Source organism: Choristoneura fumiferana, chromosome 3 (assembly GCF_025370935.1).
Source record: "Choristoneura fumiferana chromosome 3, NRCan_CFum_1, whole genome shotgun sequence".
Taxonomy (NCBI): domain Eukaryota; kingdom Metazoa; phylum Arthropoda; class Insecta; order Lepidoptera; family Tortricidae; genus Choristoneura; species Choristoneura fumiferana.
The window spans coordinates 10,186,792-10,330,970 of record NC_133474.1 but is presented as its reverse complement, the minus strand read 5'-3'; the positions used below and the strand labels follow the sequence as shown (position 1 = coordinate 10,330,970).

The following is a 144,179-nucleotide window of genomic DNA, read 5'->3' as shown; positions in this document are numbered from 1 at the left end:
AATAAATTATTCGATTTGACTTTAGTTATTGTTCGCTTGTCTACGAACTTTGAAGCAGACATCTCAACAAATTTAAGATTATTTGACTGTATGACAATGGGTATTGTCTGTCTTTAAAAGGGTAGGGCACGAGTCTGGGACAATGGGCTCATTTATTCCTTCCCTTAGGCGTAGACGCAAACTACGTCCATAGGATTAACGGGTTGAACACGGCAAAACCATAACTTCACCTATAATAATAAATAGTACTTCTAAAGTTTCCACAGTACTATAAAATCTATGTAAATGTATAGGTATTTTGAGAGTTGCATTTGTAATATAAACTTAAATATGTAATTAAAAACCAATTTTCGAGTTTATTAAACTAAGTACAAAATATACCCAATTACTTTAGTATGTTTTCTTATCCAACAGCAGGGCGAGTCTATAATCAAATGAAAATAAACACTTTAAAGAAAGACGCAGTGGACGCAAGGCTGATATCTTTGCTGGGAGCCATAAAACGCGCTTTCTGGCGAAACCCTTGAAATTCCTTCCATCATTTCAAGAAACCCTTGTCACTTCCATTACATCCCCCGACGCGGGCGGCCGTTCTGATCCGCCCGTCCTTCATTTACGGGAGTTATGGCCTTCTCATATTTCCTAAATGGCGTGTACTTTGATCTTGACGAATTTGGAGTCTCAATTTATGCACATTATTCTTCTGGGAACATATGTAATGAGAATTATACAGAAATAAGCTTCCGTAAGAGATCAGTATGTAATAACTTGACGAGTCGCGTAAACTGGAACACGCTAGCCACATCTAGCGCGATTTGTACATCTGAAGCTGTAGCGCTTATGATCTTTTCGCAGGTGAAAAATAAACGATGTGAATGTGAAGGAGTTAAGCAGTAGTAGGCCCGGTTGTACACTTCAAGAATACTTACAGTTGTATATTTTGATTTTTTTTCTCATGTTTTAAATCGAGTTTAACTAATATGAGTGAGTCTCACGGTAGTTTCATGTTCAAAATTTGTTTTTTATAAAGGTATTTTTTATATATAATATTTAAACTCCGACGCAAAGAGAAGGTTGTTATGAATTTAACCTCTATGCGTGTGTTTGTGACTGTCTGTGGCATCATCGAACCCAAAAGAATGGACTAATTTTATTAACGTTTGTATTAATCGCGAGCTGTACTTAACATCAGGCGAGATAGGGGTCAATCAAGGTCAGTTTTATGTAAAAAAAGCTAGTTCAATCGAAGTTAAGTTTTATTAAAATCGGTGGCACAGTTTTTGAGATATTGAACTAATAAAATTTTATGTCAATGTAGGGTCGGGGGTTTTCAACTTTTCTAAGTTACTACTTTTCTAACTTAACTTTGTATTAAGACCGTTCAAGCTCAAGCTATGAATGTTTTAGCGCATCTGCGCAAATATTTGAAATTGTTAATGCCGTTAATGCCATGCCAATAAACTTGAAACACCACTTGGTAAGTGTCTAATCCTTTCTACGAGATTAGTACCTATAGTAATGCGTTAAGATTCTGTAATTATCTAACATTATGAAGAATAGCTATCGGTTCCCTTTAAATAATAACTTTCATTTCAAATTTCAACGCTTCAAAAAAGGCTGAACCGATTTTTATCAAGCAGGCATATTCACATAAAAAAACGCATCGAAATCGGTCAATCCGTTTGAGAGCTACGATACCACAAACAAGCAGACAGACTGACATTGGCGTCAAACTTATAACCCCTTTTTAGCTTCGAAGGTTAAAAAGGTTAAAAACCAATTGGCCTAGTCCCAAACTACGAGTAAGCAGAGCTTGTGCTATGGGTACTAGGCAACGGATACAAATACTTATATAGATAAATACATATTTATCTTATAAACATATTAAACATCCAAGACCAGAGAACAAACATTCGTATTATTCACACAAATATTTGTCCCGGCCGGGGATCGTACCCGGAACCTCAAGCTTCATAGCCAGTTTCTCCAACCACTTGGCTATCCCATTGGGTGTCCGGTCGGGCGTTTGTTCCATTTATAAAATCGTAAGTCTACAAGAAGTCTTTGTTCGAGACAAAAGCTTCCTAAGTTTAACTTATGCTTACACACGCAGACAATAAATTAAATTGAGTCACCTGGAACAGTTGCTAAGCTGCGCCCAGATTAAGAGACTCAGGGAAAAACCACGTGCGAATTTAAACATAAAACCACCTTTGTGTAGGCTACATGTTTATTAACAAAATAAATAATTAAATAATGTATTATAGAATTGCTTTTATTTACTACGAAAAGTACACATTACGAGTACACGAATTCAGCGAAAGTTTTTCTTAGGTAGGTACGTAAGCTTTTTTAATTACAACAATCTAGACAAAACTTTACAAAATTAAAACACTTTTATGAAAACGGGCTTTGGGGTATAGTTTTCGTTTGTTCGAAATAACTTAACGAGGAGTTCCCAATCCGCACCTGGCGCCAAAGACCTCTCATTCTGAGAAGAGGACGTATACACATGGGAATCCTGCCGTTTTGCCAAAATGATTTTGATAAAATTTTATTACCTAAATGATTTTTATTTAGCAACTTTTAATAATTTTAGCACGCACATTTTTCATTTCGTAAAATTTTGACTACATAATATTACCACGGAAAATGACATTAAGGCATTTGGTATTTTATCAAATGATTTACCTATTACAGCAAACAATCTTTAGTCAATTATCATTTAGTTAAATGAATTGTTATGGTAAAAAGTATAAAGACAAAACACACGTTAGGGCGATAAGGCCGCCTATTGCTTACCTTGTTATATTATCTTTGTGTAAGTACTTGTTTTCAGTATCGCTTAATAATTCTGGTATACAATAAAGAGTCATTATATTGTATTGTATTGTAGGTACGACGACGAGCGAAGTGAGGAGGAGTGTTAGGCAGAACCGCGAGGAACAACGCAGGAGCCGAGTGAGCGAAGCGAGCGTGCTGCCGCAGCGGCCAGCGAGTGTCACTGCCAGAATTCTAAGCCATGCGGCATTAAACTTTAATCAATATCGCAGGTACGTTTTTGAACAAATGTTTTTCTTTATTTCATTTTGCGTAAAATATGTTATGCCAAATTAAACGTTTGACTACATGAAAATTGGTAAAAGTACCAGTTGGTAATCGAATCATTGTTTAAACGTTCACTCGCCGCGCCAAGCATTGGGTTTGCGTTACAATTATTTGTAAAGAGTTTATTTGCCAAGTAATAATTTGGAAAATTAAATTATGCGACAAATTGTTTGGGAAAACATGATTTGTCATTTTTAGGGTTCTGTAGTCAACTAGGGACCCTTATAGTTTCGCCATGTCTGTCCGGCTGTCTTCAATTTTTATTAAAATCGAGTGTCCCCGTCCCTCCTCTAATATCTAATCTGTTGGGTAGAAAAATTTAAAAAAATCAGGATGGTAGTAAGTATTAAGTATATCAAATTTACATGAAAAATTATAACAGCTAAGATTTCTTAAGAATTATTACAGTAGTTTAAGAGTAAATAGCAGCCAAAGGTATAAAATATACCTAAACTTGGAACATTCCGTACCTACAAGTTCCGTACACAATACGAAATCCTTAGAAAAATATTACTTGATTTTTTCGTAATGGCTAAGGAATACCCTATCTTGGGTGTGTCCGACACGCTCTTGGCCGGTTTTCTTTATGGAACAAGGGTACCTAACCCATACACATGCATGATGATGAATCTTAACGAGTAAGCACATTTACACTCGTATAAAATAAGCCTACTGCTTCATAGGGCAGTTATGTACGTAAACGGCCATTCTTCGGTTTGGAGTTCTTCGCCTAATTACCACGACCGTTTTTATTTACCGCTTTTTTAAACTAAATATGACTGAGTATGGAATCTTTACTACATATAAGTAATTTTGCTGTTGTGGCACTATAACCTTATAAACGGTTTTTGTGTTATTGAGATTTAAAAATTATGCGGTGGTGGCAATTAGAAAGTTGAAATACTTGCTGGTTGTGGCAATTAGAAATATGCATTTTGCTTTTTTAAATAACGAGTATACGCATTTATTTGTTAAGCAATTACACACAATTTAACAATTTAATAGAAAAATTACCAAAACCTTAATAATTTTGAATTATTAATTGAAGGTAAGCCAAAATTAAACAGTGACTTAATTTTCCTTTAGTCAAGCAAAATATTAAAATATCAAGTTAAATATTTAAAACATTTATAGAAATATTTAAAAAAGAAATAACGCACCTTTTAATACTTTAGTTAAGAAAAAGTCTCATGTTCATCCTACAAAAAAGTACTTAAGTACTTTTTCGACATATCCTCTACTTTACCTATATGAAATTATGGTCAACGACTACGTTGATCCGAGGCCCGTCATCGTTTATAGGTAGCAAGGCCAGGTAGAAACAACTTTGAGAAGGAGGTCAAGAGGAGGCTGGGCAGCATTCGGAAAATTACGTCGAGGAGACCACACCATTGCGTCCTACTCGTCATGATATACGGAGATGAAACGTGGACACTCACAGTACAAATAATCCACCAGTTCAAAGTTAAAGTGGCAGTGGGCTGGTCATATCTGTCAAAAGACCGTCAGCCGCTGGAGTATACGAGTTCTTGAGTGGAGACCGCGTCTTGACTAACGTAGTGTAGGACGCCCTTCAGCCAGTTGAAGTGACGAACTGCGAAAGGCTGCTGGCAGAAGCTGGATGCGTCTAGCCGAGGACAGGCATATGTCTATGTCCAGCAGTGCACTGCTATAGGCTGGTGATGATGATTATTTACTTGATAAATCATCACATCAGTTACAAGTTGAAATGTAGTGTATCTTTCTACAGAATGAAATCTTGAACGTGATATCAAATTCAATTAAAGCTAGATAATATGATGCATCAACTCATTTGTTGAAATCAGTCTTATCATACCATACTATACATTGAGTTCAGGTTAGATTAGCCTCCATAATAGTAAAAATCACTTCAAAATCGGTAGTCAGTTAGTTTTCACGCTTTCATAAACAAACATACACAGATCGTAACAGCTGAAATATGGAAGTTGCAGGCGAAGAGTCCAAAAACCCAATTAGATGGAATAACTTTACTTAAAATATAAAAATTACATTAAATAGTTCTTAAACCTAACTTAACCTAAGAGCCTGAGCCAATGCGATGCTAGCAATTGACTAACTCTTGGAGGCTGCGTCCGCCGCTGGCGCGCGGTGCTTGGTCAGCGCCTCGTGCTTCGTGCTCACGCGGCGCCGGCATGTTCGCGTCGTCAGCTAACGCAGCTCGGTTACGATGTCGCTAGATTTAGCGATCCGTAGGCACGTAGCGTACATAACAGCTGGACACTGTTTTATATATTATTTTGTAGGTTCACAATACAATGATACTGTATAATGAAGTAACAGTCATACATTTCGTAAGAAAGCAATTAGAAAAAGCGTGGCAATTAGGGAGAAACCTTTTTTTGTTAAAAATATGTATAAATCAAAATTATTTCTGATAAAGATGAATCTTAATCTCTAGAGGCAAAGCCAATGTATTCGTATAAAAATACTACAACACGCTAACATTCACAAATAAGCCAAAAAATTATATCATTAGGAAATTTGAAAACCAAAGTCAAGGCAATTAGATACTGACGTACATTTTTGGCATAAATATTGCTGCGAGACATATCTATGCTCAGCAGGCACGACAGCAGAACGATAGCCTCGGAGCTATGGAGCTATAGATACGTGCCAAATATTGTCGGTTTGGGCTGGACGACCCCGAATACAAACGGTCGTGGCAATTAGTCCTTGACGCCGGACAGGTACTTCATTAATATGTTTGCACTGAAAGACTGGCTTCTGTGGATACTTTTTATAATATATTGTAGATAACATATTGACTCATTAAAAAAAATATAATATCGTTAATCTCTTCTAAAAATTAATTAAAAATAGTTTTGTAAACTAAGAATGCGTGCGGACAAGTCAGGGCACTTAGGAGAACGAGGTTTGAAAAAATATTTCTACCAAAATATAAATAAATGAGCATTGTATGTATTTAAGTGCACTTAAACTCTATAAAGTGATATTTTCTACTCAAATTAAAAAAAAACATAGTAAAATCTCCAATTACTCTAGTGTACAAGATTACTTCGATGAAACAAGAATCCTGTTTATTTCCATACAAAATACTCATCTCGGCCCCGCAGCGTATCCCGTGGATTCTCCTTTATTACCCTTCAGGGGTTGTATTTTCAAAATTCTTTCTTAGTGAACACTTTCTTTATAAGGGTTTAAAAAAAAATTCGTGTTAAATTCTTAGATTAAATGTTTTTATTACATCAGTACTTTTAATCTTATCTCATCAGTTATAAGTACAGTCACCAGCATTAATATCTGCCACAGCGGAGCGTGGAAATATATCTGACACGTCCCTACGTGCCCTAGAAATAGAGTTGTATCAGATATTTATGCACGCTTGTTGTGTCAGATATTGGTGCTGGTGACTGTACCTACTTTAAAGGTGTCTATTTTATAACCACAAGGGATTTAAATAAAAGATATATGATACCTAACGGTCATTTATACGCCGCCATCAAATGACTGCAATTTAGTTTGAATTTTATATTCCTGAAATTATTGTACAGACTATAATTAATCAAAACTTTAATAGATAACTGAAGTTTTCGCGAAATCAACAACGATTCTTCGAAAAGTGTTCGACGAAATTTTTAAATTGACATCTTTTTTATTTGTGAACCGATTCGAATGAAATAAACATTAAATGTTAATCCAAGGCATGGACGGACAACACATCAGTGAAAGCCGCATCCTTCTACGTTGAGTGGTTTCTGAGATTAGCGTATGCAAACGCACAGGCAAACAGACAAACAGACAATGATTCTAAAAATCATTGTTTTGAGTTCTATTGCGCTAATATATCTACAGATTTATTATATGTATAGATATAGAATAGATAGATAGATATAGAAGAAGAAGAATAGAAGATAGATAGATATTATCAGTACCAATTAGAATTGCGAAATTGAAGTGGCAGTGGGCGGGGCACATTGCTCGCAGGACTGATGGCTGATGGGGTCAGAAGTTTTTCGAATGGCGTCCGCGGACCGGGAGACAGGCTGTCGGTAGACCTTCAACAAGATGGAGCGACGACCTGGTTAAGATCGCGGCATCGCGGTGGATGCGGAAAGCACAACACCGGTTTGAGTGGAGAGCCTTGGGGTAGGCCTATGTCCAGCAGTGGACGTCTTTCGACGGACATGATGATGATGATTATCAGTACCGAATTAGATGTATAGATACCCATCAGAAACGACTGCTTAAGTAGAGAATCTAATCTCTCCGAATTCTCCTTCTGTTTACCAACTGCTAACTAAACGACCAGAAACTGTACCATTTATTCATAACAGCCGTTTCGTTCAGCAATAACAAGAGTCGTTATTGGACCGCACAATCGGGAAGGGGAGTGTGATGCAGCGATTGAGTAGTTTCAGGGTCGGTATTCCGGTGCGAGAATGAAATTAATATCAGGCGCAATTTACTGTCGGCTGAAGACGAGGGTCGACAAGTGTGTGAAACAATTTGCCAAGTGAGTTAATTTTATCCGTAAACGACGACGAGGAGTCGCCCGCGGTTCCACCGGACTCTGGCGAGATGTCCAACTTTTGTCAACTTTTTATATTCGCCGTTTAAACGTTTCACGACGTTTTTATTTTAAGCTGAATACTTTGCGCACTTTATGATAATATTGCAAAACAGCTTCAATATAAATAAAGCTCCGACCGGTTTACTTTGTAAATGTTCCTGCATCACAAATGTACATTCATAACAACCGGTTTATTTAACATTTTGTTTCAGACCCTAATTTGGTAATCCTTTACGAGGCATAGTCTGTCCGGTAATTGATTCATACCGGTATTCGGCACAGATTCTGTCAGCAGGTAAGATGATATTTGCAAAGTACCGCTGTAATTATGATAATAGGACGCGTTGTTTTATCAGAGATCCAGTACTATCATGCGGGTCGTTAACAATACGGACCTCACTCACATCCAGCTGTGTAATAAGGACACGCCTTAGAAATTCGAGATTACAACTAGTGTCAAACTGAACAGAACAAGTTCTGATATACAGTCTACGTGAAAAGTTTAAAGTTACTTTCTATCTCTGTGATGTAGCTTACATATATACCGTGTTTTCCTTGATTTCCGACAAACGGCTCAGTTCATTGGCAGAAACTACCTAACTGGTAATTAAATTTATCACCGAATCGAAATAAAAATACCCAGTGACATTGACGTGACACAGAAGAGAGGCCTCAAAAAACATATTATAGGGTTCCGCACCCAAAGGGTAAAAACGCGGGACCCTATTACTAATACTTCACTGTCCGTCTGTCTGTCTGTCAGTCTGTTTGGCTGTCTGTCACCAGGCTGTACCTATCTCGTGAACCTAGACAGTTGTTTGACAAATGATGTATTTTTGTTGCCGCTATAACAACAAATACTAAAAACAATAAAATTTATATTTAAGGAGGCTTCCATACAATACAACAAACGTAATTTTGTGCCGTTTTTTGCTAATGTCTAATGTTGTATAGATAGTGGTACGGAACTCTTCGTGCACGAGTCCGACTCGCACTTGGCCGGTTTTTTTAAACTTCTTTTGCTAAATATATTTGAGTTAAAAACACTTTCGGTAGTTACGGACTTAAAAAAAAGTCATTAGTGTCATTACCTAATTAATTTATTTTTTATTGCGCATAATTACTTACTTACTAATAAGAAACGTAGGAAGTATCCTATGTGGGCGCAGATACCCTAAGTGATTTTATTCTGAGTCGGTCCAAGATTATCCGTGCAATCCGTTCATTTTTTGATTATCTATTAAACAGTAAGAGTTAGGCCACTGGTGTCTTGGAAAAATTAGCTTCTTTCTTTTGAAGTTAACGGAAATCAAAAATAACACGTTGTAAGTACATTCGAGGCATACAATGACGGAGGATGCGTTGTTTCATGTGATTATGTGTCAATCATATTGTCTTTTCGCTCCGAAGTATACAAGTGTAGATAAATTGCGCTAGATTTTTCATGTTAGTCATTATTAAATAGATTTAATAAAATACAGCATAAACTTGCGGTGTCGGATAAAGTTCATCACATTGTTCATTCAGTGTGTAGTAATAGTTGCTCTCTTTTGTATTGACGTTCCGTATGCCGCTGTAAAACAGTAGCCCGGATTGAACTTTTTCATTAGACAACTGGGAGAGCGAGGGAAGCATGATTTAGGTATGCTTTCGGATGCAACACCTCGTAGTTCACGTTCAGTTCAGTATTGTATTACGTAAAAAATGTGAGCAACATGGTGGGAACAGAGTTGTTACAGCGCCACGTCAAGTTACTGACGAAGTGACGAAGTACAAAAATATGTGACTATTTATACAAGGATGTTTTAAGCTCTAAATATAATTGGACTTCCTGGCTGCTTTTTAAAGATTATTTCCATTTGAGAACGATATTTAAGTGAATGGTTTTTATTTATGGCCAAAAAAGTGAATAACTGCTGTTATGCGATTAAAATTTCCTTCAACTCAAGTTTTATATAATCTAAATATATTTACCAAATAAAATATTTCTATCTTAATAACACAGTATATCCAAGTTTATTATGGCATCAGTTAATTTATAACTCTCTCTCGTGTGAAGGAAATGTAGAGATTTGTACCGAAGCAACTAAAACCAAAACAACCATTTACACTTTAACCGTCTCCGTAGCTCGATGTTATCTCCTAATGTCGGTAAATGATTACACGGTTGTGCGACAAGGCGACGTGGCCTCCGCTGTTACCCTACGGCGATGGATATAGAACCTAAATTGGATTATTTCGAGAGCCATCTGAAGTCGTCTTATAATTTAGTTACGTATGTAGATATATGGAACGATGCAGATATGTAGTTAAAATACATACGTGACTAGCTATGAAAATCATTGTTAAACGCTTTGCTAATAAATAACCAGGTTTTAACGTTCAAGAAATAATCCGTGAGTCGTTTGCGATTATTTGCATTAATTGCAAATCTCTCAAAAAATTGAGCCTATTCAAACGCCAGCTACATTCAGCTAAGTAGGTATATATTTAACCCGACGAAATGCTAAAATATTGTGGACTGTTTCAAAAAAACCTTTATTATACCGTAAATCAAGAATTTGATATTCAATAATAATATTGTATTGTATTCTATTCTATTTGATTCTTTAGATTAGTTCGAGATACGAGTGCTCAAAAGCGTGTGTCAGTGACGTTTATGTTTATCATTTGTTGCATCTGGGCTAATTAACAAATACGCAAGTGGATTTAGAAAGTGAAATGAATAAAAGCTTTTTAACCGCTAAAATTTCATTTTATTTTTATAGTTTTTTTTACAATAAATTTGTTACACGTAAAAAGTCTATCATTTGAAAATGAAACTGTAACTAAACGAAACGTGAAATACTTATAAATGTATTAACTTACATATCTACCTAGTATTCTCGAAATTTCCTGACATGCATCAATTTTGTAAGGAATCTAATTAGATGATATATTTTACTGTTGTAGTTCTATGTTAGTTTATGTTTTCTCTCATTTGAAGTGAAAAGTAATAGTTTTCTCCTCAAGATTAAAAGCCATAACACATTCTTGGACTTCCTTTAGTTCTTTATTTTAGAGTATAGGTAGGTATTATTATATTTTGGACGATTTCAGTAAACTTATTTCTTTTTCATATGCCTTATAAGAATTTATATAGATAGAGATATGGATTATACTGAATCTATTACCGATTTTTCATTAAGTTAACGATGTACATTTATATGTGTGTACTCGTACAATATTGTAATATATACATTTTTAAAAGCGATCCAGAAATAACACAGTCATAAATTACCTCCAAATCGCAAGCATTTGCGCATTTTTAAGTAAGGGCTTTCGTAAAAATCCAAATTATACAATTTGAGATTTAGTTTCAGCAAAAGGGGATTCCCCAACGACAACCATTTCGTGGCTTATGCTGACCACAAACAGCCCCGCCCGGTGCGGTGCCTCGAGCCACCCCGTGATCTGCCTGATGTATTTACGAACCACGAGTTATACTTATGGAACCTTGTTTACATTTTAATGCAAGGCGTGGACTGTAAATTCACTGTTTATGCTGTTTATGTAAGGCACCGTAGAAAGTAGAAACCCCATGGCGACGAAATGTTTCATGGCTCGTTTTGATAAAGCGTTCACAGTTCTATGTTACTTGGATTTTATGGTAGAAATTATATATGTTGGATTAGAGTAAGTTAGTTTTAGTTCTTTTTTATTTATTTCTGTTAATTATTGTATGTATTATTTGTTTGTTTATAAATAAATTCCATAATTGTTGAAAATATTTTTTATTTTTAATTTTAACTTTCTTTGCTAATGGCACTTGATTATTGAATTGTCATTGTTGATCTGATCTCCCACACAAACACTTTAGATCATTTTGGTTTAGTAAATTCTTTTTAAACTTATGTTATATGATTTAGACATGTTTGTTTGTCTGTTAGAAATCGTTTTAAGTTAGTAAATGTACAATCTACTTTTTGACTTTTAAATCAAATTATTCATTTAAATAACCAAGAAATTAACTATAATTATATTAATGTACAGTGATCAGAGCTCGATAAAAAAATGTGGTAAGGGCTGAACAATGTACCTATCAATTTTTAAGTCGGATCATTAATCGGAAGTAGGTCAAAACCCGTATGCAGGATAGGAAACAGATACGTACCTTATTTATTTTATTTACATAGTTACTTACTAATATGATTAGTAAAGTAAAATCTTGCGAAAGTGATACAAACCGTCTTCAGTAGTAACGTAAAAAGGTATACTTGAAATAATTGGTATTTATTTGCCTACTTATGAAAATAATAATTAATTTCTGTAGATATAAGAATTTACGATCTGTAACTCTACAATCGAGTAATCCGTCAAAAAAAAACAATACATCAGAAAGCATGGTCCCTCCAATTGATCACTCTATTTTTCTGAGCAGTTAAGGGAATTCCGGAAAATCGGTCACACGGATAGATAAGTAGCACGTCTTCCGGCAATCCTTTGGGTATTGAATGCCAAACTATGTCCATGTTAAGACGCGCAAAGACGCCATGATTAGTCGAAACCCGTCCTTGAAGAGCTTCTTAAGAAGCTTATGAAAGCTGAAAGTAATCCAAGCCGGAGCTTTAGGAAGCCTGTGTAAAAATGCGATTAAACAGAAGCTTCCAAAGAAGGGATGTTCCTAAATCACCAAGATTAATTTTCTGTGCACATAATTTATATCAGCAAACCAGGACGCGGGTCGACGAGACCATGAGGCAATTTACAAACTCGAAAATCGTGGAAGTTCGTTAATTATTCGGCGGGGGCGCGCCGGGACTCACGTTTATTGACAATTAAGACAAGGCCCAGCCGCTTCGCGTGCCTTATTGCTACGGCTGCGGTCGCCACGCCGTAGCCGCTCGCCTTAAGCTCAAATTCAGACATATTCAATAAAGTATTGATTGAGAGCGATCCAAATGTTGTTTGCTGAACTTCAACAACCCTTATGTCGTTTACCCTTATCCTATGTTTAATCAAAATTATTTTTTAACATGATACCTTTGACACTATGACATTAACCGCTTTCGAAGCTTTAAGTTAATAAGAGAAAGGCACTCAATGAAAAATCAATTGAGAGTAGAATACTTTGCCGCAATAGCTATTTTAACGTCGACAACCCTCTGAGAATAATGTCAACTAACAACACGAAAAAGTTTAAGATAAACAAGTAATATCTATATACTTTGGAAACTAACAAAGTGTGCCATGTATCGTATTATGGAGGTCTACTCTGTATTCACAACGAATCTGGGACAGCGAGTAAGCCAAAATGGCGAGTATAAAAATGAGTAGAGTGATAGTAAACGGCGACCGCCTTGGATCGAATGTTATAACTTTCCTGTTTAATAGATTCTAACAGAAACTCCAAGCCATGGGCCAATATTGTGCTCTCCATAAAACTTTTGGATGTTTTATAGAATGTTCGGGCAAGTGTTTTTTGTCAATCTATGTGGGCACTCTAACTTTATTAAACTAGTGAGGAGTTTGTGTAGTGGTTGGATACGACCGGCAGCGGTCGCTGACCGCACTCAGACACCGCCTAACGTGGACGTAAGATTTGGTTATAGCCGGCAGCAATCGGTAGCTAAATTCGGTCAGCAAAGTTGGTAACGTAAAGTTGTACCACATTGTGGTGGTGATGCCTATGTTAAATATGAAACGAATAGTTCAATAGTTGAATGAGTATGCACCTGCTGACTTAATTAAAGACATTTAAGTTTGTTTTGTATAAAATGTTATTAATATTGCTTCTTTATTATCATAATAATTTCAAACCAAAAGCAAAGCCGAAATTTAGATACTAAGCTAATCTGAGAGAAAATCGGCAACAAAGTGTGATGAAGTATAATATCCGGCGGAATGGTAAAGTGTTATAAGAATATATAAAGACATTTATTGAAAAACAAAATAAGCATAAAACTTTCCCTTTTATCTTATTGGAGAGGATTTTTTGGAATTAAATTGAATGGTGTCGTGTCCGTCATTAATCATGAGGGTTCAGACTTGTTCGCGATTCTCTTGTGAACTTCCTTCTTACTTTTTTATTCCTTCAATGAAACTCGTGTTTCATTTTGACGACAGTTATATATTGTGGCTTACTTGTTTACATTTACCTAGGTATAGGTACTTTATCGTAAAGACGACGACTTTTATTTACCTGCAAAGTGACCTAAGATATTTCCGTAGATCTCCACGGTTCGCTTTACCTAATTAGGGTGTTTTGTTTTTCAGTAATAGTGAAACCACGACATTGAGATATTTTATCGACTAGTTAGTTGAGCCAATGATATATTTTATACAACAAGCAGAAAAGCGTAACCCAATACACTTCTTTATATTCCCGTGCTTTTCGTTACGCGCTGTTTGAGACTTGAGAGTAACCAACCGCTTTTAGACATTTGCATTTTCAGTTAAAGTTAGGAGATTGCAAACGACTCGAGCGCGATTTCAACTTTCATTCTGAAAAAAGAATATTTCAAAAGTTTGACGTCAAATAACTCGTACATATGAATAAAAACTTGGCTTATTTTAACAAAATCAAAAATGCCACATTAATGTTAATAATAAGCTACTATGTAAATAACTTACTATATCACCTACGCTAGTTAGACCGGCTACAGACACATTTCCATAGCTAAAAATAAAGAAGACACTAACAATAGTTTCGTAATTAAGATCACATAGTAATTTGTCATTGTCAGAAAAAACGACCTCGAAGTAGTATTTGGAAGCCATTAATTCCCCGTACACCACTTCACGGAATCGGTACAATGTAATAAGATTTTTTTCATGTTGGTAAAATATTATATCAAGAAAAGAGCCATGAAAACGTCCAAAGGTTCGCGGCGTCTAATGAGTGAAATCACCATTATTTTTTATTACGGCGTTCATTTCTAGATAACACTTTAGTAGGAAAAACCGTCGAAATGTCGGATTAGAAAATTTTAGAGTAAGTATAGCTTTTATTGTACACGAAACAGTGAAATATTTTCCGCTGTATTTTTTCTCGGGTAATTACTGTACCAGTTTTTATTCTTTTGCTTTTTCATATAGCAAGCATTTTGAAACAGAAAACTTTCTGTTTGTTTTTGGGCTCATTGTAACCTTTTTGTTGCGAAACCGACAAAGCTCAAACACATGAATCTTTTCGTTTTGTAAAGTTGGAATTGAATAGAGCGGGCCAAAGGATGACTGATGATGAACACGGTTCCTTATACAAAAGCGAAATTTAATTAATGACGTCATAATCTCACACAGCAGTAGGTGGAGTCATTTCGAAGGGATAAAATAATAATGACCCAGGGATAAGCTGAATCTCGCGTCGAGTCATTTAGTCTTCGAGTAAGTTACTGTCAGAGAATTCGGAGACGTGTTAGCTTATATTTCGCTCTTGAAAAGCGACGCTTTCGGAAATGTACTTGGTCTTTTCCCTAAGATTTCCGTTTCCGCCTTTTACTCGTACTCTCCTTTCTTCTTAATGATGTAATTTTCATAATCGTCTTTGATTTCGCGTCAACGTTAGTCAATACTATTGCGCGCAATTGAACACCTAGATGATGTTTAAGTATATTTAGTACCTAATGAATGTCATGCAATGCTTAATGCGTACCTAATAATAATTGCGTGTAAACTTAGCTTTATGCTTAAAAAAATATTGAATCAATACTACCTATATATAAATATGTCTGATATGCAAAATAAGAAGGTACTTAACTTGTTATTTTTGGTCATCCACTTAACACTAGCCAATTTGTTAGTCGAATAAGCAGACTGAGGGTTCCGTATATTATTTTTTCATTTTTTTTATTCGACTGGATGGCAAACGAGCAAGCAAGTGGGTCTTTTGATGGTAAGAGATCACCACCGCCCATAGATACCTGAAACACCAGGGGGATTGCAGATGCGTTGCCAACCTGGAGGCCTAAGATCGGATACCTCAAGTGCCAGTAATTTCACCGGCTGTCTTACTCTCCACGTCGAAACACAACAGTGCAAGCACTGCTGCTTCACGGCAGGATTAGCGAACAAGATGGTGGTAGCAATCCGGACGAACCTTGCACAAGGTCCTACCACCTGCAAATAACCTAAAAGTAAATAACCTAAATTTTGTATTTCAAAATATATTTCCATGAAAAACATAGTTATTTTCGGTAATTTGTAAATTTCTTATTTTTCCTTTATTTATGCTTTGAGGCATTTTTTCTTGCCTAATTTCATAATATGATATCAATGGGACTTCTCATTTCCGTCTTTCCATCCTTAAAAATTTGACACCCCACAGGTTTTTGCATGATGCAAGGTACCTATACTTATACTTTCAAAAAATTTGTAAAAAGATTAAAATATACTCAGCGGCACAAAATTTGGCCCACTCTACATATAAAATTACTTATTTTTGCATACATTTGGGGGCCGGATTAATTACAGTTCAGTACTTATAGTTTATTTGCATTAGACATGGTAAAATTGACATGACATCATGTATCTCTATATACATTGGCGTGCGTTAACTTATATAGTTGATATCTTACGGTTGCAAAAAAGTATAAGTATAAGCCCTGTATTTCATTAATAAAACACAACATGATTACACGAGAAATATATCAAAATAAGTACATATTTGTACATTAATATTTAAGCCTAAAATCTAACGAGCAAGAATAACGAAACGATTTCCTTACAGTAAATACATATATATTTATCTTACCTTTAATCTAATAATACCTAACTGTCAACAAAATTTTATTTGCTACCATAAGCATCTTAACCCCGATCTTGGAGGCGTTATACTGTGTTTAAACAAATATTTGTGTTCATGACAGGTTGTAATGCAAGTTCACGATCCATATTCAGAGAATCATGTTTGCATCAGGTGGAGCGGGGCTCTTGAGCTCCCAGCAGTGTGAGTGAGGTGGAGTATGTACACACTAAAGGCAATGTCCGCATGGCAGGAAGAGGCAGCAATAATGTCAAAGCCACGCGTTAAGCTTTGGTTTCCTATGCTATATCGGGTGTGGCCTGTAATACGAGCAAAAAATTAAAACATAGATCGTCCTCGTCAAACTGAACAATATTAGTTCAGCGACTTTTTAAAATACTTAGGGGCGTGATCCATTGATTAGTGTTAACTGACGGTTAAATGTGATGCCGTCTCTATTTGTTTTGTTTGAATAGACGGAGACGGCATCACATTTAACCGTCAGTTAACACTAATCAATGGATGGTGAAACAGCCCCTTAATGGAGTCTTTGAATTTTCCTTTTTTCATATAAATTAAATACTGCTATCAATGTACGCCATCCTAATTACACAACTGACGTCGCCTGTCACGCTACAAACATAAATCATTTCGCTTTACATTGCTTCTTCGAATAACTTAAGTGTAATAAAAATTAAATAAAAACTTTTTAACAAAAAAATTGATCTATTAAAAAAATAATTATCAAAATTGAACTACTCTGTGAAAAGTTATGCGTGGTAATACATAAAAAAATATATACGCGTGGACTTGAGAACCTCATCCGTTTTTTTCGTCGGTTAAAAAACTAATTACTTTTAAACGTACTGAACTAATGTTGTTCAGTTTGAGGAGTATGATCTATGTTTTAATTGTTTGCTCATATTATAGGGCACACCCGGTATATCAATCCAATTTATAAAAACTGTAAACAAACCGATTTCATCAAAATTCTTGTACTTATAAATTATAAACACTCACTGAATCGAATCAATAACAAATTCATCTATAATTCGTGTCTTTTAACTGGACATCTAATCACTTTCCACCAAAATTCACTTTATTTCATTAATTTTCTGACGTTATTTCGTGAATACCTAAAACACGTGTATACGTGTACACGTGTATATAGTTTGTTGTAGAATAGAGATGCAGGAAAATTTGACATTTTAAAAATCGATTAATGCTCGATCGAATAAGCGAGGTTTATTTCATTAAAAAATAGTTCCTGCTTTTATAGTTAAATAAACAGTCTTTGGAATTAAATCAAGTATTGTAAATAATAAAATAATATTCGTCAAGTTGCAAACTATACTAACGGCAAAGTTTTCGAACGTCGTCTCGTCGTCTGAGCAGATAGTGCGACGTAACGTTTAAATACAAAGCCGATAAGGCTTTGGATTTGTAAACAATTTTGTGTTTACGTGGCTGCATGTGCACGTATAATAAATAATTCATCAAAATCCCAGCGGAGCATGCGATGCGGCTTGGCAAAAATCGCTTTACGAGTGTGGGAACCAGCGGGCGGGCGATCATGCCGTGTAACCGGTACAGCAGGGCTACTACGAAACTCTAAATTCGTATCGTACCGTCCTTCTCGATCTCGTATGAAATAGTATAAGTGTCAGAGGGACCGCACGACACGAACTTCGAGTTTCGAGTTTGGTAGTAGCCCTGCAGGCGCTGCCACCGCGCAAACAAATTGGATGCTTAAAATTCAATTTGAAGGTTTCGCGGTCCGATTCAATCGCCCGTTCTGCGCGTCACTAGCTGTATCGCATCCAATCGGAATCGCCATTTTATATCATTACTTGGTACTATTGAAATGTTGGAGCTGTATCTGGTGGGAATTTAGTAGAGTTGCGTAAATCAATCCCATCCCATCCCAGCCTATATACGTCCCACTGCTGGGCACAGGCCTCCTCTCAGAACAAGAGGGCTTGGGCCATAGTTCCCACGCGGGCCCAGTGCGGATTGGAAACTTCACACACACCATTGATTTGCTTCGCAGATTTGTGCAGGTTTCCTCACGATGTTTTCCTTCACCGCAAAGCTCGCGGTAAATTTCAAATGTAATTCCGCACATGAATTTCGAAAAACTCAGAGGTGCGAGCCGGAGTTTGAACCCACGACCCTCTGCTTGAGAGGCGATAGGTCAAACCACTAGGCCACTAATTTTATTTTCTAATATCTGAACATTAAATTTATATCAATCACAGGACTTTACCTTCGACTAACTTACCTGTTTTAACGGTGGTCTATAGTACACTTAATTATGAATTCGAACCAAACAGTTTTAAGAGATACCTATATATTTATGTAAGTGTATATATCTACTTTGGACTACCTACACCATTTTATTTATCTTGCTTTTCCGCGACCACATATGCAAGACTCAGCGGCACAAAATTTGGCCCACCCTTCATACAAAATTACCGATTCTGCATACAATAATACAAAAATAAACGAATTAAGAAAACATAAATGTGTGTTTTAGGCAGAAAACATTATTGTGTCATTCGTCATGTCTTGTTGGGGAGCGAATTTGCATTCGTTTAGATTTGAGAATGAAGCTCGTGTAGCTCCTGTTGCGGGTGTTCATGGGCGGCAGTAATTGCTGCTCATCAGGTGACCCACGTGGCTCGTTTTCCCCCTCTTTGGAAAATCCCAAAAATGACACTGTGGCACATATTATAATAATTCATTTATTTATTTCATATAGCAACTGGGTGCCGTTCAATCGGTACACAGCTAACGCGGGAGCGTAGCGATGGCGATGTTAGGTTTTTATTTATAACAGCCCGGATAATATTGCTTCACAAAATTAAATGATCTTTGCTGTTGGATTTTTGCCAGTTGTTTATACTTTTCGATCATTATCCACGACGTTTGTATAAAAACTGTTTATTATGAACTTTGATTATTATGCTGCACGATTATTATACAGTACTTTAATATGCATAAGACAACTTATGCAAATTGAATAATATGATTTGAGAAATTCGGCAATTTGTTTATATGCATGTCGGCAGTCAATCGTAAAATCCGCCAGATCACGAAATTCCTAGGTACTTCGTGAACATGAAATGTTCTTTATAGTCTAAATGTTGGCCAGGCATATAACGATGTGCCTGAGAAACAATACGGCAGATCGATCAGAGCAGCGCATTCGTCGATATTCCTAGCTTTGTACCGGGACATCGTGATATGCTGAAAAAAAGAACAATTTAGGTACGACGAGCGAAGCGAGGTGCGGTTAGTATGAATTGTGGCGGCGTTTCATGATAAGCCTAGGAATATTATGATCTGCCTAAACTAGCCAAATCATGAAATGGCGGCGCTTCATGACATACCTATCATACGCAGGAATACCTACCTACCATACCTAGGAATATCATGATCTGCCTAAACGTCACTAGGGAAATCGTTAAACGGTGAGTTTTTAACGATATGGCGGATGTCCCTTAGCCAATTCAAGAAATGGTGCCATTTCACGATATGCCTAGGAATTTCGTGATCTGGCGAATTTACCGATCGGCCGCCAACATGCATATCGTCACTACTTTTAAAATAGCTCGTTACTTAAAATCGATAATTTTTCCGAATGAACTTTATGAACATTATTGAAGGATCGATTTTATAGAAGTATTGATTTGAGATACGAGATTTTTTCAAAGTAGTGACGATATCGTTTTCATACGCCCTCGATATTTCGACAGATTGAAATTCTGATATTTGTGTTATGTATGAGAAATGAAAATTCGCAAACCTTTATTATGACAAACATTATACACACCCTTATCAACTATTATTCTTTACGTGTTTCTAGACTTAGTGATATTTTTTTTGCGGTTTTCCATAGATTCCGTGGGAATATTGGTTTAAAAGTAGTCTAAGTGTTATTTGCGACATCTGGCCAATAAATATATCAAATTTCATCTAACTCCGTTCAATCATTTTAGCATGAAAGTGTAACAAACACACTCGCGCGCACACACACTCAAAAACTGACCCTCATAATATTTGTAGGATTTGTACTTACGCGTTTTAAATCAATTTAATATCATATCACCAAAAAAAACAAAAGCTTCGGTGAAAATTCTGGCTAAACTAGAGAAAACTTCTCAGTAGCAGACGAGATTGTGGTTTATTTTATGAAGCAAAAATTCAAGTCGGAATAACTAGGTAATAAGTAAACAAAGTTTCCTCTTCTTGAGAAGTTTTCGAATCAGTCAAGTTTTTTATCCTAATGAATATTGATGATCTAGGTACTTAGCTAATAAATTTCGAAGAATATTCAAGGGAAATATTCTTTCCGCAGGATGTTAATCCTTTGAAACACTACTCGAGGGAAACGTAAAGAGATAATAAGAAGGCCAAAAGTGTAGCAGGTTCGCAGGAATGGAGTATTGTGTAGTTGATGTTCCGTCGTATCGTCTCAGTGCCGTCTGGAAGTTTTGTAATCCTCTGTCCTTCGGTAAACTTTTCCAATATAGCGAACATAACAAGCTTACATGCGCACCTAATCCGACAACAAGCGAGCACCTCCGTTACTACGCCAACTTTTCATAAGAAACGCGTATTTATTCATTGCCCGTAAGTTATTCGTGCCACGGAAATAAAATTGTTCAATGATTTTATTGTCATTTTGCGTATTTATTTGGAATATTGATAGTTTATAATTACGGAAAAATAGATAAAAGCAATTTATTTATTATTTAAGCAATTTTTATTATTTATGCAGGTGGTAGGACCTTGTGCAAGGTCTTGCATCTTGCTCGCTAATCCTGCCGTGAAGCAGCAGTGCTTGCACTGTTATGTTTCGGCGTGGAGAGTAAGACAGCCGGTGAAATTACTGTCACTTGAGGTATCCGATCTTAGGCCTCTAGGTTAGCAACGCATCCGCATCTGCAATACCCCTGGTGTTGCAGATGTTTATGGGCGGTGGTGATCTCTAACCATCAGAAGACGCACTTGCTCGTTTACCATCCAGTCGAATAAAGAAAAAAAAAATACAAAGTGCTCCAGAATCCGACGATAATAGGCGACTGCTGATAGGGCTGCTATTTACCTCTCAGAAAATTAGGTTTTATGTCTGGTGTAAGTACAATAAAGAGTCTTTGTATTGTACTGTATTGTTTTAGGTTTGTTAAAAAAAGTTTAGTTATTGTGACATCGTCGTTTTTGTAAAACTGGCAATTTTCTCCCTCAATTTCATTATTTCAAATGCTACAAACATAATAACAATTTTGAAATATAATATTTGCTAAACATTCCTCACATAAGAAGACTTCTGCACGGTTCAATGTTTTTTATTTCTCAATTCTTTTTTAGCTGAAAAAGCCTCTTGAGTTTGGGCTTTCGCAGTGAAAAGTATAAACTGCACTAAAGTCGATTCAACTAGCTTCCGTGTGAGAGCTTTGATATCACAGACAGATGCACAGATTTCACACACACATAGAATAAAACTAAAAACACCCCTTTTTGCGTCGGGGGTTAATAGAGGTAAAATATGGTATACGTAAATAAGTTGGTTATTTATCGTAAGTTTAGCACTGTTTAACTAGATTCAGCAAAACAACACAACATCGACTAGTACAAAATTATACAAATAGACTAAATACTGAATGTATTTGTAATACCCAGCTACTCAAAAAGGTTTCTTACTTTATCAATGGGCACTAGGAAGACACTTTTCCAATAGAGATGCTTCTTCACAAACGAGTTTATTTTGTCCGCACTCGATTGATCCATTGGTCGAGTACTCTATTCCAATCGCATTCGGTCATTGCAATTTCCAACGCGTCACAGCGCTTTGTGGCTAAGTAACCGAACGGACTAAATGAATTCTCATACTATGCCACCTGCGGACCAGCACTTCAATTAACTTCCAACACTGTTTTTTTTCTTGCGTTTTGGAGTTACAGTTTGAAATGTTCCAGATTTAAGAGCCATTTACAAGAAGGATTTTTCGCGTTGCACAAAACAAAATTGAAAAGTGGGATGATTAAGCGACGTCATTTTTAAATATTCAATGGTATAGAATGTAGCCGTAGACGGGTTTGGCACCTACTGCAGCATAATAAGAGATAGCTATAAATTTGTAATTTTGCATGGACATACAATATTAATAACGCCAACAAAGTAGTAAAATAAAATTTGGAAAAATATATTTTTCACGACACGGCTCGAAAATGTGGCCATAGATAAGCTAAATCCAGTACACAAAACTGCTTATACTTGTACATTTAACAGCTGACTCATTTATGGCATGACACGACAATAATGTAGCACACGGTAAGAGGTCGTATCTTTAAATGTATTTCGTGATACGACTTTTTCGAATATATTTCTGAACAATTTTCCTGGCCTACTGCTGAAACGCCAATAAAATTGGACCAATCAAAACTAATCGTCAGCTGCATCTGAAATTAAATTGACCAATGAGAATGCATCATACCTAGCCTATATGACTTATACGATGTATTTTTTTTCCTTTTTGATCACAATGCCTACGACACAAAACGAGTTTGAAGTATTACACCTAAACAGCTGTAAGAGTAAGTGGCAAAATTACTAACATTTAAAATGCCTAAGAAGAAAAATTTCTTAAACGCATAGTATGCACAAATGCTTTAATTTTTTTAAGTATGAAAAAACGCCGCAGCATTACCTTTTTAAGCCTGCCACACACTGCACTGCACTGGCTGAACAGCCCGGCTGCCAAGTGCACGAGCTCCCATAGATTCACGTTTTGTTCAACTTACTGCCGCAGCCTATTGATAGTCTCGGAGCAAAGCCGCGGACGGACAGACGAACAGACAGACATCGCGAAACTATAAATAAGGGTTCCGTTTTTGCAATTTTGGCTACGGAACCCTAATAAAAATCGGCGGGAGCAACACAGTCTTTGAATTGTTATTGTTTGTTTTGTGGTAAATATTTTTTATTTCCTCGCATTAGTCGTGAAAAGTCTCGGCCAAAAGTGCAACAGATGAACTCGTACTAACTTGTTCATCTATTGCTTACTTTTCAGCCTCTACAACAGTGTACTATTTTAGAGTATCTGCTCTATACGTAAAATAGAGATGTTTTTTTCTCACTAAACCCAATGTTATAAATATATATATATATAATATTTACATGTTATTCAGTTATTGGCGTTTACGTTGACGTAACTTAGGTTTATGTATATCAATGATTCGTATCCATGCTCAGTAAACTATATTTGTTCTAGGGTAGGTACATTTTAAATAGGTATTATAAGTACCAACGTATATTTAATGAGGGCTATCGCGAATGAATTCGCCGCTAGAGGCGCTAGTGTAGCGTGAGGTCTCCGAAATGTCAAATCTCATAGTTTTGTGAACTACGCGGGTTTATTTATAATTAGAATAATTTTGTGAATATTTTGCAATATCCGAAATTAATTATGGCAAATATGCGTTCCGGGGCAATGAATGTCTATGTTTTGAGACAGTTTTGTCTTTCAAACCTTTGTCCTCCCTTTTTAACAAAACGGGGACTTTGCAACACTGTGGCATGCTCGATATTTTTATGCTACGTTTTAAGGTGTATTAAATATGATTTAATCTAACTTTGTTTAACGCCCGTAATAACAGACTTTGAAAGCCATACTTAAAACCTCACGCAACAGTGCGCCATCTAGTGAGACAAAAAACGATAGCCCTCATTGTCCTTAAAATGTAATTTAAAATAAGCGGTCCTTTACCAATTTACTATTACTTTACTAGATACTTCGAGCAGACCAGGTAAAACCCTTGCGCATGCGAACATTTTTGGGTTCACTGTGGATTTAGATGAAATAATTAAAAAGTTTGGCTTGGTGACAAACGGGCTTGTCGGAACTTTCCCAAAGTTAATTTAGTCTAATTGATTGAACTGTTTAATATTTTGCGTACCTCAGCATAAATTTCAGAGTTGTTCATGATCCTAAACCAACATTGATAGAAATCAATTTCCAACCAACCTAAAAAATACTGTTTAAGAGTTTTTGGAAATTATTATTGATACACCTACATGACTTTTATCCGACAACGGTAAAGCCAAAAAGAAAGGTAATTATTTTAGCAGTCTACGTATGTTTGTATTTTCCTATTTGAGGAATCGTATTGGAAAAGATGTATTGAGTTTCTTGCCGGATTCTTCTCAACAGAGATTTTTCCGAACCGGTGGTAGATTTTTTTTGACATTCATAAGTCCTTGTTATAGCCTAAATTTAATAAAGATATTTTAACTTTGACTTTGAATATAATAGAATAAAAATACCTTAACACAACATCATACAATGGGACATAATACAGCCGACATAAAAAAATAAAAATAATAAAAAATATTAAGAATATTAAAAGTCCTGTAAGTATTTCATTCAATTCTTTATTATTCGACACCATATATTACTTTATGCACTTCATTTTAAAACGCCAAATTGTAACAAAATGTAGATGCTGAGTAAGTATAGTAACAGTTATCTACAATTGATATTAGTTATATTACACAACTATAACATAATGTAGAATAGTGATTGGAAATCATTAAGCGTATTAAATTCATGAGATAACATTTAGAAAATTTAACTATAAGGCCGGTAATTTTCAAAAATACCTAATTTTCAATGAAATTGACACTAAAAATATAAGACTGAAAACTTGTTGATGTAAGCATTTGTGGAAAATGTCGTTCGAATAATTGAAAAATCGTGTTTTATACATAACTGATTTGTACTGTGTTTGGAAATCATACTGTCTTTTGAAAGCCTCAAAATCAGTTTTCTAATTCAGGCCAAACTTTTCACTTCTAGTTTCATTGTCAAAAGTCAACTTATACCGGAATTCAGTCATATTTGAAATATAAAAAAGTCAGGACAAATTAGATAATGGTTACCTACTGTATTTTTAAGCATTCACAAATAAAAGGTTATTTTCAGTGTAAGAGGTAACTTAAACGGTGCAAAATCCTGCTCGCGAAAATGACAATAGATCGTTTACTCTTGTTGATAACTACTATTCGTAAAATTATCTGCCTCTTTCAAAATATTGCACTACATGTACATTAACAATTGAACTTAGCTATGCATAACAATAACCAATATTTCAAAAACTTTAAAATAGGATAACGTAACAATTTGTTTATATAAATACTAAATAATTAATTGTAGGTTAGTAGCCAGTAGAGGTAACAACATTTTACATCAATTCCTCTCCTAATTAATTGTCGCTAGAGCTTAAAATGCGCTCTACGAAATTTCATGATATATACATCAGAAGTCAATTAAAGGTAGAACATAGAGATTAGGTTTTTGTCTTGTTTAATCGGGGTCCACACTAATTATGTGATAAATATATTATTATATTCAAAAACCTGTGCAATAATTTCTCCTTCATGTTTATTGAAAACTGATAAAGTCAATCAGGAATGAGATTTTGTTTTCATGCTTGAATGCTAAATCATATTAGAGATTGGAATTATGTTTAAAGTGCTTAGGCGAACCTCGTATCACGATAGAACGTCTTACTCGTAATCTCCCCATAATGCGCAATACATGAGTCTTACCAATCTGATCAGAATGATGCCATTTTCCATTAAAAAAATATTCTGTACGAGTAAATTGAAACTGTAGGCATATTTCAACAAAATACGCATAAAAATTTACTGCTAAACCAAAAACCATTTCTGAGATTTACCTCAATTAAGTATATATTTTCTTTTTGTGCTACTTATGATAAAGATGTTATCCGATGCTGATTTGTGTTACTTAACTTTATTAACCAAAAGGGAACACATTATTTTCATAAAATTTGAGAACACGCATTTTCCAGCTCTTCGTTCAATACGAATAAAGCAAACATATCACTAAAATAACTAGTTTCATAAATTCACATTTTGTCACAATGTGGATACAGACATAACGTTTATTATTACTCATTCATCATTAGGTTATCATCAATTCCTGTGAAGATAAAACGCGGACAAGTACTCAAGCACATAAATTTATTAAACGCAGATACGATTGAATGAAAATTAGTTTATCGAGGTGAGTTATTAAAATATTTTAAATAGTCAATTTATTAAAATTGCAGTAAGAAGAGAATCAGGCATTACGTGTGTATCATAAAACTAAGCTTTATATTTTTATACTGTCAATGGACCTTCCTATCGTATTGGAAGATTGATAATGGAAGTTAAGTTAAGTAAAAAGTTCGTACGTTTTCCACTAAGAAATCCCAAAACAAGTCATGTCGCAAACTGATGGTTAATTAATACTCAAATTGGTTTCGCTAGGTCACATTTAGCTTTATTTTCGCATTCAACTTTGAAAAACAGTATAGGCTTCGTTTTAGTAACAATAAAACATCAACTCAATTATGAATCACGATGAATTCAATCATAAATGAATGATTATTCGGTTAGTTTCATTCAAAAGGTTATATCAAGTTCACGTGTTCCTGAAAAAAAAAAGCCTTGACAGAGAGACAAGACTTACACACCGTCGACGAACTGCTGCCATCTTTTATTTCTTTGAGGAATGGAACTCTAAAACAAACGATGTGTAATATGATGGTAAAATAACGATAACGGAAATATGCCCATATAAGTTTTACTAATAATTATTAGGTGGAAGCGTTAATATAGTACCAAAGATAAAAGGGTGATTAGTGAGTAGCTATTCACAAGGAGTAATTATGAAAGTTAATTATCCCGTTAGGGCCCGGCATGCAACAGGTTACGCTTGCAATGGTAATATTATGTCCACTTTGTTACATTAGCAATAACTATTAATCAAATAGAATTGGGAGTAGTGCAGAACTATTAATAAGGGCATGTCTAGTATAAAATGTCGGTCTATTACCCTGATTACCTTGAAATTGTTGTTACATTGAACAAAAAATGACATTCAAACTTTTGTCGACTAACATAATAAGATTAACTTAATAGTGCTTCAGAGTACTTATCCGTTTGTCATTTTAGTTCTTAGTTCTCAATTATTACTTATCAAAAACTACTCAAAATTATAGTCACTTAAAGTAACTTTACAAAAAATTACAACATTCAAATTTACACTACCCGAAACACCTTTTTCATCTATATTTACACCTGTTCTGAATCAGTTCAGTACTAATTTATTGTTATATTCACATGTAATTTGTTTATATTTTACATACAAATACGTTCACAAGAACCTACAATTCCTTCATTTTATATACGAAGGGATGGAATAAAATAACAGCACTCTGGTTAATAAAATTATCAAAGCATGATTACAGAAGTGATTTGAAATCATTCCCTGTTAATTTATTCCAACATCTTCAACGCTATAGCAAATAGAGTGGAAAGTAGACGACGTGTTTACTTACATATTTACAGCCGTAAGTTCAAGTAAAACAGGAGTGTCAAAAATGCCTGTGACTCCATTTCGCTGTACGCACAATTATAATCTACGGTTTACCACTAATAGGTACTTATAATATTTACATGGTCTCTTACTTGCGTACTGATGTATAAATTTGAAATGTATTAAATACCTATTCAGGCAAAGCGGTAAAAATCGCGATTTTGCCCGATAAGAGATTAGTGTTGACACTATTCAACTACATAAGTAGTGGGCTATGTTGACTTTCACCTGACAGTGCTGATATTGTAAGCTTGCTGCGCGAAAATTTTCCGTAAATGGAGTTCCTTAAGCGATATTGGAAGAGTAACTTACACTATATTAATAGTTTTGGCACTCGAAGAACACTCGCAGTATTCGCTCCACTCATTTTTATGTTGGGTAGTGTTAACACTGCACATACTGGCCGTTATTTATATTATTACTCGTGGCATAGTTTTTTTTTGCTTCGGATTGTTTAAACGTAGAGTACCTATTACAATTTAGTCCGTTTATTCACAACGACCTCCGCGGCGTCGAGAAATCCTCATACTGATATCTCTTGTATCTGCACCCTCTTTTTCATGATGCCAGGTGGAGCGGGCGCTGTAGGGGCAGGCGGCGCTCGTAGAATACCAGAACCACTCGCTCCACATGAGTCCGATTCAGGGTTCGACTCGGACGTCCCTTCAGAGGGGTCAGGCACCGGACCAAACTTCACTTGCGTAGAACAATCAACGCCTCGAGGTTCAAAAGTACTAGTTCTACCTACTGGATCTTGCCTACCGTCCACTTTTTGAATATCCGGTTTCTGTGTATCAATACCGATACACACTACACTACCGGCTTCTATTGCACTACCGACACTGACGTCCGGCAACGACCGCCGCGCCGCACGATGCTTCTCGTCATAGCAACTGTACTCACCAAATGTAGGCTCACCACAGTCCGATAACGTCCGTAAATCAAACTTTGATCCTGAACCGCGAGGCACGTGTGCTGACTTACACTCAAACCCGAAACCTTTTCCATCAAATGCGCGCACTTCGTAATCAAGTTTCCCGTCGTAATTGTCGGATGAAGATGAACTTCCTGCTTCTGCTAGGTCGTCTTTCGAGCGACGCGGCCGAGAACCTCTCTGATGGTATATCCCAGCGAATATGAGTACATTAAGTAACAGCAAGAAACATCCCACTGCGATAGTGACTGTGAGTGCTGCGGTGTAGGATTGATAATGGGAAGATGCGAGACGTCGCAATAGCGCGTCATCGTTTTGCGCTGGCGCAACCGTTGCATTAGGGGGACACTCAGTGGAGGGAGCGGGAGGTACGGCGGAGGGCCGCGGCGCCACCGTGCGCGGCGTCGGCGTGGTTCGCCCGCCGTCTCCACGTCCGCCACTTTCGAGGTTCACGACGTGAGGCACATGAGCGCGGGACAACGTCTGCGGCCTTACTGCCCCTGTAAAAAAGGTATTATTAACAACCATTCCCAGTAACGAGGTACATTGAGTGAATATATGTACGAGTATTTAAAGATTTTATGTAATGTACCTTCATAGTGATTAGCATTGTTATCGTCTTGGAAATGATGGTGCCGCATAGTGGCATCAGGCAACTCAGGGCCGGGCCGATGCAGCTGCGGGATGAGGGACAGCCAGAGCGACATTTTGTGGCCCCGGTAATGACTCCGCATTTCGGGCTTGTTACCTGTACAAGTACAAATTGTAATGAGTACAAATTGATACGAATGTGTGAAAGCATTCACGTAGGTAGAGCTACAATTTCGACATTTATTTGCATCGGAAGTGTAGTTTACGACTCTTGTGGCACTTTAATAATGCAGGCTGAAGTATTGTTTCGGTTGTTTTATTTCCATATTTAGTGAAACAAATATAGAAATCAATTATCAGATAAGACAGTTACGCACTGATCTCCAAGTACAGCTGGTTGATGGTGTCGTAGGTATCCCAGTAGGGCGTCTGGTTGGGGCCGAGCCTCGGAGTCTCCCCCAGCATTGGGCTCGGTGGGGGTGTGGCGGAGGGATCGTTCGGATTCCTACGACAAATATTAAAGTATCATTAGATTTACAGCCGGTGATACGGTTAATAGGCTGCCCGGGCCCGCTGATTATTTGGCAAATCTATAACCAATGTACTAGGCAATGGATAAATAAAATATGAAAATGCATGCTTAAATATAATAAAATATTAAACATACAAGAATTAAAAACTAACAGTATCTGCCCTGACTGCGAGTCGTACATCAAGGTCTATTTGCACATATGGGAATCACGAGTTAATGTGTCAAAATTGCTAAACTTCCAAGTTCTCATTAAGTAGGAATTGTCAGCAAAACTGCTAAAACAGTGTTTCGCTGATATTACATCTATACAGTAACATGTTTGGTTTAATTGTAGTAGAGTTTGCTTCTATTTCGAGGCACGCGATCATCGGTGCGTGCGCGGCGTCCCGCAATCGTCTGGGTTGAGCCTGATTAAACCACTCAAATTACAGCAAGCCGGTAATCGTATTTCTTTATCCCCGTCTCGTTTGATGTCACGTAAGATAAAACAAGCGAGCTCTCAACATAAAAGTTTGGAAGCGCAACATAAACAACACTCCCTTAAGGGTCCTTACGCATTTTTAAGTGCTTTTATACGCATTTTGGCAATTAACATGAAATCTGCTGTTATTTGATACTTTTTGGGTTTATTCGAACAAGGTCGTGATATTTTAATTATTACGGCGCATTATTTTAGCATCTTTAGAAACTGCGTCGCGATTTTGTGAATCTTTAAAGAACGAAAAATTGTTCTTTAATAAGCAAATTGCTGCACTTCAACGTTTTTTTTATTAATTACATTTAAGCCCTGTAAATAAACCCAAGCTTTTTGTGACATTTTAGGGTTCCTAACAAGACGGGGTGAAACGGAAACAGAACCTTTTCATAGGGTTGATTTCGCGATGTCGGTTTGTTTTCTCTGTCAAGTATTAACACTCATAAGTACCTAAATTAAAATCTATAGTTATTTTTCCATTAACCATTGAATTTTGCAGAGAGCAAGCTCTCATAGCACGTGAAATACCTTATAGATTAGAAAATCAAAAAAGTCGGTTGTTTCACATGATAAAATCATATATTAGCTATGATACATTTGCAGTATGAAATTAGACGCCTTTCATACAGATTTTTCTTTTCGTTCGATCAATATTCGGTACTTTCATAGTTCAAAAACTTGAGAAATATAATGTTATGTTGTAATTAGGTATACGAAACCCTAAATGCGCGAGTTGGACTCATATAATATGAGTATACTTAGCCCGTTTTTTCAACTAGGAACCCTTATAGTTTTGCCATGTCTCTGTCTGTCTGTCTGCTCAGAGACCGTTTGTTCTAGACTGTAATTTGACATGAATATACAGATTAATCACGCCTAAAAAGTGGTAAATTACAAAACAATAAAAACAATTTTTTTAGTGTACCTCCCATACACGTAAAGTGGGGGGGGGGGATTTTTTTTCTTGATTAACCCTCTAGTTATACCATTAAAACCATTGGAGGGTTACCTCAATATGTTTGCGAAATATTCAACTTTAAAGTGCAAATTTTTCATTAAAGTCGAGCGTCAGTGGAAGTAAGCAGTAATTTGCTATCTTTAAAATCGAAAAATTCATTCATTGCCCGTTATGTAAGTATTCTTCTTCTTTTTCTTCTTTTTCAACCTTTCACCACCCAATGCTGAGTGTAGGTCTCTTCTAATGCACGCCATTCTTCCCGGTTTTGCGCCTTTCGCATCCAGTTCTTTCTGGCCACTCTAACAAGGTCGTCGGTCCAACGCATCGGTTGGTTTGTGTACAAACACAAAGTACAGAACCGAAGACTTAGGCGTAAGCCACACAGAAATGACCTGGGATGGGGGTGCGTCACGGACCGGGCGGAAACGTGGCGAGGGCGTCTCCGCGTCGTCTGTTCTGTCTGCTTTGAACCGCGACGTTTCTATATTTAGTAGGTATGAAAACTGATTTAAGGGGTGCCGCGACTGCGACGCACCCTCGTTCCACGTATCTTCTGTGAGGCTTACACCTTAAACATCTGCCCATAAATTCTTCAGTCTACCTGTGATCATGATGCGTACAAATACATCAAAATATCGAGAACTCATTAAAGATAATCACGGTTTATATCCCGTAACAAATATAAATGGACAACTGCGGAAATAACCATTATCATGAAAACTGTGGATTAATAATGTCTAGTAAAATTTAGTAATGTCTAATCTCTAATTTCTACACATTTTAAAAAATGTTAATGAGTTTAGAGTTCCGTGCTAAGTTCTGAACAATTGACGACTTGAAGTCGCGGCAATTGAAACACGGCATTCGAAACATTACTTTCCTTTTCGATTGGTTCAATAAGCTAAAGAGACGGTTCCGGTACGTATCCGTTTTTTTTTTCATGTTCACGCTCTTTTGAATAACCACATATCGTAACGCGAGGGGTAAACTGCAGAGGGACATAATTCGATTTTCTACGTGCCGGGAATTATGATGCAATAATTCTCAACGTGGGTAAAATGCTCTGCGTGACGAGTGGTGTCTGACATCACCGATATTTTAGACATGTATTAATTTTATCGATAAAAAAATACTGTGATAATAATATGTATAGGTATTGCACTTACATACTTGAACAGGCTTTTTGGTTACGAGTATACCTATACTTTTCATATTGTCACTTTAGCACTGAAAATTGCTCGTATCTTTAATTAATGATATTAATATTTTATTTATAATTGCAGCTAAGCAGGCACTAAATTTAAATTAAATTTTAACACTTTAATACGTACAAAGTACCTAAGCCTGACTTTATTTTTAAACCAAATTTGTTTAAAATAATCCCCCGTATTATGTGGACACGACCCAAAACCTACGCGCAAAACTTTATTCAAAAGCTTCTAAATCTAACTGAAATAATTAATTAATCATTTTTATTTAATCATTTGATAATTAGCAACAAACTAAAAATACCTTCTAACTACAAATAGCATCCAACCCATTATAAGTTTTAAGACGTTTCTTCTATTATGCTGTCTCTGGACTTAGGGGAACAAGATTCAGTCAGTGATAAACAACACGTCCGTCATTTTATCTGACTTGAAACAGGAAAGAGCAAAAGTGTCGGGCTTTTGTCAATTTTCAAACAAACTTAAGTATTTCAGCCTCAACTGGGCTTGACATGTTGTTCCTTTGCCCATTACCTCAAACAGGTGGAAACTTTTCTCATTGTAAACCATAAGAATAAATTCTACGTCATTTCGGCCGGGCATGGCGAAACTAAAAGGGTTCCTTGTTATTACTACCGACTGTAAAAAGCAATGGCTGTATTCGTAGACACTAAATGGCACTGAGCGAGCAACTTACCCATATCTGACAAAGTTGGTGATGTAGTGCATGCAAAGTCGTGAGACTCGTTGCTCCTGCTGTGTGTAGTTCTGCACTTGATGTGATGTCGACAACGGGACGCCCAAGTAGTAAGGTAATTCCTCGCCATGCACAGAACCCGGGCGCTAAGTAAAACAATACAAATAACATTAGGTATGTATAAGATACTTAATTGGCTATGGTAAGCTTATTCTAGTACAACGAATTACTTTTTGCCATTAAAAATCGGCCAAATACGAGTTGGAAGAACACACGATGGGGCAACTACTAAGTATACAATTGCGACCATAGTTATGTGATTATAGTTAACTTTCTTATCTACCTATCACGGTTCGAAGGATACAGCCCTAATGACAGACAGATGAGTGGACAATTTAGAGAAAAACTACCATTTTAGTGTATGTGTCTTTGGTTAATTGTTTCCAGCGTTACTTTGGCTACAGAGGTCTACTTGTATATCAAAAACAAAGATATTGCAGAATAGCAAACTTCGTAGTTCCTTTGCCTGTACCTACTCGCAGTTTTGCTAGCGTGAAGCATTAGATCTGGCTGTCAAATTAAAATTCCGGGATTTTACTAAATTCCCATAGGAAATCCCAAAAACTATATCGTGATGTGGGAATATTGGAATAAAAATAACGCCGCCTTTAAAACAAAAAGCATCACTATGTAGCCAAGACGAGAAGCTGATGAATATAGCATTGCAATGGTCACGAATGGAACGCGAGGATTCGGTGAAAAAGAATCACGCGTCCGAAACGAGTCGCATGACCCTCGAATATGTGTCTGGTCCATCTATTTCAATATGTCCGAATTTTATTGTACACATACCGTTTGTAAAATACTAACCTGGGGATAATCCTTGTCTACCGAAAGATGGTGGAAATGCGAGAAGTAAGTGGTCCCGCCGCGGAGTGCGTGGAGGTAGCCTAACCTGATTAGCGGGGCCGCCGTTCGCCCGTCGCTTAGTACCTAATGGAATAAAGTAATAAAAGAACATTAATAATCGTGACCATAATTCAGGCTGAATTTGGGGAAACCCTTTTTCACAAAACCACTGCTGTTTTTCAACAATAATAACCTAAACTAGCAAGAATCGCATCAAGAATCAAGCGATGTATGTTTCAGAGTAATAGCGTTCCAAATTGTTGCAACAGACCCACCGCTAATTTCTTACTCGAAGATGCAAGTCTTTTCTAATAAAGCCTTTCAGCGCGCCCATCTTGTATTCAGTGTGCGCGAGCGTCATTAACTTCCTTTGTAGGACGCGGGAACGCTCGGTGAGTTGCGAAAACCACTTGAAGCTTAATTGAGATCGTCTGCGATACCGCCGGCGCCCGAGCCCGCTCGAGAGTAGTCGACTCAGCCGTCCTGTCAGTTATCAACTTTGAGCCCCCACTATCGATATCGAGATAGTTCCCTTACGACAAATAATATCACATTGTTTTATTGTATCAACCACGGAAATTGGACTCTGACTGGCGCGATTAGTCTATCTTGCAACAGTTTCGAGCATTTGATTGAAATACTCCAGTAATAGATTGATTCATGAATAAACTTTTAACGAATAATTTAATATTATACACATTTTATAAATTCAATTTAAATTTGAAACCTTCAGCATCCGTAATTTAGTTAATACTCAATAACAATTAAATATTTACAAATTCCAGCAAATCGTAATATCTTAAACTCTAAAACATTCTAACTCACTTTCAAAAAGTGAAACTGGATAAGTTATATTTTACACAAGTAGTTTTTACCAGTGCCAAAAAGACCCTTCTACGAGTATTAGAAGCAATCGAAACTTCGCGAAGCTCTTACCTTGTAGGCTGTTCATAAGTTGATTAAAAGTTGAAGTAAGAACAAAGTTCAAAATACCTCAAGCGTGGCGTCCCGGACGCTAAGGGGGTTCTGCAAGGGTTTATCCCAATCCGTGTATTCGTTCTTCAGGGTGGAATATATTTCATTCAGGTGGTAGTAGTAGGCGTTCCTAACGAATGTGCGCAGAATGCGGTCCCGCCGGCTCTCGTTGAAGCCGAACTCCAAGTCTTGAGCGTTGAATTCCAGGTAAGATTCTGCAAGGAATGGCATGTCACTCATTTGCATATTTATGACCCGCCCCAACTGAATCTACTCGTATCTGTATTATAGTAAATGTACATACTTCGTAAATAAATTGCGTGTATAATATTTTAAGTATTGGTTTATCATAACAAATAAAATGTGAAAATCATAGCAGCCATATTTCGAAATAGGTAGGTATCAATACTATCTACAGAGTTCGTTAAACCTTGCTTATTTCCAGCAACAGGTCGTTAAGCACAATCACTTTTTTTGTTGTAGTATTAATACCCGAACAAAATTTCAGTGAAAGTCTAGTACTTTTGTAAGAGTAAGTCGCCCTGAATTTCATTGTAAAAGGAAAATTGTAACCAGTCCAATTAAGTACCTGTAGTTGTGAGTCCGAAGAGCAGTTCCCTGTGAGGAAAGTCTGCCAGTTCATGGCCGGCGGCGGAAGCCACTGCGGCTGCGCCAGTGCCGAGTCGTGTGCTGTCCGTCGGTGGGGGAGCCTGCAGAGAATACATATACCATTTTACATCACTAGGTCAGTCAATACCACAAAAAAGAAGATATTTTTAATTCCTAAGCGATAGAATCAAATATACACATATAAGTACAATTAGAAAACTAAAACTAAGCTAAACTATAACTACAAAGCTATATTGTCGTCAAGATTTCCACAGGCATTGACCCCAAGATACTGGCCGCATTACCTTTCTGAACTGGTCCTCGCTAAACCCTAATCTTTGCGAGAGGTAAGTGCCAGCCCTGGGGTTTCCTGAGGCCAAAACCAGACGTTATGGCAAATCTTTAATGAAAAGTTTGGTGTGTTCTGGCCATGGTCCCAATGTCTCATAAGCAATAAGAAGAATAGAAATATTATCGTGTGTATTTATTTAACCAATCGACCTCGTCAGTTTTTGCCTCTCCCGCTGGTCAATAAACACATGTTTTTTCATAAGTTTTAGTCAATTATGGCAATTTTTTTCGACTGAATGGCAAACGAGCAAGTGGGTTTCTGATGGTAAGCGATCACCACCGCCCATAAACATCTGCAACACCAGGGGTATTACAGATGCGTTGCCAACCTAGAGGCCTAAGATGGGATACCTCAAGTACCAGTCATTTCACCGGCTGTCTTACTGCCCACCCCGAAACACAATAATGCAAGCACTGCTGCTTCACGGCAGGATTAGCGAGCAAGATGGTGGCAGGTAGCAATCCGGGCGGACCTTGCACAAGGTCCTACCACCTGCTCACCAATGCTACTCACCATGAAATGTACTTACACCTAAGTTTGCTATTTTAAAAGCCTTCTGTTATTCTTGTAGTGTTTGAATAACTGGTAAGTAGACGCGTCGATAAGTTTTATTATGAGACAGATATGATACCATCTCTGCTTGCCCGAATAAACAGAGATAGCATCTCATTTATCTGTCACATAAAATTGGTCCATAAGTAGTGAAACAGGTCCTTAAACTCAATAAAAAGTAAAGTTGTTGAAGTCTACTGTTATAATCCGGATTAGTTCAGGCGCAACTCGCTGTTTTGTAAGACACGATTAGTTTAATCTCTTTTGACTTGATTCTCGAAGAAATTAAAACCAGATTGAAGTCTAAATTAGTTATTTCGAATAAATTAATAACGTTAAAGTTTTCTAATACTAAGTATTATTATATCCATTGTTAACCACATTTAATGCAAATAAAACAAACTTACTTACTTACTATTCATTAGTTCCCCAACCATAAACAGTGAGTACCCACCTATTATGAAATTCCTTCGAACATTTCCAAACACACTAATTAGTGTTTCATACAAGTCCTATAACATTGATGTAGACGTTTACCCAGGCAGGTTTTGGCACAATTATATGACTATTTCCAGTCAGTAGTACCTACTATAGTGGCGTCGTAGGTATAATACTTTTCAAGGTTATAATTAACAGTGATTGTCGTGTCACTTACATCACAAAAAAGTCCAAAACAGTAATCGAATTTCTGTTAAGGGACTTTTCAGGGACATTGTTAGATAGAAACGAACGAGCTGTTATAGTTCATCCGCAAACTGAGTACATAACTTGTGTGACATTGCATGGTGCTCCCACATAAAAAATAGACTTCTCGGTTAGTAATCTTATTTAACTGTTTAAAACATGATGGTAATTGGTGATTAACTGTTTATGAAATTGAGTGTTATTGTTTTAGAATGACAATTTTACTTGCAATTGAAGTTTTATGGGCAAAGTATAATATTATTATTTACGAAATTTTCATGCCTCCCCCTTAATTATTTACATTTATTTAATTAAAATCATGTTTAATTTCAATCTGTTGCATAAGTTGGTAACCTACCTACTCTACATAGTTGTTACCTATCGGTGACATTGGTGTTGTATGTAGGTATTTGTTTTATATAGTGTAAGTACATTACGAACTACAGCTGACGAACTAGGAGTATATGTAACGACTGTCATGCCTCAAGCTAGATATTGCACGAATCTAGCTATAATTGCATTAGATACAGTTGGAGTATCGGCGGTGCGACGTGATTGTTCGATCAATTGATCTAATTGAGCTGTGGTACGAAACACGCATCTACATACTGTCCTAGACGTTGATATTTTGAATAAGAGTCAAGAGTCCGCACATTTAGTGTTATTACTGGAGCACATATGTCGTGTACACAATTATTTAGTTGATGGATATTAGTTTCTTTATTTAAAAAATCCTAAGCCCTTTGGGCTTTATCATATCCATCACTCCAAAAAGTCGAGAAGTACCTAAGGTTTTAGAGAAGATAATAAAGTAGCCTTTTCCAAGTAGCTAATGATAGAACCTCGTTTTTAGGGTTTCGTACCCAAAGGGTGCCAACGGAACCCTATTACTGAGACTCCGCTGTCTGTCTGTCTGTCTGTCTGTCCGTCTGTCACAGGGCTCTATCTCTTGAGCCGTAATAGCTAGGCACTTGAAATTTTCACAGATTATGTATTACAGTGGCCGCAACAACAACAAATACTAAAAAGAAAATAAAGTTACAAATTAAAGGGAGTCGTCATAACAAGAAACGTGTCTCATTCAGCGGTTTTTGATTGCTAGGCTGCCAAGATGACGGCCATCAGTTGCTAGGGACAACGCCCGTGACCCTATGTTGTTTAATGTTTAACTACTTATTAATTTGCGATTTTATTAGTGCTATTTTATAAAACCTTCGATAATTATAATAATTGTCTCTAAGACCGTGGTTTTTTTTTTTACAGCATTAAGACTAAATAACAATTTATGATCCACAAACCTCCGACACATACTACACACACTTCACAAAAGCCAACTTCAATAAAGCACTCACAGCCGCTGTATTTAATGTTTTTTTACACTAAAAAATGTCAATTATAATTCATACTAAGTAACACTATTTATTTACAAGGTCAAATTTTAAAATCAGGTTAAGATTTATTCACTAATTCATAATAAGTACGCGCCGTACGAATGAGGGCTATCGTTTTTTGTCTCACTAGATGGCGCACTGTTGCGTGAGGTTTTTAAGTATGGCTTTCAAGTCTGTTATTACGAGCGTGAAAACAAAGTTTAGATTAAAATCATATTTAATACACCCTAAAACCGTACCATAAATATATCGAGCATGCCACAGTGTTGCATAGGCCCCGTTTTGTTCGGAAAAAGGGAGCACAAAGGTTTCCAAAAGACAAAACTGTCTCAAAACACAGACATACATTCATTGCCCCGGAACGCATATTTGCCATAATTAATTTCAGATATTGCAAAATATTCACAAAATTATTCTAATTATAAATAAACCCGCGTAGCTCACCCAAAAACTATGAGATTTAACATTTCGGAGACCTCACGCTACACTAGCGCCTCTAGTGGCGAATTCATACGCGATAGCCCTCATTACTGCGTTCAGCCAATTTTTTTTTTTTGGCGTATGTCAAGTCTAAAGCGCTATTCAGCCTCCGACAGGGCGACAGCCAAAGAGGATGAGAATTTAAAATTGTTCTTTATTCGAAATACTTGCACCTAGTGCTTACATTTTGGTGATATGTTTTTATGAACTTGTAATGTAATTAAACTAATTATGTTTGTTCAGGTAGAATTAAATAATTTAAATAAAATATTAAATATTTCAACTTAAATTTGAAGTGGATATCTTCAACCGATTGAGCTGAAATTTTGCATGACAATGCAAAATTATCATGACGTAGAGCTGATCTGATGATGAAGTTAGATGTTGGCCATAGGAACTCTGTAATAAAACGACACGTCCACATCTTCCACTTTGGTAACCAGGGGCAAAAAGTACCGCCAACAAAAAAGCTTGTATTAGGTTTTTTTACAAAAAACTATTACTGAACTATTTGTTTTTAAAACATTGTACGGAGGCGCGGAACCCTTCATGCGCGAGTCGCTCGCACTCGCACTTGACCGATTTTTTATACTTACTAAAATAATAAGGTACGTACTATAATGGATGAAAGATACCTAATTAAAACAATGTTTTAATAAATTCGCAATTTCTTGTGTGGTTTGTAGTCCATCTTACAACTTGGTTTTTAATTTATCAGCGAGCTGGATAAGTAGAGTGAAATTAAGTCTTAAAATGTAAAGCCTTTCTCGCCTAGACATAAAACTTTTGCCTTATCATTTAAATACGGGACACTAATTGTACAATTGAAAATCAGACTATTTCGTAAATAAACCCATGCCGGCTAAAAGAATTTGAGACCAAATTGTACATTAATTTTTAGCAAACAGGTTCAATTATTGTTTTTGACACTTTTGAAAAACTCGTTTATCCTCCTTTGTATTTTGAATATCACTCGGTCAGCCAACCCTTTTAGGAATGTTAATGGAAATATCAATTTCTTTTTGCCTTTGAAAATAAATGAGTAGTAAGAGACTTGAATTGGAGGGATGATGGACGTTGTTAGTGTTGTGTGTCGGTGTGATGGGGTGACAAATATTAATGACGAAGTGCGGGTAGTTCGTGATACGCGGTGCCGGTACTATTGGTGATCAAGTGCGGGTAGTTCGACGGACTCGCGCTGCTAGGCAGACTTAACACCCCACACTTCAGTTTACTCGTGACCACGGCCACTGCAAAGTTGCCGAAACGTCAATACTAATCGTAAACACTAATTTTCTGTTTCAGGATATCCCTCTGTGATATCTAAAATTCTACGTCATGCTCCCTGGCAACCCCATTGTCTGTTTTGTGATTTTTTAGGGTTCCGTACGTCGAAAGAAAAAAACGGAACCCTAGGATCACTTTGTTGTCCGTCCGTCCGTCTGTCAAGACCCTTTTTCTCAGAAACGCGTGGAAGTATCAAGTTGAAATTTATATCAAATATTCAGGTTTACTGTCCCTTGAAGCTGTGAAAAAATCAAACTTCTAAGCCAACGCAATCAAAAGGTACAGCCGTATATGCCGCAAATTTTCGATACTCGCAAGGGAACCCGTAAATTCAGAATCCTTAAATTTGGTACGAAGCAACGTCTTATAGCTATTTATATTGGTAATTGTAATTTTAAAAATTTATTTAAGTATATTTAATTTAATTTCAAATGATTTTAATCCTATTTCTTTTGTGATTTTAATTAAAAAAATATGTTTTTGTTTTCTTTCTCTGATTATATTAATTTTTAATTTAATTTTAAATCGAACTTAGTTTTTAAGTGTTTAAGTACTAAAAAATGAATGGATCTTTGTTGTCTGATGAATCATCATCATCATCGTCATGTCAGCCGAAAGACGTCCACTCTCCACTCAGACCGGTCTTGTGCTTTTCGCATCCACCGCGATCCCGCGATCTTAACCACCCTCGCGATCTTTGTCTGATGAATAATTTATTATTATTATTATTATAGCACAGATAAAGGAAAAAATGCGAGAACCGTAAATTTTTAGTTACATCATATAATAAAAATATTTTTAATAATTTTAAAGTTTACTACCTACAGGTTTGTACGGAAACCTCGGTGCGCGAGTCCGACTTGCACTTGGCCGGTTTTTTAAGACATAAAGCTGATATACCCAATATGTACCGAATTAGTACATACTTAAAAAAAATTGTACCTCAATATAATCGAGGGTACAATTAATTGAATTTGGGGCTGCTGCAGAGCATCTCTCCAGCAACCTCATAATTAAATTTCAGAAATTCCACATGGATACTTACTTTTTCAGTAAAGAAGAGGCCAAAAATAACTGTTAAATAAGTTGGTTATGGCTAGTTCAATTACTTAATTGTTGCCAGGACGCCAGCAATTCCATTGTAGCCGACTGCTGGTACTTAATTAAAAACAACGCGCCAGATTAATACAAAACTTGGTACATATAGTGGGATTATACACATCTAGGTCTTAACGTAACGTGGATGCTGATGCCCGAAATCATACAAAAAAAAAATAGAGAGATGAAATTTTATAACGGAAAACTAATACTGAAACTAATATTATACCTAATGCATCCCATTTGCCTAACCACTTTTACGAAATAGGATAGGTCACATAGGTGCAGTCAACCAATTTGATTTCTGAGCCACTATGGAACTTTATCATAGTAACTAATTTTATTTGTCTATTAACAATGTTCATCGAATGACATTAAATGTCATTAAGGACGACATGGTTCATGGTTCTGTAGTGGTCTAGGAATAAAATTGGCTGACTGTACATGTAATCATAATCTTGTTGTACCCAGGTATATATCGTCACCTGTACTATGAATTAACGTAAAATGGATACTTTTCAGGAGAGGCCAAAATGTAATTTACAAATATGATACAGTAAGCAATTATTATAAAAATGTTACAATAATAATAAGGTGTTAAATAAATAACGGAAAACCATAAAGTAGTTTGCTCAGAATATAGAGTAGAATCGATTACACTATGTTTTAAATCAGGTTGTGTTTGTTAACCTTTGGAAAGTTTTTGGTCTCTGTCCCCAGTTGTTTAAGCTGTGCAGTGCATCAGCTATCAGATGCAGTAGGTATTTTATATACTTTAATTTTACAATAATAAGCTCTCTTTTTCAAATGACTCTATCTCGGATAACGCTTTATTTGCCCTAAACGTATTATCTAAACGCAGAAGTTCCTAAGTGTGAGCTCTCCTATACTTACTTTGTTTTTTTTAGCATTAGAAAGAAAGTAGGTACAGTTTGATTAATTCGAGTTAACACTTGACAGATGGGCGTGCCTTCAGTCAGTTTTCAACTTTGACGTCATACAAATAAAGCCATTTTTAATATCCCGCTACCCACGTTAACAGATTATGTAAATAGTATTTTATTTGTATGACCTCAAAGTTGAAAATTAAAGGCACGAAAATCTGTCAAGTGTTAACTCCAAGTAATCGTACTGTAAGCGATCTTGACATGTCTTTTTATTGAAAAACTTTTGTAAAATAAACCACAGCAAATATGTAACAATTAGCAAGGGCATATGATTACCTTACACGCTTTTAGTATCATAAGTAATAGTTACTTTTTTTAAACGTTATTCAATGAAAAGACTCGTCAAGATTGTTTACCCTTTTTCTAATGCTAAAAAAACGAAGTATAGGTACAGACGTCGTGAATGCGTTTTATATATGCGTTATATTTATGTCCCAGCACGCGTATCTACAGCTACATCTTCATCTAAGTCGCTACACTCTTGACACAATGGTACAATGGTCGTGATCGTCGGATCGGATGCTCAGTGGTGATCCCCCTTGACGACTTTCTTGGGAAAATAGTGTGATGGTTTCTTTACATCGAAGTGCTGATGTCTCGAGTTCGTAGTTCACCATAGAGAGCGCTGCTGCCCCCTCTTTCATTAGGGCCCTTAGTCGCCTTTTACGACACCCACGGGAAGAGATGAGTTTGTCCTATTCTAAAACCAGGCACGCCACGGGCTACATAGGTACGTCTATTTCCTTTTATAAGGGCGCCGTAAAACAAATACAACTTGTTAAGGGAGCCGCAGCATTGAAAAGATTGGGAACCTCTGTTATTTGGGAATCTCTGAGTTTTTTTTTCTGAAATCGTGCCAAATAAATGAATTATTCAACTTACGGAGGACGGGTTGACAATGACAGTGCCGTCGACAAACGGCGCAAAGCCGGGCAGAAACCTTGGTGGCTCAAGCCGGACGGCCAGCAACTCGGCGAGCGGCTTATTGCGCAAACATGGTGCTAGGTCGTCCTCCATCAGGTCTCCGTGGCAGCCTGTCTGCTCTGCTACCTACATTACAGAGGATAACTTAGATACTAGGTACCTATACATATATGCATAAAAAAACGACAAACTGCGATTCGGACTCACGCATAAATTTTTGGGTATCTATGAATGTCCAGTGTTAGCAAAACCCGTCTCCTAAGCAAAATGTACAGTATGGAGTCATTTTAGATGATTACTAACATAGACAGATGGACATAAAAAGTAAGAATTTCAGAATATTCTTATTGGTTGTGCTACCTTCATACCAAATTTCAAGTTCCTAGGACAATCGGACGTACCCTCTAGATTTTTCGGTTACGACAATTAGTATCTATCACCTAAATTAAAAATACAAACTGAAATATAGATGCACAGAAAAACCAGAAAAATAAGACCAGCACTGGGAATCGAACCCAGGTCCTCGGCATTCCGTGCCACGTGTTATACCGCTACACCACTGCTGGACAACGGTACAGACACGAATTTCCCCTATGCACCACATATCTCAGCTTGTTTGTTTCTTATTTAGCCACTTAAGCAGTGACGCTAGCGACATCTATACCGTAGCCCTGATCGAGAAACTTTCGGCATTCCATTGGAACTAACGCTCACCCGGCCAAGAGATATCGTTACTAAGAAATCAAATTAAGATTGTTTTTTTGGAATCTTTTTGTATTTTTTATTTCAATTCCAAATTTTTTTTTAACAAACAAGCTGAGATATGTGGTGCATAGGGGAAATTAGTGTCTGTACCGTTGTCCAGCAGTGGTGTAGCGGTATAGCACGTGGCACGGAATGCCGAGGACTTGAGTTCGATTCCCAGTGCTGGTCTTATTTTTCTGGTTTTTCTGTGCATCTATATTTCAGTTTGTAAATTCAATTTAGGTTTTACGGGATGACCGTAAAAGAAAAAAAAATTGGAATTGAAATAAAAAATACAAAAAGATTCCAAAAAACAATCTTAAGTATCACATCTTTTTCATGACTTTAACTTTTGATAGTTTGATTTTTTCACCCTTTCGAAGGGAAGCACACCTAAATACTTATTCGTATTTTGTAGTATTGACAGACGGAAAAGAAAGTGATCCTATAAGGGTTCCGGTTTTTCCTTTTAAAAGTATAAACAGACAGAATATAACTCTCTGAACTATCGACAACTCAATGGGTAAGATAAGAACGCTGAAACATTTAAAAAAAAATATGAGCCAGTCTTTTAGAAAATCGGAGATATCGTAGATTTTTTAACGCAAAATGCGTTTATTTTCACATACAAAACAGTTGATTCAAGCATCAGCAGCTCCCTAATAAAACTGGCTACAAACAATGCTATACTCGTATAGCTAGAGACGTCAACATTAGCTTGATCCACATTCCTTTTAGGTTACCTTTCTTTTTATATTGAGCGGCTCCCTCTGCAGCGCCCATGAGCTAAGTCCCGACCCACTTAACAAAATGACTCGCTTCAGTAGCTCTGAAACAAAAAAAAACTAATTTAATTTTGCTATTTCGAACAAGAATCGGCGAGATAATGAAATCTGTCCTCAAGGAAAACATTTGTTTTGCTTGTTCATTCCGTTTCCTTTATTATTTTAAACCCAACTTTTTTACGTTAAAATTGTTGTACTAAGTTCCTGCCGACCTTATTTTTAATTACGTTTGAGAAAGCTCTTGTGCGTGCCTGGTGCGGCCCCTTTAATCGCATTAAGTGACGGAGGATGTACATAAACGGGATGTAGGTAGATACGCTGACACGGAATAATGAAATCTGCAAATAACTTAACCTGTGTGGAAAAATTGACTAGATAAAAACCTGAAAAAGGTTTTAAAAGGCCATAATAAGCTATATTCTACATTTATAATTCAGTGGATTTTCTGGACACGCGATCACATTACTTATGAAAATTATATCAAAAAAATGTTGGGTATGAGTTTTGCACAAATTTCCTTTTGTGCAAAATACCATATCTCTAGGTTGAGATTGCCGGATTTAACACGAGTATCTACATTAATTCTATGTGTCATTATCAGTATATGTGTGATTCTAGAGTAAAGCTATCTGCACACCATCCAGGCATTATAGCGCGAGCTTACACACACACACACACACACACAAGCTTTCATATTTTTAATATTAGTAGAATACATTATAAAAACCTCTAGCAACAGGTGAAACAGCAAGGAAGTTGGCAAGCGCCGCTCCCGTTCCGTGACCCATCAGAGTGACCCGCTCCGGGTCCCCACCAAACGCGGGCAGGTTCTCGCGCAGCCAATGCAAACCCGCCACCAGATCCATTAGCCCAAAGTTACCCTGCGCCGATCCCTTAGCACCAGTCTTTAAAAAACCTGGTAACAATCAGCGTTCTATTAACAAGCATCTTTGAATAGTTCATTGTGCCTACAGGGTTTCTGTGATAGGCTAGTCGACGCTAATATCGGAGGTTCGTTTGACAACTTTGATATTTGCGTCTTTTGTGAATGGTTGACTACTAAATTACCCAATTGCAAGCAAAACTATAAAGTTAAACCTAACGATACTAACGCCATCTAGCTATATTTCGCCTGTCAAGAAACCTTCATTAGATCCTCCTTCTTACATTGACACTAGTGATGTAACGAATGTCACTTTTTGAACATTCGCGAATGCGAATGCTAATATCTGCTACCGACATGCGCGAATGCGAATGTTCAGTTTTACGTTCTGGCGCCTATTATCTATGGCGTATCGTTCGAACGAAGTGCGTTCCGTTTGTATTTTGTTCCGAGAATTACCGAGTTTACTCGTATTCTAACGCATCCGATTGTAGTGTCATTCCGCTCGCGGCGGTCTTTTCGTAAACAAAACAATTGAATTTTGAGGTTTAAGTTACTTTTTCTTGTATTAAAAATTATAAGAAGTGAATGGATTTTGATTTTATTAACCTACTATTATCTAATATTGTATTTTTGTCTGATATTTATATTCGCAAAACATTCGCAGAAAGTTTGTTAATAATTAATGATAATGCACACAAGGGAAATATGATGCAATTAATCGTCCAAAGGTTTTATTGCCCTAAATCACCGATAGCTCTGATTGTTTTTACGGAGGATATAAGTGTATTGCGTAAGTTGTTTTAATTTAAGAATTAGTTTTAAACAGATTAGTAGTTTCATAAAAACGAAAAAGATTTTTCTTTTTCCGGACAGGATTCGAGCATTCGAGCCTACACTCCTGTAGCTAGATACACGAGACGTCATACCAACCAACTATATACCACTCTGAATCCAACTAACTAGCCAAAAATCGCTTATCGCTTGCAAACATTGCCTCTGGGACGTAAAGCCACAGGAAGTAAGTTCAAATCCGTGCGGCTATTCGAAAGCCGTTCTAATTTTAAAAAACTTACATTTTGTCGAGCCTGCCTATTGCTAATAAAACATATCTAGGTATTTATTAGAGTAGTAGTAGTTGTTCTTGTTGTTGCATTTATAATAACGTAATGAACTAAATCGTTAGAACAATCCAAAATGAAGTAAAATGTTGACGGTATAAAAAACCTATTGGCTATTTGTATGAGAATTTTATACCTTTCAATAAATAGCCTCTTATTTTAAATTCCAGTGAAAAAAAGATAACGATCCTATTGAAGTCTAGAGAGTTTTTACAAATCAATTCCCTTTCTATAGGTATTCAGGCTTTCGACACCTAAGAGATAGCCATTAATTGGTTACAGGGAAAACGATAAGGCTTTTAAAGCGCAAACTTGATAAAATAAATAAAATCCGGGAACACTTTGTAGAGTGGAAGAATAAACCGTACACTGTTTCAAATCACATTGCGGACTGGCGGAATAATGTCGTGCCTGATAAAGAACCGGATAACCGCAAAACCGGCTCGGCAGTCATTCCGTGTCTTATCAGAACGTAATAAAGCTCATTTTCGAGCCTGAGCTTACTTATATAAAACCGTCCGGCCACATTGTAAATACTTACAAATCGGAATCCTAAATTTCTCTCATTCCATTGCTTCAAACTTTAAACACTGCTGCTGGATGATTAGGTACAGTGAAAGTAATACATATTGACTCAAATACTTTTTCACTTTAATATCAAACATCATTAATGAACCTGTATCACTTGTCATTATTATTTCAGCCTACGTACTAAACGAATGAAAACTTTTAACGACTCGTGAAAGGAAAACGTTTTGTATTGCCAACTGTGAACTCCAGACCCTTGCACTGCGGTATAGAAGACAAATGAAATTACCGCGCTATTTTCTTAAGAAAATCGTCATGAAGGTTTGTAACCAATCTTCAACCGACAAACGCATCCAATCTCTCAAGAGTGTAACGACTTCGTACTTACTATACAATGACAATGAGCAAACCTGAATTAATTTATTCTCAACAAGCGTTTACCCGCGGCTTCGCACGCGTAAATCATTAGATACAGCAGTTGAATTGAAATTCCGGGATTTTATTATATTCTCGTTGGAATTCCCTAAAATTACATCGTGGTTTCATTGACGTTATATTATAAGAACCACGCCAAATTTCATGACTCTAAGCGACTCCCAGCGGTTGTTATTTCGAGATTTAATCCCTATCCCGTGGGAATATCGGGATAAAAAGTAGCCTATGTATTATTCCAGATGTCCAGATATAAACGTCCCAAATTCCATGACTCTAAGCCCAGCGGTTATTATTTCAAGATTTTATCCCTATCCCGTAGGAATATTGGGATAAAAAGTAGCCTATCTATGTGTTATTTCAGGTGTCCAGCTATCTACATACCAAATTTTATGACTCTTAGCCCAGCGGTTATTATTTCAAAATTTTATCCCTATCCCGTAGGAATATTGGGATAAAAAGTAGCCTATCTATGTGTTATTTCAGGTGTCCAGCTATCTACATACCAAATTTCATGACTCTAAGCCCAGCGGTTATTAGTTCGAGATTTTATCCCTATCCCATGGGAATATCGGGATAAAAAGTAACCTATATGTTATTCCAGACTTCCAGCAACCTACATACCGAATTTCATGACTCTTAGCCCAGCGGTTGTTATTTCAAGATTTTATCCCTATCCCGTGGCAATATCGAGATAAAAAGTAGCCTATGTTTTAGTCCAGGTTATAAAGTAACTTTTTGCCAAATTTCATCCAAATCCGTCCAGCCGTTTTAGCGTGAAGAAATAACAAACATACTCACTCACTCACAAACTTTCACATTTATAATATTAGTAGTAAGTAGGATAACTTCAGCACAATATTTCATCATTAACCTGTAATTAATCGCCAAACAAATACTTTACATAAAACAATTTCAGACGAGCCACGCAGTGAGGTAATCTACTAGTTAGATAAATAATCACACGACCCGTCACTGATAAACTTCATTGAATTGAAAACTTAATGAGGCAACCCAATTCGGTACCTAACTCATTTAAATAACAGTTGTTGTCCTCAAAGTGAATTAGGTAACTATTGGCTCTGTAAACGCAGACGTCTCGCCCGAGTCGAAGCAACTAACGGCGATAAATAAGTTTGATTAAAACACAAAGATTAGGTACAAGTTCAATTCTTTAGACTCAGCTTCACTAAAGTAGCTTATTTTATTTCTTTAGTCGTGCAACGGCGGCATTACTCGCCCATGGTGGTTATATAATGGTTATATAAAGCTTAAAGCAGCAAATTGGCCGTAAACAGGCTCTTTATACGTCAGATTGATGACTAATGCTGCGAAGTTACGCCAAGAAAGCCACTGGAAGTCGTTCTGAATAAAAGACGAGTAGGTATACGAAACATTATTGAGAACTTTATAATGAACTCGAACTTTGTACTATTTATACAAGGAAGGTAAAATAAAGCAATGTTATTTACGTATACACCTAAATATATTACAAAAAGTGGGTACTGAAGTTTAATTGAATAATTAAGTTTTTAAAATTATATTTAGACATTGAAATTTAGCTCTGTACCTTAAATGTAAAGTTATAACTTGAGTAATGATCTTGGTAACAAACAGTACCAAGATCAAATTAGCAATTCCAGAAACGTAATAATAAATTAAAGTAGAAAAGGCAATGGGTTTTATCCACTATTTTGATCACCATTTGCAGAATTATTTTAATCTAAGTATATTAAAGAAGTTCTTATGCCTGGTTTAAATTGACAGTTCCATATATTTTGACATAAGTACTACTAAACTGAGCATAACACTAAATTTCTAAAATTTATTTGCACTTAGTCGAGCACTTAGAGGGATAGTTAAAATAGCTATAGAGTACCATCAATTTGGTTTATTCTAAATTATAGTAATAGGTAGCTATGATAATAATATGACTGAGGATAATACTTCGCTATGAGTGGGGCTACGATTTTACATTGGTTAACACGGGTAAGTATCAAATTACATAAAGTTTAAAAACAATATAGGCGAAATTAATACTTAATGGTCATTTGAAATAATTAAAAGTTCTCAAATATTGTCAATACAGAAAAAATACAAACATTGGAACATAGAACCTCCTCCTGTTTTGAAGTCGGTTAAAAACAGAAATGTTAATATAATAAACCTAACCTTACCAAATCCATTTCTAGATAATATTAATTTTTCATCATTCTAAATAATGACAACTTTCGGATTTATATTGACTGGTCGAAAATTGTTTTACGTAAAAAAAATCGTAATGTATTTTTTTGCATAACGAATTTTGCAACTCCTTGAGCTATCATGTTACCTGGGTATTCTATATTGCATCCGTCCCCCTCCCCCTTTACTGTTCCGCCTATCCAAGTATCAAACATTCATTATTTTATCTTAAAAAACCTTAAATCGATCGATCGATCGAATCGAGTTCATAAACTTGTAAGCAAAAATGTGATCAAAAATGTGATTTCTGATAAAATTTTTGATCACAAGTGTATGAACTCGACTGTACACATTGTTGTTCTTTTTCTTTATACATAAATAAAAACTGCGAATCAATGCTAAGTTGTCTAATTGGAATAAAAATACTGTCGGTATTTTAATTTTAGGACATTGAATATTAGACTAAATAATAATTAGATCTAACAATATTATGGATTTAGCATTTTAGCAAGTAATTAAAATTTTAGACTAAACTATTTTAGACCAGAAGTGCTTTAGCAAATAAAATATGTATGCAAAAAAGCAAAATAATACAAAAAATATGTATACAATATTACACCAAACATTTTCGACCAAAGAATTTTAGGACAAAACTTTAGACCTTGCGCAGGGCACCCATAATTTTCATTTTCCATCGTTCTGATTACATTTTATTTATTTAGACACGTTTCCAATTAACACGATCCGCACCTTCAGATTATGGTTAATTTTTACGATATCATCCCTCTATTCTTATCTAAACTTTTTAATAATAGTAATTAACTACCTACCTAAACTCTTTGACTCGAAACTTAACCGATGTAAGCAAGATATTTATCATAAAGGCAGGTTTTACAATACGAATAAAATCATTCGAGTAATTATAGATTGCGGTACTGCCGAACTGGTTTTATTCGAATGATTTTATTTGTTACATGAAAACCCCGCTTAATAGTTAGATAATCGCAAAACGAATGTTCACTCACCCAATACACCTAACCTAAAATTAATAGTGACAACGATGATGTTTCCGTGCGCCGCCAGGGTCGTGCCGTCGTACGCGTTGCCCGAACTCCACTCGTACGACTCGCCGTGCACAAACACGAGGCACGGCAACCTGATGCCTTCGCCTTCACCTTCACCTGCATAGTAAAAATAATCAGGACTATTCAGAATCTATCCATGTTTATGTCGTGTTCCTTAAAACAGGCTTCAAAATATACTGTTGCAGGCCTAGACCTGCAAGACAACGGTCTTTTGTTGGAATTTTCAATGCAAAACGTGAAATATCCATGGTAAAGGCCATTATATACACGACTTGAAATGTATAAATAAACAATTTAATTTACATAATAAAGTATTAGTGTAGCTGATTAAATGGGCTGCAGTTCGTGCCGTAAAAAAAAGTTTTGGCGGGAAAATTTACAAGTGTCGTTGTCTTTTCTTTATTGAACTTAATTGGGCTTTAGCCATTTTGCAAGTACTAAGTGCCATTTTCGTTTCAAAAATTTCTTTTAGAGACGTGTTACGTGATTTTTTTTAATTTTTGCAGTCCGTTAAATCTACATGTTTTAAAGCAATTAGATTTTTTGGGGATTATTTTAACGTTTGAAAATTCATGTTAGAATGAAATAATAGTAGATTATTGTCGTGGCCTGGAAGTAGGCAATTGCTGGCTGAGTATGAGTATTAAGCGGACGAGCTTGCGAGTTTTTCTCAAAATATATTATAACATTTAATTTTATTCTAATATTTTTCTTATGCTTTCTCGCCTTTTTTTCATTAAAAATAAACTGCAGGTGTATTTTTCCACCGAAAACACCACAAGCTGTTTCAGACCCAATTGAAAAAGTCCGGAGTTCCAACAAAATATCTGATACCGGCCATTAGACTTGGCTGTATTGTATACGACTTGTGTCCATGGCCTTTCTAACTTTTAAAAAAAATTGTGACTGATTGCAGGCGCGCTAATTCATTATTGTCGATCTAGCGCACCTGCAATCTTTTCAACTTTTTAATTTTTCGCTGACCATAAACTATGCACTTCACCTTCCGATATGTAAAGAATAATGACAACTTTTACGGTCATTTTTGAGAAAACACCTATATAGATGGTAGTTATAATTTGAGTCTGGTACAATTTTAGTTCTTACGAAGACTTTCTTTTCTAAGAGTTTATATTTATTTTAGTGCATGTTTGAGAAAAGCACTATAGAAGCCTTGGCGTGAAAGAACATGCCAGCCTCGTATACCTATCCCTATACATACTCGGCCTGCAAGCCTTTCTTTCCCGGCCTCTGCAGTCATTTACTATTGCTGTCAATATACTATCAAGAGTGGGGACTTAGGAGTAAAGGAGGGTACTTAAGTATGTATAGGTAGATAATTAACCAATATTAGCATCGTGCAATATAAAGACAAAAACGAAGTATGACCTATTTGCGACCAACACGACACAGATTACATAATTATAGTTCTTCAGCAAGGTCCGTACGGAGCGCTATTACCACCAGTTTACTCGCTTATCCTTCTGCCAAGCAGCACTCTGCTCATACTACTTGTTTGTGTTCCAGGGGGCCTACCATGATCTTTTCATAAACGATCCAAACGCAGAGCAGTTCAATTTAGGCACCTAAACTGAATCGTCGAAATTGGTACCACGACTTTTATTTCTCAGAGCTGAGTCTCAATGGTTTACAAGTGAATGAAAGACCGATATTGTCTCTGGTCCGAAACTGAAACGCTAAGTCGCGAAAGAGATGCCGCTATATGCAAACCAAATATTGTACGAAAACCTCTTTATTTTGGAAAACCATAACTCTATGTCATTCCGTGTTCTTAGCAACCGTTGTGTTCATTACAAATAAAATGTTTACGCTGTCACTAATCCACGATTCTTTTTTCTCACTGAAAAATTAGTTTTAGCAATGAGGAAATAAGAAGCACAATGTCGTGAGTAGGTACTAATGTAAAGTTATAAAACTTGAATAAAAGTTTAAAAGTTCTTGAAATTTAAAAATATTCCAAGTAAAACACTTGTTGTTGTTTCTTTAAAAAAATATGGCCCTGTCCATCGGAGGACAATTTTTCCAGTGTCTAGTAGTTTTTGCCGTTGTACGGTAAAAAAATTCTAGAAAACAAAATATGAGAGGTAATGGTGGATGAACGATGACAGCGCGAATGAAAAAAGTAAAACACTTAAAACTCCAAAAAAATTGACAGAATGACTAACTTATACTGAATCGCTAAATTTGACACTGAAGCGATTCAATTCCCACTCAAGTTAAGCGTCATGGTACGAAAACCGCTTGAAGTGATTGAATGAAAATGTCTGTATCGCTGTCGCTGAACCGTGCTTGAACTGAATCGCAAAAGTAACGTCGTGGTACGAAATAGCGATGCAGTTCAGTTTAGAGCCTAAACTGAATCGTATTAAGAGAGCGTGGTAGGCCCCCAGTACGGACGCTAAAACAGCCATCGAAATTAATGACAAATAAGGTAGATGCTCTATCTTAGTCTTCTTTGTATTTATTGCATTTTTTTATCTCTAAATTTCAGTCCTAATTGATTGGCAATGTATTGGTGGGTCAATTTAGTAAAATACATAAATGTTTATCATATTCTTCAGCCAAGGGAGATTGTTGCAAATTCGTTTTAAGTATATATTCCAAAATAAACACGACGAGCGCTAGCAATTTGAATTCAATAATGAAGCGTCAACAATGCTTTTATTAGAATCGAAATGTAGGTACGCACGGTCCGCGAATATATCGATTACCGTGCAAATACAAATTAAGAGTGATATTATAACATTACCAATATTTAAATGTATCGCGCTCAAAAATTCAAACGTAAAAAGAGTATGAAATAAGCCTACAAAAAGAAAATAATGGTCAAAGGTAGGAAATTTATTCTTCTGATAAAAACAAGTCAACCATAAAAAGCCTTTGTACCCTTTCTGCGACTCTTTGATGGTCGTAAACTGATATTGTATGATGTACTATCTAAACGCGTAGGTGACAAAGTAATTTCTTGGAAATATTATAATCGCATTGAAAGAAAGAGGATTCCGGCGAGGGTTGCAAATAAACAACGAATTCCACTCAAAGAGCGACGTGCGGTTTGGAGGGAGCGAGTCGCTTACCTACTAGCGACAGGTTGCAATTACAAACTTGTAACAAAAAACTACTCACAGTTTCGATAGTTAAAGTAATTACTTCATCGTATAGACTTTCGTAACATCCGATTAACATTATCGTTTCCACCACTATGAGATTGTGCTTTTCGTAATCAAGTTAAGAGAGAGATTAAGTAGGTACCATCAGCCAAATATGTGGTTTACTACTCTAAAGCTCATAATCGTTTGCGTGTCATAAAACAATGGTGCATATAGACGTGTCTGTCAACTTGAAAGTTCGACTTTAGTGACATATTCATTTGATAGGAACTTGTTTAAAAATTAGACCACTTATTTGGCTGATGGTACGTAAAAAAATAGGAAAGTCTTAAATCTACCATAGGAAGTTAGCGTCTGTAATAAATATAAGTAAGTTAACTCCATAGGTTTATAACATTGCCAAAATTTATTGGCGATAGTCTGGAAGCAATCTAACAATTTTTCAGTTTTCTATTTCAAAAATGTTGCCAAATCATAATTCTTGCAGTTGAAACACGTCCTTTTCCTGTTTTGATTGTGCTTGAGGTGTTTGTCGCTACAAGGTGTCTCAGCCTCACTTCCGCACTGCTTGCAGGGGTGGGATGCACTGCAATGCACTACGGAATTGAGGCCTCGACACCTTCCGTCGCCGGCGTTGCTGTTTTCGAAGACGCTTGTATATAGAATCTAATTCCCGTTGAGTCTTGAAGGCGCCACCGTTGCAAGACCTTTGTATATTTACCTATTCATATTATTGATGCAGATAAGCAATGTTAATCTGTGAATTCTTGACGTTAGAGAAAAATATAAAACTGCACGCTGTATGGGTACATTTATCTATGTTAAGCACACTTTTACTCGCCCATTTTGCTTCGTTTGCGACTTTCTAAGTTTTTTTTTCCAAATTTAAATTTAATTTACAGACGTGCTGTTTTATTAGCATTTCGTATTACAGATATCGCGACTACTTCAGCCCTAACTGCAGCAACAAATGTTAGCGAATATAAATTGAAAACAAGCAAAGATACATTTTGCAACCTTAAACGGTTCAAAAATAATATAGCTATTTAAGAGTCGCGCTATCCTACTTGATTTAAAAAATATACACTGCTTTTTAGTTCCCCGCAGTGATTTAATGACAAAATAACTCAAATAAAGAAGAAGTAACGAGCGCAGCCAGTCGCGAATCAACACCATAACTCGCGAGCAAACGACTAGCAACCTGTTATACTTCATACTACATTATTGTTCCACTTCAAACAACAGGTGACACAGCAGGAAAACCGTAAAATACTTAAGCTTATTAAAAGCACTCTAAACCAGATCTTGAACAAGTAAGGAAGTATGAGATACCACATTAATGGCTACTTGCTGGAAACACATAAATCTCGAGTTAGCGTTAAGCTCAGTTTAGTAGTGTCAAATTGTATGGAACTCTCAAGCTTAAGCCAGCTTTAAGTACTAAATCTAGATTTATTTTTTCCTGCAAGACGGCCTAATAATGTATTTAAAGATATCTTCATTTAATGGACAAAATGTCTTAAAACATCTCAGGAAGGTATTATTAACAAAGTAATTACGGAAAATAATTTTCTCGCTTAATTCCTTAATTAAGTACAAAAAAAATATTATTAATTCATGTTGGTTAACATAAGCATTTAGCTCTTGCAAATAGTTACTAATAATTTATGAACATCTGTTGTTGCCGAATTCATATTTGAACGTAGGTTTGTTACATGTACGTTGAAACGTTGATTACTATAAATATCAAACTGTTGTCGAGAAGGAAGTGGATATCACACTCTGCATAAAAATACTTCTTAGTTATATAAGCAATACTGTGATGTCAACCGTGTCTATCGAATAAAATGACGCCAATGTCGTACAGAATCTGGCGGCAAACCGTGCGTTGCGCTGGTATTCCTAACACGCTCAGGCGTTGACTTTTCAACAGTTTTCAACTCCCGCGTGGCGTGTCGCGTCGACGCCATGTTCAATCCAGGGTAATACATTTCCGGAGCGGTAATCGATACAATAATAAATTCGCAACTCGGTGTTTACGCGTCGCCGCACCGCATTTGAGCAAAGTTAACAATGAATCCACTTTAATACTTGATAAACGAACCTTTCAAAATCTTCCATTCATCAATATAATAATGTCAAAGTCAAAGTCAAAGTCAAAATATCTTTATTCAATTTAGGCTACAACAAGCACTTATGAATGTCAAAAAAAAGTCTACCACCGGTTCGGAAAAACCTCTGCTGAGAAGAATCCGGCAAGAAACTCAACGAGGTATATATATTTTTTTAAAACAGATTTACAATTATTATTAAATGACATGTATACATCACAAGTATTTAACACAACTTTATTTTTAACACAGTAGGTTCGCTATTTGAAGGGATCGCTAATGCGGATCGGAATTATTTCCAAATATCCCTGTCCATGATATAATCATTAACTTTATAATACGCCTTTGATATTAATGTCTTCTTGACAATAGATCTGAATTTTGTATCCGTTTCATTTATAATATTTTTTGGAATTTTATTATAAAAACGTATGCAATTTCCCAGAAAAGACTTTTTGGTTTTAGCCAGTCTGTAAGATGGAACTTTAAGCTTCCCTGTGTTTCTAGTAGCCTTTGGCTTATCGACGTTAGTGGGAAAATCACATATGTTCTTCCTAACATACATGATTATTTCAAAAACATAAAGCGACGGCAGGGTTAGGATATCTGTTTCCTTAAAAAAAATGTTTACTTAATGGTTACTTTTAGGTGTCTACGAGTACAATCGTGATGAAGAATTTAGATTTTAATTATTCAAGAATACTTCTATTTGTATTTATAAGCTCCTGAATTCTCAAAGCATCAGATTTCTTGAGCACAATTTATAAATTATAAAATTTGCGACATAACTTACAGTTAAAAATACAAAAGCTTTTTAAACTGGGTCTCGTTTTTCCACCCCAACAAATCAAAGTCACCCTGTTTACATTAAACAAACCAGCATCTAATTTACTTATAGTACCCACCGTTAATCGGAACGTAAATATTCACGTAGAGGCAGTCTTCGCTCTGATTGGCTAGCAGTGGCAGCAGCCGTTCGAGCTGCCGGATGCGCGCGCGCGGGTGTAGGAGCAACGCGTCCTCACGGGGAGAAGCGGCGGGCGGGACCTGTGAGCACAAGTGTTATGTTAGCTCATATCACTTTGGAAAAGAATAAATAAATACCTATGTTCGTTTGTGTTTGTGTGTGTAAACTCTTTATTGTTAAACAAACTAGTACAATTGACATCGTGGGACAATTGAAATTTCTTTAACCCTTTTCCAGGCATAGTGCATATAACGACCACATAAATGTACACAAAATAATCGATCTTGCTTAATTAACAATATGGTACTTAGTGCATTACCTGCGGGCACGCCGGGCCGGGCGCGTCGGCCAAGCGCGTCGTGCGCCACTGGGACGGGGTCACCGGAGGCATATATCTGCAGGAAACAACTTTATAAAGCACAACTGTGATAATTTTTTTCATAACATGTGAATTATTATTTCCAATTTCAAGAAAAACACCGACCACGTACGAGCTGGATTATAATATCGAAAAAACTACCTAAACACGTTTATTTTCACCTACTCATTTAACTTTTAACTCTATCGTACTTTTTTATTTTGTTGTTACAGTGGCTTTAGTATATATGTCGGATAATGTAAAATCGCCAGATCACGAAATTTTTATTATCGTGAAATGCCGCCATTTCATGAATTGGCTAAGGGACATCCGCCATACACTGATAATGTAAAATTTATTTATGATAATTTTTATTATGGTTCGGGCCCAGAATATATAGCCCTGTAACAGAGAAATGGACAAACGATCAGACACAAGAAGTTAATTAAATCCGTACTAAAGCTCGTAATTACGTAAAAAGAAACAGTAACATAATATGTACATACATAATATTTAATTCTCTATTCATTATCATTTGTTTGTCTTTATCTGCCACTTTAACATTAGTCTTGGCCAGTCATAGATAAAAGAAGTATGAACCTTCAATTAATTTGGTTCTAAATTCAAATTCAACATTTTATTGTATTTCACGTAGTTAATAAGCGTTGTGAATAAGCAGATCAGAAAGTACAAGAAGAGATAATATGAGGTTATGCAATCTAGCATGCCTAGGTACTCATAAACCGTTGTCATAAGATATACGGCGCCAGCTGGTCACGTGCTCTGTTGCCTACTGTCTTCCGCCGCGACGATGCGCGACTCATATGTATGTATGTACGGGCTCTAATATAAGTCTTGGATCAAAACTTTTCAGTCTTGCTCGCAACATCTGTTGAATCCTGCACCTTTATATCGCTTCATATCTCAGGCGGTGTCTGGAGATACTTCTCGAGACTAATTTGATCAAGATAAAGTACGTAAGTATATTCTCGTAGTTAGGTTTTTCGTTTTAAGCATATATTAAGCATATACTGCCACCTACGGTTTAGAGTTAATCCAAATTTAAATCCTTTATTAACATTGAATCTTGAATTGGTAAGATGTAAATCTTATTAAACTGAACTAATAGCTAAAACCGCAAACTATCAGCTGGTTCTGATTTTTAAACGTGTTGTTCGAACCTCCGTCACTAGTGTATATAATAAGTACCTACCTAGCTGCAAACTTAAATATGCAATACACTGGCAGTGATCCTAGCGACATATTAAAAGAACAGAACTAACTGCTAGTTTGTGATTTTAATGAGCTCTAAGACGGGCTTAGTTCAGGGGGGTATGTAATGATCGGTATAACAACTTTAGATATTATTTCACTAGGTATATCTACATTTGATATACTGAGCGGCAAAAAATCTGGCCCTCAAATGTATGCAGGAAAGGTAATTTTGTATTTTTTTTTAATTTTGAATTTTTGTATGTGCCAAATTTTGTGCCACTGAGTATATAATTTCAAAGGATTGGAGCTTCACTGAACTTTTTCATAAAATAAACCAAACCTAACCTGACCCAAAGTAATCAAATAATAACAATATAAATGTTTGGTTTTTAAGATAAATTGCATTATATCAAATGAAAATTATATCAATTGTTGCATTTTATCAATTGTTATTATATCATTCGAGCGGTACCCAGTTCGGGTCACACTAACTAATCCAGTACAGTGCCTTGAACGCAAATAAAAGTTCATACATTTGAGAACTTTGGACGCCGTTGTAAGATAAGATAAGATGATTTATTTGTAAAACATGAGTAAGTTTACATAATGGTCACAGGTTTACAATATCTATGGTTTATGGTAGGTTTATAATACGTTCTAGTACCTATTACTACGAATCAATACGAATCGAGTTCTTGTAAGTACTTATTGTATTCTATTGAATCACTATAGAGCTTGGGCACTGAGAGAAATACAACATCTGGTAGAAGTTCAGAAAAAAATCCCGCAGTTAATTCATTAAACTAGCTGTTTGAGGTAAAATGAACAATGAGCTCACCTGAGGCTACCAAGAGGCGGGGTGGCATACGGAACGCCGAGGTAAGCCTCGACCTGCGGATGCGAGTGGACGACGATCCCTCGCAGCGGGCCGTACTTCGTCCTTACGACGCGTGTGCTGTACTTGTGCGCAGAGAGCGCGGCCGCGCAGCAAACGAGCCACGCGTGCAGCGCGGCGCGCTCCGCTCGCATCCCGCGCACGGGGCGGGCGCGCGGGCGCGGACGGCACGCGCCGCTCGCGCGCGTCACGCCTCGCGCCGCGCGCCGCCGCGCGCGCACCGCCCCACGCGCCAGCTCATCCCGACACACCCTTCTCCCGTGCTCGCGGCCACTGTTCAATCATTCACGTTTACCCATTCTAAATGGTGTTAAAAGGGGGTATTCATCCATTTTTAACACGTGAAAGGTTTAGTTTCATAATTAAAACGCAATTCACTCTAGTAAAAATCCACCACCAAAAATATCATGACCAATATAGTCGTAAATTGATTAAAACTAATACAATGTACTTATTTATCGCAATTTTTACTTGTCACTTACATCGTATAAAAATCATAAAATATTTACATAGAGTTATATTTAGAACAAGAAATTAAATAGACATTCAAAATGGATTAAAGAGGCACTAAAAATTTCCAAAAAGCTTCACTTCAAGACACACCCATTTTTTATTTCCACTCTTTATTATTGCACTCTTGTCCTCTCATGTGAAAGTGCATTACTTCGTTACATCCAATATCAATACTCGTTATGTACGAGTAATACAATGGTGGTGTTATTTTGTGAAACAATGTCAAACCAATTGATTAAGAATTCATAAGCTTACCCGTATCATGTTCTTGGCGTGTTTGAAAATGGTCCAACTGATTCAACCATTGGTTTTACCTGTAAAGAAATGTTTTTTTTTTATTTGAAATTCTAGATAGCTCCTGCTTGGAAATTCTAAATTCATGACTTGAAGCTCTCGAAATTCATAAACAAAGTTTAAATTTATAGGGAGTTGAAAATAAATGTGGATTCTTAATTAAGGTGACCGCCACTAACAACCGTTCCTATTTTGAAGGTTCGTGAATTGAAAACGTCTCCCATGAGTTTGACCCCACGTCAAGAGATGTCATGCACGTTATAAGGGTTCTGATGAAGATAACAAGTTGTAAAAATGTATAACTCTTAGCTTTTCCATATGAACCTACTGAAGAAAATATAGAAGTGTAAAATTAAGAAATAAGTCAAGCCTACAAAATTTAAAGCAGGCGCGCGAGTGTCACAATAACGGTTGACTGATTTCCGATGCTACTGCTTTCCTTCCTTTAGAATTCGCCTCGGTGACTCAGGGAGTAACAAATGAAAAGGGTTGAAGAAGAAAATTCAGATAAAATGCATATTTTTTTAGTAAAACGATAAATCTTTTATTTTCAAGATGGCTATACGCATCTAACGCCTGTAGTTAACCCCTGAAGATCACATAGAAGGAGCTGAGTAAAGGTTTACTTTCCGTAAATCGGCCCAGTCCATTGTCCCACGTGCCGCGATTTTCTCGGACGGAAAATGTTAGTCAAACAGACCTAACCCGACTTATAATTTAATGGAACACAAACACGAAAACAATGTCACATTTCTAAATGAAGAATGTTTTTCTTGCAAGCCGTGACATAGTAGAGTGACATAAAATTCAGCAAATTACCCGTTACTGCTTCATGATGGGGTCTGGTTTTTTTACAAGCTTTTATTTAGTTTCACCTGTCCCGTTGTCTGTCTGCCTGTAATCAAATCTTGCAAGTTAAATTTGACCAACTTCTAGTAGTCGGATTGACTTGAAATTTGGAATACTTATGTAACTTGCGTGACAATACTATAATCTAGTAGTGACATCCTGGTAGTCCACCCAGGATCGTCTCCGCAGGACGGAACTCTTCAACGGTTAAGGGCAACGACTTGAAATGTGGTATGCAAATGTAGTTTGGGTGCAATGCAAGTTAAGTCGACAAAAGTACAGTCAGTAAAAAACGCTTATATTAAAAATGAAAAACTTATTTTTATTTTAGATACCTACTAGATATTATCTCTCTGTACAATGTACAGCATGTAGGCAGGATTAGTGCAATTATTTTACAAGCTTTTATTTAGTTTCACCTGTCCCGTTGTCTGTCTGTGTGTCTGTCTGTCTGTCGTTCTGTCTGTCTGTTTGTCTGTAATCAAATCTTGCAAGTTAAATTTGACCAACTTTCAGGTTAATGTAATTGACTTGAAATTTGGTATGCAAATGTAGTTTTGGCACTACAAGTACAGTCAACAAAAAGTACAGTCAGCAAAAAAAGGTTGTATTGAAGTGAAGTGATGAAGGCATGATTAGTGCAATTATTTTTATTTTTGGGGCCAATACTTTACACGGTCATAATTAACAAATAGGTAGATTTTTTTTCTAAATAGTCTGTATTTGGTTTTTTGACTACATACATCATTATATACTACTGTTACTTTTACTGCCTAAGATAACCATTATCTTAACATTATTTTTTTAGAATATTTAACTACCGCATACTGTAATTTTCACAGGTGTCCAGTTTATTTATAAAAGGTTTGCACATATCTTTTTCAAAAGCGCAAGCTACTCACAAAGAGCTAGGGAGATCCGACATCAATCACGGCCGTGACACGCAGAAGCTTTGTGATTGTCCCTCATTCTGCACCACAGACCTTGATGTCTCGTCAAAATATGTATTCAATTCGCACGTATAAATACCATGAAATGTATCCGTGTAAGTACCTATAACAGCACCTATTACGAAGTAGCAAAAGACTCGTCCGTAAAATATTTCCTCGAAGAATGAAAATAGATTGCGGAAACCTGAATATAATGTATTCAAATTAATAATGTCAAGGTGTTGTTATTATAGTAATAAATAATTCAGTGCAAACCTTTTTAATTATAACCATTAATTTGCGTATGAAATGGTCGGGTTTTGTCACGGACGTCCGGAGAGTAAGCGCGGGACAGGAGGGCTCTTGAAAATCTAAATTGAGGTCATTATGGAAGACATTTCATCTTTTAAACATTCCTAGAGCTATATATACTGTTTGGTGCTTTTTAACGTTAAGAGCGAAGTATTTCATTTGTGTAATTTTAATTAATTTTGAGGCATAATTAAATACACGGGTTGGGAAATCGGTTTCCTGTTGATGAATGCACCTATTATCTTTTGATTAAGTATCATTATTCCTGTTTTTGCGACTAGCTGAGTACCTACATAGGTACATGTCGTGTGATGCCTACGAGATGTGGACCAAATTTCTCGAAAAACAGTTATTTTTGATGCCATTATGTTTAAAATGTTTCAAATAACAAGCAAAAGCGCAATCAGGGAGCCAACATACAGTGCATTAATTTCAGGTTGTGTAATATTTTGGTAATAAATCTTAGCCGTCAGTTTTGGGAAACATCAATCTGCGGGTAACATGTTAATCTTTTAAATCATGATCGAGCTGCGCGTGTCGTGCCTAGGGCATGGATACCGGTATTCGGTATTACCGAAAAACCGGGATACCGGTAATTTTTTCCCCTTTTTTAATACCGGTATTAAATATCTACAAAACCGGTTTTTCGGTATTTTGACTTGTGCTTAAAATAGTAATAGTCGACTTTAATTTCAAACAAGAAAGCACTTTTAATAACTTGTCTTCAGACTTATGGCTTTTGAAGTTACTTACCTCTTAATCTACTTTCAAATTTCAAATTTACCGCGCATAAGTTTGCTTTGCTTATTTGTAGTGTAAGCTTTCTCGAAGTTGGACCTACCTAACTGGACCGTTTGTCCCAGGTATACATAGTCGTCAACAACTTCGAGCGCAGAGCCCCCGACTATTGCGGGAGTTGAAACAACATGGACATTAGTTAGACATGCATGACTTTCGTCTTGCCCATGTTCATTTTTAGGCCAACTCAGTCGGAAACTGCTGAGGTCGGCGAGCATAGCACTGAAGTCTTCCATGGTCTCAGCCATGACTACAATATCGTCGGCGAATCGAAGGCGAGTGAAGTACCCGCCATTAATGTTGATTCCTCGTCCTTTCCAGTCCAGAACCTTAAAAGCATCCTCCAATGCAACGGTGAACAGTTTCGGAGCGATCACATCTCCTTGTCTGACTCCCCGCTGCAGAGAAATAGGCTTCGTGCTCAGGTCATGTAATCGGACGGACATAGTGGCGTTTTTGTACAGACACTAGACACTTCAACACTCCGATATACCGGTAGTCAACTGCACCGCTGGAGAGCCTGCATCACAGCCCAAGTCTCGATCGAATCGAAGGCTTTCTCGTAGTCTACAAATGCAAGGCAAAGGGGGAAGTTATACCCTTTGGTCTTCTGTATAACCTGCCGCAACGTCAATGTGGTCTACGGTACTATAGGTTTTCGGAAGCCAGCTTGTTCGGGAGGCTGGAAATCGTCAAACCTGCTTGCGAGACGATTTGTGATGACCCTGAAAAACAGCTTGTAAACATGGCTCAGAAGTGAGATGGGTCTATAATTCTTCGGCAAGGTGTTATCACCTTTTTTGAAGATGAGCACCACCACTGTCTTCTGTTCCAAGCTTTCGGTGTTCCCCCTTGGTGGAGGACGGAACTAAACGGCGTCTTAAGGTCCTTGAGGACTGGTTTACCACCCGCCTTCAAGAGTTCGGCTGTAATTTCATCGTCACCCGGGGCTTTGTCATTCTTAAGCTATTTGAGGGCCATACTAATCTCGTACAGGCTGACGTCTGGGATGTCTTCGTGATAGTGTCGGGTTAATCTAGCCCTCGGGTCTTTAGCTAGATTTTCGACGGGTGTTCGGGTTGTCGCTCAGGGTTTGGATGAAATGATTCTGCCGCCGTCGGTCTTCAACTTCATTAACCGGCTTTGACTTACAGACAGATCCCTGGGTTTTGAAGGAGTTAGATCCGATCGTATGGACAGCTTCCACAAACCCGTCGTTGTAATCGTCCACGTCGCTACCTAGGCATTCGAAATGGCTTTGAAGTTTGAGCTGAAAGCTCTCGGGGTTTTGGAGCTGAGCTGGTTCCGGGCGGAGCGAAGATTTCATCAGTAGAGACCTTTCAAGCTTGAACTGGATATTTAATGAGCCTCGTACAAGCGAAAGAAATTATGCGAAAATTTGGTTGGGAACTAAGAATCGGTGAAACAATTTTCATCGAAGAATTAGAGAATCCAATTCCATATTATATAAGTATTATTAGTTAACAATTAACAACTTAAGTTTTTTTTTTTTTATACTTGCTCATTAAAAGGGAAGTTTATTAATTGCTTTTCATGTATATTGGTTATATTTCAACAAAACAACAGACTTATACAGAAAGAAAGAAAAATAAAGGGGAAATATGGAAAATACCGAAAAATTACCGAAATACCGGGATACCGGTTTTCAAAATTTGAATACCGGAAAAATACCGGTATTGCCATCAAGCCCAATACCGCATAGCCCTAGTCGTGCCGCGCCTTGCTAAAGATAACAGCGAGTTTGCCGAGTTAGCACCCAGCGCCGCCGCCGCCGCCGCCGCCGCCGTGTGATCGATCGCTGCCCATTCAACCGCATTGCATAAATGTTGCCATCTTAAACTTCATTCACAACATTACCACCATTACATGCTCTACTGCGCTACACGGTGATTTATTATACCGCCCACGCCGAATTTGTGCAATGATTAAGTAACTCGATCTCATGCTAATAATACAATGTGAACAGAAACTCTCAACACATCTGATTATGTGTCTCAATTTGTTCGAAAAGTTTCCTTCTCTCGCAAACTGGAAGTAGGGCAGGAACAAGCTGACAAAGTGTTAATTAATTTATGTACGAGTAAAATTACATCGCACATGTAGGGAGTAATTGATAAATACTAAAAGAACTCATTACCAGGAGGCAACGCGGCGGTTTCATTAGAAAAGCGTTACACGGCGAGCAATTAGATTAAAGCGTACAACATTAAAAGCAAGAGGGTTGTTTTAGATACTTACTTAATTATTTACTAACTATACTGGAATCTTTCTCTCTACGAGTTAGTGTTAATAGATAAAACAGAGCCAAGTTAAAACTACGAGTATCTTTAGTTTGTAATTATTTCGTTCCTAATACTACTAGATTATATGGGAGTTTTGTCTTCGTTAGGTATTTGATTGGTGTCGTAAAACACTTGCAAGAACTTATAATTTCAACTTTGAAAATCATTTAAGTACAACTAAGTAACACAACACATAATAAATTATTTTATTTTGCGATTTTTTTATGAAGCCCGTAATATATCCCACTGTTGGGCAAAGGGAGGCCCTTTCTCCGAAAATTATTCCATTAAAAAGAAGTAATTCGATCAAATAAGATCCCGTTTCTGAACTGTACAAATCCTGGTATTTAACTAGATTTTCATGTCTTATAGTTGCAGTGAGAATTTACTTTAAGCAGGTTTTAAGACCATATTGGGTGTGACGTACCTAGTGTGTTAAGTGTTGTAAGTAAGTGTATTGCAGAGGCGGCCGGCGGCCGACAGGACCCGGCCCGGACAAGTGGCGAATTGGCGTCATCAATCACAACCGCCGCCGCAAAGCTGTAATGGGCCGAGCTCGTCTTCCACCACGACACCCGATCAACTCCACACCCATTAAGCTTGAGACATAACCAATTTACTCTAATCTAAATTGCTGATCAAACTTTATTGCGTTTTTTTCGCTAAGTGGTCCCGTTTCATCACTGGGAGCTTCCAATAGCGCCCTGCTTTCTTAAATTTACAATCCTATTTTTCAAACGGTGCGTTTAGTAATTACATTCACCAAATAGCAAAATAAATTATACTACGTAGATTAGAAATAGCTATTAATGTAAACATCGCAATGCGAATAATACCACGAAACAGAGTAATTATCTACTGTTCAATACGAGTACATACCCATAAATAAAGAATGCAAAAGCTTGCGATACCTAATTTAGTAATAAATAAAGTCATTCATTTTTTATCAAGTCATAAAATGGGATTAGTGCAGAGAAGGCTTTATATATAGAATCTATGGTCTGTTTTTTCTTTCATCTCCATAAATAACGGACTCACGACCTTAATCCCTAGTGGGTAGTCAGAAGTACGCTGAAAGTTAATCGTCGTAGAGAATGGCTTAACATTCAAGCTGCCTTTAACGGCATCTATTGTGTTGCTGTGGGACCCTGTGGGTGTATGGTTCTTTTTGTGTGGTGTTTATTTTTGTAACAAGCCAACGGATTTTTACGTAAGTAAATGAAAAACCTTACCTCAGCACCTGCTGAATCGATATTGATCAAACACGTTTGGCAAAGCAAACATACCAGTTATAAAATTCAATAAAACTTTCAGAATTTAATTGAACCGTTTAAATGAATGATTGTCAAATTTCAAAGCTATCTTTACTGAAAGACGTAGCATTTCTATCTATGTATGTAATGCTTTGCAGTGATATTGCGTTTTACACTTTTACACGTAGGTACGTAAAATCATGAAATATATATTTTCGAAACGAATTTGTGAAAATTTAATGATTCAGTCAACTTGTAATAATTTAAGCTCTTGCTGGTCATTATGTCACATTTGCTCTAGACTAATGTTATTCACAATGTTTACTGATTCGTGGTCCTAGTCGTATAAACCGTGGTCTCTCAAGCAAAGGGTCGTGAGTTCGAACCCGGCCTTGTATCTCTGAGTTATTTAGAATATATGTGAAATTGCGTTTGAAATTTACCATGAGCTTTATTAGAATGAAGGGAAACATCGTGAAGAAACCTGCACACACCTACGAAGAAAAATAATGGTGTTTACGAAGTTCTCAGTACGCACTAGATAGATAGACGCAGACGCAGTAGATACTACGACCCAGTGCTCTAATTTTGAGAGGAGGCCTGTGACCTGCACGGCTGCACCATTTCAAAACCTAGTAAGTCTCAAAAACTCAATTTTGCGATTTTTGCTTAAAACATGGTTTCTAGCAAGTGCCTACAAGATACAAAAACATTTAGAGGCCTATCTCGCTCAACTTCAGAGATACGAGTACTCCAAAACCTAGTAAGTACAGAAAAAAACTGGCTTGACCATTTCAAAACCTAGTATGGCACAAAACCATTTCAATAACCTAGTATGGGACATGCACTTACTAGGTTTTGAAAAAGTCAGAGAGACTTACTAGGTTTTGATATGGTCAAACGAGTTTAATTGTAACTTTTTGGAAAGTAGTATGTGTTTGTTAGTTGAAGTTACTAGTTTTTGTAAGTCAAATGTTATAGGTACGTTGTTCTTTATTTATTTTGACGCGTTGTTGGCAGCACTGTGCTGCCGCGCTAACTTCATGCTATTGCGCTGGAGCTGTTCGAACTAGACATGGGTAATCTCAACTCCGCGAAGTGATCTGACTCACTAGATCCAGCTCCGGTGTCGGTACCGAATCCGCTTATTGAATCCGACTCCTTTATTGACTCCGGTTCTTTCGAGCGATTATTAATTTATCTATGGCCGATCCGCCCCGGCTCGGTTCGGTCGGTCGGTGTCGGTACGGTACCGCTGACTGAACTGAAGTACAGATTCGTGAGAGAGAGAAAGATTTGTTCGTTAGTCCAAGTCCGAGTACCGAACCGAACCGACCAACCAAACATAGATAATAAGATCCAAGTCGAAGATCCGATCCGCAGGGCTGCTACGAACCGAACCGATCAACCAAACATAGATAACAAGATCCAAGTCCAAGATCCGATCCGCAGGGCTACTACGAAACTCCAAAATCGAAGTTCGTGTCGTGCGGTCCCTCTGACACTTATACTATTTAATACGAGAGCGAGAGGGACGGTACGATACGAACTTCAAGTTTCGTAGTAGCCCTGCCGATCCGATCCGAGCCGAGCGAGAGCGAAAGCAGGCGGACGGAGTGAGTCAGTGTGAGTGAGCGTGACGGCGATCACGAGCGAGGCGAGCCGCTCGATCCAGTCGGAGTTAGTAACTCCGGAGTCAATAAGATTTGAAAGGAGTCATTAAGGGATTCAGATCCGCTTGAGGATCTGACTCTTTTGAATCTTCAGATCCGGATTTACCCACCTCTAGTTCGAACTCATTTAAACGCGCAGTTGCCAGCCAAGATTGAGTTTGTATGCACGTGTAACGTTAAAATTTTGCTAAAACGTAGCGTAATTTGGCTAATAAATGAATGAAATAAGGCAATCGCACCAAGCGTATAGTGAACAACGCTTTGAATTTAGACAACAACCATTTTGTGTAAGTAAATGTATATAATACTAGCTTTCGCCCGCGTGGAATCCGGTTACCGCGCGCTGTTCCCTCCGGAACTGTGCATTTTTCCGCGGGATAAAAAGAAGCCTATGTCACTCTCTGGCCCATAAACTATCTCTATGCCTGAAATCAAGTCTATCCGTCGCTCCGTTTCGACGTGAAAGACGGACAAACATACAAACACACATGTTTTGCAAAATGTTTGGATATTTAATTATTACGCTTCATACAGTAAGATTATTTTTACTTTAATACTCGGGACGTCTCAGTTTTAACCGTAAATGTTCGTATTTTTTCATAGGACACTTATTTAAAAACCCAGAATTTAATCATATAAAATACCCAAACCTATTTCATGTAATTAATAACAAAACCTCTGCCTAAGTACCTATTGCACTTCAGATCTCTCTCGATGTAGGTATGCCGAGAATTGCCGAGTGCCAAATCGGAAGTAATCTTACTGTATTTGAGCGTGGGAGTGTGTGTCTCATGGTTTTATTGAGCTTGAGCATTTGTGTTATGTTTTATGTCTGTGCCATTTAACATTTCATGTTATTTCGGTGTTAGTTTTTGCTATTTTATGTTATTTTTTCATCCCATTAATAACGACTAACGTTCAAAATACTACCTCGTCACTTATTTGCTCATCTTTGCTTCTACTAATAGAACCATCTTGCTATTATGATATATATACTTCCGCAAGAAAATTAAAGTGAACCCCCTATTCCTTCTCCAGAAATATTTCCAGAAGAAAATGTAAGTCAACCTGTTGTTTCCGCTCCTGAATCCGCTCCTGAACTAGTACCACTGATACCCCAGTCCCGAAAAAATATTTGGATCAATCTCCCATTCAGTAATCAATAATAGTAATGGTAATTATGGTAATTAATAGGTAGTTGGATAATATAAAGTAAAAAAAATAAGACTTGGTGCCGTATTTTTTATTTTTTATAATAAATTATTGTAATGAACAACTACTTAGCTGACTGTTTGTTTTATTTAAATTGAAAAAAGGTCCACGTATTAAAACTTATGATTTTTAGTCTTTTTAGTCTCTTGATCATGACAAAGCGACAACACATACTGGGTTTTGAAATTGATCGGTTCACTATAAGTTTTTATTTGAGTTTAATTTCAAAACCTAGTATGGCACATAAAACATGCAATATAGGAAATTAAGTGCATATATATATACCTGGATATTCGGCTTAATCTAATAAACCGAGAAAGTATCACTTTTGGAACGAATATTGCAAAATTTCGTACGGCTGAGACAAAACATGTTTTTTCTCTCTCCTGTAAAATTAGCTTAATGTCCCTTACTATGTTTTGAAATGGTGCAGCCGTGCAGTAGGACACATACTCGTTTCTATAGGCTGAAATTATGACTCATGAAACGTTTTGTAAAGAAGAGTTGAATGCATGACAGGTACTGAAGTTAAAATGAAAATGTAATATTATTATTATTATTATTTATAATGCACATGCAGCTTATAGCTGATGCGTTCATATCATTGTTCACTTGTGTAATGTCTTCAAAGTATTTATCAAGTCTGTTTTTAAAAGAATTCACTGAAGGTGCACTGATCACTGTCTCGGGAAAACTGTTCCACTGTTTCACGACACGACGCGGTTGCCCAGGAAATGGCGCCTGGGGTTGCTTGTACTTAGAGTGCGTATCAGTTTCAGAGAGCGACCTCGCAGTCTCTCATTCATGCTCCGTGTAAATATGCCAGCAATTATTTAGAAGATGCTGTTAGAAATCAGTACCCATATTCCCCAGAGACAACATAAAGAGTAATGACTTTAAACAACGAAAATGATCCAAACAAATTATCAGAGGTTGTTCGAGAAACCACACTGTTAACATTCCAAATTTGAACCTCAATCTTATCTTAAACACAAAAAATAGAAAATACTTAGCAAATTTAGGCTCGGCTTGGCAATCCACTAGAACAATAAACAGTCGACGTACGTTCGGATACCAATACATCATTAGGATCTCCGAGAACGACCGTTGAAACGAAGTGCGATTAATCAAATCTCAAAACGTCAGACCCGTTCAGACAGACCCCCTTATTTACAGCTTACACAATTTATGTATAGGCATGAGTACTAGTGCCTGGACTTACCTACTAAATGTGGTAGCGGATCTGAATTTTTAAACTATGGTTTACCAACAACTCCTAGTTCCGGAGTGGTGAAAATAAAAGTAGACACTTGGTAAATTAATCAGATAACAACGGGCTAGGATGAACTAAACCGCGACTTAAAGAGGGATAGCGAACAAATCAGGGCTCGAAACGCTTTTCATGGATTTGAGTAACCTTGAATTGTAGGAAAGAAACTAGGGCCTCACAACATAAGAACACAAATAGTGATAATTTGGTAGGTCTGGGAAGAATTAAAATCATCACCATCGGTGGTAGCGGAAAATATTACAATGCAAGCAGTAGCATCAGGTTTGTCCAGATGGATGGATCAACAAAGAGTGAAGTCCGAAAATCAGTGAAACTAAAGAAAAAAACAGCCAAGAGCGTGTCGAACACGCCCAAGATAGGGTTCCGTAGCCATTACATTACGTGAATTAATTAAGTTATATTTTTCTATTGATTTCGTATTATGCACGGATTCTTCCAAGTTTAAGTATGTTTTACTACTTACAATTCTCAAGAAATCTTAGCCGTTATTATTTTCCTTGTTAATCTGATATACTTACTATTATCCTGACTTTTAAAAAAAATTCTACCCAACAGTTTAGATTTTGGAGAGGGGGATACTCGATTTTTATGAAATTTGCACTTTTTAAGTTGAATATTTCGCATACAGATTACTAAATCGAAAAATCGTCACGGCAACCCCGCAATGGTATTAAAATACCTATCCAACGATACCACACACTATAGGGTTAGTCGAGAAAAAAAACACCCCCACTTTACGTCTATGGGAGGTAAACTAAAAAAAATTTTTTTTTTTTTACAACTTTGTCGGCGTGACTGATATGTATATTCATGCCAAATTACAGCTTTCTAGTACTACCCTAAAAAATAACCTTTTTCCCTAAAGAAAACCATATTTGGTTACCTGAGTTAGCGTGTAACAAATGAAATGAACCGTCAAAACGTAATTGTAACAAAATAGGAGATGGTACCGTATAACACAGGTTTTCCAGTGCTTGTCTCATAAAGGTGGAGAGCGTCTAGCGATATCGGCTGTCTCCTCGAGTGGCTTGTAAGAAGAAATGTGAGGCTATTTGTGCTGGGCGCTCTCGGCTCGAGCACCCTCGCGGTGGCCGCCGGCGAACAAACTAGATTAACTCGGCGACCTCACAGGCTTGCCCGACTCTTAGACTCCCTGGTCTTACAACGCGTTCAATATATTATTACATAAAAAGAACAATAAAACTATTTCTATTTATCGAGCAGCGCGTTCCGTTGAAAGTGACGGAGCATATTGTGGAGAAACGTTGTCAAGTTTTGTCGCAGAACCCGAGGCGTAATCTGCTTTAAAGTCTCTGTCTTCTTCGGGGTGTCACTTAAGTAGTTCATGGTCATGAGGTAACCACAAAACATAAACTTTGTAAGTGTATTAAACGCAACAAGTTATATGAATTTCATATTAATTGCTTATTTAACAATCTTTTCTTTTGCTGTTTGGTTACGAACATTTATTATATAGGTAAGTTGAACTACTAAATACTTACCTTACTTTATAAAAGGGCAAATACCTAATCTAAACAGATCTTAAAACTAAGTAATTGTTTGATTATTGATAAAAATAATGAATTACCCAACTAATTACCCCGTGTATTGAGTTGAAAATACCGGTTGCAGTTATAACGAAAATAAGTACTCAAAAAAGAACAACGATGACGTAGTTCTTGTTTCGGCTCCTTAATTCTTACAGTACACGGGATTCCAATTTGAAAGCAAAACACGCTTTATACTTATACAAAGTGTAACCCTGTAAACTCTTGTCAGTGTTACGTAACAATACAGACGTGGAAGCTAGAGAATATAGTTTAGGAAATTCAAGTAGCGCGACTCTTCCCGGGTCGCGTACAGCAATATAGAGCGGACAGTAAAGCCCGCAATACATATAAAATCAATTTAGTAAAGCCACGCCGAGCCGCACGGACCCTTTCAACTTTATGCACAAACGAACAACATTGCTGTTTAAACCGTTTAAATTGGTACCTTCTCTACTGTTTAACAAAGCGAACAATTGTTATGCATCTCTTTTTCAAATGTTACGAGTCTAGTAGTGTACGAGTTGATTGCGCCCATTTTCATCCATGAGAGCGAAACTGTTGAGAAAAATATTTTTGAAATGGAATAAAATTGTTTGAAATTGAGTAATTCAATTTCTCGTTCGAGACCCCGGCGTTGATTAACGAAGATAAAATAACATGGTCAGAGTTATTAAGATTTTGGTGCGTTCTGCAAATTGCTTATCTCTGACTGCCACGAAACGATTTGAGCGCTGACCATTCTTAAAATAATTGTAATTTTCTCTAAGCGTAATGATAAATGTGTAACTTTAAGATTTTTTCATTGTTCTTTTTCAAGTTTTTTTTTACATTTTTAGCATAAATAGTTGATGTGATCACAAGAAGATTAGTTACAACAATAACTTGCTTGGCCAACGTCTAGATAGCAACGAAGGTACCAAGGGTAGATATGGAGTGAACATTTTCGAATGCAACTCCTCGGAGTTAGTATATAATATATTTTGACGACCAGATGGCCTAGTGGTTAGAGAACCTGAATACGAAGCTTGGGTTCCCGGGTTCGATTCCCGTATCGGGGCAGATATTTGTATGAAAAATACGAATGTTTGTTCTCGGGTCTTGGGTGTTTAATATAGTATGTATCCATATCTATATAATTATATTTATCCATTGCTTAGTACCCATAGCACAAGCTTTGCTAAGCTTACTTTGGGACTAGGTCAATTGGTGTGAATTGTCCCGTGATATTTATTATTTATTTATATTAAAATAATTGGCAACGAGGTGGGAATCGAGCTATTAAGATGCCACGTTACGCCACTGATAGGTATTTTTACCAAACATCCTAATAACATTATCATAAAACAAAGTTATTGTTAACGATGCCATCCCTTTTATGGGAATAAATATCATGCATCGATTACATAGTTATAAAGTAGGTACAAACTGAATAGAAACATTCCACTCGAGAAGTACCTAACTAAGATACTCCCACATTAAATTTCGCACACAATTGCTTCAAATAAATGCCACAAGTTTATAGTGCGTGCAAACAAATGCACTATATACTACGTAGTGTTTTTCTTGTTTTAATGGTAAAAAGTTAAAATTGGTTCAATTGAAGCTACAACTGTTGTACTACAATTGTTGTACCTAGCAACTTATAATATTCTGTAATGTTTAACAGAAAACAGCGTTGACGACGAAATTTCACAGGAAACGCCTAATCGTATTTGTCCAATATTTCGGATGAAATAATCTCACATTTACTTCACCATTCCTATTTTTTATGCAGCGCCTTATCAATTAACTATGTAAGTCAGTGATAAATCGTCTTGTAAGAATGCCATACAAAAACGAGAGCCAGAAAACCTTATTTCCTTATGGTTTGGGGCATTTTCGTCCCGGCCACGTTCTACCCAATCAGACTTACAGTCAGTCTTAATGGAAAAACTATTATTCTCCTTACTGGAGAACAATACATCGAATAGAAGGAAATTTTCCTCCGTGTCCCGTGGCCGACCATGGTTATCGATGTTTCCGCGTGTTGGACGGTGTCAGCGATTTGTTACACAAATTGCTCTCGTTACGGCCCGAAAACCAAATGATAACGATGATGACTTATTCTTAGGTCCCGTAATTTTAAAAACTTAGTGATTTTTCATTATTAATTATTTGGCAAACCCCCAATCTCAATATATCATTTTTGCCCTGGAATTTCGACGCTGAAAGATTTCTGTGATTTAATAATTTGCATAATTGTTGGTGACTACACCAGCAAATTTGCCTGATCTAAATTTGAATAGCTGATAATATAATAAAGGCTATTCAAATTAAGAGCCTCAACTTAGTTCAATATAATTCACACTTAAACTCCAATGATGAGCAGTAACGCTAAGATATTTACGTATATAAAGCCACTGTTACACATACTCGTTAGTAGTACGAGAGCATGCTACTATCGAGCATGCTAGTTGGTGCGGGGGTGGAAGGGGGAAGGGTAATAAGCAAGTGTGAACGCGTTTGCTTAATAAGCATGCTAGTATTTGGTGCCACGAGAGTTGCAAGCAAAAAAAATTTTACTAAAAGTGAATTTGTTATAAATTAATTAATTTATTACCCTTGAATTTGCGAAAAGCCATAACGGCCACAGGGTTGCAGCCTAAGCCGTGGATTTTGAGATTTTTTGGCCTGAAAGCCATAGAATATGGTAATTGACTTTGAACTGAACTGGCAGGAGCATGCTATCAAAAGTGTTTTTTTTTTAGCATGATTATTTAAGATCATACTCAAAACTAGCATGCTTATTGTTAGCAAATGTAAATAGTCTCATAAGCATGCTTATTTAGCATTCTAGTAATGAGCATGTGTAACAGTAGCTTTAGGATCTTTATTACTCTGTCACTTAAAATCCACTGCAAAGACTTTTATGAAATTTGACAAACAAATTTTTAATAACCAGAGGCAGTAACGCCTAACGTTTCTGACGCTCCCGATCGCAATCAAATGGCAGATTTCGCATACAAAAACGTCAGGAACGTTAGGCAATACGATGTCTGGTGCTTAGTGCATAGGTACTTGTCATCTTGGTACGAAACACGAATGTGTAAGCATTATAAATGCAAAAGTTTATGAGGACCGATGCGTGAAAGTTTGGTACTTTTTCATGTAAAAACTACTCAAACAAAATAAATCAAATTTGGCACCTCGATATTTTACTTTTAATGTGCGATAATTATACCTATAGTTCCGCTACTGAATACTCCGCAAGACGAAGTCGCGGGAAACACCTAATCCGTTATAAATTCCGAAACACTATGCTAATTTAATCCCGCATATTTATTATTTGTATCTCCATTTTATATGAATTTTCTGTACGCCTGACTTCACCAAATTTAATTATTAAATTCTGCAACGAGGAGTGAGAGAGGAGAAAACAATTAGGGAATGGACGAGCTGTATTTGAATTGTTCATTTTGGAAAGCTTCAGATACTATATTACTATTTTATACGTCTTAAAAATCAAGTTACATTTCTCTGCTGTCTATAGTACCTAATAGTAATCTCATAAATGAAAATAGTTTGTCACTCTTTTATACAGGCTGGTTCATTTAGATCGGTCAGTATAGGAAAGTCTGAAACTATAAGACATACGAAGATCTGTTCTTAGCAACCAAGTCATCGATTTTAGTAACAAGAAACTGCATTCATACATTTAAAAAAAACTTGTACTCGGTTCGGAAATCGAACCCGGTCGTTTTGAAAAAAAAAAACTTACATTTATTTCTATTTGGATATCGGTAGGTAGTGTAGGTCATAAGCAATAAATGTTACTATGAAATACGATATCTAGAATGAATAAAATGCATTGTATTACATATTTTTAATAATGTAAGTTTTATTTTTCAAAACATCCGGGTTCGATTCCCGAACTGGGTGCACGTTTTTTTTAATCTATAAATGCAGTTTTTCTTGTTACTAAAATCGATGACATGCTTCCTAAGAACAAATCTTCGTATGTCTAATAGTTTCAGACTTTCTCATACTGACCGATCTAAATGAGCCACTCTGTATATCAATGAAGGTGAGACACGCAATAAGACAATACTTTGAGAAATGGTAATGCTACTTTTGTTATCGGATCATTACTACCCAGTTGGTGGCGGACAAAGAATTTTTGCTCAAAAAGTAAAGGTTACACTACACAAAATGTTTGATGACTCATGAATCACAATACTGCGATTCCTCTGCAAGTTTTAGTGCTAATTAACGTTGTTTTATATGTATATTAGCTTTGTAATTTACACATTAAATTTTATATGTTAAAGTCAATTTTGTGTTTATGAGAGAAAATTCCAAATTTTTCTTAATCTTAATTTGTTGTATTAAATTTGTCTCCGTCCCGAATAGCAGAATAACTATTAAAAACATTGGCAAATGAACGAAAAAATTAAATAAAAGAAAAACCATTTCCCGTGCAAAATGTTCATGGGTTTTGTAACTGTGAAACATTTAGGGCCTGTTTCACCATTTGTCGACTAACTTTAAGGGGCTGTTTCACCACTCATTGATTAGTGTTAACTGACGTTTAAATGTGATGCCGTCTATTATAGAGACGGCATCACATTTAACCGTCAGTTAAAACTAATGAATGGGTGGTGAAACAGCCCCTAAGTATCAGAAAAATCTTTTCACACCTCTTTCAGAAAGTAACTTTTCACCTCAGCAGCTCAAACAAGCAAGTTTGCTATGAAAAATCAGTGAGCAAAATCGCATTTTGCTCACTCCGTGAGACAAAGTAGCTTTTTATTATTTTTTTTTAATGCTGAGGACAGTGCTGGGTCCACTCATTGAATGCCAAATATTTGAACTTGACTTTGATCTGTCACTTTCACTTCAATATGAAAAAAGCGAGAGTTAGGATCAAATCGATACTAAGTTCGATTTTCAAATTCTGTAGCCCCAAAAAGAAACAAACAAACGTTCGGATACACATATAACCGCAAATTACAAATTATCTGTTATATTAAGTAGGTATATAGAGCATTATTAGAGGGATTTAGTATAGCAATTATTGCTCGAAGCTTGTACGGTGCTCTTCCCAAATATAAACTAAAAACTACAAAGTTAAATTAGCAAACAAAACGAGCATAAATGAACGAATATCCAGCTCAATTTTACTTTTTTCTTAGTTTTTTTTTTTACTTTTTAATTAAGCAAGAAGCATTATACCAACCTAATAAAAAAATAATGTGTTGACCTTTAGCATTAAAAATATGTCAAAAATGAATTAATTATAATAAGGACAAATTAAAGAACAAACACACGAGGTGAAATTTAAAAAAACATAGTGAATTATATGACAGCGAAATATTTCCGAAATGTTACAATTTTCCCACTTTTTTAATAAAGTATGCAACCTCGTTGTACGAAAGCCGCTGCTCTTGTTTTTTTTAATAAATTCGTTCCGTATACTGCCTATCTCTTAAAGTTGGATCAAAATAATATTTGTCAAATTGAATGAACTTGAAAGTAATCTATTTATATTCATGTTTCAAACAATAGAAATCCTAATAAAATCATATTTAAAGGTTTATTTTTAAACTGGATACTTTTTCGTTCCATATTCTAAACCTGTCTACTTACCGGAGACATTTGATCGTTGTCGTAATGGCGACTGTATGAATCATTTTCGAGAAAAAGTTTTAAATATGATTAAGTAAGTAGGTACTATATTTATTTCTTAACAATCGAATTATATTTTAAAGTTTTTGATATTTTTGTCTTCTAAATATATGTGGTTTTGTTTTAACCTTTAATTTAAATGTTCTCGCTGCTCAGGTGAAAAGTTGTATGTGTCACACGAGACCAAAGTTTTTTTGCATCTCGTGTGTTTGAAATCCCTCGCTGATCTCATGATTCTAACCTAGAATCACTCGCTGTCGCTCGTGATTCAATTGTAGAATCCTTCGCTTACTCGGGATTCAAAATCAACACTCGCACCAAAAAACGACTTTGCTCTCTTGTTGCACAAATAACTATTTCCTCCCTGTCGAGAGGGAGCAAAGTGCAACTTTTCTGTTCAAGGCTTTTCTAAGTGTTTTTTTTTTTTTTTTATTCGACTGAATGGCAAACGAGCAAGTGGGTCTCCTGATGGTAAGAGATCACCACCGCCCATAACATCTGCAACACCAGGGTTATTGCAGATGCGTTGCCAACCTAGAGGCCTAAGATGGGATAGCTCAAGTGCCAGTAATTTCACCGGCTGTCTTACTCTCCACGCGAAACACAACAGTGCAAGCACTGCTGCTTCACGGCAGGATTAGCGAGTAAGATGGTGGTAGCAATCCGGCGGACCTTGCACAAGGTCCTACCACCTGCTGTTTTGTTGCAAGTGCCATTTTTTGAAGTTGATAATTGTAAAGCCACGCCATTTTCTATGCTGGTTGTTTTTTAATTATATTTAGATATTTTTTTTCTTCAAGTTTCTTAATGCTCGGTGTGAAAAGTTGTATGAGCCACTCGGGAGCAAAATTATTTTCATCTTGGGCGTTAACACTTGAATCCCTCATTACGCTCAGGATTCTACTTTAGAATCCCTCGCTACGCTCAGGATTCTATTGTAGAATCCTTTGCTACATTCTGGATTCAATGTACGCCCTCGCCGTAAATATACCATTTTGCTCCCTTGTGACACAAATAACTATTGTTTATTCTGACAAAACAAACAGAGACGGTATCACTGATATCAGTCACTTAAAGTTAGTCGACAAGTGGTGAAACAGGACCTTAATGTTCATCCGTCGATACGGTAAACTCTGCCCTCAAATTAAAGAAAGTATTTAAATAAAGGTTTCGAATCGACAACATATTATTATATCCACAATATCCGGATAGTGGCGTATTTTATATTTTAAAAATGTAGAATAATGACAGTAAAGAAAAACCGGCCAAGAGCGTGTCGAACACGCCCAAAATAGGGTTCCGTAGCCATTTCGAAAAAATTAAGTAATATTTTTCTAAGGATATCGTAGGTATATTAGTAGGTACGTATCGTTTAGGTATATTTTATACGTTAGGTTGCTATTTAAGAGTAAAACTACTAATAACCGCTCGATTTTATTGAAAATTTGCAGTTTAAAGTTGAATAATTCGCAAAAAAATCAATGAATCGAAAAATCTTAGCAAATCCCTAATGGTTTTAAAAGACCTATCCAACAATACACCACACTACACTATAGGGTTGGATGAGAAAAAAACTCACCCCCACTTTACGTCTATGTGAGGTACTTACCCTAATTTTTTTTTTATTGTACCATTTTGTCGGCATAGTTTACATATATATATTATCAGTGCAAAATTACAGCTTTCGAGCATTGATAGTCCCTGAGGAAAGCCGCGGACGGACGGACAGACAGACAGACAGACACACATGGCGAGACTATAAGGGTTCCGCTTTTGCCATTTTGGCTCCGGAACCCTAAAAGGATTGACATATGATATTGGTTGTCAAATATTTATGGCTGATGGTTGGTTTACATTGGTTGATGGTTTGAAAACTCTATTGGACCCGCTGGATGGCGCTGTTGTTGGTGTGTTATCATAATTACATAATATAGTGTTTTTCGGGTAGAACAACGTCTGCCGGGTCCGCTAGTTTATTTATAAAAAAAAACTCCTCCAATGCAAATCTTTGATGTAGCATTGACAAGTTATTTTTCGTTGTACTAAATAGTGTCGTTTACACGAATCGTTTATTTAAAATACATTGTTTATTTAAATTTTCTCTCAATAAATCTGCTAAATTGGCGAAATTAGGTGCTTTTGAGGCCATTCCAGTAGATATAATTGAAATAATAGATCAGCGGCGGAAACAAATCGCACTTTTACGCTGAGTTAATGAAATTGCTATGTTACCTTTATGTCTATATCATTCAGTGAGCTTTAAAGTGACATTTCCGCTAATGAAAAGCATTAATATTTAAATTCCAAATTACATTTTTATTAATAATTATCAAGAGTCAATTCATGTACTGTAGTCTCAATAAAAAAAACCTGTGCTATGAGTAGTATATACAACGTATACGTACATAGATGCTTTGACAAATATGTACAACGTGATATTTTTGCTTCCTTTAATTTTAAGAGAATATTCAAGTATTCAAGAGGCTAAATTAAGTTCTTTAATTTCTCCAAGACACTGGTGACAACTTAGTAGGAGCTGAAAAACTAATCAAGAATTAATACAATTAATTATGCAAAATAAAACAGTCAAATAGTCCCTAATTTGTGAAGTTTTTAGTCCGTAACTAAAGTTTTATTAATTCACACATAGCAAAATAAAGTGTGTCATGTCAATGTCTTGTCAAGATTATAATTTGTAGGTAGTTTCTATCAATGAACTGTGTGTTTACATATGTGAGTATGTGATAATATGTGAGTCAAGTACAATACAAACTTTTGTCATCATCATGCAAGTGCCTACTGTTGCGGGCTTCAAACCTGGAATCTCAAGATTCATAGTCGGTCACTAACTACAAACTCCTATGGTCTAATGCCTTTGAAGTCCAACTGTTTCTTTAGGTACTTTGTGTGTATTAAATAGTGACCTATTCATAAAAGTAATTTAATTAGATATTAAAAGAGTTTATGTGTGCATTAGAAAAGAAATTTCGAACTTTATGTCATCCTATGTTTTGTGCACAGCACGATTTACCCTTAGTGTGAATTTACACATTCGTGAATTGTTATCCTTAATGTATTCTTAAATGATGCTATCACTAAATAATGATATCAACATAAACATTACTTAGTTCAATACAGCAAAAAAAAGAGAATAATAAAAATATAAATAAAAACATTTTAAATTAAATGACTTTATTTAAATTTCTTGTTGTATTCTAACCATAATTCATTATTTAGTAGTTTTTGGTGCAGCTGATCAATTAAAATAAAAGCATTTAACTTATAGGTACGTAGTGTTATAACACTACGCTATAACATTCTTGAATGCTATAGCATTCTTTGGAACTGTAATAAAACAGTCTTCTCTCTCACTCATTATTGTGCCAAAGGAATACGTTAAACATGACTTTGAAGACTATTTATTTAACCTTTACTTGTTTTGTGTTTCTTACACGCATATTTATTGTTCCGAGTTAGGTTCTCGTATCCTACTGTTATTTATGAACAAGTGCTACGCAAAGTTAGAAATGAATAATTAACCGAAGTTATACCATATGCGTGTGTGGCACACAAAGCCACATGCTTGCATGGGGGTAGAATGACGTTTTATTTACGTTACTCCTAATTTTATGGGGTGTTTTTATTTTACCACCCTTAGGCACCGTCTTAGGCAGCCTTCATTCGATCTCAATTATGAACTACGAATACCTTATGCCGTCGCCACAGAAAGAGTTACTACAGTCTTTACTTGGCACCATGCGCCAAACAAAAATGACGTAAGCTAAAATATGAAAATTGCTGTATTTAGTCGTATTGATAAATGCTATAATGCGTATTGATAAATGCTATAATGCTATTGAACTAGCATCTATCCAGGGTCAAATTAAGAGTTTCGTATCGCATGGTAAGTCATGTTTTAAGGTTCCTGAATATGTTAACGTTGCTTTATTGACAAACAACTAGTAACAGTAGGTACAATAACAGCAACCAATGCAGTTAGTTTAAAAAAGTGTGTGTGTGCGTTTCAGGTCTAACGCACGATTGGAGTCGTGACCTTTAATTTTAACAACGACAACGTAAAAAAGTATAGGTAAAAACGACCGGTGTGAAGTTAGTACAGTCAATAAAGTGCGACAAAGATTTAATGAACGTGAGTGACGTTTATACGAGTGAATTTTTTATCATAGTTTTAATCTCAAAATACACACAAAATTTACAAGATAAAACTCCAATAAAATTAAAAATACAAATTGCCCACATAATTTTTTGAAAACAATTGTACCTTCCTGTTTGTTATCCGTATTGTATTTTAAGTTGAATTTGCAATCATATGAATGTAAATTTAACTCATTCATTATTTTGGCTTTCCATTTTCATGTCAGGAAATCCGAACACGGCAGTAGATATCTGATAACAAGTGCATGCGCCCTCGTGTCAATTTTATGCCGCAATTATTTCTTGTTTTGCGAACGATATTGTATATTTTTTCGGTGCAGTTACAGTGAATTGAAATACCTTTAAGTCACAAAAATTCACGTAAGGATTCGCAAAAAATATACTTACCGTAAATTTCATTAACATTGCATAAAAAACGAATTTATTAATAATATCTTTCTTGATTTTTTTTTCGTAAGAACCTTGTACAAATCTAATCGGTTCAGTAATTTATAAATTGTGGCGCGACCAAGCGAAATAGGAATTCACGGATAAACAAGGTGGCACTTAAATAACTAAAAATCTAAAAGTAGTTCGTTCGGAATTGAGAGGAGGCTCGATTACACCATACCTACTTTAAACCAGGTTGCTTTATTAAAATACTTCCTAAATCCTTTACTGAAAAAGAAAAAAAAAAGAAAAGGTACCTATGTACACTTTTTTGTGAAAGTGCTCAGAAATCGAGTAGAATTAGTGACTTAACAAAACCCACAACTTTTTTAAAAATAATTACGGTATTTGTTTGTGAGTATATGCATCAAACCAAGTACTTAAAACTTAAAATAAAAAGGACAGTGGGTGTGTTTGAAGTTTTCAGTTTAATAATTAACACCTTGTACATATACATAAATATATGTATTGTAATAAAATACAATAATATTAATTCATAAGCTATTAAAATGTATAATGGTAACCGTTGTTACGTGCAAACCACTTATATATTTTATCATCTGAAAATATATTTTTAAACTAACGACATTACTTGTGCCATATAAGCATATACTTAATTCAATTTGGTACAACGAAGATCAGCCCGCTAGTGACTGCTTCAGTAATTTAATTCAAAGAGTAATACAATGCAAATAATACGGTTCATATATTACAAAAACATTGATATGCGCTAATATGACGATAAGTTGTCCATTGGTTGCCCATTTTGTTCCAGATCCCCCTCCTAATACAGTAACTTATCTTTGCTAACTTTTCTACTTCGCCCTTGTAACAGTTTTTTCATCACACTTGCTCGTAAACAGTGTCGTAACATGCAGGCTACCTTGGTTGCAACCCCCCAAATAAAACCCTCGACCTTAATGTGTTTGTCATGAAACTCGTGGTCGGTAAATGAGTCATTGCGCGTACACATTGTCTTGTCATGAAGCCCAAGGTCGGTAAATGAGTCGGTGCCCGTACTGATGGTGCTGCGCGCGCTGCTGCAGGACTACATGGACCACCACATGCACACGCACGTTGCGGCGCATGCCGAGGGAGGTTGACGGCGGCGCTGCCAAGAGCACAGCCTAAGGTATCGCCAATATTTGGAACAATTATATTTTTTCTTTTACAAATATAAAATTTTACTTGCAAATGTGATGAAAAACATTGTATGTCGCACGGGCGGTACTAGAATTATGAACATCGACTCATTAAAGCCCTCAGTCTTCGACTTCGGGCTTCTAATAGACTCTCGTTCGTAATTCCTTATTTACCGCCCTTAAGACACAATGTACTATTCATAACCTGTTTGAAGGCTATACAACATCCAACGTTCAAACAAAAGGATTCTGGTCACTAACGTAACTAGTGATGCACAAGTTGCACAACAGACTGAAAAGAAAAAAAATCGAAACCGACTGATGCAGTGTCAACTCCATCAATTCCAGTCGTTCCGTTTACTCTCTTTTGTTATGGCTTCTGCACAGTAAGGCAAATAGGTGTATGGTGTGAAATGTGTGTATCATAGAATTTAGAGCGTGTTTCGTATCAACCTTTTTTCATAAAGGATTACATAAATGTACGCATGCATAAACATAGGAGGAAACTCTGTAGAGGAACTGGTATATACGTAGGTTGAAGCCGTGCATGCATTTTTATGACTGACTTTACGTAGCTTTCGTACGTATTTTTATTGGTCGTTCCGAATTAAACAATACTATTTGACATGTGTATGGATACAAAGGATTTCTAAAACGGATAGCTAATTTTTAACGTAACTTTTTAATTTAGTTCTATATCTACAGTTGAGGTAAAAGTGGCTGTACCAGGTAGTTTATGTGCGTTGAGAATGAACTTTTTTTTAACTTTGATATGTCGATAGATGGGTCTGCTTGTGATGTGTCTAACTATAGGACCAGTATACATGTCGGCGGCCGAACGTAAAATCCGCCAGATCATGAAATTCCTAGGCATATCGTGAAATGGCGCCATTTCATGAATTGGCTCAGGGACATCCGCCATATCGTCCAAAATCACCGTTTAATGATTTGCCTAGAGACGTTTAGGCTGATCATGAAATACCTAGGCATAATATCATGAAACGCCGCCATTTCATGATTTGGCTAGTTCAGGCAGATCACGAAATTCCTGCATACCTACTCATCATCCCAGCCTATATACGTCCCACTGCTGGGCACAGGCCTCCTCTCAGAACAAGAGAGCTTGGGCCATAGTTCCCACGCGGGCCCAGTGCGGATTGGGAACTTCACACACACCATTGAATTGCTTCGCAGGTTTGTGCAGGTTTCCTCACGATGTTTTCCTTCACCGCAAAGCTCGTGGTAAATTTCAAACAAACATACTCAACAAAGAATTTTCCAAATGGTGGTTTTCCGGTGATAGATTTTTGTAATATTCATTATGTAACTGATTTGATCACCGCCCACAACCTAAAAGAAATAAAGTGAGAGTGTAATATCGGTCGTTGCACCTCGCTGCCGACGCGTTAAGTTACCAAGGTACACGATTTTTCCATTTCCTCTTTTAGCCCTTTTAAACGTCTTTAAAACAAACAGCGTAAATATCACTTTACATCGCTCAGCTTTACCTGGTCTGACAGCAATACGTTATTATTAAACCGCAATGTTATTAGGATTGAAATGTAATGTCTTAAATTGTTTAAATTGACGTAAGTACCTATATGAAATAACTGTCAGTTCCATTCTATTAAAACACATACATTACCAGCGCGCTAAAAATGCTAAAATACGCTGTCTATTGTACATTAAGGGGCGTAAGAAGGGGATTACCTACTAACCCGACGCCGGAGACGGAGGGCTTTTAATGACCCGAGTTTGTAATCCCCTTACGGCCCGTGATACATACAATGATTTTCATCACATTGCGAGGAAAAAAATGCAGAAATGTGTCCCAATACTTCACAGCTAAGCAAAAGCAAGACGCTAAGAAAATAACTGAATAAAATATGGCTACCCGCCAATACAGGGAGCTACTACAAAATTTGAAAATCGAAGTTTATATCGTACCGTCCCTCTAACTCTCATATTAAATAATATTAGCGTCAGGAAAACGATATGAACTTCGATTTTCGAATTTCGTGGTAGACCCCCTGGTTGTCACTTTTTTCGAGTCGTCTACCATTGATAATACTAAGGAACGTGTTTAGTTTAGAATTACTCTTACGGCCAGATTATTCCAACATGCTAAAAAAATATTTACTGAAATTATTGCAAAACAATTTGATATAAGTAAGTTTAAAACATAAAAATAACGAAGTTTCATGAAGCGTGGCAAATGTTTATTTATGGTGTAAAATTAGGTTATAGCTAAGTTTTAAAGATGTAAATAAAACGTTGGCTGACTTGAAACCTCTTTAATCTGAAATGACGTACCAACTAACTTTTTAAAACTAAAGTCATAACTCCCTTGGGGAGGAAAACTATACGTAAATCCATAATTCCCGCGGGAACAATTTTGAGGCCATTGTTCTTTAGTATACAGGCATGGAATAACGTCATTGACGAGCAAGTGTGATGAAAAAAATATAGCTTAAGTATTTTCGTTCTTAACTAAGCGCAGAGTAATCACAGCCTAGAACCTTTGCACACCACGTTTTTTAAACGCGTGTTTTGCTTTCCATAGTGCAGGCCTTGTGCAGGCATACAACTCGAGTGCGTATCGATACAAAAGCGCGTTAACGGCTTGTTTAAAAAACGCGGTGTGCTAATGCCCTTAGTTAATTGTGTACTAATCCGTACATAAAGTCTAAAGTAACATCTCCACTTGCTGCTCCGCGTAATATTTTGATAATAATAATACAATTATGTACCAGAAAACGGCCGGATAGCCTAGTGATCAGTGGCCCTGACTAGGAAGCAAGAAGTTCCGGGTTTAAATCGCGGCAGAGGCACCCGCTCGTACGACGAATTAACCTAAGTCATGGATGTTTCAAATAGTAAAGTATCTGTTAGTATACCTATCTAAGAGTATCTGGTTCCAAGTACCATTATAACAAGTTACCATAAGAACAAACTTAGTCAGGGACTAGGTCAATTTGTGTCGATTGTCCCATAGTATTTATTTACTTATTTGTTTACCTAAATACATGTCCAGTCGATGCCTTTTTCCGCGCTACGATGCCAGCTGATAAAATTGGGCCTGACCACGCCGTCCGGGATTATAGCCATGCTCTTATTTTACATTACAATTAGGTTTATGTTTTGTTTTCGTAAGCATTCATTGTTTATGGTATCGGCCGGGAATAAAACCGGGAGACAATCATGTCGACCGTTACCCCGCATCGATACGGGCGGGCCGCGGCTGCGCGACGCCGGTCGCTCATGCCGACCCCTGACCACATACTGATATCGCGACGATGACACTTTATGACAATCCTTTAATATTAGCTATAGGTATCGGTAGGAGAGTTGAGCTCACACACACGTCAACATGTTTTGTTAACGAGATTTTGAGCGTGTTTTTTTCCGTACCGATAGCAAATTCAACAGATTGAGAGAAAAGCTTCATCAAGGTCCATTAGTCTCGATTACTTCTTTTAAAAAATATATATATTTTGATCAGAGCATGATATATTTTATATGCAACAGTACCGGCTTAAATTAGTTTTCTCTCTATGGATTGGGATCTCAATGAGCGAGGTATAATTAGAAAGATGAGTGTGTTAATCGTAAAAACTAAATATGAGCGAGGTATACTTAGATAGATGAGTGTGTTAATCGTAAAAACTAAATTAGTTGACATAGGTATACCTTCAAATTATACATCGACAGAATTTATATAAAACTAAAAATCAATCAAAATAAATGAATAAAACCAAAAAATACAATAATATAATAACAATAATTACAAAAAATCTAAATTAATGAGAATTTTAAATTTTTTAAGGGTAGGTACTTCTCATACACACAAAGTAGGAATGGTTTTTTTCTTCTCGTCTAAATCCATAGTGTGGGTATCATTGAATAGGCCCAACAACTGGTAGCATGGTGTACGGTTGTGTTGCTCTCAGATGAAGTGAGAACTGAGAAGTGTGGTGGTGGTAATAGATGTCTCTCCTTAGTCGGACACTCTTGTCAGAGTGGTCGTGGTCACGCAGACGAGGTACACGGAGAAATGTTCGGTGGATCGCAGACTTTTTTGAGGACAGCCCTCTTAGCAATGTGCTTCTATTTCTGCCGGTTAGAGGCGCTGCGAGTACACTGGACCATGGTGGACTCAGTAACTTTTTTAATCAGGTCAGTCCAGCGAGTTGGTGATCGGCCGCGTCTCTCTTGCCGTCCAGCTGCCCCTGAACTACCAATTTCTCCATTGAGTTCTCATTCCTGGGGATGTGACCAAAGAAGTTCAGTATTCGTAACTGCACTGTCGACGAAAGCCGGTCTTTAATATGAAGCTCTTTGAGGATAGAAAGGTTGATGCAAAATTCCGTCCACGGGATCTTTAAGAGACGCCTCCAGCACCACATCTCCAATGCATCAATTTTACGGCGATCCTGCAGTCTCAGAGACCAAGTTTCGGCTCCATAGAGAAAGATCGGAAAAACCAGGCATTTCATCAATCTGACCTTCGTCTTCTTGGTAACTCTTCTGTACCTCCAAATCATTCTCAGGCGTTCTACTGCTGACCTGGTAATGGCGCACCGCCGTTTGATCTCGTTGCTACATCCTTCAGTGCTGGTGATAGATGGGTTTGTGTGATTTCTGTGTGTTTTTACAGTTTGGATGTGGAGGAACTGCATGAACACGCACTGCATAAACGTCGCGGGAGAGTAAAGAAATTCTTTTAGCTCATTACTTATAAATATTTCCCGCGTATTATTACGGAACCCTAACCTGTGCGTAGCGCATGGTCGGTTTTTGTTTTTATTATTTGCTGTTTGTTATAGCGACCATCAACACACGATTATTATGTATAAATTTCTACTGCTGTTTATCATTACTGCAGTTGAAAAGCCTACGGTTCAGGGGACAGTATAGTGATATCAAAAGGGTGACGTTTCTCACCCTTCGGGTACGGAACCCTTACCATTGAGCAGTTTACTTACTGGCACAAATCTAAACCATTACAAAATACCTACCATTGCCACAAATGATTGATTAGTCTGAACCATTTTCTCATAAATCAATGCTCTCTGTTCTGTTCACATCATTTATGCATGACTGCGTTCATCATGGAGCTGCCAAAATTAGCTTACATCAAACTGAATTCCGTTCTAAGCTTTAGTATTTAGCCAATGACAATAATTTATCTCAACTGGCTGGATTTAAACGCCGTTAACTCGGTACAGCCACTTTATATGTTGATTGGGTAATTTGAACGAAACGATCGCTTGCTCTCAGTCGTCTACCTTCGTTTTTTAATTTTCTGTTTGGACACAAAAATTAGCGATGTTGTTGCTAAAACCAAATTCAAGCCAGTTATAATATGAAAGCTATTCAAAGAGAGAACGCTGCCAGCGTCTGCGGAACCTTGCCTAAAAGGAGTGCTTTTAATAATACTTTTTTGTTGTGTACTTTTAGTTTATGACACTTGTATATATAACTAGTTATCTGTCTAAGTACGCAGTTACAATTTATTGTTACTATCTTTCCATCACACTTGCTCGTTAACAGTGTCATAACATGCAGGCTACCTTGGTTGCAACCCCCCAAATAAAACCCTCGACCTTAATGTGCTTGTCATGAAACCGTGGTCGGTAAATGAGTCATTGCGCGTAAACATTTTCTCCTCATGATGCCCAAGGTCGGTTAATGAGTCAGTGCCGCGTGCCCGTGCGCGCGCTGCTGCTGCAGGACTACATGGTCTACATGCACACGCACGTTGCGGCGGATGCTGAGGGAGGTAGAGGGCGGCGCTGCCAAGAGCACGGCCTAAGGTATAGCCAATATTTGGAACAATTATATTTTTTCTTTTACAAATATAAAATTTTACTCTTAAATGTGATGAAAAACATTGTATGTCGCACGGGTGGTACTAGAATTACGAACATCGACTCATTAAAGCCCTCAGTCTTCGACTTCGGGCTTCTAATAGAATCTCGTTCGTAATTCCTTATTTACCGCCCTTAAGACACAATGTACTATTTTGAATTGAGGTTTAGCATCGTAAAACACACTTTCCAAAATGTACGCATAATTCTCAAAAGGTTCACGTCCTTATTAGAACAACCTCTTTGTTTAAAAATACCTATTTTTTAGAAAGGTGCACTTACCAACCGCTCACCCAGACAAAAAAAAAATAAAAAAAATATGGAAACGACAAGGTGTATTTTTAACACAACAGCTATTTTTTACCATTTTTATTTCATTTTCATTACCTACATATTTCCGTATTTTTTACCAAAAAGCACATTATCAGCCATACTACGAGTATTTTCTTAAAAATTCTGTCTTGCTAGTTGCAGGTGAGTAAAAATTAGAAGAAAATAATAAGTTTTTGAAAAACGAACTCGTTGTAAAAGTGTACCATTTGGGAAACCGTACCTACTTATGGGCCAAGTTTACATTTTTGTATACATTTTGAGGAAATCCATTTCTTCCGTGGATGCCGTAAGAGGCGACTGAGGATATAGGTTAAGGTATACCTACCGTAGGCGACCTGTCACTATTGAACCATTTTTGTCAAACTTAAAACCTAAAATTGTTAAAAGTGGCTCCGAAGCGGTAACGTTTCGTGTGCTCTGCCTACCCTATTTGGGAATATAGGCGTGTTGTTTGTGTGTATGTGTGTTTTGAGGAAAGTGCACCTTTTAAGAACACGTTTCGGGAAAATTTATTATAATATAAGTTCTTTCTCTGTAACAAAATTAAATTATTACTATTGCAGTTTTATGAATTGATTAATACAGAACACGGACTACAGCCAAACGAATGTACATTAGTTCGAGCCAAAATAGAATATGTCACCAGCTTGACTTAAGGGGCCACTCGCACTCCTGTCTGCATGGGGGTGCGGGCGCACGCGGTGTTTCTTGTGCATGCCCTTCCATACAAGTTGTACATAAGCACAAATATCTGGGTCTGGTCATAGATGATCGAATGAAGTGGACTGAGCACATCGAAGCCGTTTGTGATAGGCTCCGGGCAATATTGGCGAAAATTGTTAAGGTTCCTTATAATAGTTATTTATGTGGCTGGTGCATAATGAGAGGCATTAAAGTATGAGTGTGGTTTTATGAAACGAGCCGAATAAGATCACACGAGTGTTTTAATGCCTAATTATGTATAGCCGCATACATAACTTTATCTACATGCATATCATAAGTTTTCTATAATATGTTCAGATATGGCCTGTATTTTGACTTTGACTTTGACTTTGACTTTGACTTTGACTTTGACTGACTTTGACTTTGACTTTGACTTTGACTTTGACTTTGACTTTGACTTTGACTTTGACTTTGACTTTGACTTTGACTTGACTTGACTTGACTTGACTTTGGCTTTGACTTTGAATAATAAATAAATAATTATTATCTACATGCATGTCATAAGTTTTCTACAATAAGTACAGATATGCATTGTTAATAAAAGTATTACCGATACTTTAATGTAAACATTAAGATGCACTGTACTTTAATGTGAACATTAAGATGCACCCGCAGATACCAGGTTTCTTAATAAAGGCCATTTGATAGTCGTTTCTGAACATATAATAGGGAAGTTATGATATGCATGTAGATAAAGTACTATTATCATTGTACAAATCGCTCGGGGAATCAATAATAACCTATGGATTGAGTAGTTACGGGTTAACGTGTAAAACTAACTTAAATAGAATATAATAATATGACTTACAACTAAGGCTGCTTAAAAATGTGGTTCCTGCCAAAATCAGGCAGAAGTTCAAAAATAATTATAGGGACTTATTCTACTTCTGCAAGGTTCTACCTACCTGTGCACGATCAGGTGAAGTACGCCATTCTGGTGGAAAATTTATTTAATGATAAAATCGTAAAAATGGAATTCCTTAATGACAACAATACGCGTCGAAGTCAGAAGAGGTTTCTCAGCACTCCGCGTTACCAGAACTTGTATGGGGCCCAGCGTCTCCATTACAAGGTTCCTTTTCTTTTAATGAGTTGCCACTAGAGATTAAGTCTATTTTAAATGAGAAAAATATCAAACGGAAACTTAACCAATATTTTGTGAACAGGTTGGATCCAGTATTAAAAGGAGATGCTTCGTTATATTAATTATAAATCAACAAATTAAATTTAGTGACGCTCGGCGATATCAAACATCCTGTACCGTGAGTTGTTTATTTAACTCCCACACCCGGCGGCCTGAGCGCCGATGCGCATAGCGCGGCCGGTGGGAGGTAGCTTGCACGTCGCCGTGCTCATTCTACCTACTAAATGTACTTAAAGAAAATAAATAATATATATATATATATATATCTATATCGCTATCGTTGTTTTGTGTGTTTGTGGAGTCGCAGTGCAAGTTAAAACTTGTGTTAGTTTGTATGTACTGTCTTTGTTGTATGTATAGCATTCTTGTGTTTACAAATAAAGATTTTTACTTTTTTTTTTACTTTACTTTATTCGTGCAAGAAAAAAAAGATACCAAACATTACAAGTACCGACGGTAATTTCGTTACAGAATTCACAAACTTTGTTATAAATCACAAATATAGAAGAAGGGAACTGAAGACAGTATACGCTTTGAAGTCGCTGAACATAGAAGGTCTCGAACCTTTGAGTGAGCGCGAGTCAAAGGTAAAAGGGTCACGGCCATCAAAGATAATTGAGGGCTACTTAAAAGGTTTAACCGAATAAAGTATCATATAATCGTAGCAGTGCACAAATTGGAAGTGTTTAATCAGACTTGTACACTTTTCGTAAAGATATTTAATTATTACAATTAAATGATTACACAGGCCAGTAATGATTTTGCAAAATAGCTTATTGAATTAAGTAATTACCTATTTTTAACTTATAAATTTTTAGAAAGATAATCAATTCACGATTTACCTACTAGGTATTGTAACATAGTTTAGTTTATAAATAGTTTTAGTCTTGGATGTTAGATAGTATTTATTGTACACAATATTGTAGGATAGGAATTCATGAATTTGTTATATTGAATAAATAATATTTTTCCACTAGGTATTATTTGTGGAGACGAGGAAAATGGACGTATTTTGCGGAATCCCCTCAGGGTTTCGCATGGAGGCAAAGCCGTGAGCAAAAGCAGGCAAGTAGTAGGTAAATCCTATATCTATAATATAAAAGTAAACCGCCAGAACGGGAAAAAAACGAGACAGGAGCAGGATGGCGCTCTACAACACAATTTTGACACGTTTCTTTCAAACAACGCATTATTTCTCTGGAATTTCAAAGCAATTCGATTCTTTGACCTTGGGAATCGCGAAAATTTGAGAAAATATGGTGACTGACTATCCTACTAATCCTAATCCTGCGAAAGTTTACTTTATATTATAAATGCGAAAGTTTGTGTGTATGTGTGTATGTTTGCTACTCCTTCACGCTTAAATGGCTGCAAGGATTTGGATGAAATTTGGTACATAGATAGCTTTACATCTGGAATAGCATATAGGCTACTTTTGATCCCGATATTCCTACAGGTTAGCGATAAAATCTGGAAATAACAACCGCTGGGCTTAGAGTCATTAAATTTGGTAATGTAGATAGCTGGATCTCTGAAATAACACATAGGCTACTTTTATTCCAATATTCCCACGGGATAGTTGTTCTTAACACAACACCTCAATGAAAATTACGATATAAATTTTGGGATGTACAATCCCGGAATTTTAATTGTAACTACCAGATCGAAGAGTTTACGCGTGCGAAGCCGCGGGTAAACTCTAGTAATATTATAAAGTGAAAGTTTGTGAAGATGTTTGGAGGTTTGGATGTTTGTTAATCAATTACGTTTAAACCATTGAACCGATTTATGTAGATGAAATTCGGTATACAGATAGTTTGAGTCCTGGGGGGCTCGCACCTCTGAGTTATTCGAAATTCATGTCCGAAATTGCATTTGAAATTTATCACGAGTTTTACGGTAAAGGGAAACATCGTAAGGAAACCTGTAAACCTGCGAAGCAATTCAATGCTGTGTGTGAAGTTCACAATCCGCACTGGGCCCGCGTGGTAGCTACGGCCTAAGCCCTCTCATTCTGAGAGGAGGCCTGTGCCCAGCAGTGGGACGTATATAGGCTGAGATGATGATGAGAATTCTTAATGATTCTTTGTGTAAAATTATACAAAAGAAGGTACACAAAAATTAACTTCATTACGGAAGTGTTTGACGAAATGTAACTTGGTAGTAAAAGCAAAAAGGTTCATGTAGTCCTATCGCTTCAGTTTAGAAGCAGGTATACAGGAGAGGAGCAGCGCTAGACAGCCCGCCACAGCTTAGTTTATTATTCACAGTAAAGTCAATATCTCGAACGAGCGCGATGCTATTTTCTTAAGCGCTCCATTTCTTACTGGCCCTGTTTCCTGACCCCAATTCAATTTGGGATCTAAGTTAAATCTTTCCTAATCCCTCCCGAATACATATACGCCCAACCCGGCAATTTATTTTTATTCAGTTTATGCTATTCTCTTTCCTATATAGATTTACTTTAAAAAAACACCTCAACAAAAGCGTTGGTTGGTAGTCGAACGAACACATAATCATAAATCGTGTGGATCTCCGCCCTTTTCGAGCCAATTATTTATTATACGAAGGCGGTAATTAAATAAGTTTTAATTAACCGTGAACAAGGCTACGTAAAACCGTTTGCAAAGGCGAAGTACAAAAATAGGAGATTTTTGAAAATCCTTAAATGAATGTTGATAGACACGACGAACAATTTGGCTTAGAATTTTAATTAAGAAGTTAGAAAGACCTATTAAAATTCGATACAGCTCTGTGGCTGTGACAGCGCCGTGGAGTGCGGTTGTAGCGGAATAAACGTTGGTGGAATAGTTGAAAGATTTTCTTCATTACTTACCATACTTAATTGGGTAACTGCTTTCAGTAAGTCAAACGTGCTCAAAGATTTGGTTATACAAAACATAATACTTAATTATAAGTATAAATTTGTTAATACTGGCTTTCTGTTGGACTTTGCTGGCGTAGCAGAATAATTCTCTTCTCATGGTACAGGAGGATACTTGTAATAATAGTACAGGAAGAATGTTACGTCCCAGCCTAGACGTCCCGCTGCTGGGCACTGGGCTCCTTTCAGAATCAAAGGGCTTGAGTTGTAGTCCCCACGCGGCCCAATGCGGAGTGAGATCACACACACACACACACACACACCATTGCTTAGCAGATTGTGTAGGTTTCCTCTCGATGTTTTCCTTCACCGTAAAACTCGTGGTAAATTTCGAATGTAACTTCGCACATGAATTTCGAGAAAATAAGAGTTGCGAGCCCGGGTTCAAACACGATCCTCTCTCTGCTTGAGAGGCCATAGGTCAAATCACTAAAATCATGTAAAAAAGTTCTAAAAATTTCATACCAACCGATTAAATATCATTTTATGGAAACCAAAATTACTGTTAGTTACCACTCCAGCGGTGGAGAGAGCATGCGAAAGTTGATAAAAAATTGGTTAAGGTATTTTCGTACCACTCCAAGTCCAAGTCCCCGACAACCACCTTTAGTATTTGAAATTAACCTAACGAACGTTAACAGGAATTAGTATCCAGATCGCAAAATAAATACTGCTGTATTTAAAATTCAATGTAACAAGTGATGCGAGTAAACTGAATGAAACCTTTCCGGGGCGATTTTGCCTGTCGGTGACGTCGTTTAATCACCGTGACTAATGTACCGCCGTCGAGTGTCCACGTGGCAGCTTCCGCCTCGGTTTCATTAAATTACCTTGTATTTTGCTCAATTACCTATACATAAATTTTATAAATTGACTGTAGACATGTACTCAAAATATGCGATGTTTTTTAAAGTAAAAAAAATGAGTAAGTAGAAAAATACTATAACACAATTTACTCCAATGAGGGCTATCGCGTATGAATTCACCACTAGAGGCGCTAGTGTAGCGTGAGGTCTCCGAAATGTCAAATCTCAAAGTTTTTGGGTGAGTAACGTGGGTTTATTTATAACTAGAATCATTTTGTGAATATTTTGCATTACCTGAAATTAATTATGGCAAATATGCGTTCCGGGGCAATTAATGTCTGTATTTTGAGACAGTTTTGTCTTTCGGAAACCTTTGTACTCCCTTTTTTCGGAACAAAACGAGAACTATGCAACACTGTGGCATGCTCGATATTTTTATGGTACGATTTTAAGGTGTATTAAATATGATTTTAATCTAAACTTTGTTTTCACGCCCGTAATAACAGACTTTGAAAGCCATACTTAAAAACCTCACGCAACAGTGCGCCATCTAGTGAGACAAAAAACGATAGCCCTTATTGGGCCAATACAAAACTAAGCATACTAATAGTCGGGAAAGCCGGATGGTCATCCGGCCACTTTTGTGGTCGGCGATAAGTCGGCGTCTTATCGGTACATTCTAGCATGGTGCGGGTGACAGCTGTCAATATCACAGACTAGAGAGCAAGTGTCAACACTTGAGTCGATAGAATTAATAATTTAAAATTTAAATCATAATGAATGTCATAATTAATCCTAATATTACGCTAATTTTGATGAGAATATAAGTTATATTCTAGGTTGGAATATTACTTGCCACTTAAGTAAGGCTAAGCGGAGTTTACAAGAATGTTCGTTAAGTACTTACTAATTAAAAAGTACCGATATAACTCGAGATTAATTAGGTCCCTTGACTAAACTAGTCTCTGGTGTTACGTTACATGCGTATTACGTTTCTTCACTTAATTGTGCTTTGAAATTTATTAATCCTACTAATATTATAAATGTGGCCTGCTCGGCCAACACTATGCTGAGCTGGGACCGTTTCGCGACTTCGCAAAAACTTGCTTTTATTTTTTCGTTTTGTCATAACTTGTAATTATGTACTATAAAACTGTTTTTGCGAACAGCGAATAAATTATTCTTATTCTTATTTTTAAATGTGAAAGTTTGCGAGTGAGTAAGTGAGTATGTTTATTACTTCTCCACGCTGAAACGGCTGGACGGATTTGGATGAAATTTGGCAAAAAGTTGGTTTATATCCTGGATTAACACATAAAATACTTTTTATCTCGATATTCCCACGGGATAGGGATAAAATCTTGAAATAACAACCGCTGGGCTTAGAGTCATAATATTTGGTATGTAGGTTGCTGGACGTCTGGAATAACACATAGGCTACTTTTTATCCCGATATTCCTACGGGATAGGGATAAAATCTTGAAGTATTAACGGCTGGACTTAGAGTCATGAAATTTGGCATGGCTGTTAAAATATAACGTCAATGAAAACCACGATATAATTTTAGGGAATTCCCACTAGAATTTAATAAAATCCCGGAATTTTAATTCAACTGCTGTATGTAATGATTTACGCGTGCGAAGAAGCGGGTAAACGCTAGTAGATTATAAAAATCTGATAGGTTCAATTTATTTCGTATAGTTCTTCATGTTCAAATTTTACGCCAGTCATATTCAGGCTACAACTGAAATATACTTCCATATATTTAGACCGCAGTAACTTTTTTTGAGTAAAACGAAAGGGCGCATGAAGTGTCACCCGCACCATTCTAGAATGAAAGCACTGTAAAATATGATGAAAATTCGGCACTTAGTGACTTGAGATACTATTAGTATAATTTGCAGTAAGTCACTAAGTGCCGAATTTTCATCACTTTTCACATTTTTACCGAACTTAGCCGAAATCAATGATCGCGATCAGCCTCGCCGACTGTTTGGCCCCCTCTGCACTGATTAGTCGTCTGTACTTCGTTTTTATTTAGCACTAGACAAAGGGTAAACAACTTTGACGAGTCTTTTTATTGAAAAACGTTTTTAAAAACACAGTAACTATTACTTAATGATTATGATACCAAAAGCATCATAATATCTTTTCTAATTGTTACTATTTGCTGTGACTTATTTTTCAAAAGTGTTTATCAATTAAAAGACACGTCAAGATCGCCTACTCTTTCTAATGCTAAAAAAAAAGTATAGTCGGCCAATTCCGAAGTCAGCCCATCTGTAGTTAAAAGAAAATAAAAAGAATATTACATTTAATGGTTTTCCTTTTATTCTTTTTAGCATGTTTGTTAGAGAGATTGGTGATTAGGTAGCCTATCGCATTATGCCGTATATTAATAAGTGTGTGTGTTTTTTTTCTATTTTAGTCAATTCGAACCCAGGGTGTGGCAAGTTTACCTAAGTTGAAAAATCTTTGAATGCAATTTTATTTCTTTATAAAAATAAAGCTATATTTCATTTCGTAAAATTTTCTTATCTTAAACATCTAGACTATTTCTTTTAAGTGCCGTTAAAAATTTCTTCCCCGTATAGTACCTATCTTCGTGAGTTTAATTAGACCATGCAATGTTCGCCTTATTTTTAGTCTGCTACGCACTTTGTTAGCGTTAAATCTCTTTTTTTATCGTATTTTTGTGCACAGCTATTTTTCGCTCTTCGTACCTGAATAAAATTACTAGATCTATTCTCTTTCCAATAATACTCAAATTAGTTTCATATTTAATGAAAAACAAGAATTGTTAATAGGAAGCGTAAACAAAACTTTTGTATTTATGTACCTATTATCCTTGAATTTTACTTTTCCATTTAATAGTTTTCGAGACAGCAAAAAACTTTTTTAAAGCATTGCCGTAGATAAATTTAGGTACCTACTTAAGATGGATAAGAATATTAGCATATACAAGGCTAATTTAAAATAATGGACTTCTGCAGAAGGGTTTCTGTGAGTTATTCTTGTAGTCGTCTTCTTTCGCCTTTGTTTCATTAACTTGAAACACAGTTAATTTGTGGAATTTTGTTTCAACCGAATAATGTTGATCGGACTTCTGAATTGTGAGTTATTCGAAAATTCTAAATGCCTGCTCTCCCTCGTTAAATATCCAAGATCTCGTAGAAATCTTCCAAGCAATTAATTAAGTCGCTTAGATAGAATAATAATTACGTTTCGGAAGCGCAAAGATTTTCCTGTAATTAAATTTTTAATACCTCATCAATATTTCAGGTTTTCCAGCTTCTTAAAAATAGAATAGCTTTTTCTTACCAACAAATAAGTACATACATTGACAAATATATAATTTAGTTTTTGTTATCTTTATTTTCTAAATTCACTTTAACTATTTAAACTGGTTTCTCTTATATATGCCACGTTCTGGCATAATACCGAAGTTCAAAATACTCAATTTCGCAAGAAATATGAACGAGGTAGGAATATTGAAACACCGAATGTTTTTTTTTAAGTTTTAAATCACGTTCAACCGCAACTACCGCAAGCCTACAAACCCGAATCCAGGGTTCGATTCTAGTTGTATAACTAAGCTACTTTTGTTCGGCTACTTTTAAAAAATATGACCACGGTTAATTTAATTTTTTTCATACAAATGAAATGTAATTTGCAATGTATGCGATACAATACTAAATTGACGGCACATTGATAAATTTTTATCTTAGAGATGTCAAATAAATGTCAAAAATTATTTCAAGGCCCCCGTACCAAGAGACAGCGATAACACCGCCATGTCCGATACGCTGATTAAACTTTGTGGATCAATAAATTATCTAAATTTAAGTTTTTTGATAATGTCACACAACAAAAGTAGCTTAGTTGCGTGAGTAGAATTGAACCTTTAATTTAAAGCCATGGTCAGAGACATCGTGTATAATATAAATAGCATAGATCAATAACTTAATTTGGTGCTGGTAGCCAATGTATTAGGCTACTTCAGATGGGATTATTTTGTTCCCGCCATGTATATAATAATATTTTTTCGTAGTCTTCTACGGAACAATTTCTTTGTGTCGATTCATTTCTCACTCATTATAAATAATATACATTATGATCCAGTTATAATTTCCGGGTTGTACGCAACTAAAGGCTATTTTAGTATATGAATTATTTTTTATCAGTACCGAACAGTTCCTAAGAATCTAAACTTCAATTGAGAAAAAAAAATATTGGACTAATCACTTGTAACAAAACAAATGCTTATCCAACTTCAGCCATCCATACACACCGGTTACTTGGCAACTTTATTATGCATTTTAGTTCACAATATTATACGAAATTTTTGATCATAATATCATTTTGAAAGTTGCATTAGCCTTTAAGCTTTTCCCGATGAACAGCCCATTAATTTTTATCACGGTCGCCATTTCACCCTGAGTTTAAACGGTGGTCACGGCTCCCGCTCCGTCCGCTACCTAGGTATCAATACGTGTACACAAAACTTGCCAATATTTTATAAGCTGTTAAAGCGCTTATTTAAAAGTTATATCTACAAAGAATTTTATTTCAAAAGCGATAACTTCATGAGTAAAAGTTTAAGTACCTGATTTTAAATAATTGTATCCTTCGTTAAGGACCAGTGTTTTACGACATGAAAAGTAAGACACCAACGGAAATTACTAGCTCAAGATGGACGCCTTTGCCATTCTTCTCTTATTGCCTTTATCTGTAGTTTCATTAGACTCTTATGTATTGAAACTGTTCAATTTTTAGGGTTCCTCAGTCGAAACAAACGGAACTTATAAGATCACTTTGTTATCTGTCCGTCCGTTCGGTTATCAAGCCTCTTTTTCTCCGGAACGTGTGGAGGTGTCAAGCTGAAATTAATTACGTCTGTTACCCCTTGGAACAATGAAAAAAACTGTTAAAAATTAAAATACCACTCCTTGCAGTCTGGTAAAAAAGGTATCGTACAATCGCCGGGGAATAAAAACCTTATCCAATTGTCCTAAACCTAGATACTTACTAGAAATTTAGTGTGGAGGTAGCTCAAATACCACAACTAATAAACAAGTCTTAATTTTTTGGTGTCTGTCAGTCTGTATCAATCATCATCATCATCATCATCATCTCAGCCGTAGGACGTCCACTGTTGGACATAGGCCTCCCCCACAGACCTCCAGTTGCTTCGGTTGGCAGCGGTCTGCATCCACCGTAAACCTGCGGCTTTAACCAGGTCATCCGTCCATCTTGTTGGTGGACGTCCTACGCTGCGCTTGCCGATCCGCAGCCTCCACCCGAGAACTTTTCGTCCCCAACGGCCATCCGTTCTCCGTGCTATATGGCCCGCCCATTGCCACTTCAACGAGCTGATTCGCTTGGCTATCAATAACCAATCTTAATTATGACCCCACACTGCGTTTACTTTGCTAGGATATTCATAAATACCTACAATTTTATACGGAGCCCTTGATGCGCGAATCCAATTAGCACATGGCTGGTTTTTTCTTAATTTACCATCTTGAAATTGGGACCACAATAATTATACATTTAGAGGGAACAGTAAATATAAATTATAAAACTAGATAGTTTCCTAGATAATAAATTTTCAAATTCGACTGCCTTCTCTTTTATTGCTTCGCGAAATTTGAAAATCGGCTAACAGCGCGACCCGCCTCGGACACCGTCCTCTAATTAGGGACACCCCTGTCAAACGCCTCGCGGCTGTATGTATGCTCATACGCAAAAATTAATGCGAGTTTTGAAAACTCCTAACGGCCTTAGAATTTATGAGGTGTGTGCTTATTAAGCGCAGCGCTATCATTTATTAACGCTTAAGCTTACCCGTTATTTAACCATACGCCCGAAAGTAAATACGGTAAATGGCATTACTTATTTTTATTTCTCGATCTATTGTTATTTAATATTTCTGCGTCAGGTTGTAGAACGAATCCTTGAGGTCGAAGATTAACTGAAACTTTGCATAATCAAATGAAAAAGTTTGCTTGGCTTAACTAATAACTATGTAAATTTTAAAACGCCTGTCTATGCTCTAATTTGCCATTAGTACGTACGTTGGTATATGAAAAAAAAATATAAAAGTACTTACATAGTAATTTTTACAATTAATAAAACAATAACAATGTCGGGATGTCTACAGCATACGCTGAGTCCTATCCATTTATCACACTTAGTTATGTTATAGATATAAGTTGAATGTGGAAAATATCTTCCTTTTATTATTAATATTGTATATTTTATTCTAAGTGTGTTACTGAAGGCTTATTCTAATCTATTCTAATTCTATTCTATTCTTATGCAGTTCCTTAAATGGTTACTGGTTGGTGCATGGGTGTATTCGTTTTCTTTGGAAAAGGTTGTGTACTTGTTTTATCTTTAAGGATGAGCTCATTAAGAGTTCGAAACGCGCTATCATTTTGTGTTGTGTTTGTGATAGTTGGGTCTGTTTAACAAAATGTGTAGTGTAGGATGGCAATTTTCCCGCGATTAACACATATGTACCTATCGTACAGACGTAGCTGACTTAAATACTTGAAATACAATGTTCATTTCGAGCAAAGGGCTTAATACTGACAAATTTAAAGTTAAATGCGTCTGACAAAGGCTTTCTAGTGTAGCGTTAGTAAACTAAATTACTCTGTCGCTAAGTGCTACGTTTAATTATCTTCCACCTGCATGCAGCCACGCGAAAGTGGAATATAATTTCACCAAGTTCATTCTATTCTTGTGAAATTTTAGCTGTAAAAGATATCTAACTAACACTTACTGTTATAGTAGGTTAATAAAAGGAAGGTCTCTGTCAAGTACGCTTTCAGCTACCGAAATAGCTATCATTTTGCTCCCCGATCTTCAATCAGTTAAAAATCGATGTCGCTAGCTCCCTCCGCCAAGATTGCGTTGAAACTGAAAGTTCATTTAATTTACAAATGCATATTTAACGTAATTGCTCTCCGAGTACGGTGGGATTACGGCGACCAGCCCTGGCATTAGTATAATCCCCCAGTTGCTGGCTCCGACGGCCTCTGTCGCCAAAATTGCTTTCTAAAATCGAAATAAAAAAACTACATGCCCATGTGAATATACTATGTAATGTACGTACACTCGATAGCAATGAAAACGTACATACTGTTGAAATCTGCAGAGCATCCGACCCATTTCATTGCAGTTGATCACAGAATGAAGTCTTAATCAATATAAAAAGGTTGAGAAAAGTTATTGCCAGATGATGACTTAATAAAGAAAGTAAAGTAAAAGATTAAGAAACATAAACGCCTTGTGGTTATGGCAAGAGTTGACAAGAACCACTCCATATATGTTACAGTCAACAATAGTTCAAAAAAATTGCTGCTTTACGAGTAAAATGGTGGTGTCATGTGGCTGAACCTAGGTTAAAATCCTAACTAGTCTACAACCAAATCTACTTCGCTTACAAATCTCTACGTATTCAAAAGGAATAAGACGTAATCTATTGATTTTAGATTTTGCTTTAGCAGAGGCAGACAAACTGCTAAAAAATCTGAACTGTCAAAAGTTTCCAATATCTGTCGTACCTACTTTTGAGCCAATCGACAAGGATAATACGGTAGTTAGTTAAGTTAGAGTGAGAAGTGAAACGTTCGTTGCGTAACCACTGAGCTGCTGATATAATTTCCTTTATATTTACCTTTAAACTGAACGATGTGTTAGTGTGAACTTTTTATCATTAAATAAGAAATTAATCTAACACAATATTTTATCTTAGTATTTGTAATAAATATAAATACGTACAATAAATAGAAACATCTAGGTAGAGTCAAGGGCAAAGATATCAACACGGCCAAAATTACAAAAATATATATACACGATTTTATCACTTAACATTAAGGCCGTGTATACATATTTTTGCTACTTTGGCCGTGTCGATATCTTTGCCCTTGACTGTACTAGAATCTTCAAGAATAGGTAGTATCTTGATAGAGCGATTATATCAGCAGAAAGAATATAAAAAGAAGCATCGTGATGCTTCAAGAAGATAAAAAATCTTGGTATGGGACGTTTTCTGTTGATAGAATTAAAGAATTATGTCGAGTACAATTATACTTTGTAAGTGTTTATTATATTATTATTACATTGCTTGTAATTAAATTATTCTGAACCAACGCGTTTTATCGTACCACCACATTAACATCCTAGTAGCATGCAGGTTTTTATTGCTTGGTAATGAGATGTTTTAATGCCCATCACAAGCGGTGCGTTGGCCTCTACGGAAATCCATAGGGCGACCATATTATTCTCGTAGCATCGTTCTCACTGTGCCGCAGAATCCAACAGACAATTACTTATCTACACAGAGGAAAATTAAATTAAAATGTGATTTTTTGTTATTATTGATAGCTCTTAGTTTTAAATGAATTGATTCCTGATGCTTTATTTAATGTCTTATCAGAAAACCGCTGAACATAAACCCTTCGATTAAATCTTGCTCCTCTGTCGAACGCCTGGCTTGCTTGCGGGTGAACCAACTTCTGCTGCAATTAATGTTCTTGTTTGTTTTCTTCTTCTTAGATTTCGTTGATTTCAAAAATAACAAGTAAACATACGTATTTTTTTAAACAGTCGTCCTATTGGAAAACCTTACCTCGTTCATAATACACAAACTTACACTTTTTCGTAGAATTTATCAATCATATTTTTTAAGTAAGCTTTTACGCTCTCATATATCCTTTTTAGGGTTCCGTACCTCAAAAGGAAAAAGCGGAACCCTTATAGGATCATTATTAACTAAGCTACTCGTACACGTATATGGTAGACCATTGGAGTGAAAAGGCATCTGAAACAATTATATTACGTATTCCTCTTGTGAGGCTGTAAACTTAGTCCTTTATAATCAAAGTCGGTATAGTACGAGTGAAATATACACAATATACACACATCTTCGTACACACCGTTTACCTTTCTAGTTTGGCTACTGGTGCAATCCTTGATATTGTTAAATAATAATAAATTCACGTTAATTCTCAGTTTTGCTATTTTGAAACCTCGTCATTACCTTCGAATATTAAATACCTACAAGGTTTCTTTAATGCGCACGAATCTGACATCGGTGATTCCATAGAACCTTATCCTACCTATAATTTCTATGAGAATTTTGGAGAGATGTTTGGATATTGGTTATTCAATTAAGCAATAACCGCTGAACGGATTTAGATGAAACTTGTCGTAAGTCAGTAAGATCTTGATTGTTCCCTAGGAGGTTTGATAATTATAAGTTTAAACAAGAATAGAGGGCACTGTTCAAGAACTTTGAAGTATCTTTCAAGACTTCATCTCCAATCAATAACAGATGGCGTTGTCCGAATCCGAATGAACGCTGATAATATAGATTCATTTGTTTGTTAGTACACAACTTACAAACTAAGTAGAAAAAACACTAAGCTTTAAAAATATTAATATAAGCCTTTTTTAGACCGAAATCAAAGATTTTACATATTTATTATGGAGCCACAAGTTAAAGATAGTACAAGTTAAAGCTAGAGCCACAACTTAAATCAACTGTGTCCAGAATCGAAGTGAAAATCATGCATGGGATGTCGTCCACTGTAGCGTCCACTTCGGCCATGCTCATGGTTAGCTCATGATTTTGGTCGTTGGAAAGTTAGAAGAAGGCCGAAACCTTGAAATGCAGAAATGGACTAATTTTGACATAATTCGAGTTGAGGATACATCTACACAATGGACGACCAGATGGCCTAGTGGTTAGAGAACCTGACTACGAAGCTTGAATTCCCGTGTCGGGGCAGATAACGAATACTATCATGTACCTTTTTCCTTTGAGAGAAATAATATTGGCTTCTATTTCTACGGGTGATTTCTATTCTCATTTGTTTTGTCGTCCTGTTATAAGAGGGTCATTAATTTTTGTTCAGTAGATACCAAATAGACAATCACTCGCAATCAAGATATATCGTCTAATAACTTTACTATGATACAAAAATACCTAGCCCCAATACAGCATTGATGGATTTCTTCCAAATGCGAGGGCCACGTTTATTCTATAGACACCCCTCAAATAGTTGACTCGTAGATAAATAAGCCCGAGAGAAAACAATAAACACACTGCCAAGTATTGTCACAGTAAACAAAAACAGGTAAATAATTTTGTAATATGAAAGGCTTTCTGAATCTTAACTACATATCTAGATATTTATATAGGTACTCGTATACTCGTATAATAAACTATAGGATTAGGTATTCTGATAAAAATTCTCTATAAGTTAAACATAATTTAAAATAATGAACTCACTTAAGTAGAAGGCAAAGTAGTAGAATCAAATAAAAAGAATAAGATTTATAATTTTCCTTATCTTAATTCTATATGAACACGTGCCATTATGATAATACCTAGTCCTCGCTTAATACTTTGAGAAGTTGATTAATTCGACATGATCCTATAAAAGGCTATAAACATTTCTGGCCTCATCATTTCAAGGTACCTAAGCAAGGTAAAGCTCATGGGGTCGATCAACAAGAATGACCTATAAAATGTATACAGACAAGCCAAGAACGAAAATTTACTTTATGGAGCCATAAACAGGTGATATGTTTTTGGGGACGACGACGACCACGCTCGTGGGTAATATAAGTGACGTGCCTAATAAAGCTGTGAAGGGCCAATTATTTTGTAACTGACACGTTTTTCAACGCCTCCACAAACGCAGGCCATGTTGTTTGTCGCTCTTCTAATTGATACTAACAATTTAATGGGTACACCGAAATTATAAACTTCTGGACTTCACTTTAGGGCAAATAAATGTTTTAATTCCTGTAATATTGTTGTATGATGAAATGATAACTGTTATAATATTACGACAAAAGCACATTATAGGTTATTTTTTTACAACGGCGGACGGACGCCATAATTTAAAAGCAGCACTTTCATTAAAACTTCCGCCTACCGAGAACATTCTAATAAATGGGCCAGCTAGAAACGGCAACACATTTGCAACCTTTATAATTAGGCTGAGCCGGCACATAGACTTTCATCTAACAAACAAACTTTGTTCAAAATGTGTTCCGACGAAATTCACGCCTCTAACGACTCTCATAACAAATCAACCTTAATTACCAATTGCTCTCCTTACACAGACTTCCCAGCAAACTTGAGAGGGTATTTAAATTGTAATGAATAACAATCAAAGTAAGACGTGTGTGTTTTTGGCTAAGGGAGTCTCTTGATGCTATTTGCCATAACAAAGTCACACAATCCTACTCGTATTAAAAATTAGTTTTAGGAAGATATTGTTTATTGATGTGATATTTATTGTTTGTTTTTGTGTATCATGCAATATCATCAGAACTGATATACTTAAATGAAATGTGAAGATAAATAGTGCAGATTTTGCGGAAGGACATGGGATAGTTTTTATCTTGGAAAATCCCGTGGGATAAAGATAAATGAAATCGCAGGCAGCGGCTATTTTGAAATAATACACAGTAAACTCTTTTGATGCAAGCATCTTGGCTGATCTGCATTTTAGAATGCACTCCTCAACATCAATAATATTAATCTCAACGTTTTAGCAGCCACACCGTTTATTTCGAGAATTTGAAATAGATTTGAAATGTGGAAGTGCGACTGTAATTGATTCAAACAGGCCTCACGCCGCCCTTGTCGTCATATTTCACTGTAGACACAGTAAGCACTAATTATGTCGAGCATCCCGCACTGGAGTAATGCGGCATGTGTTCTGTTGCCGCCCTGCTGATACTACGAGCGTGCCAACTTAACCTACTGTCGAAAGCGAAATGGTTTTCTGTAAACCATAAATATTTATAAGCAGTCAATCTTAACTTCACTATATGTATTGCTAACTCAGTGATTCCTGGGTAAACAAAATATATTCTATTTAGTCCCTCAGTAATAAGTTAAAAAGCTTACTGCGTTATCTCTATATTTCCTAAGGAATAAGGGACTAGTTTGTAGGCTCCGTGATGTCACTCCTTAGTAAAAAGGTATACACAGGTGTGATACCAGATGTTACATCTGGTAGCATAGTGAACGGTTGTGTTACTCTGAAGATGAACTCTGATTGAATTCGAAACGCGTCAGTGTTGTGTGGTGATGGTGGTAGTTGGGTTTATGTGATTTTTATGTGTCTTACAGTGTGGAACAGCTGCATGAACACATATTTGAGCCGTAGCTATCCAAAGGTAGCGGGTGAGCAAATGAAGCGGTGGCTTTAATTCAATGCAATTATTCATAGTCAAAATACCACGAACGGGACTCATCACGCTAACACCAGATGATGATGAGATGTTCGGAGGGACGATCGGACGTTGTTAGTGTAGTGTGTCGGTGTTATGGGGTGACAAATAAAAATGACCAAGTGCGGGTAGTTCGAGATACGAGTGCCGGTACTTTTTGTGATCAAGTGCGGGTAGTTCGACGGACTCGCGGTGCTAGTCAGACTTGATACCTCACACTTCAGTCTAATGTGGTCGAAACGTCGAGGTAAATATTACTCGTGTGTGTTAGCGTGATAATCCCGTTTGTGGTATTTTGACTATGAGTGAAAATCACGAAAATTTAAAACAATGGAATTATTGTCAAAAAATAACAAATCACGCCTGTATTTCCAAATAGGGTTGGCAGACGGCAGAGCACACGAAACGTTACCGCTACAGAGCACTTTTAGCAATTTTAGGTTTTAAGTTAACGGTAACAAATAAACGGTACAATAGTGACAGGTTGCTAGCCTGTCGTCAAAAAATACTTATAAAAATTTAAATTAAAACTTATATTACTTTTCTATTTTAAACTAGCGACCCGCCCCGACTTCGCACGGGCAAAATTAAAAAAAACCGGCCAAGTGAGAGTGAGAGATCAAATATTTCTAATTCAGTGAGTACACCCAGCACTGTCTATAATAATAAAAAAAGTTACTTTGTCTCACGGAGTGAGTAAAATGCGTTTTTGCTCACTGGATTCTCATAGCAAAACCTGGCTGTTTGAGGTGCTGAGATGAAAACTATCTTCATACCAAATTTCATCACGATAATTGCAAATTGCACTTTAAGTGTGAGAGCGTGACGAAAAACAAACATACTCACTTTCGCATTTATAAATTTGGATTGTGAATTCATTCTATCTCATTACAGCAAAACAATGTTGGTCCTTGAATTCAGTTATTATTTAAAACTATAAAAACAACGAAGCCGTGATGTTTCGTTTTAAATAATTAATTGCGATCTAAATAGCAAAGTGTTGTTACTAAATAACCTTACAAGGTAAAGAAGTTTAAGTTGGTTGGCAAACTTTTCTATTAGGCAGCCTCGGACCGTCCGGTGTGCTCGGCTAAAGAGGCTGCGAGTGTAAAGTTCAAGAATCAATTAGGCGCGCCAGGCTAGCCCCTCCATAATAATTCATGCGCCACACAACCCCTGTACAAACTTTGCGTACCTACTTTGGGCAATTCTCTATACAGGTATTGATTTTTAAAGAGTTAAATAATTAACCATAACGCAAATTTCTAAAGGAAGCTCATCGTTTAATACTACTCTGATTTCGTCTTGTTCGGATTAAATAAATGGAATGAATGGAGCAATTCTTATCCTACTAATATTATAAATGTGAAAGTTTGTGAGTGAGTGATGTTTGTTACTTCTTCACGCTGAAACGGCCTGGACGGATTCAGATGAAATTTGGCAAAAAGTTAGTTTATAACCTGGATTAAAACATAGGATACTTTTTATCGCGATATTTCCACGGGATAGGGATAAAATCTCGAAATAACAACCGCTGGGCTTAGAGTCATGAAAATTTGTACGTAGGTAGTTGGACGTCTGGGATAACTCATAGGCGACTTTTTGACCCCATATTCCCACGGGATACCTAGGGATAAAATCTCGAAATAACAACCACTGGTCTTAGAGCCATGAAATTTGGTATGTAGGTAGCTGGACCTCTGGAATAACACATATCCCACGGGATAGTTTTGTATTTTTTTTCTTTAATTGTATGCTGTAGTGTTGTATAAATGACTTTCTGCCAAGTTTATTGCGGCGCATTCTTCTTCTCGGCAATGATGGTCTTTCCGAAAGCTCTGGTAGATTAAAAAATGTTGTGTAAAAGTGCCCATTGCGGCCTATTTACTGAATAAATGATTTGAATTTGAATTTGGATAGGGAAAAATTTTGAAATTTCAGCACTGGGTTTAGAGTCTTGAACTTTGTACAGTTATTCACAACACAACCTCAATGAAGACCACGATATACAATTTGGAAATTTCCAGGGGAATTTTGTAAAATCCCGAAAATTTCCATTGCAACTACCAGACCGAATAGTTTACGCGTGCGAAGCCGCGGGTAAAAGCTAGTAATATTTATATATTTCAGTTATCTCGGACGGAGTTAAAGCTATGTCGGAGTTTTCAGGGGCGGACAATCAATCAAGCTTAGTCTCATTTCTGGGAAAACACGTGTCCTCAAATTTTAGCCCGAGCGAAGCTCGGTTGCCCAGGTACTTATTATTATAATTTAAAACATTAATAGATATTATAAACCAATATAACTTGGAAACAAAAGGGATTAAAATTAGGTATCAATATTGTTCTTCTTTCTCTGTACGCGACAAACGTTTACTTAAATCTTAACAAACGTAACTGAGCGTCAAAATATTTCAGCAGAACTCAATGATTGTTTACCGACTTTAGTGAAGTTTAATGAAGGCAGTAATAAAGGCGTTTGTTTAGCGGCGCTGTAGTGGCCTGTAGCAGCGCACTCAGCGCAGTCCGAATCTTTGCGGCACTTTGCGTTATTCTAAACGGTTATTGGGTTTTAGGGTTATTCCTGCATTTCACTGGAATGGGCTGCTGCAAAATAGTACTTTGTCTATATTTCCTTTTTATTGGCTACTAGAAGCCCAATGCTTAAGAGTAAGGTATAGAAACATTGAATTGTAGATTACCGCTTTATGAAGTAAAGTAGTTATAATCTACGGGGCGATACAAATTTGAGTCTATCTCTTGGATGGTTCACTAATATGTTGCATAAAATTGAATCTCATAATTTCGTTTCTCATAACAACCTTCAGCAGAATCATCATATCACCGAATTACTTTTCGCGTAGTTTTTTTCATACTATCATTTCTCATAATTTTGTAAAGCAGAATATAAACATCACTATCGATAAGAATATTTATATGTTCGATAAAGATGCTACGCAGAAAGACATATCTCATAATATTACTTTGCATAAGGATAATAAAAAGCAGAATAAAATTTTACTGAACATTCCTTGTTATTAAATTAAGTAATTGTAGTTCTATATTAACCTAACCTTTATTGGCAGCAGTAAGATTCTAGCGCTTCGCCGGCCGCTGCCACGGCACGCTCGCTTCGCTCGCTCGCTCGGCTCACGCGCTGTTGTGGTCGCAGTTCTAACCTAACCCAACCTACTATGTAGCTGCTGTTCTGTTCTGGCGCTTTGCCTGCTGCTGTTGCAGCACGCTTACTTTGCTGGTCTTACTGTAACCTTAACCCATTTTTATGGTAGCTGTTAGTTCGTTTGCCATCCAGCCGAACAAAAAAAAACTGTCACTACGCCATGTTAAAGCCAGTGCTATTTAAAATTCCGTGAAAATACAATAGTCCAAACTAGTATTTTGCTGTGCCATTGTGCCCTATAAAAATCGGCGATACTAATGTTCAGGTATTTAATATTCTGAGAAATGACTATTATTCGAACTGATAATTACAATTACATAATGCAAAGATATGATTATGCAAAAGTATCATTCGGCTAAAAAAATATGAGATACCTGTTATGCGAAGTGTATTTCGGTGAATCGATATTATGCAAGATAAAGGGAACCCCTTTTGGATTCCAAGTAGATACATTTATGGTACTTTTTATGAACAACTGACCCCATAAACAGGCTTGGTGTAGTTTCTCTAAACTTAACATTGATTTTGACTACTTAACTTTTTTTGAATAGGGAGCGACTTCTTTAAGTCCTTAACTTATCATATCAGTGAGTATTAGTGAAAGTAAGTTATTTATCATTAAATTTAAATTTGAAATTGTTTGAATAGTAATGAATACTATACATATTCAGAGCAATTAGGATCTGACCCTTTTTGGTGAATCCGTTAACAAACTCACGGGCCGCCACGAATCTGTATAATTTAATGTGCCCCAGAAACGACCAAACAACTACTCCCTTACGCATACAATTATCTCTACCTGGCCGGAATAAAAACATTTAATACAATTACATAAAAAGGAATTATTAAATAAAACTTTGAAATTTGAACCGTTTTAGGTTAATGATTACTTTTTGGATGGGTCTGTGATTTCCTTGCCAATGCCACTACGGAGCTATTTTTTAGATTTCAAATATAGAAGTCCCTTGATAAAGCAACAAAACCTTCAAAAGTCATGAAAATGCACTCATAAATTTTAAGGAACCCCTGTTTGGCGAACGTAGTCGCACATTCTTATCTTTATAGGGACAATTTCGAGGTATACAGGAACAAGCTATAAAAAATCAAGGCTTAGAACCCACATAAAAATGTTTTTTACAATACTACGTTATTATAAATTACGGTATTCATATTAAATCAATAATAGTTATTTGTTATGCAAGGCTGGAAAGTTACTGTTTGGCACGAGTGCTTATATTGAAAGCCGAGCAAGCGAAGGATTATAGGAGTGAACCACGAGCGAAGCGAGTGTTTCAAAAGAAGAATCCTGAGTGTAGTCAAGGGTTTCAAAGGCTCGAGATGCTCAACAACTTTACAGCCGAGCGAAACACACAATTTTTCCCTCACGACAGCGAGAAAAGTAAGTAGATGGAAGAAAATAAATTGAACACTCTTATAAATCAGTTTTAGGTTATGCTAGCTAGCTTATGTCAGTGGCTTTTTCTAAATCGCAGAAGTCTCATCTCATAGAAATATCTCAAAATACATCCACGTTCTTGCCTCCATAAAAAGAGGGAATTTCGAAGTCCAAGTAAAAGTTCAACTGTCTAGACAGCATCTAGATTAAGCCAGGGTTTGGGTTAGACGTTGATAAGTAAGTTAGCCAGTACTTTTTACATTTAATTATGCAAGTAGCTAAATCTACTTAAAGTTAAAATAATTATTACCTACTAGAATTTTGGTAATATTGACAGTGTGAACTTTATTCCCTCCGGTAGGTGTGTTCTGAATTTGACCACAATTATGTATTTACGTATTTGTCGTTTTTTTTGTGAATAAAGTCGAGAAAACTTATGTAATAGAACAAAATGTAAATAAATGTTATCTATTTTTTGTATTAATAAATAAAAACAAGAATAACAAGAATTAAAACACTAACGCATTTAAATTAATGAAATAATTTATGACAAACCACGTTTGAACGTGTCATTGTGCTTTTTTTCGGGTGCGTTTCCGAATATCTTGTCATTCATCATTTGATATCTATTTTTTTCTAGCTTGTTCTGTATTTTTTTTGTAATTATAGACGCATTTGAAATAATTTCAGAAAACTGAAATGAGCTTTATTATTACTAAATAAATGTTTAGTAATAAGAATAAAATAACTGATTTAAATATTACTTCAACCGCTGACTTCAACAATGTATGACGAACTTTCTTTGTGAACACGTCAATATTCAACGCTTACTTCCTCAACCTCGTATCTACAGGGCTACTACGAAACTCGAAACTCGAGGTTCATGTCGTTCGGTCCGTCTGACACTTATACTATTTAATACGAGAGCGAGAGAGACGATACAATACGAACTTCAAGTATCGTAGTAGCCCTGCCGTTCACGATAACGTTCGAATTTCAAAAACTCTTAAAGGAGAAAAAGCGACTTTCCACGCAGATTTCGAAGGATAAAGAAATCTTCTTCGAGCTAGTGAGGTGAAAAATAATAAATTATGTTATGAGTTACTTTATAGTAGATATTTATCTCAAATTCTACGAAATTTTCATAAGATGTTGACTTTTTTGGCTTAAAGGTTACATTACATTGGCTCAAAGACCATTAAAGAATCTTGATTGTTGCTAAATATAAATAAATTGAGTCTGGATGGTAGCCGGGTGGATGAAGGAGCCGCCCCATTATTTGCCGACGCCAAAGCGAATGTGAATAAACAGAACCGACACGCGTGACTGGAATGAATCGCAATATAATATTCACGGAGGAGGGGCAAAGTAGGTACAAACTTTTTTGTACATGCAAAAAATTACTTATATTTTATTCAATACAAAACTGTGCCTCCACTGTATTTGAGGAATAAGAATATTTTTATTCATAAATGCCTGCAGACAGAGGGGCGAAAACTTCGCAACTGCGTACGTCCATCTTTTGATGTTAGCAGTTCGCCTTGAAACAAAAAAAATAGGCCCGAAGAACTAGATAGGGAAACTGATAAAAATTAAATTAATTATCTTGTACATTTTATCTAGCTAAAACTTAACACTCTCTGAATTGAGTTGATCATTTTTGTAAGATTTTGCTCCTGTGCAGTGTGTGAAGGTATTAAAGGGAACGCATAACCTAATAACACCCAACATCTCACAAGAGAGTCCCTATTTTACCACCGAAGGCTTTGTTAAATGGCATCGGAGTATAAGGTCGTTCCGTTGACGTGGAGGTAATTATTTAGGATAAGAGGATCTTGAAGGGTGCATTTCTCAGGGTGAGTGACAGTGCGGCGGCGGCGAGCACGCACCTGTCCCTCCACCACCACAATTTGTTACCCGTCCGTTTAGAACCGGACGTTACCTAAATGCCGCCTATGTTTCTACGATTTTTTGCAACTCACCTGAGTTTATCTCTTTTCAGAAAGTTTTGGTCGATTTGTCAAAAAGAAAACGATTTTTAGTTATCAATCTGGAAAAAAACTACCTTTTTGCTGTGTAGATTACATCCTGTACTTGTAAGCGTCACTTGTGCAGTTATATTATATTTTTTCGTGGCTATGAGTAAAAAGGTATTTTATGAAAGTTAATAGAAATGTTATAATTGAAGCCTTGCGATCAAACAAGTTGCCTAAAGTGAGAATTGTAAGTTAGTTCCCGAACAATAATGAAATACAATTTACATTTCACTAACATATAAGTACAAGTGTAAGGGCTGATTAAATCATCTGCAAATGATGTCAAGGCCTATTATTATTCTTTACCGCCCCGGATAATAACGACGAGTTTTTTGTTATGATATAGGTATATATTTTTTAAACGAGTCTGTTCTTAGTGGCCAGTACGTAACCACATATTTAAAAAATCAAAACGTCATCCTCGTCATATCCGACCTGCTGCGATGCTGTGGCGTTTTTTCATACTTAAAAAAATTAAAGCATTTTGTGCATATTATGCGTTTAAGAAAAAAAAATACCTCATAAAAGTTATGAATGACTCATTCTCATTGGTCAATTTAATTTCACATGCAGCAGACGATTACTTTTGATAGGTCCAATTGTCGTTTCAGCACACCAGGAATGAAATTCAGAAATTATATTCAAAAACTCGAATCATATTATGAAATACATATATTGATACGACCTGTTTTCGTTATGAGTTATATTGTTGTCGTGTTTTGCGAGCCATAAATGAGTTAGCTCTTAAATGTACATAAATATAGGCAGTTTTGGATACTGGATTTAGGGTATCTATGGCCACATTTTCGAGCAGTGTCGTGAAAAATTACTTTTCCATCCGGTCTTAGCATGTCATAATGAGGGCTATCGTTTTTTGTCTCACTAGATGGCGCACTGTTGCGTGAGGTTTTTAAGTATGGCTTTCAAAGTCTGTTATTACGGGCGTGAAAACAAAGTTTAGATTAAAATCATATTTAATACACCTTAAAACCGTACCATAAAAATATCGAGCATGCCACAGTGTTGCATAGTCCCCGTTTTGTTCGGAAAAAAGGGAGGACAAAGGTTTCCGAAAGACAAAACTGTCTCAAAACACAGACATTCATTGCCCCGGAACGCATATTTGCCATAATTAATTTCAGATATTGCAAAATATTCACAAAATTATTCTAATTATAAATAAACCCGCGTAGCTCAGCCAAAAACTATGAGATTTGACATTTCGGAGACCTCACGCTAAACTAACGCCTCTAGTGGCGAATTCATACGCGATAGCCCTCATTAAGAACAAATTAGATTAGGTTACTTCCTAAATTACCTACAGAGTGAGCGAACGGCATGCGTTAATGATATAATATATCTTACATTTTAATCACTGTTGCGACTGGTGTGAGAGGCCGTGTTGTGCTACACATCTAAAGACAGCAAATTTCAAATTTCAAATCATTTATTCAGTAAATAGGCCGCAATGGGCACTTTTACACGTCATTTTTTAAACTACCAGCGCTTTCGGAAAGACCATCATTGCCAAGAAGAATGCGCCGCAAGAAACTTGGCAGAAAGACATTTTTTCAAAATAAAATAATTACAAATAAGATACTTAAAAACTACAGTATACAATTAAAGAAAACAATACAAAAATAAGAATAATAATACAGGGATGTATGGGGTCCCTTTGTTACAAAACTAAACACTCTATATCTACGTTCAGTATGGAAGTGTAGAATGCTTCCAAAGCCATAAATTAAAAAAAAAAACAATTTAGGGGTAGTAAAACTGGGTGACACTATTAACACGTACAATACTGACATGGAAATACCGTCATGATATTTTGTGACACGCCCATAGAAACTCTTCGTCAGTTTGACACCAGTTTGTATGGGCGTGTACACGAAATATCGAGTCGGTATTTCCATGTCGGTATTATCCGTGCCGGTAAATAGTGTCACCCGTAATACTAGACATACCCCCTTATTCATAAACGACAATCAAACCTATTTTAGTTAAAATGCCGCTAAAATTCGTTTGTCCTTATCTGTCACTTCGACATTTGTATTTGTTAGAAAGGGACAAAGCATTTGTTAGTTAACATAGGCTTGTTATGTTTTATGAATAAGGAGGTAAGTATATAAGTAGGTGCATAAAAAAATCATAAATGAAACAATAAATAAAATAAATGTCTAAGGTTTAACCATAGTCACGAGAAGAGGTTACCCTTTGATCGCACATTTTTTTTACTTAAGTCCGATTATGCTGATTTTGGTATAAAATATAAATATACGTAGTGAAAATCGTAAAACTGACGCAATTTGCGTTTAGTATCTTTCTTTCTTTGAGTTCTTCGGTTTTAAGGATCCTCCTTATTCTAGGGTACATGAATTTCTTAGATTGACAAGAGGTTATTTTCAGTGGATAAATTGGCTAGTAAATATAATAATATTTGGTTAAGCTGGTTTCTTTAATAGGCTGGCCATATAGTGCTGAGAACAGATGGCCGTTGGGCCAAGTTCGAATGGAGACCGCGGACTGGTAAGCGCACCGTAAAACATTCACCAACAAGATGGGCGAATGACCTGGTTAAAGCCGCGGGTTCTCGGTAGATACAGGCTGCTTCCAACCGAAGCAACTGGAGGTCTATGCGGGAGGCCTTTGTCCAACAGTGAACGTCCCACGGCTGACATAATGATGATGGTTTCTTTATATGCTGATGGAGCTTTATTATTGTATTATCATTTCTTCATGGCTTGGTACGTTAGAGCATAGACTTATATACCTCTCTGTATACCTCTGCAGTTATTTTAGATCTTTATGGGTCTATGCTCTAAACTAAAGATCTAAAATAACTACAGAGGTATAGAGCAAGTGTTTCAACTCCTTACTTAGACACGATAAATCAAGCAATCTTTGATTTTAGAGTCCTAACCAATTGCGCAAGTTTTAAGCTTCTATCGATATAATGGGAGTTGTCCGTTACAGAGTTTCCAAAGTTTCGTGGTCTAACCAGGAGATTTAATTTCACTAAAGGGTCTGATGAGCGCCCCAATAATTCCTTTAAAGTCTAGGGTCTAAAACTTTGCCGCTGAAAACTCTCTTTACGTATAATACATAATAATGAGAATTAAAGAATACGTTTCATGTTTACAATCGAAATGTAAGCTTTTGATGCTGTGGTTGTTAACCAAACCCTTTCTTGCAAAAAATACATTAAAAAAATACGAGTAATGGATAGGTACAGTCAGCATCAAAATGAGAGGATCACTTTTTTACTTTGTCGTTTTAACACATTTGTCAAATTTGTTTAGTGTTAGTACGTTGCTGTAAAACGACAAAGTACATTAGTACTTTAATTAGTTCCCTATATTTTGACACAGTTTTTTTCATCCATGATCATGAATCAGATACATCCCGTAGAATGTGGGGTATCGTTGGATAGGTATTTTAATACCTCGCGGAGTTGCTAAGACAATTTTTCTATTCAGTGATCTGTTTGTGAAATATTCAACTTTAAAGTGCAAATTTTCATTAAAATCGAGCGTCTCCGTCCCCGTCCCATCGTAAAATTTAGAAAAATTCAGAATGGTGGTAAATATATCAAATTTACTAGGAAAATTATAGCGGCTCAGATTGCTTGAGAATTATTAGTAATTTAAGAGTAAATAGCAGCCTAAAGTATATTTAAAATATACCTAAACTTGGAAGATTCCGTACACAATACGAAATCCTTAGGAAAATATTATGATTTTTTTTCGTAATGGCTACGGAACCCTATCCTGGGCGTATCCGACACGCTCTTGGTCGATTTTTATTATTTACTATCACACACATAATGTATAACACATACAAACATCACGCCTGTATTCCGAAATGGGGTAGGCAGAGCACACGAAATGTTACCGCTTCGGAGCCACTTTTAGCACTTTTAGGTTTTAAAGTTAGACAAAAACGGTACAATAGTGACAGGTTGCTAGTCTGTTTACTATCAGTTATAATAATTCACGATTAATTACACTAGATATATTTAAATATGTGTTATTTAATTAACCGTGAATTATTAAAACAAATAAAATCAAATAAAACGACAACGACAATACGCGTCAAATGAATATAACGACGAGTACATTCAAAAAACTAAGTTTTAATTTTACATTATTATTAATGACATTCAAGATATTCTACTAACATTATAAATGCCTTTCGGTTGTTTGTGCGTGCAAGCATGCATATGTTTGTTACTCATTCACGCTAATATAAGTCGGCTGGACTGTTTTGGGTAAAATTTGAAATTTAGACAGTAACGTCTGAAATATGGGTACATTTATGTAACTTTAATATGTAAATACCACGATATTATTTTTAGAAATTTCCATTGAACTTTTAACGAAATCGTAGAATTTTGATTCAAATGTCAACTGAGTCCAGCTTTAATGGTTAACACGAGCGATGCCGCGGGTAAAGGCTAGTATTAAATATGAAAGTGTAATGAGCCGATGGTGCGGCGTGTAAGTTGTAGGAATGTTCGGCGATGAAGCGCTGAGCAGCGCGGCCCGCGGCCCGGCCCCGGCCCATTCATTATTCAGTCGCAACGCGATCGCCGCGGCGCCCACGCCGGCTCGCTCGCATATTCCATTCATCCGCTCCTTTACCGATTCACTCTTTAACACCTTCTTACAGCCCACTTCACGACCTGAATAAAATAACGCACAAACCTCACTAAAAACCATTTTATAGAATAGAATAGAATAGAATATAATAGAATTTATTTATTGTCAAACTGTGTACAAAAGATGACATAATATTATAGTTACAACAGTTACCCAATGTGGGCGTCCAATATTTATATCCCTACCATACATATTTTATCAGCTAAATACAACTATTTTTTTTTACAATATTATTATTCATTTCCTACCGTCAAATTCATAAAAAATAAATAAATTTTAGAACACTTTTTGTATTAGCCAATTTTTTAATTTGTATCTGAACTGATTGCCTTCCAGAGTTTTAAGTTCGACAGGAAGGTTATAAAATACAAGGGTTTTTACCCTTGGAAGAATTAAATTATGTTTGTACTGATTACGTAAATTTATTAATGAAAGCAGATTTTTTAACAAAATACCTATTCAGGATTATTTTTAACAAAAGTACATAAATCAAGAATATATAATATATACCAGTCAGCGTGAGAAAACCTTTTTCCCTAAAAATTGTTCTAAGAGAATACTTGTTATTAATGCGATAAATAGTGCGTAGGTATACATCTGTTTTGTAGAACAAAAGTTGACTGGACGTTTGTAGAGTTTCCCCAATATATGACTCCATAAGTAAGTAATGGATAAATATTTCCGTAGTATGCACCTTTAGTCATTTCTTCTGAGCATGTCTCAGAGAGTATAGATAAAGCATAGCATTGACTAGATATGCTCTTGTTCACTTTTTCTATATGAGTCTTCCAGTTTAAGTTGGGATCAATATTTACTCCTAAAAATTTGGTACTGTTCACTGCTTCGATAGGTACCCCTGTTTTACTTATATTTAAACTTATCGGGATTGTATTGTAACTTCTCAACTGCATAATTTTAGTTTTAGTTAGATTTACATTGAGGTTGAGTTTTCCCAACCATTCCATAATAATCCTTAAAGTGCAGTTGCGTCGTCAGCAAACAGTACACAGAGTTCCTTAACTACCTTCGGGAGCTCATTTATGTATATCAAAAACAAGAGGGGCCAAGGATACTACCCTGTGCTGTGGCATACCTAACTTAACAATTTCATACTCAGATTGATATTTTTCAATTATTTTATCAGTTTCACAGTACCATTTAGTAATTATTGTCCGTTGCTGTCTATTGCATAGGTCGTTTTCTAGCAACTTTAATGCTTGTCCTCTTATACCTATATTTTCTAGTTGCTAAGCTTTGGATATATCTATAAATAAGCCGGCACAGAGTTTTTTATTATTTATTTTATCCCATATGTCTTTAAAAATGTTGAAAATAGCTAAAGAAGTGGATTTCCCTTTTTGAAATCCGTATTGATTACGATTCAGTATATCATGTGCGTTAAAGTATTAACAGTAAGTACCTATTCGAATATTTTGGAAAAGTTAGACAATAAGGCTATAGGTCTATAATTACTCATATTGTCCTTCTGGCCGTTTTTGAAAATTGGCTTTATGATGGCCTTTTTTAACTCATCTGGGAATATACCCGTCTCTAGTGTAAGATTAACTATGTGAGTAAGTGGGTGAACAATGTAGTCTACACTTGCTTTTATGACCTGCATCGGTATTTCGTCATGTCCACAACTCTTTTTTGATTTTAATGACTTTATAGTTTTTCTTATTTCATTTGCATCAGCTGGCGTGACAAAAATTAATATTGGCTCAAAAAACGTACCTAATCCTGATAACAGTATTTAATTATAAAATAATACTCCACTTTTATAGCCCGCTAAAATTTTAGCAAAGTTAAGGCGAATAAATAAAGCATTAGAGTTAAAAGTTGTAATCCACCTGAATCAACTCCTGAAAGTTTTTTTATCTACTTCACTGATTCCAGCCATTTACGAAATAGAAGAACCCGCGGTAAACCGTGAGTTACTCCAATTTAATTAGGGGAACGTGTTTGCTGTTTTCACTCTCGCTCATGCTACGAAGTGCTACGCTGTGCTACGGCGTAGCACGTAGCGCTACGTGCTATTTGTTAAATTGTATTGATATAATCTAATTTTTGTATCTGTGAAATGAAATGAAATGGTTTATTTGTGGAATATGGGTAACATAAGATTTTTTAAATATGATTGCTTTCTACCGTACACTACTAGCAAATTTGCTACACAAAACGAATTTCTGTTATTTTAATGTAGCTTTGAGTATTATTTATTATAAAATAAACTATAATATGTAGATTTCGTTTATTTTGCTTGCTTTTCAACTAATACATACACATATTCTGTTTGTATACACGTATAACATCTTCAAGATGAACTTCAGTCAACTGAGTCTCTCACAATCCCTGTGATTGTTATCTAAGATAATACGGGGTGGATACCCGCCCGCACAGATGTGCGCGGCTCATTTACTACGTCCTTTTCTAAATACGATGCTACAAAAGTCCTACGCAAACACTAACTCAGGGATCCTTTTAGTCATTTATTTTAACTTTGTTTAGGTTCCACGCTCGGCGGCCTTGTAATTACATAGTTTCACCACAAATCCCCAAGTCACGCTTTTTTTTTTCATGCCAAAGTGTACGACATATTCAGCAATGGTCAGCCAAGGTCGGTCGCGAAATTTTAAATTGCCCCCTGGTCACCGGCGACGTGACGAGAATCGCGGCCCAGCTTCGTCTCTTTCCGTGGAGGAATAAGAAACATGCTCGTAATTCTCACACGCAATTGAACTTCTCACGTCATGAGGCGATTTATTCTGGCAACATGCTCCATCCGCAGATAAGATCAGCGCTGATACTGTGCACGACCGATGCAAACTCCATGCTCCCCGGGGTGTCTTTTCTTTTATTTGACAAAGTTATAAAAAGTAATGAGATACCTATTTTATCTCTACAACTGCTGCTTTCTATTGTTCGAAGTTCTCCAACTGTAAAGCAAATCTTGAATGGAAATTATTAAAGTTTAACTTCGGTTTTCTCAATATCTTACTTTAATTGATACTTCAAAGTTCTGTATTGATTATTTATACTACAATAGACTCAATATCGGTAGAAGTCAATTCCTCTGCTATTAAGATTCAAGGTATTGAATCGAAATACAAATGATTATTATCGTAAACGGATTCTATCTCATTATACAGTGATCACCTGAGTAGTCGCGCCCGCCTCAGGCACACGCATATATTTCCACAAGACACACGACACGCTCATAAATCTTTACGCGAATTTGAACTCTGGCGCGCCGAGCAGCCGTCTAGTATTTTTATGCTTATTACGGCGCTGAAAAAGGTCTTACTCCGTATATCTACTTACGTACGTAGGGATTGTGTTTGTAATCAGCACATATAGCCTCGCAGGCTATATTTAGCCTAGCAAAAGGAGGGGTGTTATAAGATTTAATATTAAGGCTAAACTCCTATCAACCTTAACCTGTACTCGTTTCTTTCAAACAAATTGGTAGACCTCTGGATTCTCCCCAAATTTACCAATGTGCGTACTTATAAAGAGAAAAGGCTAAAAATATTAAAAAGTTAAAAGTACTGTTAGACTAATAAAAGTGTCAATAAGGTAGTGAGAATGTAAGTATGTAAGGGTAGACGCGCAGCCCGCAGACAGGTCAGCTGAGCCCGCGCGCGAGCACTTTGCATACACGTCAGCTGATAAGAGCGCGTGAAGGGCGTAGGAGCCTCTGTGGTGTAATTAACGCGACTGCGTTCGACGTGCGGTGATATACCGCTGCACGATAACGCGCCCGACCCTTATCTCTATCTTCCTTACCGTTTGTCATAAATTTTATCACTTCGATGAGCGGACGCTAGCGAAGACCTTTTTTTCGGTTTCTCTCCTCCACCGAATTAACGACCCGTGAACTCGTGAGCAACGCTCAGTCTTATTTTTTCAGTCACTGGCACGAACACTTCAGATAATAACGCAGCACTCAAATATTATTTCATTTTATGAACACTACACTATATTTATTCTCAAATCGTTGTATTACTTTTATCGTTTATAAAATATATTATATTTTTCAATGAATCCTGAATAAAATTGTTTAGTATTGTCATAAATAAAGTTATCACTTTATAAAATAATTCGTTTCCGTCATTCTAAAGACGTCGTCTCGTAATAGATAAAGTTTGAACAGTTTTGGGGTGGTAACACTAGAGCAATTCCAGTTAGTGTGACGGTTTGAGGTTGTTCTCGTGTTGACGCGGTGAATGTTACGTTCCGGCGAAAGTGTATCGAGGGGTGCGATCGGTCGGCGTGCTCGGCTGCGGCCGGCTGCGGACTGCGCGGCGGCGGCTGGCGGTCGCGCTCGCCCCGAGCCGTCGCCCGCGCACGCGCCCCGACGAGATCGATACACCCCACCCCAACCGCGCGCCCGCCCGCCCCCACCCACCCACGCACACAACGCACACACCGCACGACGCCACTCCACGCACACTACTACATGCGAGCATGCCTTGATTTTTAAAGTTTTCTCACTTTTACCTTTGGCCCACGAAGAAGTTTAACTTTCGCGAAGGCAGCGAAACCAAGAGGACACGTAACTTACTTCGTTACCAAAAAAATCTAGAAGAATTTTTCGTTTCTAAACTTAATACGAATTTTATAGCTTCATTTTTTAATTACAGGTCTATGAAATTGATATAGTTCTATGTAGATAAGTCAGTTTGTAATAGATACAATCGTGTGTAAGTAAGAACGTTGTTGCTGCGCCCACGTCGAACGAAAACGACTGCGAATTCTTGAAGGGTTGTTATTATTCATCTACTTCACACACGCTACTATTGAAGTTCTTATCAGTTGTGTGCAGGTTTCTTCATGTTTTCCTTCACCCTTAAAGGTAAATGGTAAATTTATATAATATATAAATAAATATATCATGGGACACTTGACACCAATTGACTTAGTCCCAAACTAAGCAAAGCTTGTACTATGGATACTAGGCAACGGATAAACATACAATGTAATTTCACACAAAATTCCGAAAACCTCAGAGATGCGAGGCCTGGCTCGAGTCAAACCACCAGACTGCCGCGACTTATTATTATTCACCTGCTGGTAGATTTTTTTTTGACATTAACACCTACCTAAGTGCTTGTTACAGCCTAAATTGAATAAACATATATATTGACTTTGACTTTCGCAATACAATTTTAATAGATTTTTTTTTAAAGAAAGAAAGAAAAAAACATTTATTCGTGACAATTACACAAAAAAAAAACAGAAGGAAATTGAAAAAATAAGTATCACGGTCACGAAATTGACATATTTTGTTGTGTACCATGTTTTCAAAAACAAACTTGCCTAAATCAACACCTTGCAGAAGATCTGTACTGTACTAGGATGGATAAAACAGGGTGGTATTAATTCCATTAAGAACCTAAAAAAGGTTAGTAATCCAAATGTATTGCTCTTCCAATCAGTCCCCCAGTTACATGTTCGTTCTACAACGGATGTACAGAAACCATTCCACAGCAAAGAAGCCAGTGTAGCGCAGTCCCCTCAGGACTCGCGCAATCGAACGATGGTTCTAGATATAAGACTCACAGAAAACATTATTATTTACTTATTATTTAAAAACCGGCCAAGAGCATGTCGAACACGCCCGAAATAGGGTTCTGTAGCCATTACGAAAAAATTAAGTAATATTTTTCTAAGGATATCGTATTTTATAGGGAATATTCCAAGTTTAGGTTTATTTTATACCTTAGGCTGCTATTTACTCTTAAACTACTAATAATCCTCAAGTAAACTTAACCGTTATAGTTTTACTTGTAAGTTTGATATACTTACTACCATCCTGAATTTTTTCAAATTTTTCCCCCGACCGGTTTAGATTTTAAAGGGGGGGGGGACGCTCGATTTTAATGGAAATTGGCACTTTAAAGTTGTATATTTTGCAAACAAATCACTAAATTGAAACATCGTTTTAGCAACTCCCTAATGGTTTGTTTGTAAGAAGTTTTTTGGTTTGGTAACACCTATCCAACGATACCCCACACTACAAGGTTGGATGAGAAAAAAAAATCACCTCCACTTTAAGTCTATGGGAGGTAGTCTAAAAAAAATTTCTTTGTATTTTTTATTGTACCATTTTGTCTGCATAGTTTACATATATATTCGTGCAAAGTTACAGCTTTCTAGGATTGATAGTCCCTGAGCAAAGCCGCAGACGGACAGACAGACAGAGACACACATGGCGAAACTATAAGTTAAGATTGGTTTTTTGGAATCTTTTTGCATTTTTTTATTCCAAAAATTTTTTTTGTACGTATTTATAAAAACTATATCAAAAAAAACTGAACCAGCGCTGGTCTTATTTTTCATTCCTCATCTATATTTCAGTTTGTATTTTTGAAACTATAAGTGTCCATTGCTACGGAACATAGGCCTACCCCAAGTATCAACTAGGGTAAAAACCTACATATCCTACCGCAGTTTATTAGAAAAATTTAAAATGGTAGTGCGGAATTTGCTTAGGTACATAAATTTATCAAGTCCTACTTAAAAGTAGTACAAGTTACATTGCCGCGTCTACCAATAACTCCCAGTGTGGAAATGGATTTAAGATGCTACATTAATTGCATCGTTTTCATTAATTCTTGTAAATAATTATGTAATAAATAAGGTGATACTCGTAAGCAACTTTGTCGGGGGCTTAAAATATAGGTAGCGAGGAAACCTATACGATGTAAAGCTTTGCCGCCTAGATATTGCTCTATTTCTATTTTTAACAGACTTCAAAAAAAGAGGAGGGTCTCAATTTGGCTGGTTTTTTTATGCTTCTCATGTGGTCCCACTTCAATTTGATCAAGATTTGAAAACCTAGTGGTTTTTGAGTTATCATTATCAATTAAAACGAGAAAAAATTACCAACGTCAAAAAAAAAGATCCGGTCAATTTTTAGTTAATTTTTCTCTTTGTAGTTTTATTCTTGAATCAAATCTTCTTTTTTCGAAATATAACAACCCCCCTTATCTTTATTGAACAGCTTAGCAACTAAGCTTACTGAGTAACACTGAAATCTACAAAAGAATTTCTCTTCAACCATGAAGTTAATAAATACTTTCGATGATCTATTAAATTTCATTGGATCACGAAGTCTGGCTTCCACTTCCACAACTCCCGGCGCTTAACCTTCACAAATACAATATGAACTTAAATTCATTCTTAACCATTATCTTTTATAAGCTAGCTTCAAGATCTTGCGGGTTAAAATATTTTTATTCAAACAAAGCTTTTTTTATGTTTCATATATAACTCTTTTATTTATTTTTTACTTTGTAGCTATAGGGATTTGTGAAAGGATATTAAAAAACATTCAAAATTTCGGTTTTCAGATGGTTAATATACCAATGTTTCGAAATGGATTTATCGATGTTCATGCCAATATCGATTCTTCCTGTTCGCAATTCTGCACAATGTGAATTCCACACAATAGTAATTATTTCACCATATTTGCCATTGTGCACAGTCGTTATTTGTGTACAGTTGCGATTCTTCCTGTTCGCAATTCTGCACAATCTGAATTCCACACAATAATATTATTTCACCACATTCGTTATTGTGCACAATCGTTATTTGTGTAAAGTAGCGATTCTTCCTATTCGCAATTCTGCACAATCTGAATTCCACACAACACAACAGCACTTAATCACATTCTTTATTTTGTCTTCCTTTTCAGTCGTTATGTTCACACAATCGTGATTTTTCATTAAGACCGCTTCAGAAAACTACCACAAGCGGATAGAATGGGCCTTAGAATTTCCTACTTTATTGTAAGAAATTGCCTAAAATAACCCTCCTTCGAGCAGTCGGTTAATGAGACAGTTTCTATTTTAAATGTTATTTGAAGATATTTTCTATAATTATATGAGGCCCAAAACACGATTTGATTAATTTGCCTCTATACATTTGGATCGCAAAGTTAGCTCTGATTTAGCGTTTTTTTTTTGGTAGGTTGAGTTAACTAAAAACCTGTTTTTTTTTTGCTATTCAGTTTTCAGTATTCATTTTTGTATCCTTTTATTCCTTATTAAATATGTGACAAACAAGGGGGCTTTTTTAAAAAATATATAAAAAAATAAACATATACCTAAATACAAAATCACACACAAAACAACACACAAACACGTCAAAAAATTTACATTTTTGACAATTGCATAATTCGCTAATTTAATACCAGCAATCAGATATTAATCCGTTTTTAGGGAAATTAATAGGGTGTCATGGGGTTGGATAAACGTTCCAATTAGACTATCTGGCATTTTGACTTTACTTAGTAGATGTACTAACTTTCAAGTCAATCGATCCAGTACTTTCGAAGCAAATCGGCTGTGCCAGACGGACAGACAGACACACAAGTGATCCTATAAGGGTTTCGTTTTTTCCTTTTGAGGTACTAAACCCTAAAAATCACGATTGGTTGAATATAACGACTGAAAACGTAGACAAAATAAAGAATGTGACAAAGCGCTGTTGTGTTGTGTGGAATTCAGATTGTGCAGAATTGCGAACAGGAAAAAATCGCTACTGTACACAAATAACGATTTTATACAATGGCGAATGTGGTGAAATACTATTGTGTGGAATTCAGATCGTGCAGAAATGCGAACAGGAAGAATCGATATTGGCATGAACATCGATTAATCTTTCCAAATTGATGTCCGAAAATACATTTGAAATTTATCACGAGCTTGAAATGCAAAAATAGTTATTTGTGCAACAAGAGATCAAAGTTGTCTTTTGGTGCGAGTGTTGAATTTGAATCCCAAGCAAGCGAAGGATTATATAATTGAATCACGAGCGTAGCGAGTGATTCTAGGTTAGAATCCTGAGAGCAGTGAGGGATTCAAACACACGAGATGCAAAAAAACTTTGGTCTCTTGTGACACATACAACTTTTCACCTCAGCAGCGAGAACAGGTTAGAATAAAATCACATATACTTACCCATTTACAAAACAAACAAAAAATATATATAAATAATCCGACTATTAAGAAAAAAATATCATAATCACATTTAAAACTCAAAAATAATACGTACTGTCACCATTGCATCTTTGACAAGTCACCAAAAAGTTAAGAATGCCAGACAATGATCAAAAGTCTCCGGCGAGTATAGAGGTTTTGAATGCGGAACGAAAAAGATAAGACGATACGATACAAATCTCATACTCATAACATGCATTGTAATAATTTAAATTTGAACATAAAACTATAAAACTACTTACTTGTAAAATATGTCAAATTTTTAAATACTGCAAAAATCCTCATCTTTGGGTCATTCAAAATGTTGAACAATAAACGTATAGTTTATTATAAATGTTATAAAACTTTTAAATATGATTTTACTAGCATTTATATTAAATAAACATAAATAGATTTAGTTGCAAATTTATTTAATTTGACAAATAGGTATTTATTCCAACTTTAACAGGTAGGCAGTATACGGTACGCTACTAAAAAAAACAACAGCAGCGGCTTTCGTGCAACGAGGTTGCATACTTTATTAAAAGAGCGGCAAAATTTTGACATTTTGGAAATATTTCTTTTTCATGTAATTTATTATAGATATATTTTTAATACTTACTAAAAATTTAATTTAAGATTTTAATCAACACATTTGATCCTATCTCTAGCTTTTTTTGTGTTGAAGTGAAAGTGTTAGATCACTGTCTAAAATTAAAAAAAAAAAAAAAAAAAAAAAGTTACTTTGTCTTACGAAGTGAGCAAAATTCGATTTTGCTCACTGTTTTTTAATAGCAAAACATGCCTGTTTGAGCTGCTGAGGTGAAAATTAAATTATTTGGTGTCTAAACACTTCGGCAAAAAAAAGACGCTATAATAACAAATGAAATGAATAAAATAATGGCTACCCGCCAATACAGGAGGCTACAACAAAATTCGAAAATCGAAGTTCGTATCGTACCGTCCCTCTCGCTCTCGTATTAAATAATATTTGCTTCAGCAAAACAATACGAACTTCTTTTTTTGAATTGCGTATTAGCCCCCCTGTCACTTTTTTCGAGCCGTCTACCATAGATAATGCTAAATTAATTATTCCAACATGATAAAAAAAATGTTTACTAAATTTTATTGCAAAACAATTTAGTATAAATTTAAATTATAAAAATAATGAAGTTTCATAATGCGTGGAAAAATTATATGGTGTAAAATTGGGTTATACTGTTATACCTAGCTAAGTTTTAAAGATGTAGGTAAATAAATCGTTGGCTGCCTTGAAACCTCTTTAGTCTGAAATGAAGTACTTTCTACTTTTTAAAACTAAGTCATAACCCCTTGAGAAGAAAAATTATACGTGAATCCATAATTCCCGCGGGAACAACTGAGGTCATTGTCATTTAGTGTACAGGCATGGAATAACATCGTTGACGAGCAAGTGTGATGAAAATTTATGTTATACTAGCGACCCGCACCGGCTTCGCACGGGCAAAATAAAAAAACCGGCAAGTGCGAGTCAGACTCCCGCACGAAGGGTTCCGTACCTATAAAACATTAGACATTAGCAAAAATCGACAAAAAAAAACTTAAATATGAATTATATTTAAATTTATTTATTTATTTTTAAATTGAATGAAAAATACAAATAAATACTCAGTGAAAGTTTCAAGCAACTACCTGTTGCCGTAAAGAGCACCCATTAAATATTTATTTTATTGTGTTTTTAACCGACTTCAAAAAAAGGGGAGGTTATCAACTCGGTTGTATTTCTTCATCATTTTTTTTATATTTGTTTCCTCAGAACTCCGTCATTTACTCCGTATTTATGGCTGGTCTTCACCAGCCACCTCACTACAGCTACCAGGACTCCTCAATAATGAACGTCTCTGCATCGGGAGAAACAGTATATAAAACGTGACCAGCAGTGGACATTAAACTATTATATCTTAGATTATTTACACAAAAAGCGTGGAAAAAAATGTACAACAAAAAATTTAACCCACCACAAAACACCATGAAAATAATTTTCTACCAGTCTGAAGTCGGTGCCCTCAGCACGAGCCAGCAGGAGTGATTGAAGTCCACTCCTGCTGGCTCGTGCTACTGCTGAGGTACCGACTTCAGACTGGTAGAAAAATATTTTCATGGTTTTTTGTAGTCTGTTCAATTTTTTTTAGTAGGTATTTGTTATTGTTGTTGTTTGTTATAGCGTCAACAGAAATACATTAAGTATCTGTAAAAAATTTCAACTGTCTAGCCATCATGGTTCATGAGATACAAGCCTAGTGACAGACAGACAGACAGTGGAGTCTTAGTAATAGGGTCCCGTTTTTATTACCCTTTGGGTACTGAACTCTAAAAAAGTCTCTAATCCAGGGCACTTCATGCACATTTTTCAGCTTCATTTCCCAAAAACTAAACCCGACCCATGCGAAGCCGGGGTGCGTCAACGTAGAGTAAATGCATTTTTTGGTCTGATTGATATTTTTAAATTCATAATAAAGATTGGAATATCCGATTTAAATAACTCAAAAAGTAATCTACAGGTATTGAAACCGTCTTGAATATGAAATTATTTATTTGGATAAGGATTAATACAAAGGTATGGATAACATGGTCCGATTTTAGTCGGCATTTCAGGAAACTTTTAAAATGTTAAATATGTAGTTTTTTGTGACATAACTACAATAGTTGAACATATAGTTGGATGAATGCGACGTCGGGGACGGTGACTCAACGGGGTCACGCCGTTTTGTCACCAAATTAGTTTTAAATATTGATTATAAATATGTATGTTAGTCTGTAAGGTATTTATTGTATGGGCCAAGTTGCCCGAAATAAATGAATTTATTATTATTATTATTATATAGTATTGCAGTTTTTTGTAGATATTGAAATATTCTCTAATATTGTAGAACATTTTTTTGTACTATCATCAATAGTTTCCACAGCGCATGAAAGATGTTTTATGGCAACTTTTTTACACTTTGAGGTAACATTATTGAAGTTTTAGTACGGAAACCTATTTTTCTCTGGTAATAAATATAACCTATGGCATTTTGGAATAGTTTTAGCATTCTAATAGTGAATTATTTTTTTAAATGAATCTAGCAGTTTTTAAGTTCATTTGTAACAAACATCCAAAAATACAAAAATACAAATCTTTCCTCTTTATAATATTAATATAGAAAACATAAATAAAAGAGATCTCAACAAACATGCTTATTTATATTATAAAGGTGTGCAATACGAGACAAGTCGGGTGACCCGGTACGCCTTGAATTAAAATACGGTACGTGGAATTTACGTGTCTTACGTACCTTTATATAATCCAAATAAGTTCGGCCGGACCGTGACCAGGAGTAAATTTACATACTTATTCGTATAAAGGTTTTCTCGATTCCATACTATCTGCCCGGGAGCGTTCGCATCTTGTTGTTGAAGATTCTGGCCCAAAAATAAAATATGATAGCCACTTGGTTGAAAGTCTGAAAGAAAATATTGTGAGTAAAGACGTGCGTACGTAACAATTTATAAACGGAGCGTCATATCTAATATTGTCAATGGAACTAGAAAAAACCGGCCAAGAGCGTGTTGGACAACCCAAAATAGGGTTCCGTAGCCATTACGAAAAAAATAAGTACTTACTTAATATTTTTTAAGGATCTCGTATTTTATACGGAATCTTCCAAGTTTAGGTATATTTTATACCTTAGGCTGCTATTTACTCTTAAATATTAATAATTCTCAAGCAAACTTAGCCGTTCTAGTTTTTCTTGAAAGCTTGATAATCTTACTACCATTCTGAATTTTTTCAAAATTTTCCACCTACCGGTTTAGATGTTAGAGGGGGGGGGGGGAATCGTTTCAGCAACCCTCTAATGGTTTTGTAAGTTTTTTGGTTTGGTAAGACCTATCCAACGATACCCCACACTACAATAAAATTTTGGATGAGAAAAAAAAACACCTCCACTTTACGTCTATGGGAGGTACACTAAAGAAATATATTTTTGAATTTTTTATTGTACCATTTTGTCGGCATAGTTTACATATATATTCGTGCAAAATTACAGTTTTCTAGCATTGATAGTCCCTGAGCAAAGCCGCGGACGGACGGACAGACAGACAGACAGACAGCCATGGCGAAACTATAAGGGTTCCGTTTTTGCCATTTTGGCTCCGGAACCCTAAAAATGTAATCTTAAACCACTTTCCGCCAAGTTTCAAAAAAGAAAGTAGACTACTAAAACAAAAAGTAAGTACACTAAAAAAAGATTTACCTACAAAAGATCCTTTTGCAGCGCTGTTGCAAAATACATTTTAATTTTTAAAGTGCACTCACTATTTCTTAAAATTAACTGTTACTACTTTTTAAACATTCAATGCAGCAACCTTTTCTATTACCTAAAATAATTGCCCTTGCAATATCCGATCGCTCATAGCACTAAACTCGCGCTGTAACCGTACATTAGACACACTTATGCAGATAGTTTTCGCTTAACTTAACAAAGCGGTGTTGAAGTTAGAGCAAACTGCAGAGCGGGCTTGCGTGCAGCATCGACGGCGGAGCAATAAGCGAGGCTTACGGCCCGACCACGACTATGCGCGACCGGATATATCATTGGCAGGCCTTCTTTTTGTCCATTACGTAGCCAAGACTCTCGCAGCTCACTTCTTAGCTGGCAGCACACGCAATGAACAGAGAAAGTCGCGCGTAGTCGTTGGCGCGCAATTCCGGCTGCTGTGCCCGTGCACCATGCCTTTGTTGACAATAAACTTATCCTAACCCAATGTTATTATCGCAATTTACGTGCAATTTTGTTTGATGGTAAAATGTATTAAAAAGCTCATTTTGTGCCGTAGGATCGTGGAAATACGATTTTTATTTTGCTAATTCTTCCCTTATCAAAAGAAGCTAATGTGATAATAATACACTTATCACTGAGGCTCCTTTGCTTGTTCGTCTGTCTGGTACTGAGCTGTGTAGGTACTACTTTGAATTATCACTTGATTTTTATGAAGTTTATCTACATCTCTATAATCGCTTATAAATTATAAACAACTAAGATTTGAGAACCTAAGTCTGTAAAAATGAACGTAAATATAAAAGAAGTGCTTTTACGTCGGTAATAACGAAACCTTCATTCGTTATTCCGACTCGCACTTGTCCAGTTTTAAAACAAAACAATATGATTAATACCTAGCACATACTTACATGTGATTACAATACCTGTACAATACAAAAACTTACATGATCGATACGACGTAAATTCCCAGTACAATATAACAATGCCGAGAAAGCTACGAGCCAAAAAATAATCATATACATTATTACCATAAGATCTATTTCCCGAAAACCAAGCTAAATAGATAACAAATCCAAGTAAGCCTCAAATTTAGTGAAGACCTCATTATATGGCAGGTGTGTAGGGTGGCAGGCAATCAATGAAACAACTTTTATTGGTCTTCCTTTTACTGCTTTCTTTCCCTTCGCGGCCTATAAATAAATTCCAGTAGTGTATTCACTGTAGGTGATTCAATATACTTAAAGGGGTATTTTTGCAACAAGCAGTTACCTACTTCCTTGGATGGTATTTATTAGTTTTATTACACATTCACATTGATCTTTTTAGGCTTTGGAATATAGACGAGCATATTAATACACATCACCAAATGACAAGATAAAAATACTTTTCAACTTCACCTATCATTTTACATGCAACATCATGAATGTAACGTCAATTAAGTGTCGGCTACATTCCATGACGTTGAAACTTCCCTGAGTGCTGAGGCGTTAGACCGCACGGGACGAGGCAGGGTAACGTCTGGGTCTGGTGGACCATGGGCAACAACGGCTAATTTATTTGTAAACTTGTTGTTAATCGTTAACTATTATCCGACTGGGTGGCGAGGTAGAGAGCCGAACCCGTGACCTCGGTTGTGGGTATTCCGATCCAGCGGGCCCATTCATGGCTTCGTAAAGATGGCGTGTTCCGCCTTAGGGCGAACGGCATTTCACGAAGGCGAACCCAAGCGAAGGGCCTGCTCGTTGAACTCGGAGCGGGAAAGATAAAGGTGAGCTTCATTTGGGCGGTACCATTCTGCTTTTAGAGTAGAACATAACCCCGTAACCCCGCCAACGAGCCAACGTAACCCCGGCTGGCCGGCCGACTGAGAACATGGGGCACTTCGATGACTGCGAGGAGTAAAACTCTATATAAATAATCCAGCACCAGCAGTGAAGGATGGAAAACCGCGCCTGCTTTGCACGGTGTTGACGTGAGGAGCCCTATCCCGGAGCAGCTAGCTAGTGAATGTCGCGGCGTCATTTCATGCTCCCGTAGCATCCCACCCCATAACGGGAACAAGGGAACTCGTGTGGTTTTAAGTGGGGATCCCCTAAATACTCCCTGTTTCCACGAACAGGGCTGAATGCGCAAGTCGCATTTTACACACCGTAAAAAAATGTCTAATCTAATATATAAAATTCTCGTGTCACAATGTTTGTGACCAAACTCCTCCAAAATGGCTTGACCGATTTTTATGATTTTATTTGTGTATATTCGGTAGGCCTGAGAATAGGATATAAACTATTTTTCATACTTCTACGTGGACGGAGTTGCGGGTAACAGCTAGTAATTCAATAGTTATGTATATACATACGCGTCTCACTGTGCACTGTGAGGTGGTTAGTATAAGCTTAGTTTCCAACCTAGATCCTTACTCTAAGGTTTAGTCGCTACCGCTATAATGACCACAGAAATAGGTTACGTCAGTATCCTTATACGTTTCTTTTTATGTTAAAACTAGATGTTGCTCGTGACTTGATCTGCGAAAAGTTGTTTATGGTGTGCTCGCGGAACTGTACAATTTTCCGAGATAAAAATTATGCTGTGTCCGTCTCAGGGTTTCAAACTATCTCCATACCATATTTCATACTTTTTATATATTATTTTTATATTTTCATACACACATTCACGTTCATAATATTAGTTAGGATAAATATCAGCAAGAGGATATATTTTATAAAATAAATTTATTCTAAAAAATATTTTACTTCTTAATTGTGTTTACTTCTTAAGTAGCAACTGTGATGTACGTATTAAAATAATAAGAAATAGAAAACTTTGTACGACGCGATAATAATACTATTTAAAAGAGTTTTTTTTTTAAGTTACAAGTAGGTACCGAGGCTCATCTGCTATTCAAGTGCAGCGTCCCGGCAATCACCCCGATCTGATCAATCGCCGCCGCTTCATCCGTTTATTGCTATTGGCATTAGAGATTCACATCTCGGCAGTCTGCAAGATTGCTGCGTGCAGTGCGAGCTATCGGCACTGCCTCATTTATGCGCATTTTATATCAATTCCTGAAACTAATCTTTGTAATGGACGAATGTTTCCCGTACAATTCACTCTATTTACTACGAGTAATATGTAGTAATTAATTATATATAAATTACCTATAAAATATCTTAATAATAAGAAATAAATAACCATTTAAGTAACTAATTCAGCACTTGTAAACAGTCGACCATTACAAAAACCATTATGCAATGTTGACTTATTAGTATGGTATAGTTTTGTTAATTTATTATGATCCAGCAATAATTACGAAGTTTATGCGAATGCGCGAATGAGAAGTGACAATATGATTTGGCACCTTAAAGCTAAAACATTAAACAATAATGATATAATAAATACAACTCAGACGGTTTACAGAGATATTTAGGGCTATTCCAAGTATTAAACCAAAACAGTATTTTTACAAAAACCGCATTTCATGATTGACGAAGGAGCTGAACAAATATGAGTGGGTTTTTAAATGTAAATACAAAATTACTCCATAGTTGCTATACAATTTACTTATTGGACCGCAAGTTTGCCATGTACGGTATGTGATTACGAAAAGACCCAATTCTTATTTTAATCTGCGCATAATAATACAATAATCGTACCTAGTCACGTTTTTACCTATTATATTTTGTGAACATCGTAACAGGTAAGTACAAAGTTTTCCGTTTAAATATATTTAGCACAATATGTAGGATTGTATTAATAAAATATTAACAAACTAAAGCGCACACAAAAAAATGGGTTAGCAGTTTTATGTTTTGTTATTTTAAAGACTGCCAGTTGGTTATTATTGGTACGAGTTTACTCTTTTAAAAACTATTTTATTTGATGTCAATGTTCTTTAATATTATAATGGCCTTTTTAGTCCTACCCTATTAATATTTGTGAGCGAATGTTTGTGAGTTTGTGTATGTTTTTTGCTTTTTCACGCTAAAAAGGCTGGACGGATTTGCATTAAATTTGGTACGTAGATAGCTGTATCTCTGAAATAAGAAATCGGCTTACTATTTATTCCGATATTCGGATGAGACAGGGATTTACGCATGTTAAATTTCGAAATCTCAACCGCTAATGAGACATAAAATATTACTATGACTATGATGTAATTGTGTGCTGTTGAGAAAATCCCCAAACTCTCAGCTCAAATAATAGATATCACAGCTCACGCACGCGAAACCACGAGTAAAGACTTGTGCATAATACAATACTAAGGTACTTTTGTAATTTTAAAGAGAAAAGAAGAAAGCAAGGCCTAGCCGCTTTTTCATATTGACAACGTAGCTATGTATTTTTTTATTTCTACATATTGTTTGTTTTTCATAACCATAATATTTGCAGCGCGATGCAAGCATAGCAAGAGGGCAGGTCTGCGACGTATCACACAGGTGAGTGCTACTCGAGTCATGTTTGCCGCGTTCTCGACTGCAATGCTGTTTGCGAGGCAAACACTCAAAGCTCGCCCGCGTCCTGCCGACTCTGCAGGGTTACTACGAAACCCGAAACTCGAAGTTCGTGTCGTACCGTCCCTCTCGCTCTCGTATTAAATAGTATAAGTGTAAAAGGGACCGCACGACACGAACTTCGAGTTTCGGATTTCGTAGTAGCCCTGCTGTTTCGGATCTGTAGGGCTACTACAAAATTAAAAAATCGAAGTTCGTATCGTACCGTCCCTCTCACTCTCATATTAAATAATATAAGCGTCGGCGGGACGGTACGATACGAACTTCGATTCTCGTATTTCGTAGTAGTCTTGCTGTAACGTTACCGTAACGTCTTCGTGTCCTATCATATACTTACATACAATATTCAGATCATCTTTGTGTCGTGTCATTACCGTGTCAGTAGGTCTGAAGGATTAATTACCTACTGGCTAGCTAAAACATGAATTTCGGATGTCTGCTTGTTTTTCTGCCTCTTCATATTCCAATGTCATATTTCTGGTTGAACCTTAACATAACGGAAACTACGTACCTAATCGCAAATTTGTCGTTTAAGTGACATTTCGTCACTACTTTTAAAAAAACTCGTAGCTGAAAATAGATAATTTTTCTGAGTGAATTTTATAGACATTACATCAAGGTTCAATTTTGTTGACATATTGATTTTAGATACGAGATTTTTTCAAAGTAGTGACGATTTTGTCATCTACGGTAGTCAAGTTGTAAAATAAAGCGAAAATGTTGTACAATAGTAATAGGTCTTACCAAACCTAAAACTCTGCTAAAACGATTTTTCGATTCAGTGACTTGTTTGCAAAATATTCAACTTTAAAGTGCAAATTTTCATTAAAATTGAGAGTCCCCCACCCCTCTAAAATCTAAACCGGTGGGTGGAAAAAAAATTAAAAATTCAAGATGGTAGTAAGTATATCAAACTAACAAGGAAAACTATAACGGTTAAGTTTTCTTGGGAATTATTAGTAGTTTAAGAGTAAATAAGCCTAAGGTATAAAATATACCTTAACTTGAAATATTTATTTATTTTTCGTAATGGCTATTTCAGGCGTGTCCGACACGCTCTTGGCTGTTTTTTTATAATTTTTATAGTCACCCTTTGTTGTTCGTCCCAAATTTTGCAGGTGTATTTTGACCCTGGTTGAATTGACTTGAAGTTTCGTACGTGGAAATAGCTCCGATGATGTAAATACAACGAAAAAAAATTTGCCACAAATAATTTTAATTTACGATTGAGTCAATTAAATGTACTAATTACCAAGTAATCCATTTATCTTAGTGCATATTTCGTCGAAACAAGATCATATCAATAGGAAGACAATGCGATGCTGTGACGATACAATGTTTGTAAAACAAAAAGCTATTGACAGCAAAGAAATGTTGACGTTCCAGCAATGTTTGTAAGCAATATGTGGAAAAATTCAAACGAGTCTGCCGAAGGCGCGGCGGAATGTTCTATGAGCGGTCACGAGGCCTTGCCTCTTGTGCTCGACGCACAAATATTTTGCGACACAACACAACACAACTCTCTAAGAACTGGTGTAACGTTTCCACGCTATTTGGAAGAAGGAAACGATGGTATTCTATTTTCGCGACGGGACAAATATTTGTGTTCAGGATTATTTCTGTAGGTGTTTCTTATATTTAGCCGCAAGGATAATTTTTATACGCCCTTTACCTGCGTCACACTGCAGCACTTGTATCCAAGAACCGAATTTCAAACTTCTTGTATTTCAACCCGAACTTCAACCACAGGGCGGCCACGCCATACAAAATACGCGTTCTTGAATCTACATATGCACGACGACGTCTGTACACGCGTCAATGTGTGCGTAAGACACACAGGGCTGACTATCGCAAAACCCTAGTACTATAGGGTATGTAGGTATGACTAAGATGTGTAAATAAATGTAATCGTTAATCATATATTTTTATTTAAACCTACTTAAAATGTGTCTGTCTATGTATTTAAGCATTATTATTTAAATTACAATAAATATATGACTACAAACTTGAACGAATTATTCGGTACCTAATTAGTTATTTCATGTATTAATCGCGATACTTTTAGACAATTTGTTATATAATTAGTATAGTGTGTGTAGATAAGATATATATTGGTCTATTGATAGGAGAGAATTAGCAAATCAATTTTACAAATACCAACCTACTAATATATGACGCCTATTTATACATTATAGGTACACACTTTTAAACCTAGGTATTGGTTTTTCCCTCAGTTACCTAATACCTAAGTACATTGTATATGTTGCTAATTAAAGTTGGTTACCTAACCAACTTTAATTAAAAAAGGTAGGTAATGTACCTACCTTACCTACCTTTTTTCGTCCTTCGGAAATCGAAAAAAACTCCTTTTCTTATCTTTGGCTGTTGACAAACACCCATACAATGCACAGTATATCACCATTTCGCAAAGTTATTGCTCCCGAACTTAGTGCCGTGCGACGGTGCGACCGACATACATCGCGTTGCGCACCCGACTGCTTTCCTGCGGTTTTCCTGCAATCTGCGCTTGAGGGGTGGGGTAACTCGAACCGGTGCGGGGCGGAGCGTGGCCATTCTGTACGTCAGTACTATTATATATTCTGTGCTTCAACAGAAGGGAGTTTCAATAAATTAATTAATGTAAACATTAAATTACAATACAAGGTTTTCCTTAAAGGTGTCCAGGAATACTTTTATGTAATAATTTGCGTAATTATCAGAATTTTACCGCAGCTGCGTTTAGGTATTTCCCTTTCTGGGACCAAATTCATTTGGCTGGAAGACAATGAAAGGAATAATTTGACCATGAATATTAATGAATTAGAATTCGCACTCATCTCGCCGCTCAAGCTTTTATTGCGTATTAATATAATGACTCCTGAATGCCTGCCAGGATATCGATAAATCCTCGTAATTTACTTGCCGGGATAAGACGACTTTGGCTAATATTATTACTTTTGTTACTTACTTACTATGCAATGGTATAGTTATGTAGAATTAGATCCATTGCTTACTCAACTGGATCATTTGCTTCATGCTGATTAACCGAAGACGTTCGTATTACGAATCAGTTACCATATATTTAAGCAACTATTTTGTCATGATTCGTGCAGGAATATCCACCTAAAACTAGATATTTGATTTAAAAGTTGCTTTTATTAGGTACTGTATAAAATATTACTTTTTCCACTCCTCACTCATCGTAGTGGGAAATTATCATGCGCTGTCTCGTAGCACTGTAAAGATGTGTGAATAAGGCGAATGCACCGCATGTGTGCACACTCGTACGGCAACAAAAGACTTGGAAAAACGATGAAGCAGGATATTATGTTCGTGAGACCACCTAGGCTAGAAGAATGATGTCGTTTACGAAGCAGACATTATATACGAGCGCGTCATTCAGTGAGCAACGACATGGCTAAACGTGAGCTCTTTATTCAGGTCTCCCCAGTCGACAACATGCGACAGTACAAGCCTGTTGTAAGGTGGCCATGTGTTTGCCATGTTTATCGCTAAAGCAGAACTTGACCATGCACCGGTCATATGTTCATACTTACTGGTTTCAATGATACTTTAAAATATTCGCTCATAATTTGCACATACAGGACTCAATCATAACTTAAATATATAGCTTATATTACCACGACGTTTCGGCCACATTGCATCACGTGAAATTTTAGCAATTTACTTTAGTCGAGATTAAGTTCTGAATGTGCTATTAATTACTAATTTCATATTGCTGGTAAAAAAAATGTATCGTCTTATTCTAATTTACTAAATTCAGCTGGTTCACTCCAAACTTCTAGGCTTTCCTCTCATAACTTTTAAAATGCTCACTAAAGTAATTGTGATATAAATTTTACTCAAAAGCTTTGGCGCCTAAAGGAAGCTCACTTCTTGTGCTTTCTGGCTGGCTTAATTTTGTTGTTAATTATCTCTTAAAGTTTATGCTTTCTTTACTCAGTTTTGACTTTTATTTATCTTTTATGCCTTCTAATTTTATATATAATAAAAAAATGTATACATTCACACTAGCAAAATAAGCTATACTATAAGCTATTAGATAGTATTTTATTCTGAAATAGCCGAGAAACGTACTTATCAGCACTAGGTACATAAATAACTTCCTTTAATAAGCTTACAGGTTAGGTAAGTAAAGGTGTTATTTACGAAAAAAACTCCGGAGTCTGCTTCCGGTGTAAACGCATTGACATCTATCCTACTTAATATAATAAATGTGAAAGTTTGTGAAGATGTTTGGATGTTTGTTACTCAATCACGTCTAAACCGCTGAACTGATTTAGATGAAATTCGGTATACAGATAGTTTGAGTCCCCGGAAGGGACATGGGATAGTTTTTATCCCGGAAAATTGCATAATTCCCGCAGGATAGCGATAAACGAATAGTACGCGGACTGAGTCGCGGGAAACGGTTATTTAGAATAAAATACAGCGCTAGGACGACATTGGGTCGTTCATGATGTTTAAAATAATATAATTTTTACCAAATGTTTCAAGCAGATAGAACAAAAAATTTACCCAAGATTAATAGCATGAATTCCTAAAATGAGAATTTATTTACGTGACGATAAAATGTCGAAGATCAAAGCAAGACAAAGTGAAAAGCGGACGATACTTTCCAAAGGTTTCCCCGGCGACGACCGGGAGGCATTTGATAGGTGAAACAACATAATACGCGTTTAACTTACATATTTTTGTACTGCCAAATGTTGATTGCCTGCGCATTATAAATAGACTTATAACAAATAATAATAATAACAATAAAGACTTGAAGCTAGAAGTGATAAAACACATTATTTAATAACGGGCTTTTACCATTAAACATCATATCTTGCCGTGTCATTGGATTTATCTAAACGCATAGACGTACCAAATTCTATTGTTTCGACATCTTTAAATTGTGTAAATTACTAGCAATTTTTCGAATACACATAGCTACTTTCAAGTACATCTAAATAAAAGCGTGAATAAAATAGTAAGCCACGAAGCAGGTATCGCTTCTACCAGAAGCGGAGTGCAGTCGTGAACCGTAAACATTTTAGCTAGAAGTTTGTAGCGTAAACAGGAGTACTAAGTACAAGTAAGGCTAACGCTACAATAGTAGTTTATGCAACTGTTACGTAATAAGGGTCTTTGAAACACGAGTGTGGTTTTATGAAATGAGGCGTAGGTATAAATAGGTGATAAACTAATGAAATAAATAAATTAGATAAAGAGATTATTTTTTATAAACTTAAACAACAACACAGCAAAAAAATAACAAACGAAATGATCTTCATCACAACACTAACGCAATAAAGAGTTTGAGTTTAACAACAGTAATGGCGGCAAGAAAAATCTCTGTCACGAATGTTTTTTAAGACACAGACAAATCAGTTCTTATGTCGCTCGAGATCAAATTGTCATGCGATTTATGTTTAAAAACTTACCAAATCGAGAAAATGTTGTTATGCATACTAGAAAAGAGGCCCATTTAAATTGTGTTGATTTCGACAGCTGTTCCAAATTCGAAACTCATTACAGTACTTTTTGATACTGAAATGAACATTACGTTACTGCTGATACATACTACCTACCACAGACAAGAAAGTGGTTATAGTAAAATCGGTTGTTTAATGCTGGTCATTGCCAACGGTTTTTGAACGAATTATAGGGACTTATGATATGGGTGTAGATAAAATTGTAATATACACTGCTACGAATGTGTTATATAAGGGTACAAGACTTAAACCCACGTTAAACTGCCCAGTTTTTGCAATAAGAAACCCTTCTATGACGGGCTCAAATTATATACAAAAAAGCTTTATAATATGAATATAAGAGGATAATGGCCCGCATTAAATCTTCGTTCACCCAGTGCCAAAAATGCGGGAATGCGAGCTACCGAACATTCCGGTCACGTAGCAGCTCACTAAATCAATTTCATTTGTATTATATGTTTAAAAAAAAATTGCTATCGAGTTATGCTGTTTTCCGCTTGTTTTCATTTAGAAATGCACTGAATGTTATATCTCTAGGGGCTGTTTCACCATCCATTGATTAGTGTTAAGTGACGGTTAAATGTGATACCGTCTCTATTTGTTTTGTTCGAATAGACTGAGACGGCATCACATTTAACCGTCACTTAACACTAATCAATAGATGGTGAAACAGCCCCTTACTGTTGTATTTTGTTTTTAGGAACAGACTATTTTACATGGGACCTTAGAATTAAATATTGGTTTTCAATTACTTACTTAATTCCATCACTCGAAGTAGATTCACGAAGCTCCACAAGTCACAGGTACTGCCACTTCCAGGAAGCAATATTTAAAAAAAAAAAGAATTGTTTAAAATTTAGTTTAATAATTGCATATTTCTAAAAAACACACCGAATCTAGAAGCTTCAAAGTTTGTTTGTTTGTTTTATTTATACTCTTTATTGTACAAAAAGGTTACAAAAAAAATGTGTTAAGTACAAAGGTAAACAAAGTTTTCGTAATTTAAGTAATTTTCATTTATTTAACAGTAAATACAGCTCCAAATGTTTGGTTCTTGGTGCTGGATTTACCTTGAGATAATTGAAAATTACTGTCAGACTCCTTACAAATAAAGCGAGCATCTAATAATATTAAATTTAATAATTAAATGTCTTAACTAATTTTGAATTTTCTCATTATTGAACGTGATATCAAATTATATTAAGCATACCTAATTTCTTGATTCGATATAAAAGTACCTAAGTAATTAAACGCCGTGATTTTCCTCGAAATTGGATGATTTCGCTACATTTTTTGATGA

General features: G+C 36.3%; 1 protein-coding gene and 1 long non-coding RNA gene across 2 annotated transcripts; both read right to left on the bottom strand.

Moving 5' to 3' along the window:
* Positions 1–24,821: 24,821 nt before the first annotated feature.
* Positions 24,822–60,041, bottom strand: LOC141426535 (neuroligin-1-like). The gene is made up of 14 exons (XM_074085520.1): positions 59,841–60,041; positions 57,749–57,824; positions 57,368–57,509; positions 51,161–51,316; positions 45,715–45,903; positions 44,946–45,031; positions 43,417–43,584; positions 35,724–35,844; positions 35,153–35,349; positions 34,121–34,243; positions 33,251–33,396; positions 29,758–29,885; positions 29,382–29,537; positions 24,822–29,289 (listed from the first exon to the last, which is right to left on the bottom strand). Exons 1-14 carry the CDS (start codon positions 60,029–60,031, stop codon positions 28,379–28,381), a joined length of 2,790 nt encoding a protein of 929 aa, XP_073941621.1. The 5' UTR covers positions 60,032–60,041; the 3' UTR covers positions 24,822–28,378.
* Positions 60,042–60,086: 45 nt separating this feature from the next.
* On the bottom strand, positions 60,087–123,874 carry LOC141426548 (uncharacterized). Its single transcript, XR_012451248.1, has 3 exons — positions 123,372–123,874; positions 60,666–60,724; positions 60,087–60,170 (listed from the first exon to the last, which is right to left on the bottom strand). It is a non-coding gene; the product is annotated as an uncharacterized lncRNA (long non-coding RNA).
* Between the last annotated feature and the right edge of the window lie 20,305 nt (positions 123,875–144,179).

Excerpts from the sequence above, each read along its gene's own strand:
- LOC141426535 (XM_074085520.1), bottom strand. The coding sequence starts at position 60,031 with ATGCGAGCGGAGCGCGCCGCGCTGCACGCGTGGCTCGTTTGCTGCGCG. Across the intron at positions 57,825-59,840 it reads CCGCCTCTTGGTAGCCTCAG|ATATATGCCTCCGGTGACCC; the intron begins GTGAGCTCATTG and ends TGTTTCCTGCAG. Across the intron at positions 33,397-34,120 it reads TAGACAAGGATTATCCCCAG|CGCCCGGGTTCTGTGCATGG; the intron begins GTTAGTATTTTA and ends TGTTTTACTTAG.